Consider the following 144,179-nt stretch of genomic DNA (forward strand, 5'->3'; position numbering starts at 1 on the left):
GCCCTTCGTTTGAGCTGCCACCGCCGAGGGCGTCCGGGGCACCAGAGGTGGCACAGGAGGGGCGGTGGCGGCGGGAGCCGATGCGGGGCCCCCGGTGTCCATCCGGCCGGAAACCTCCAACGCACTGGAGGACGGGGAGGCAGAGGCGGGAGCGGCACCGGTCCCCAGAGAAGAGGTTGTCACCACAACCGCTGCTGCCTCAGCAAGAGGCGTGGCAACGGATTGGGATGCCTGAGGCACCCCAGGGGGGGGGCAGGGGAGGGACCAGATCAGACTCGCTGAACTGGGTCCCTGTGGACACCAGACGCCGCTCCGCCCCCCCGGCGAGCCGCGTCGGCGTACCTCCCCAGGGGGAAAGAGGCGAACCTCTTTCGCGCCTCTGGGAAGGTGATGTTTTCAGTGACTTTGATGTTGATGATTTTCTTTTCTAGTTGAAACTTTTCACATTTTCTAGAGCAGGCGGCATGGGGTCCCTGGCAGTTGGCGCAGGTGAGAGTTGATGATGGACAATTGTCCGATGGGTGATCATGCTGGGAGCACTTTGCGCAGGTCAGACGGCCGCGGCAAGAGTTGGTGCTGTGCCCGAACCGCTGGCACTTAAAGCAGCGGCGGGGGTTAGGAATGTATGGCCGAACCGAACATCGAATGTATCCTGCGTTAATGAATTCTGGTAATGTTGATCGATCAAATGTTAAGATGAGATGTTTAGTAGGAATTTCTTTGTCTTCTCTGCGTATCGTTATGCGCCTCACTGCTGTTACGCCCTGACTTTTCAGGCCCTCCAGCAGATCGGTTTCAGTTTCAGTCATGAGGTCAGGATCTGAGATCACGCCCTGTGAGCTGTTAAGGCTTCGGTGGGGCGTGACCATGATGTCAAGATCTGCAATGCGTGTCTGGCTCAGGAGATTTGTTGCCTGCTGCTGGTTATTGACTTCGACCAACAGTTCTCCCGTTCTCTGTTTCTTTGCTTTGTAGGATTTTCCTATTATACCTTCTATGAACTTTGTGACCAAGAAGACGGACAGAGAGGCAACAGGCTTTTCTTTTTCAATGGATTGAATGATCAGGAAGCGGGGATAGTTGGCTGGCTTTGGGGTTGAGATCGTTGGTAAGGACGGAAATGATACTTCGGTGCGGCCCCTTTTCAGGGACCGATCACGTTTGGAGGGGGGGTTTGATAATACCATACAGCATGTATAGAAGCAGGGGACGGGGGTACTTTCTTCCACAACCTTACCCTGATAGCTGAGGAGGTCCCGGAGCTCCCTGCCTGGTAAACAGACAGGGAGCCCATCCGCCGGAGCTTGACCTGGGCTCCGACGGCCACCGTTCGTGGTTTCTAACCCTCCACCTATAAACACATTGCCACGGTTGGATCCAGCGTATGTTTGGGGGCTCGGGGTCCGCGGTATCGCCAGTACCGTCACCAAGATTGCTCAAGGTGCCCCGTGCGGGGCAGGGAGACGGGGGTACTTTCTTCTTTGACCTTACCCTGGTAGCCAAAGAGGTCCCGGAGCTCCCTGCCTGGTGAACAGACAGGGAGCCCATCCGCCGGAGCTTGACCTGGGCTCTGACGGCCACCGTTCCTGGTTTCTAACCCTCCACCTATAAACACATCGCCACGGTTGGATCCAGCTTATGTTTGGGGGCTCGGGGTCCGCGGTATCGCCAGTACCGTCACCAAGATTGCTCAAGGTGCCCCGTGCGGGGGGGAATGGACTTTTCGGCAGCGTCGTGTATGTGCGCCATGATGAGTTGGGCTGCTTCCTCAACGTGTAGGTGTTTTATGGTTGTGTGGTGTAGTTTAGATGTTTCTGTGAATGTACTCCAGTTTGCTTTTGATTCATTAAACCTGTTATGGGAAGATGCACTGCATGGGCCTTTACCTATGTATGTTAGGGAAGTGGGGAAGTGGTCACTACCATATGGGTCCGTTCCCACGCCCCACTCAAGACATGGAAATAGAATTGCAGAACCAATAGCCAAGTCGAGATGTGAGTAGGTATTATGTCCTATGTTATGGTATGTAGGCTGTTTTTTGTTGAAAAGGCATGCTCCTGAAGATGTAAGAAATTTCTGTATCAGGCGACCTCGGGCATCCATTCTGGAGGAGCCCCAAAGAGAGTTGTGGGCATTGAGGTCGCCTGTTAGGGTATGGTTCGGGCAGCTGGTCGACCAGCGCCTCGAAATCAGAGCTCGAGAGTGCATGATCAGGAGGAATGTATATGGAGCAATCTATTGAATATCAATCTATTGAATATTATTGTGCGAATTGCTACAGCCTCAAGGACAGTGTTCAGAGTGACAGGGTGGCATGCTAAGGATTTCCGGGCGATTATGGCCACACCCCCAGAAGAGTGTGTGCACCCAACCGTCTTTTCTGAATAGCATGTACCTACTTAAGAAATTTGTCTGTTTGGAATTGAGGTGTGTCTCTTGGAGACACATGAGACTTGGCTGATTGGCATGCAGGATATCATACACATCGTCAAGATTTTAAAAGAGGCCTCTGCAGTTCCATTGAATGATGTTTTCTGTTCCCATTATTTACGTTTAAGAATGAATGGAGTGTGTGTGTTCATGTGTCGTCTTTCGGGGCTGTTGCTCTGGGATTAGGCTTTTTAGGCCTGTCTGTAGGCTTGGAAGTCGGTGGCCGCTCCTTGCGCTGCGTTGCAGGAAGGAACGGCCCGACATCCATCTCGTCGTCGGATGTCCGAGGGGTGCCCGACGGACCGGGACCCCCGGACTTGGCCCCCCCTCGGGAGCCCTTCGTTTGAGCCGCCACCGCCGAGGGCGTCCGGGGCACCAGAGGTGGCACGTGCGGTGCGGTGGCGGTGGGAGCCGGTGCGGGGCCCGTGGTGTCCATCACCTCGGTACCCTCCAACGCACTGGAGGACGGGGAGACAGAGGCGGGAGCGGGATCGGTCCCTATAGAAGATGTCACCACAGCCGCTGCTGCCTCAGTAAGCGGCGTGGCGACAGATTGGGCTGCCTGAGGCACCCCAGGCAGCCAGGTCAGACTCGCACCCCAGGAGGGACCAGGTCAGACTCGCTGAACTGCGTCCCTGTGGACACCAGACGCCGCTCCGCCCCCCGGCGAGCAGCGTCGGCGTACCTCCCCAGGGGGAAAGAGGCAAACCTCTTTCGCGCCTCTGGGAAAGTGATGTTCTCAGTTACCTTCACATTAATGATCGCCTTCTCCTGCTTAAACTTCTCGCACGTTCGAGAGTAGGTGGCATGGGGTCCCTGGCAGTTGGCGCAGGTGAGGGTTGACGTTGGACAATTATCAGAAGGATGATCATGCTGAGCGCACTTTGCGCAGGTCAGACGACCACGGCAGGAGTTGGTTCCGTGCCCGAACCACTGGCACTTAAAGCAGCGGCGCGGGTTTGGAATGTAAGGACGAATGGAGCATCGGATGAACCCTGCGTTGATATGGTCAGGAAGTGAGCAGCAGTTGAAGGTCAGGATATGTTTCGTGGGGATTACCTTATGATCTCTACGCATCGTGATGCGGCGCACGGCTGTGACACCCTGATCCTTTAGACCTTCAAGAATGTCGGCATCTGTCTCATTAAGAAGATCTGCCTCAGAGATCACACCCTGCGAGCTATTCAGGCTGCGGTGGGGTGTGACCCTGATGTCCAGATCGACCATTTTCGTCTGACCAAGAAGTGTGGTTGCCTGCTGCTGGTTTTTTACTTCAACAAGGATTTCACCTGTGCGTTGTTTTTTGGCATTATAGGTTTTCCCAATTATTCCATCAAGGTATTTTGTAATCAAAAATACTGATTGTGAAGCAAGAGGGCGGGCTGTGTCAAGAGATTCGATAACAAGAAAACGAGAGTATTTGTCTGGCTTTGGGAAGCTCATGCTTGGAAGTGGACGGAAAGATACTTCGGTGCGGCCCCTTTTTCGGGACCGATCACGTTTGGAGGGGGGTTTTGAATTTTCCATACGGCATAGAAAAAATCAGGGGACGGGGGTACTTTCTTCTCAAACCTTACCCTGATAGCCTGAGAGGTCCCGGAGCTCCCTGCCTGGTAAACAGACAGGGAGCCCATCTGCCGGAGCTTGACCTGGGCTCCGACGGCCACCGTTTGAGGCTTCTACCCTTCACCTTTAAACACATCACCACGGTAGGTTACAGTTTATGTTGGGGGCTCGGGGTCCGCGGTGTCGCCAACACCGTCACCATGAATACTCAAGGTGCCCCGTGCGGGGGCATGGGCGCTTTCCCTAGCAGCGCGGATGACGTTTTACAGTATCATTTTCGCCCACATCATAAGTTCCTTTACCGCACATTCAACTTCGTGTGCTTTGAGCGGCATTTTAGACGGCGCATAGAAGCGGGCGCTCGAGCTGCCCACACCACTGTGCGGCCAAAGCCGCCGCCATGTTGCCGCCACCGGCCGGGGTGTGCGCAGCGCGCGGGTGGTTCTGCAGCAGCGACAACGCGCCTGTGGCGTCCGCGGCGCGTTTTCGGGAGCAGAAAACGCTCCATGCGGTTCACGCTTGAGTGTATGAACAGCGGCGACGTGTTGGCCCGCTTCCACGCGAACGAACTTCGAGCCACCTGGTGGTGTACGCACGTATTTTTAAAGGTGTCTTGTTGTACACATAGTGGACAGGGCCGGACAGCTCGGCTCAGATGAATTCATACCGCTGATGGAACTGCTACAGCATGAACCCCCGTGGTTGAAGCCTATGTGTCCACTATTTCTCGGTTTACACGGTTCGCGTTGTGCGGGCGATCGGGTGCAAAAATTGTCCTAAAACTTCGCCTTCTGTAGGTTTGTAAATGGGCATAGATTTTCACAGCTCTGAGCAATATGAATTAGGAGGAACTGGCCCCCCTTAGAAAACAAGCTCAAACATACTTTTGTTCATTCACAGGGAGGTCCACAAAGTGCAGCAGCTCTGTGCTCTCAGAAGTGGATTGGAAGAATGACGTTATCGGCCTTTGGTGGAAGCTAGGTGTCAAAGTCACTGAAGCTGTGTGTGTGCTGTGCAATACCACAATTTCCTTTGCTATGCATGGAGCTGCAGCTGTCAAACGCCACGCAAGCATAAAAAAGCATATCGAAGCAACAGCGAAGCACAGAGATGGCAGTGGTGTTTTGCAGGCACCCAAGATAGTGCAAGCCACAATAGACTTTTCACAAGGAAGACCCCCTGCATCACTGCAAGATCGTGTTGTTAAAGCTAAGGCAGTATTTGCTATGTCCGTGATCTCCAAAAGCATACCGTATTCTTGGGCGGACACTGCCACTGAGATCTACAAGGTGATGTTCCCCGACAGTTGCCAAGAACTTTAGTTGTGGCAGACACAAGTTGTCATATGTCATCTCAGATGGACCTGGACCGTACTTTAAGGCGAAGGTCATTAATGAGCTGTGTCGGCGTAGTGTTTTCTATTCTGTGCTTATAGATGAGACACCGAAGCCTGAACAGCGAGTGCAACTAAATGTTCAAGCACGATACTTCTCGGAAAGTAAACAGCAGGTTACGGTAGAGCATCTCATGTCATTTAACCTCGGTCGGGCCACAGGAGACATTATAGTCGAGCGTGTAGAAGAGGCATTGGCCGAGGTGCCAAGAAATGGCTTGCTCCGTTTTTACAGCAACAGACCCAATGTGATGAAAAATGTCAAAGCGAAGCTGAAGCGAAGAGTGAATGAGAATCTATTGGATGTTGGGGAGTGTAGCCTGCACAAAGTTAACAACGCATTTTCCTATAGACTTGATGTGTTTTGCTATGATGTGGATGAACTAGTGCGAGATGGGTACTATTATTTTAAGCATGCTGTGCAGGCTGAAGCGCTGAAAGAACAAGTTCTGGGAATAGCACCCCATGTGTTCCTTCGCCGCATATCAAACCGGTGGGTAACACTGCAGGACTCGCATTCAAGAACAGTTTCCGGCACTTCGTAGTTTCTTCTTGAAGAACGCTGCTGCTAATCGTCAATCTGATGCCCAGACGTAGCATACGCATCTCGCTTCAGCTTTCAAAAGCAAATTACTGTGCGCAAAAGTTCTTTTCTTGAGAACTGCTGCTGAACTGTTCTCAGGTTTCCAGAGAGAGAGAGAGAAAAATAACATTTATTTGGTATCCGGCATGTGGGAAGTCTCCAGCCACGCAGGGCGCGGTTGATCCCTGTCTTTGAACTATGGCTAATACGCCCTATAGTTCCGGGCTTAGACCCCGAGGATTGTGGCTCCGGCTAGGCGTCAGGTACTCGGGCTCCTCTACTCCCGTTTACCGGGGCAGAGGTTCCCTTTCTCGTCTGCTTCGCTAGAGCCTCCTCGAGCCGCTGGATGGCCCTGCGTTGTGTTGTTGGATCTTCGGAACGTAACCACGCTCCCACTTCTTCGGGGTATGTCGCATCCAGGCACTGCGCATCCCCTGCGTTCACAGCACTGTCACACTCCCCCCACATGATGTGCTTGAGGGTGGCGGGTTCGCGTCAGCACACACTACACACGGTGTCCGCGAACATTTCCGGGCATATGTGTCGGGCCAGGGTGGGCGTCAACACACATTCTGTTTGTAGTTGTCGTAGTCTCACCGCCTCCGCGCGTGTGAGTTCACGGTGCGGTGGCGGAAAGGCTCTCCTGGCTTCCCTGTAGGCTGCTAGGATCCCGCTGTATTCTGTGAGGGGCTCGCAGTCTTGTTCTTGGTCTTCTCCGCTGGTGTCGAAAGACGCGGTGCCTCGGTCCGGCACGTGACGAGAACACGGGCCATGGCGTCCGCTTCTTCGTTGCGGTTCTTGATGTTGGTAGCTAGTTCGTTGCCCATATGGGCCGGGAACCATTTGATGGTGATGTTGGGAGATCTCGCTGCGGTGCCCCGAGATGCCTGCTCGACCCCTCGGGGTCTCGCTAGCCTCTCCGCACCACGCCAGAACGTTCCTCGAGCGAAGTTTCGGATTGCTGACTTCGAGTCGCTCAGTATTGTACGTGTGTTTGGTAGTCCCATGGCCAGCGCTATTGCCGCCTCTTCCGCTTGGCCGACTGTTTTCCTGCATACGGAGCATGCTGACAGGAGTTCGCCGGTGGATGCCTTGATTGCCACCGTTGCGAAGACGTTACGGGTCCTTGGGTATCTTGCGACATCCACGAACACCGCACCCTCGTCTAGTTGGTGATGCTTGGCTAGTGCGGCCGCTCTTTCAGCTCGCCTTCCCCCATCTCTCTCTGGATTGGTGTTTCTTGGCAGGGGGTAAACGATGATCTTCCTTGCCAATTCGTCTGGCAGGAGGGCTTGTTCCTCCAGCTCTCCTTCTAGCTCGGAGCTTGATCTTCTGCCCGTCGCGGTACTACCCAGACGGTGTAGTTGCGACGTTCTCTGGGCCTCGCTGATCTCTGAGAGCGTGTTATGTGCACCCAGAGACAGCAAGGCCGTAGTTCTTGTGCCCGGTAGGAGACCCATGGCTCCAACGTAGGCTTTTCGGATGGCCGCGTCGATTTTGGACCGTTCTGCTGCGGTCCATCGGTGGAAGGCCCCTGCGTATGCCGCATGGCTTACGACGAAAGCCTGTAGCAGCCGCAGAAGTCCCCTTTCGTTCATGCCTCGGTAGCGTGTCGAGACCCTCTTGACCAGGCGTGCTGCGATGCCTATCTTGGTCGTAATATTCTTTACTGCCCTGGCGTTTGTTTGGGTGCCGTCGATGTACATGCCCAGGACCCGGAGGCCTGGGACGTGCGGGATCGGCGCGCCACTGTCGGTGCGTATCGTTATGTTCTTTTCTGCTTCTTGGCTTGCCCTCTTCCTGTGCCTCCATGGTGGCGGCAGGATGAGTAGCCGTGACTTTTGCGGTGAGCACCGAAGACCTGTGTCCGTGAGGGCGGTCTCTACAGCGCTCACCCTGCTTGAAGATCTTCGATTTTTCCGTCGCTTCCGCCGGTAACCCATATGGTCACGTCGTCTGCGTATAGGCAGTGTCGGACCCTCAGGTTTCCAGAGGCTGTTCCAGAGGCAGGAACCCCTTCACCTTCTTCATGAAGAGCTTCTGGCGTTGGTGCAGCGGGTCCTTAGTCGAGTTCTGCGTAGCGATGTGTTTTGTGAAAGAAGTGCACAGGACCTAGTGAAGCTGGACTTACATGATTCATTACTCTCGAAGGCACGGCCACGGCTCGGCGCAGACACCGAAAGAAAGCTATGGAGGCTTGGGACCCAGCAGAAAAAAAAACATTCCGCCTTGGGGCTTGATCCTTCTACCTGGCATGTGGAAATGCACTGCTCAAGACTCTCCCCTTAGCCAACAAGGTAATCAAGCACACAAGCTTTCTCGCAGTCAACTATAATTGCATTGAAAGAGAAGTACGGTCTCTGCACTACCTTGCTGGGCAGGTCCCTGAAGTTGTAGCTGATGTTGTGATGTCGTCACTCATTGATGAGTGGCACCTGTTCAGGTGTGGTGATTGTGAAGGGCCTCTAAGCGTGGAAGAGAGGGTTGATGTCCATTGGGCAAAGGTGTTCTCGCTGAAAACTTCTATGGGCGGGCAGAGGTACCCTCTCATGTCTAAGCTCATCAAGGCACTCCTTTGTCTGCCTCACGGAAATGCCAACTTGGAGCGGGGTTTCATTGAAAACACCTCATCGAAGGACGAAGTTCTTTGAACATTTCCAGTATTAATGCCATGCGTCAAGTGAAATCGCACCTTCAGCGCTACGGTGGCGATGCCACACAGGTACCTTTGGGTCCTGACCTTATCAGAGCTGTAAAGCAGCCTCGGATCAAGCATCAGATAAGGGTGAGTGCTGAGGCTGCCTCTAACACACGCAAGACAACGGAGGAAGACGGTACTTTACAGCAACCAGGGCTGTCGAAACAGAGGAAAATTCTGGAGGATCAAGTTACCTCAAGCAAGGCACTTCTGGAAAGTGCAGGGGAACCTATTTCTTTTGGTGTGAAGCAGAAAGACCTAGACAGAATCCAAAGTGGTCATGTTCTCTTGAAAAAGGGGAATGCTACCTTACAGGAAGCATTGGGGGAGCTGGAAAAGCTAAATCAGCAGATGTACAAACAAGCAAAACAGTAATTTGCTTCATTACATTGGTCATCTTAGGCAGATGCGTACTAATATGTGACCACAACTTTTGTGCGATAGAATCTATTTTTTGATGATGGTTTGATGTTTATGGCGCAAGGCCAACTGGGGCAAAGAGCGCCAAAACAATAGTCGTATATGAGAGGTGATACCTTAAACACTAAGTAAAATCAGCAAACACAAAAGTAAAATCACAAAACGACAATGAGCATGGCTGGTGTATAGGGCCAGATTTCATGATGCGCGATAGGAAATGAGGTTTAAAAACTTGACTTCTGACAAATACTCAAACACACGTTTCACAGAAACAATGGCTTCGTCACCTAGGAAAAACGATGGATGGAGGGGAATATGTTGTCTGTAGAGTTCTCTGAAGTGTTTGTGTCGTGTTGTGTGAAGTGCCTTGCATGTGATTAGTATGTGCACTACGGATAGGGCCTCTCCGCACCTGCTGCACTGGGGTCTAGAAGATCCAGTGAGCAGGTGCGAGTGCGTTGCATGTGTGTGCCCTATCTGTAATCTGGCCAAGGCGACTTCAGAGTATCTATTGCGTGTGTCGGTGGTGTACGGTCCCAAGTGAGGTTTTATTACGTGTAACTTGTTGTCTGTTTGTTCACTCCAGTGTGTTTGCCATGTTGTGCGAAGTTGTTGTCTGATGTGTGGTTTCACGTCAGTGTAGGGTAATGTGGTTATGTCTACTGTATTCAAGAGTGTAGCAGCAGCAGCCATTCGGTCCGCTGCTTCGTTCCCGGCTATACCACAGTGGCCAGGGACCCAGCAAAGGACTTGAAGTGTGTTTTTTTTTCAGTGTGTGTGCTTTTTGAAGTGTGTTTTTTTTTCAAATGTTTGCGAGTTCAACCTAGTTTGCAACACCTTTTACACAGGTACAAGTTTTGTGCAACGAAAGTATTTCTATGTTTAAGAAGTGTGATATCTTTTTTTTCAAATGGTTGTAAGCTGAACCTAGTTTGCAGCACCATTTATGCAGGTATAATTTTTGTGCAACGAAAGTACTTCTATGTTTTAGGAAGTGTGATATCTTTTTCTTTTTTCTAAATGGTTGCGAGTTGAACCTAGTCTGCAGCGCTGTTTACACAGGAACAATTTTTGTGCTATGAAAGTATTTCTATGTTTAAAGGGACACTGAAGTGAATTTGTCAAGCTCCCGTTTTTGCTTGCACTGCGTAGACTGGCTCAAATTAGCACACTTTTCATCGTTTATCCGGTTGACAAATCGGTAATTATTTTACAAAGCGCGAAAGAAGAAAAACTACCATGCGCGGTTTGCGGCGGCCGCACCAACTAAGGCTGTGACGTTGAGAGGAAAGGCGTCGTGATTGGACGATGCCCAAGGTTAGCAATCACACAAGTTTCGGTTTCGGTCCTGTAAAACATAACCAATGGCTTTGTTGGATGGGCATTCTCAATATCTCAGTAATCATCGTACCGCGCTTCTGCCATGTTGTCGGCTGTAAAATGCACAAGATAAGCCCCCCAGGACGGCTTGTAGTCGTAGCATTCACTAGCCGAGACCTACGCAGTGCATGAACGCCCTCCGCGTACCCGCAGACGCCGAAATGTCATGCGCTTTTCCCCCATATTTGGAGCTTGCCTCCCTCATGCCTGTATCGTAAAAAGCGTGTTCGCACCAGGCCAAGGGTCTATTCATTCTGGCCTGTGCCCACTGCCTGCAAGCAGTCGGTGCTTATGGCAACAGCACGCCAATGAGAACTCGCTAGCGCGCCAGTGCCAGCCTGCGCGCGTTTTGTGAACTAGTTCGTGTAGCCATGAACGTTGCGGCCCCAAAAAAGGTGAACTCAATATAGAAAACATCGGCGGAAAACAAAAAAGTTAACTTACAAAAAAAAAAGAACGTATCCGCGGGGATTCGAACTCGTGACTCGCAAAACATTTGCGGTGAATTCCGAGCGCCCCAGACCGCTAGGCCACGGAGCGGGACGCGAATGCCTTGCTAATATAGGGTATATATTGTACAACCGGTTTACACTTATATTTAGTTTTGGCATTTCAAGCCGCTTAGGTGACTATTTGTTGTACTGCGATCGTGCAGTAAGCGTCACCCGAGTTTCCACAGTAGCTCACGTCTAGCAATTGCATTTCGTAGACGGAAAAGCGTTCGCAGATGCGTAGTCGTGCTGCTGACCGCTGTGCTTGTTCGCCCAGCGCAAAAAAGTGCTTCCCGCGCCCTAGTTTTACGCTGTACGGTAAAAATATCAGTTGATTTTATTTGCTTAGTACCTATATTGACTTCGCTGACTCTTCTCCCGCCTTCAAGAGGCCTTATATTTTCCTACTGGCGTACCAGTCAGCGAAGCGTCGCATGTGCATCGCTTGTGTGAAGCGACCTTGACTTGGAGCTAGATACAGTGTACAAACAAACCAAGTAAAGAAAGACACATTCTTCCATTCACAAACGTGTCCTGGCTTCGTTTCAACTAAGCGAACGAATTGCGACCAAGCAATTTTTTTTAACCTCCTTGATTGCGACGACCCGCCGGCGGCCGGCGGACGAAACGCTGGGCCGACTGACTCTGTCGGCCAGGGAGCCGTGCAGTAGCGCAGCCGTGGCGCAGCCAATTGCCAGCTCATCCCCTCCTGACGTCACACGAAAACGCCACAGAAAATGGGCGAGCGTAAAGAGAGGAGGACAGCGTTTTCGAATTAGTTTTTCTACTAAATAAAATCGCGTAAACGCGCCTAGAGTGGTCGAAACATGGCCTGGGGACTCCGGACTACAATTTGCGCTAATAATCCCGCAATGTTTACATATCACTTCAGTGTCCCTTTAAGAAGTGTGATATCTTTTTTTCAAACGGTTGCGAGCTGAACCTAGTTTGCAGCACCATTTATGCAGGCACAATTTTTGTGCGATGAAAGTATTTCTGTTTAGGAAAGCGCGATATCTCTTTTTTTTTCAAAATGGTTGTGAGCTGAACCTAGTTTGCAGCACCGTTTTTGCAGGCACAATTTTTGTGCTACGAAAGTATTTCTATATTCAAGGGTGGTATTTTTGTTTTTGAAATAAGTGTTTATAAACAGAACCTAGTTTGAAGTCTGTTTCACAACATGTTACCACTCAGGTTACATGTTTTGTAAAAAGGTGGTGCAATGCATAACTTGTAGCATTCAGTTAATAAAATCTATGCAAAGACAGTTTCAGCATTGTGTGCATTCCATGATTAACAGGTCCACATTGCCCCCAAAGTTGTTACAAATTAATTTTTTAAGCTTATAATACCCGTGCTGCTAATACCCTTCTAGTACACGAAAATTACATTACATGTTATTCGGCCTTAAAAAGCCGAATAACATTATTTGGGTGGTCCGTGCTACACGCCAAAATGCGAAGGCATTCAATGTGTTAGGTATGATGATGATAATGACCAAAAAGAGAAATGCGGTCATATTTCAGAACTTTTTATGCAAAGAAAAACGTCTTATAAGGGTTAAAAATGTTTTTCTGTGAAAGAAAACGCTCTGCGATATAGCTGTTTTAACGAATGGTGTTAGCTGCTTCTAGTAACGACTTGAGCGGCTGCCGTCGCCTGCCATCCGTAGCCAAATCCAACGCGGTTGTTTTCCACATGGTTTTTCACATGGAGTTTACCGTTCTTCGTCTTTCTCTGATCATTGTCGTGGTGGGATCTTCGCGCTAGGCGACAAACAGAAAAAGTGAAGAAAAAGCGCAGAAATGGCGCCCGTGTGTAGTCGGCCGCTGGCATCAAGAAGATCGTCTGCTGACGTTCCCGGCGCGCAGCTTGTAGCTGCACTTCTATGCTTGCGCGTGCGTCATCAGGCCGAGGAGTGACGCTTTCAACAACGTGAAGCCGCCAAACGGCGTGTGCGAAGCATCGAACAACTCTCTTGCTCGCCAATTCTTTCGTGGTGACCGGTGTGGCCGTGCACTCACTGGGGACGGTGGAGAGGTCGCGCTGGCGCTTCACGCAGAACGAGAGGTGGTTTGAGGAGACACTGCCTCACTTGGGTGAAGCCCATGTTAAGCGTTGCTTTAGGGTGGCGCCGGCCACTTTCTGCTACATTGTGGATGCATGCCGCGCCGACATCACCCGCCAAGACATCGAAATGACGGAAGCGGTGTCCGTCGAGAAGAGAGTGGCCGTTGGCCTTTACAGACTCTGCTCCACCGCAGAAGAACGAACCGTTGTGGAGCTGTTCGCTTTGGGACGGTCGACGGTGAACATGATTTATAAAGAATTCTGCATCCCCATTCTGGACAACTTGGAAGATGAGTGGGTGAAGGCTGTCTTGCCCTCCAACATTTCCCAGCACATGGGGGAGTTCGCCGCGGTGACTGGGTTTCCACAAGGCATTGGAGCTCTGGACGGGTGCCACTTCGCGGTGTCACCACCCCAAGAAGACACCACGGATTATTATAACTATAAAGGCTGGTAGGTAAAGCTTCCCTCCTAATTACGGCAATAAATGTGTACTTCTAGTGCTCAAACTGGCTGCTTGGTGAAAGTGTTTATGTTCGTCCAAGTAATAGAAATGCTTGCAGCTGTTCGTTCACCTTTAGAAGAAAAAAACATTACACACACTTTCATGCGCATGGATGATTTACATTTCTTCCTTTGCATGCGGGTACAGCATTATCCTTCTGCCATTGGTGGACCACAGGTACCAGTTTCGGTACACGAACATTGGATCGCCCGGGCGCTGCCATGATGCATACATGTACGGGAGGTCAAAACTGCGCAAATTCGTGGAGAGCGAGGCATATTGAGGGCCAACGGCTGAGATTGAGGGAATGGTAGTGCCACCGATCATCCTGTGCGATCAGGCTTTTCCCCTCTCCGAGAACATGCAGAAGCCATATGCAAGTGCTTCCCCAAGAACGTCTGAAGCAGCTTTCAATTATAACCTGTCAAAAACGAGGATAGTTGGGAACGCGTTTGGGCGCCTCAAGGCGAGGTTTCGCTTCATCATGAAGCGAATGGAGTGTGACTTTGACACTTCTGTGCTAGCAATTAAAGCCTGCTGTGTCCTCAACAATATCTGTGGGGACTTCCGGGATGGCATTGACCTACGATGGGAAGAGGCAGTAGCCATGTACAAAGCTATGTACACCCAGCCAGCCCGCACCACTGATTGTGAGAGAGACAATGGCAAGGAAGTGCGTGCTGCTGCACTGGCAAACTACTTCTAAAACAAAGTGGTTAGGAACTTTGAAGTGCCTGTCAAAACACACAACACCCAGTTTGCATACTGCAGTATGTGTGTATTGAATTTTATGTGTTTTTTTTATTTCTATCTTTAAGTTTTATGTTTTATAAAAAGCCTCTTTGCTGTATATTGCATTTTACCCGTTAGTTATTTCTATCTTCAGGTGTTGCACGTTTTTCAAAAAGACTATTTTTTTACTATATTTCATTGTGTTACATTTTATAAGAAGCCTATTTGTAGTATATTGCATTTTACACGTTTGTTATTTCCATCTTCAGGTGTTGCATGTTTTTCGAAAAGCCTATTTGTAGTATATTTCATTGTGTTGTAGTTTCTGCCCCACCTTTGTTTTTCTCGGTTTCATGGTCTTTGTGGCACTTGTGAACCTCCTTTCTCGATTGAGTATGGGTTTTAATGCGGCAACGCTACACAGGCGATAAGGTGTGCTGTAGTGTAGGGCTCTGGATAAATTTCCACCACCTAAGGATCTTTAACGTGCGCCAAAATCTCGAACACATGGGGGTGTTTTTGCCTCCATCAGAAAAACAGCCACCGCGGCCAAGAATGGAACAAATCATCTTGGTGTGATGATGGGTTCCATTCCACCCAAGCCCCAGAACAAGAAGGAACTCCAGAGCTACCTCGGCCTCGTGAACTTTTACAGGAGCTTCCTGCCGAACCTGTCGTCGCATCTGCAGCCGCTCCATCTTCTGCTTCGAGATGGACAGCAGTGGGCCTGGAAGGAGCAGGACTTGGCCTTCCAGCGCAGCAAGGAGCTCATCACCAAGGGTACGGTGCTGGTGCACTTCGATCCGGCCAAGCCTGTCGTCCTAACTGTAGATGCGTCACCATACGGCGTGGGAGCCGTCCTGCCCACCGGGAGAAGGATGGCCAGGAACGCCCTGTATCGTTTGCGTCCAGTCGGCTCCATGCGGCAGAGCAGCGGTACAGCCAGCTGGACAAGGAAGGCCTGGCCCTCATGTTCGGGGTCGAGCGCTTCCACCAGTACCTGTGGGGCAGGAAGTTTGAGGTGGTCACGGACCACAAGCTGCTGCTGGGACTGCTGGGGCCTGACAAGGCGGTTCCAGTGCAGGCATCGCCTCGAGTGGTGCGCTGGGCTTTGAGGCTCACGGCCTACAGCTACCGATGATGATGATGATGGTTGGGTTTTTATGGCGCAAGGCCGACTAAGGGCTAAGAGCGCCAGAGAAAAGGTTATTTATTGAAGGGAAGTGGTTACCACAAAAAGGGTAGGTAAAACGTGTAAACCAAACATAGTAAAATCAATAAAAGATAATGGTGATGGATGGTGTATAGGGCGATTTCATTATGCGTGTTAGGAAATGATGTTTAAAAACTTTCTGACAAATACACAAACACACGTTTCATGGAAACAATGGCATCGTCACCTAGAAAAAACGATGGATGTAGGGGAATATGTTGTCTGTAGAGTTCTCTGAAGTGTGTGCCGTGTTGTGTGAAGTGCCTTGCATGTGATTAGTATGTGCACTACGGATAGGGCCTCTCCGCACCTGCTGCACTGGGGTCTACAAGAGATACGAGTGCGTCGCATGGGTGTGCCCTATCCGCAGCCTACCCAGGCGACTTCCGTGTGTCTGTTGTGCGAGTCAGGTGTGTACTGTCCCAGGTGTGGCTTTATTACATGTAGTTGTCTGTCTGTTCATCCCAGTGTGTTTGCCATGTTCTGCGCAGGTGTTGTCTTATGTGCAGCTTGAGGTCTGCGTAGGGTATCGTTGTGTCTACAGTGTTCCTGAGTGCAGCAGCAGTGGCCCTCTCGTCTGCCAACTCGTTCCCAGCGATCCCTGCGTGTCCTGGGACCCAGCAGAGGACCAGCTCATGCTTTTGTGCATACACGGACATGATAGTGTTGAATACAAGATTAACTATGTGGTTTTTGGGAGCCTTGTGCGATGACAGTGCGCGAACACTCAAAGAATCTGTATAGATGATGGAATTGGGAATTTGATTTTCAAGAATGTGTCGTACAATCAGTGAAATTCCATACGTATGCGCGCGTATTGCTGGTATCTGCTTTTGCGCACACGCTCAGTCTCATCAATTCTAATTCTCCGTGGTGTCATCATACGTATATGCCTGCCCATCCGCGCTCGCCAGGTACTGCTCAGAACTGACGGTGCGCACTGGCATGCATGCATTGCTATCCCAGGTGAAAATGCATATTTTTTTCTAGCTGGATTATTGAACCAGAAATTTCTTATAGCTACAAATATTCTACCTAGAAATAGGCAGAATTTCTAGATAGAAATTCAGTTTCTAGTTCATTTCTAGCTGGATTGAGATTTACTTCTAGCTAGCATTTGTCAGTCCAGCTAGAAGGAAAAAAAACCGCAAGCTGGAAATAATCGTTTCCAATTGGACTAAGAATTTATCTAGTAAGAAGCTGTCGATTCCAGCTAGAATCTAATAATCTAGTCAGAAATGAAGCCTGAAATTATGATTTCTTGCTAGAAATGCTCTTTCCATTTTCACGGGGGATGCGAAGCTTGGCCATCATCCAATAGTACCAGAAGAGATAGATAACACCTATGTAATGAGAGTTATCTACTCACCTGGATGAGAATCCTCTCTGCCATCTCGAGTCCGAGGAACTTCGTAAAAAAAGGTTCTTGGATATCCACCAAAGTAGAATCCGCCGAGATGAACAAGGGCCTAATAAACTGCTCAAAGTACGCTACGCAGTTAAACGTTCCCATACCTAAAAATACAATTGCGGTGATTAAGCAATGAAAAAAAAAATTGCCTACTACACAGAAAAAACAAGACGCCGAAAAATCGTGGCGGGACAAAGAAAACTTGGGAAGAACTCCTAGAGCACACACGCCCGGACCAGCAAGAACTCCCGCAGCTCTTATACAGCTTGGGAGAGTTTCAGTGTTCTCCTCTGAGATCCTCACTACCGTAAATGCCCTGTTTACGATTTCGAATGGCGTAAACACTATTATAAAAACACTAAGTTTTTATAGGGTATTTTGGTGTCATTTTGGGGATATATGCTTCTCCTCGTGCGGTTACGAACCTGGTGACAGAGAAACTAATGACGGGAAGTGATGCATTCTTCGCATTCTTTCTGTTCTATCCTCCATGGATGTCTTTCGCGCCTTTTTTCTTTTGTGCAGCTACTTTTCTGTCTTTCATTAACGCTTTGCAAGTGTGGCGTTTGCGTCCTACGCCCTTTGAAGTCGGAAGCATGTGCTACGCGTCGTACGGCGCCTCAACCCCACCGTGATGCCTGTTTTACACTGCCCAAGGTGCGTCTTTATCGCGTCACCATCAAACGAGTGGTGCACCACATGGCAATACACCGCTGGGAGCCAGACTTCCATGTGATTTGTGGTGTAGACCGCTGCACGATGTCGTATCGCTGTTACTTTGCGTACAAGCAGCATGTGTACCGTTCGCATAGGAAGGCTGCAGGTGTAGTGACCGCAGCATCAGGTGATGACGCTGCAAGGAACGGTGAGAATGACGTCGTCGAAATGCATTCGTCCTGAAGCGATCTAAACCGCAGCGACGATGTAAATGAGACGTTGCTGAGTGGTGGGTACTGCACAAGAGAAATGCAGAAGCATCTCATTCTGTTTTACCTTACAATAACGGAAAAACTGCGGTTGCCATTCTCAACAGCCGATGAGATCTTCAGTGTGATGAGGTCTCTCATCGAGCAAGTTTTGGAGGGGCACACGCATCGAACACTCAATTTCCTCGAACAAATAGGTGTAGCTTTGTTTGCGAGAGACAAGCTGTCGTCCCACCTGAATGAAGACATTGTGCAAGACATGTTTGCTGAACTGGAAAGCACACACCTGAGAAAGAAATTTGTTGCAGAAACTTTTTTGCATACAGAGTTACTCGGGTGCAACTGCAGACCAGAAACTTTGTGGACACCACGAGTTACGTGCCAGTCCACAAAGTTCTGACCAACTTCTTGCATTCTCAAGATATGCTGGAGTGTTTAATGCAGCCTGCACCAACGTCAGCAGATGTAGTTACAGACTTTGGTGATGGGGAGATCCTTTCACAGCGCCGTGACGTCGTGCAAGATGGAGCTTGCAACACTATATTCCTGCTTTTGTATACAGACGAGCTAGACCTGACAAGCCCTCTTGGCAATGCTGCTGGACAACACAAAATTCTGGCGGTGTACTCAATTTTGAACAGCCACCCAAAACACCGATCAAAGCTCAGCACCATTTACCTCTTGCTCCTGCTTGTTTACTCTGCGGTGCAACGACATGGCATTAAAAAAGTGCTGGACCCTTCGGTGCAGGATCTGAACCGGGTACATGAAGGTGGCCTTGACTTCAAAAGTTTGCACTTCAGTGTGGTGACAGTAGCCTTTACTGGAGACAACCTTTCCATGCATCGTCTAGCAGGCCTACAGTGCGGCTTCAGTGGGGGCCGGGTCTGCCGTTTCTGCTTGGCCCGGCACAAAGATTTGAAGCTGCTGCATTCAGTTGATGACTGTGTAGAGAGGACGACTCGGGCACACAGAAGCCACCTTGAGGCACTTGCCATTGACCCTGCAAGAAATGGACCCCTCTATGGTATAACCGGTGTTTCACCTTTAAATGGCGTGAGCAACTTCGAAGTCATGGAGCAGCTACTACCTGATGCCATGCATGACATCCTCGAAGGTGGTGTTGCTGTCGTACTTCGGCGTGTTTTGTGCGGCTTAACTGAGGACAAGGTACTGATAGAGGACCTTGAAAGAGTAACAAGTTTCAGGTATGGCCACCATGACAAGAAAGCAACCCCAGTTACAGTAAAGGACACTTTCGTGACTGGTAAAGGTTGTTTGAGAGGAACAGCCAGCGAGAAGTGGTGCCTCTCCAGGCTACTCCCGCAGATTTTTGGTGATGTCGTTCCTGAAGGAAATAGGTACTGGGAAATATACTTGGCGTACCGTCATGTTGTGGACATAATCCTGGCTGTGAAAATTCCAAAGGACTGCATTCCTTATCTGCAAGTGAAGGTTGAGGAGTTCTTGGAGTTGTACACCACGCAATATCCCAATGCAGTCGTGACACCCAGGCTCCACTACGTAATTCATTATCCGAAATACCTGCTAAAGTATGGACCGGCTCGTCGCTTCTGGGGAATGAGTTTTGAAGTGAAACATTCGTATTTCAAGAACATCGCACTGAAGGTGAAAAATTTCCGCAACATTTGCTTCACGCTGGCTACACGTCATCAACTGCTGCAAGCATACGAATTGTCAGGAAATGTGTTTCATTGTCCCCTTGAAGTGACCGGAGAAAAGACGGTGCACAAAACAGAACTTCCCGAAGACGAGCAGGCAGCCATTGCCAAAGCAACACAAGAGGCAACGTTTTCCTCAGTAAAAACAGCAAGTCTCGACAGTTGCCACTATCGTGTTGGTGACGTGTTTGTGCATGGTGTGCAACATGATGTCCCACAGTTCTTGAAGGTCATAAGAATCTTTGTGGTCTGCAGATCACTAATGCTGCTCAGCCAGCAGCATTCCACACTGCGTTGTGATGAGCACAGATGTTCGTGCATAGTACAGGCTTGTGATGAGAAAGTTGTAATGCTGGACAGTGTGGTTGACTTTTATCCCCTTGACCTTTACCGTTATGGGGATGAGTATGAAGTGGTTCCCCATTATGCAATTTTTTAACTATGCCTAAAAATTTTTAATGATGCAGTTATCGTACATTTTGTAGTCATTTTGTCAGCGACTCTCAATGTTTCACTTCCTATTCTGCACGCTTATCTTTTTTGCCGTTTTACGTAATGATATCTATGGCATGTTTTTTTCTTTCTTCGTGTGTGCGTTATTGTGTACAGCCTGCAGCCCACTAATAATGTTCTAAGTGCAGCTTTCCAGAGTGCCTGTAGCAACCACTCAGTGAAGGCATGTTATGAGAGTATCCGCTTACTTTATACCTTTTTGCCCACTACTAAGACTCTGGGTTTTTTTTGTGTAATAGAAGCACGTGAGCTGTGATGTGAACTTTATCGGAGGGTTTTTAGCAGCTTTCACATACAACCATAGAGTGAGTCTCCAAATGTTGTAGTTGTGTTTTAATTTTTGTTTTGTGATTGCTTTTTAGACTAACGTTGTGCCACTTCTTGCTTATGTTCTGCTCATGTCGTATTTTTAAGATGACTTCACTTTATTGTTTGTGTGTGAATGTGGGTGGGTTGGTGTGAGTGTTACTGTAAATATGTGTTCTATGCTACATTGTGAGTCAAGTCATAGCCCCTTCTGCAGACCTGTCTGCTAGAGTGGCAGAAATAAAAATTGTTTGTTCCAGCAAACAAAGCTTTGCTAAATGTTGTCTGTAGTCCACTCTGATACTTATTTCAACTTTTAGTGCATTGCAGCTTTAAATTTCAAGCATGTAAATTGAAACAGCCACTCTTCACCATTTTGGAGTTTGTTAGATGCTATGAAATTGTTGAAACGTGCAAAAAGTAGGACAACCCACTTTATTTAGTGCAACTGGCACACCTAGTTTGCACTCTTACATTGAGTCAGGTGTGCATTAAATGAGAAGACGGATTGAGCAACACTAACGATGTGCAAGCAGTGAGCAAGGTTTTAAATAGATGTGAATGAAGGAGGTCCAACAAGAAAAATTGTTTAGAGACTACTGATGATTAACTGATCTGTGAAATGCTTGCTGGTCGCCTATCATTTGAGTTGCACATTTTGTTTGGCTGGTGTGACACAGCTGTTAAAACGAGTGCACAGATTTTCTATAAGGACCTCTCTGAAGTCACCTGGCCAGACATTGCTAGAAATATTAGAGTGAAGCAATGTTAAAAAACTGGTTCATAAAGAGAGCTTCCGAACCCATACATTTGTGAGCTCAAGAAAGAATTTTACAATGGTGACAATGCAAGGTGCCGCAGACAACTGCGTGCTGTTTGTTTCCATGCACTGCTACGATAGCTATTTTTTCTGTGATGAATGATATATGTTGGAGTATCATTCTTGGAAGTGACCACAGAGAGGCAGAGATGCTGATTTATAATTTGGCTTTGTTAGGGTAACATGATTTAGCAGTGTTATATTTATGACAATTGTCCATCAGTGACTTTCAAAATGCCAGAGCCTCAAGAATCAAACAGGGCCATTGGGTCCCAGTCGAAAAGCTGGCAGTCTACCTTGAAATAAGCTGTATCACCTACTTAACTATGAATAACAGTGTGCATATTGTGCTTTTCACAATTTGGTAGCTAATGGGCTTTTAGAGACAGGTTTTGCTATGAACTCACTATAAGCAGTCAGCTGTTTCAACACTTTTTCTTTTAAAGCAAAGCTTTCTACCTCTACCAGCCAACGGTCCTTTCGTGGCGTGTGGGACAAGAAACTCCCAATGCGGCTGTGCAGGGAAGGGCGTTTTTCACTCAGCACACTGTAGATGGCGCGGTGAATTTACCCAGCGTTTCCCGTGCACTCACGCCAGCGGACGCATCGGTGTGACCCGGCTTTGTCGTGTTTTCGGCCTGTTTAGGCACAGCTTCGCGTCTATTACACGCTTCCTTTGCACGGAGTGATTAAATTGTGCGACAGCACGTCATGGGTAACCCGGACATGACGGACTTAAGTGGTCGTATGGCAAAGATACGTTAAAGATTGGTATGCAGAGGGAAAACAAATTGTAGAGACCACATACAGACATCTGGCCGCTAAACAAACACTGCCTTTTGCGCACTGCTTGCCACGAATGGGACTCCGTTTTCTAAATTGGTGAATACCAATTCCGTTGTGTTTTAACAGGCATTATTACAAAAGGGAAAAGGAACAAGTGGTTCTAATAAACAGCAATTGTACGAGTTCCCTCAGCCTTCTCGCATTTCTCGAACTTACTAAACTTGCTAGTTTAAATTGGTATCAATGGGAATCACTAAGCTCACATGCCCAATTGTTTCGGTGTCCACGCTTGTGTCGCACGGTGATGTAGCCCCGAGCTTGCACACCAGGATGGCTAGGTTCCGCTGTCTCACCCTTTGAATGACGCCCCTCACCGTTTTCTTTCGGCCAACACACGTCCGGGTTACAGCGGCAGCACCTGCCGCTCTAGCCTAGCCGTGGCCGATGCTTTTGTGTTCAGGACAAGGCACCTGCAAATTCTAGGTAACAGCTGGCAGAATCTCTGGTTTCACTCCTTGTGGAGCCACGTGTGTGGAGCCAAAGTGGGCATGTTGACTCCAAAGAAACATCCTTTATTGATTGATTATTGGGTTTAATGCGCCGAAGCTACACATGGGCTATGGGGCTATGAGGCAAGCTGCAGTGGAGGGATCAGTATTTCACCACCTGGGGATCTGTAACATGCGGCAAAATCTTGAACACACGGGTGCTTCCGCTTTTCAACCTTATCAGAAAAGTGACCACTCAGTAGCTCAAGAGATAAAGTTTTCTAGAAGCACTCAAAAACTGCCATTTTTCCACGGTCACAAAAGAGTTGAGTCATTTGTCGTGCACTTTCATTTCTGTAAAATTTGTGTGGCTTCCTGTAAGAAATGAATGAAATGGCCAGGTTATTTTTGCCTCAGTCAGGAAAGTACTCTCTGCCCAATACATGTAGCAAACTCATCTTGCACAAGCCACAATGTTATATTTTGAAAAAAGTAACTTTGCGTACCTGCCAAGCTTACCAACCCATCCGCTGCTCTTCTCCACAGCTCACTGGCAGTTGCTAACTGTCACACTGTCCTACATTTAAAATTGCAGGATATCACAGGAACCAACCAAAAGGGGAAACAAGGCACATAACTGATAATGCATTGTCACTATATTTATAAACCTGTAGATTTTAAACAGTAATAGGTACAGGTAAGGAAGAGGGGTTGTCCCTTTATTGGGAACTTTAGTATTTAAAACGTTGAGTAAAGATCATTGATGTTTACTCATACCACACGTAGCAGCAAACCGTGCTACAGTGTTTAAAAGGTATTCACATAGCAGAGCAAAATACCGTCTGGCTCGTAGGAGTGCACACCACGTGACCCCTACATCACAGTTTCTCTCTTGTACACCATTCCAATCGGAGCCCGGAGCTTCTCCTCGCGAGCTACAAACAATCCTACCCTTGGCGGCGGAGGCAGCGGGATTTCTTAGGCTGGTCTGGCAACAAGCCGTAACTGAAGTTTTTCGCATTTTCTTTTACAGCTTTTGATTAGTATTTTTATGGTTGTTTTATTTTAATGTTGTATTTGTAATTAAGCTGTGTTTCTTAAAACATCGTTTACCATTTATGATGAGCACGGCATAACCACAACCATCATCGCGACTATCACATCCTCGCTCCTTGGTGTGCTACCTGCAGCGTTTCTGTCGGCCCGCGATGTCGAAATATGGAGGAGGGTACGCGATTTCTTTTATTATTGGTGGAGGAATTTCCTGTTCTTTGGGATCCCGGCAACCCAGATTACAACAAGACTGGAATTAAAAAATTTTAAAAAAAGACAGCCAACAAAATGGCCGTCCGCCACCTGGAGTTTGTGCCTTACACAGCGGGTGAGCAGCATGTTTTTCTCATTTCAAGCGTTTTTGGCAGTTCTACGTTAAACTGTTTGTCAAGTGGTGAACACCGCACCTTTGCTACTTTGTGGCTTTGGTTCGTTGCCAGTTGTCATCCTGATGCCCCTCCTTCGAGCGCGTCCGCCGCATGGGCAAAGAAGCTGGCCAAGCGGAGGTCCACCGACGGTGATGTCTCCACCTCCCTCGGATTTGTCCGCAGAAAAGCTCCCTCGTGTGAATACAGCTTCAAGAGGTGCACAGAAGGAAGGCATTGAATCCCTTTGGAAGTGGCATGTGGCTGTACGAGCTGTGCAGTGTGCTTACACATCCAGAACTTTTGCAGAGCTTGAAAGGTCACATGGCATATTACAGGTGGCAGAACTGTACAAAGTTACTTTGCATTCGGAACAGATGACTTTCCCAGAAACAAAAGCACGGTTTAAGTTGCAGCCAAATTTCAAGAAGAGCATCACACAGAAACATCTCGCTTTTGTCAGCTCGGAATCGGAATGGTTACCCTGTTTCCAATCGCTTATATGCACCTTGTGCTGCTTGGTGTTGTAAGGAAGTTCACGAAATACTGGGCTCAAGGACCATATTCAGTGCGACACCCAGCCAAACTTTTGGGAGCCACAAATGTCCCAACTGCTCTGGTGTGGCCTTACACCCCCTGTGACTTCAGCAGAAAGTTGCGAGACCTGAACAATCGAGAAAGGTGGAAGGCAACAGAGTCAAGGCAGTTCCTTCTCTACGCCTACCTTGTAGTGCTGAAAGAAATTTTAAGAACCTTCCCAGCACTTCATGACGCTACATGTTGCCATCAGTCTCCTGTGCACAAAAGAATGTCCACCACACCACCATAGATGAATTCCTGCAATACTTTGTTGCACATGCTGGTGCAGATACACTTATTGGGAAAACTGTGTGTGTACAACATGCACGCACTAATTCACTTGGTGGACATACGAACCTTTGGGCTGCTTGATTCATTTTCGAGGTTTCAATTTCAAAACTATTTGGGAGAAATGTCTAGTCAGGGAACAAGCCTTCTGCCATAATCTATAAAAGACTGAAAGAAAACAATGGACAACAAGAAATGTGAAGCAGGAGGCACTGATTGGGTTGTCATCTGGGAGCATACGAATGGCCCCGTTCCACAAACTTTTGTCAATGGCACCGTCTCAGGAGGTTGTCTGCCTTGTGGAAATCATGAGTAACGTAAGAAAACTGCCTTCTTTTAAAGACCAACAAAGTTAGCATCATAATGAATATCTTGAGCAGCGATTCACGAGTAAGCATTGTTGCAGGACAATTCCACCCTGTGGAGGACCTCTACATTTACCCAAGCAGATCCACCTTTCTTGATGTAATGATGGTGAGCTATCTCTTTTCCCATAATTTTGTTTTCGGCTTGGGGATTTCAACGACAAAAGTTTCTCCTCTACCCAAGTAATGGCACATATGCTTGTTTTCCCATTCTTCGCTCAAGAAACCAGTGAACAACACAAACCACACTGCCAGATTACAGTACTTTCTGTAGTGTGAAAGTGCCCATCTGCATTAGGTTTGCCTTGCCACAAACTTGGTACTGTCAATGAGATGTGAGACAACTGTTAGACCAAGGTAGTCGGCCAACACAAGTCAAGTTTTACAGTGCAGGTGTAAAAAAAATTTTTTTTGTATGGTTTACTTCTTAAGACCTCTGTGCGTGATGTCCTATGTCTACGCAGCCCTACAGAGCAGAAGATCTTGCCTCTACGCTCGCCGAAATTATGGACCTGCAGAAGGTTGAGTGTCTCGGCCCCTTCCAACTTAACCACCTCTGGGTGGCGACATTCATTTTGGCAGAAAACATCAATGAGTTAACGGTGCACTTGGAGATTACAGTTAAAGGGAGGCAGTGCCTAATGATCGACCCCAACCACTGATAAATCCTGGTGAAGGTTCACTGGATGCTAGCAAATGTCCCTGATGAGCTCCTGAATTGCCAGTTGGAATGTTTCAGTTGGGTCCAGAGGATTGTTCACAAAGGCTGGCAGAAACCTGGACTCACGCCACTACGAGGCTTTTTCATGTGATCCCATCGACTCCAACATCCCTCAAGCCAATTCCTCGCCAAGCCACTATAAATGTGCGATATCACTGTTACACGTTGGTTTTCCTACCAGTAATTTTACATGGCAGTACTTTAATCAAGGCAATATTTTGATCAACAGGTGCAACTGTTTTTTTTTTTCAATGACAGGTAATGGTGCGCTGCCTCCACCCATGACCATCTAAGCTGTGGGCTGAAAGGATGAAATGAAGGTATGGCCCCCACTTCAAGAGCATCAGATCGCATACTACTTGTTGAAGTCAAAGGCAGGTGACCTTGAAGACGTTCCAGCCTTGAAGAGTCTGGACTCTTACAATCAAGCTTGGACAGTTGCTTGTGCATCAAGCTGATAACGACTGTTTTCAGCAAAGGAGCAGTTAGGTCATCGCAGGCAGACGAAAATTGCCCATATGAAGCAAGGTATGTATCACGGAAAGCTGTCACCTGCTTTCCCAGTACTGTTGAACCACAGTTGGACCGACCAGGGTGTGCAGCCATGTACGTAGGGGTGGACTGATAACTAAGAAATTTTTTTCTGTGAACCCAGGAACAAGTGGACCCCATTACACATCTTGGTATGCACATAACGTATTTCTTATTGGTATGATTTACTGCACTGGGACTGTTCTCTCTAGTGCTTTACTGATACAGACATTCCATGGCTTTCCCTAGCATCCAACCATCATTGTCGCTAGCCCAAGGGATGCATTTTCTATCTAATTTTGCACGTCCATGTACCCTTCTCCAAATATACCACTGCTTCAATCGTTCCGGAATGGCACAATCGGATAAACATCGGCTTCATGACCCGAGAGACCCAGGTTCGATTCCCACTACGGGAAGCACTGTATTTTTCTTTTATTCATCCATGGTCATGACCATCATCAGAGAGAGCCGGCTTTTCTGCAGTGAGTTTTGGGTGGACTGCAGATGACATCAGTGACAGGCTGAATGAAAGCTTCACTTTATAGACATGAACAACGCACCATCTTGGCACTTTGCTTATTCCCGGCTTAAACTACTATTCCAGTTATGAGGCCTTCGGGAGCTAGACAAATGGCTTTTCATTGGCATTTTTTTTGGCTACACATCTACACCACTGCAAGGAACACCTGGGACATAGGGCACACAAGCTGAAACCCTGATCCCTGATGCAAGTCCGCCCCAAAAGCGACGCAAAACAACAAGTTTTGAGAAGACACTCGACACAATGTATTAAGCGAATGTCCAGCACCAGAAGGGGCAGGAGGACAAGATCCGTTTTGAAATGGAGAAAGAGCTTCTCCAAAAACAGCACTACAAATGAAAAAGCTCTTTACAAATCTAACGAGCTCCTTCCTGGAAGGAATAAAGCCCTTTAGGGCAGTTCTTTGCCCACCAGGCTAACCTCCTCTGCAGCCTAGAAAGCATGCAGGCACCTCCTGCACAAATGCCAGCCTTCATTAGCTGCCAGGACAAAGCAGCCACACCCCAAGGCAATAAATAGGCCAATGTTTTGTTTGAGGATTGTGGAAGCAGCACTGATTTGCTTTAGGTAACAGAATGGTCACACGAAGCGCCATAGCCTTCTGAATGTGTTTTGCACAGGCTGCGAATAGCATATGTTACCGCAACAACAGTTGGCATAAACTTGGGATAAATAGGCAGACTATCAAGAGAGGAGGAGACCTTTAATGTCTACCTGAGCAGTGCACGCAATGTTGTAGAACAAGCATTTGGTAGACTCGAAGGATGCTGGCACATTATGCTCAAGCGTGCTGACATACATTTCAATATCGATGGCAGAAGTGGGTTGGCTGGCTTTCTCACCAGCACAAAAGGGATGGCTTTCCCTCAAGCAACCTGAACCTGTGTGGCAGCAAGGCGTCCCTGCGCTTGAAGAGCACTGACACCTTCAAGCCCGTGGAATCAGGAGCACTGCTTGGTGTCCGGCATGACACGTTCATAAACCTGCACAGCTGAAATTATAGTGTGAGAGACAAAACAAACAGGGGGAGCACCTGTAGCTACTGCTGCAAGTCAAAAGAACCTGAAAAATACACCAGCAAAGCGCAGATCCAATACAGATCAATAAAGTAAGGGTCAAAAAATATGTCCAACAGAAGGAAGTGGGTTCTAACTTGTAACACCCCACTTTCCCCATCAAACAGGCCAGTAAATTTACCAAGCAATGTTAGTGTAGCCTTGGAAGGTCTACGTGACAGACGCTTCCTGCTTAACCTTAGAAAAGGGAACTTTTTGTTTCGGCCCATTTTCAACGACAGAGGTAAACAGGATCTCGGAGACGTGATTAACAAACCAGTGTTCCCGATGCACCTAATGTTATTTGCTTTGGAGTACATTTGTCCAAGCAATCCGCACCTCCCAGCAGTTTCATAGGCAGCTGATGCTCAACTAGAACTGAAGGAAACATTGATGATGACCTGTGGAGTGTGCCTTTGCATGAAATAACACGTAACTGCCTGGCCTCACCAAAGCCACTTCCAGATAACCAAAGAGTCGAATTTTCTGAACCCACCATGGGCCAAGCAAACAACAGCAGCGGTATGTTGAAAGGAAAGGACACTTGACAGCTTCCTCCCAGAGAATATGCTGCTGCATGAAGCCCGGTGCTCCTCTAAAAATGCTCCCCCACCCAGTGACAAAGCGGTGTTACAGGCAACGGCGTATGTGAACACGAGAAAGATGCAATGGCAGCAAATAATTCGCTCATGAAAAGCAAGGATGGGGATGTTCAGATGTTTTTGACCTGGACTGCATGAGCGCAAAGACTACCCATATTTAGCTGCATTGCCTGTTAAGCTAGTAGGGATCGCCGGCGGGGAAGGTCTGCTTGAAGTGAAGTGCCTGCCAGCCACGGAAGGAAGGGCTGCGGGAGACGCTTGTAAAGACGGCAAATTTTGCTGCACAATGAAAGACAGCATACCAGTGGCACCACCGTAAAGCGCTTGTTAACACGATTCAGTTGACACCAACCGCAACTTCGTAAGCCAAAATTTGACATTCAAATTAAGTGTAAATTTCTACAGAACCAAGGGGCATGGCTTCCATGCTGTCACCACCGCCCCTTGGATCTTTGCGCCTCAACCAACACCAGCAAGCCAGGGCTGCCCTGTTCAAATGTAACTGTCTGCACCACCACCCCCCTCTATCAAGTGGACTATCCTACCGCTGTGGTATGACACTATGGTGTCGACATGATCGGACACCGATTTTAAGGCAAACTTGGCCGTGTTCCAAACATTCACGTGCATTGTAAGTTTGTTTTTCGCTGGCCTGGCAAGACAAATATACGATGTTGGATTCTGCTTCACAGGCGCATCGCTTTTTTCATTGCTTTATCTCGCTTTGTCGGCAAAAGAACGGACTGGGGCACACCTTTTCTGTCAGCTTCCCGCCAGTGAACGCCACCTTCAGAGAGTTCTTCAACATTGTAGTAGATGTGTTGGAGCCCCAAATTGTGCACATGCCGTCAAGAAACGACGTGAAAGACCACGTGAATCAGTTTGAGGCCAGAGCTGTATTTCCTCAGGGCTTTGGTCTGCTTGACAACTGTCATGTAAAGGTTTCGCAGCCAAAAGAGCATGCACTTAACTTTCACAACTAAAAATGGTGGTGTAGTGTCATCCTGCTTGCGCTCATTGACCACAATTAGAAGTTCATATTCACGAATAAGGAACTTCCAGGGAGAAACTGTTTACAAAGGCTCAGTGTCGGCTCGGGCTGTGGATACTTAGAACCAGCCAAGCTGATTGAAGGGCAGCAGGTGGGTGCCATAATTTTGTGCGACCAGGCCATCCTGCTAACGTCTCCCTTAATAAAGCCATACCCCAACAAGAACACATGTGATGAAACTGTGCCACCGTTTAACTACACCATCTTCCAGTGAGACGTGTCATTGAAAATGCCTTCGGAAGGCTGAAGGCCAGATTTTGAGTTTTCAAACCACTTGAGGGTGAAATATGCAATACTAATCGCATTATCCGTACATGCTGTGTGCTGCACAACATTTGTGAGAACATGCGTGACCAGTGCACCAAGCAGTGGTGCGAAGAAGCTGCTGCAGCGATGGCTCGAGCGACATTTTGCTGGCAGCAGATGTTTCACTGGTGCAATAAACATAATCCACACCTGACTATATAGCTTGGAAAAGCACACTTTATGGGGAACCATTTGCAAATGCTAGTAACAAAGTAACACAAGTATGCTAGTAACAAAGCAACACGAGTATGAGGCATGCATCCTTTACAGATGCAGTGAACTGAAAACGTAACGTCATATGTGTAATGCAAGAGCAGAATAAATAGTGACTCACTGTGCAGAGTTTAAATCAGGATAGGGGTGCAACTTAAAGTGACTCGTGCTCACTTGTCTCGTAGCACTGCTTCTAAGGGCCCTTATTTTCCGAGGTGTGGCATTACCAGGCATTTTATGACAAAGCACTGGAGCCATGGCTTGTGGTGATGGAAGATGGAGCACTGCTGGCTGCTCATTGTATCTGCAAGGTAGGCATGGGGAGGCATTCTCCCACAATAGGCAGTGCTTTTCTACAAAAAAAAATTTGTAGTAAGGCGACGGGATGGCAAAATCTGCACAGATGAAGAAAATGGCCGGCTACCAAACATACGTGCTGCACCTGGAAGGCAAGCGGTCTCCAGACGTGAACTCTGCTTCAGCATGAACTCTGCTCCAGACGTGAACTCTGCTTCAGCATTAAATATGTCACAGTGAGATGTATTAACATTGGGTGGAATGGGCAAAGCACCCCGTCAAACGCTGAGGCTCAGCCCCAGTCCGCTTTACCGCGACTACAAAAAGGGACTGGCCGAAGTCTCGCTACGGGTCTGGACGGTGGTGGAAAAGAGGTGGCACAAGGCAGACTAGGCAAAAACCGGCTCTGGCTTTTTAAAGCAGTAGAAAGGCAAACATCGAGAAGGTGCTTTTCTATGGAAACTCCATGGGAAGTGGGCTGCTGTTACAAGCATGTAAAGGAATCCATTTTTCTTTTGGTCCTTTTCTTTGTCTGCCGTCTCATAGTGACACTGTACATCATATTTATAGCACCTGTACCTGAGAGCAAGCCACGAGCCAAACTGCAGGATGCTTACCGTCGACTCGTACCGCGTGTGTTGTGTTTGTGGAGTGCAAGCACTAGCATTTGCCTTGAGCCAGAAAATGTGTCATTGGTTTGGAGCAGTGCACTATGGTAGAGTTGTGGTGCCCATTTAGCAATTCAGTTGGTTTCTGTAACTCCTGTTTTTCCAAGGACCACAAGGACAGGTCGTGCGAAACATCCAAAGATCTAGAGTGCCTGTTGCGTAAGTTGACACAGCTGAATGTTTTGTTTCTTTATCTACAAGTAAAGCGATAGTGGGTCTTCGTATTGTGAGGACATCCATCCATAAGGGATGGTGGAGTAGGTTGCGCCCTCTGGGCGCGGTGCGGTGTGTGCGCGCGGGGGAACTCAAGACTCGGCGGGAGTCGTGGAGTGGTCGAGGAAGTGAGCAGTTGTATAGTGTGTGAATAAACCCTGACAAGTGGGGGGCACCAGCGTCTCGGCGCGGGCACGTTCAAGCTGGTCCATCCAAGCACAGGCAGAGCCTGTGGCACTGCTCACGTGGACCAGCTACTCAACTACCACCACCCGTGGTCAGCGGCTGCTTCACAGTTCAAGGGGGGGACACGCTGTGAGGACATCCATCCATGAGGGATGGTGGAGTAAGTGGCGCCCTCTGGGCGCGGTGCGGTGTGTGCACACGGGGGAACTCGGGACTCGGCGGGAGTCGTGGAGAGGTCGAGGAAGTGAGTGGTTGTATAGCGTGACTGAATGAACCCTGACAGTATTGCTGTGAATGCCGTCTTGGAAATAGAAAGCTTATTTGGCAGTACATGGCTGCGACCGGCTGCATTGTGTTTTAAAATAAGAGCCTGCTTGTTCCTTCTGTCAGCACGTCATTTCAGCAATCTTGTTTGATAGATGAAATGCTGTAACTTGTTTACAACTAACCACAAGCTGTTCCGGAACCCGTTTTTGTATGGTCCTTTTCCTTGTCTGCCGTATCTTAGTGAAACCGTACATTATATTTCCAGCACCTGTACCTGACAGCAAGCCACAAGCCGGACCGCAAGATACTTGCCGTCGACTCGTACCACGTGTGTCGTGTTTGTGGAGTGCACTACTTGCATTTGCCTTGAGCCAGAAAATGCGTCACTGGTTTGGAGCAGTGCACTATGGCAGAGCTGTGGTGCCCATTGAGCAATTCAGAGTTGCTTTCTGTCACTCCTGCTTTTCCAAGGGCCACAAGGACGGGTCGTGTGAAAGATCTAGAGTGCCTGTTGCGTAAGTTGACACTGTTGAATGTTTTGTTTCTTCATCTGCATGTAAGGCAAAATTGTGTGGGTCTTAGTATTGCTGTGAACGCGGTCTTGGAAATAGAAAGCTTATTTGGCAGTGCGTGGTTGCGACCGGTTCCATTATGTGTTTTAAAATAAGAGCCTGCTTGTTCCTTCTGTCAGCACGTCATTTCAGCAATCTTGCTTTATAGGGGAAATGCTGTAACTTGTTTACAACTAACACAAGCTGTTCCGGAACCTGTTTTTGTTCGGTCCTTTTCCTTGTCTGCCATATCTTAGTGAAACAGTACATTATATTTCCAGCACCTGTACCTGACAGCAAGCCACGAGCCGGACCGCAGGATGCTTGCCGTCGACTCGTACCACGTGTGTCGTGCTTGTGGAGTGCACTACTTGCATTTGCCTTGAGCCAGAAATTGTGTCACTGGTTTGGAGCAGTGCACTATCAGTGATGCTACCGGCTTAGGCCACTTTGGAGGAGCTTTTGGAGCAGGCAAAAATGCGTTACGGAGCAGCAAAAGCAGCTTTCGGAGCAGGCGTTGATAGAAGCAATTTTAAGACACGTATTGCATTCTTGATAGATAATCGCTAAAAGCACGCCATTCAACGATAATAAAAATAAAAGAACCCAGAACATGGATATTTTGTCCCCATTTCCCTATTTTTCTGCACTGATCTTTGTGCAGCGGCCTGCACAACAAAAATTAAAAAAAAAACAAGCTCTCATTTTTACATTATAGCAGATTTACTATGAACAAACTAAAAATTGCTTGTCACAACAAACATGCTATGTAAAATCGAGCACTATTGGAAGGCTACCGTGGGATCACTGACCAATAACATCAGTAGCGCCACTTTAGCACCATCAGTAGCAGCGTCAGCGCTGCCACCGTAAAGCGCTGGACACATGAACAACTAGTGCATGCGATTCGCATGCGACTGATCGTTACGATTGATCATTAGGACCCGTTTTGGCGTCGATCGCTGGTTGGAGGAGGCTCACAACGTGGACTGGCAAGCCAGATGCAGTCGTGCCATGGCTGCGATCATCGTGGGGCCCCAGCCAATGAGAGCCCGAAGGTGTCGTCATAAGCTGTCGTCATAACGACATCACTTTGCACGGGAGCGAAGCTGCGCACGTCCCTGAGCGGCTCCCGGCATCTTCCCTCTTTGTTGATTAACGACCGAAGATGGACGCGCAATCGGCACAAGCTCAAGAAAATGAGACTTTGATTGCCCTGATATACAGGGAGCCCGCAATCTGGGACCTGAGGTGCGCTGAATACAAGATGCTAGACTTACGAACGTCAAGTTGGAAACGTGTCGCCAGGGGCATGGGATTGGAAGGCACGAAAGGTACGTCTACCATTTCTGTGCATATCGCTGTACCAACGACTAGTGTGAAGCTTTCCTCACTATTACGTTGTTTCGTGGTATTTCGTAGTTCAGGCGCAGATGTTATTAGCGGATGACATTACAGCCAAGATGGACGTAGCTCGCGTTTACAAAATCCGCTACTTCTAGTGAGATCATAGTAAATGGATGTAAACACAAGGACTTTTCAATTTGCCGGGCCGGTTTAAATAAGCGACTAAACTATCACCAAACTTGGTGCCTCAAATAAGCGTGCAATTATCATGCCCAGCCCAGTGGCATGCGCACGAATGCACTGGGCCCGAGCTACCCGCGAACGCGACGTCACGTGTAGCGGTGGACTCGCACCGTTTTATTTCACTCTGTCAGCCACCGATAGCAGCACTATTGTTTAAAAAGGCAGCGGGCAGCCATTTCTGACAACCAACATTCAGCACCAGGCTGAACCTTGCCCCGTTAAGACACGTTTGCCGCAAGCAACCAAAACGCCTCCGTTAATGACAAGGTAGCCCATTGGAAATAGGCTACGCCGTCTTGGAAATAGAAAGCTTATTTGGCAGTACATGGCTGCGACCGGCTGCATTATGTGTTTTAAAATAAGAGTCTGCTTGTTCCTTCTGTCAGTATGTCATTACCAGCAATCTTGTTTGATCGGGGAAATGCTGTAACTTGTTTACAACTAACACAAGCTGTTCCGGAATCTGTTTCTGTTTGGTCCTTTTCCTTGTCTGCCGTATCTTAGTGAAACTGTAAATTATATTTCCAGCACCTGTACCTGACAGCAAGCCACGAGCCAGACCGCAGGATGCTTGCCGTCGACTCCTACCACGTATGTCGCGTTTGTGGTCAATCAAACCAGCCCAAGCTGTTCTGGTTTGATTGACTGTGTTGTTGATCTGACAGGGTGTTTTAGGAAAGGATTGCATTGCAAGATAAATGCCTAGAGATGTGACAGAGCATCATATGAATTGCCAATGCTCAACTGTGCACACAACTTTGCTGCTTTTTCAGTGTTGTGCTGTTCTATTTACTGCAGTGCACAAGTTTGCTATGGTAAAGATTAATTACTACAACAACCCTGTGTCATTACGCGATGCTATCACAAGTTTGTAGCCTGAACCCTGGAGCTGCCTAAGCAAATTTTTCAAAATGTGTTTCAGGGCATGAGTCTGTTGTGCGGGTGAATTTTATTTTTTTTTAACAGACCAAGTGGAAGCGATTTCCGATTCAACATGCCACTGTTTATATTGTGAATGTACGTCATGAGTGGCATGCAGAGAGGCTGTTGCTTGTCGTTAGGAACTGAAAGGGCTTTGGGCAAATTTATCCAGAATGCTTTTGGTGGCTGAGAGGTTGAATTTGATGTAGCTTCTATCGTTTTGAGTACACCAAGTGGGAGTGGTTTGTAAAGTGCCATCATATACACCTGTTCCTGTGTTTTTATAAAACAATTCACCAAAAGCAAGATATCCTTTTATGCAGGCTTTGTGTATTGTTTAAAGCATTATATAATGCCCTAAATAATTCAAGGGATTTTCTTATTGTAATGTTCATCAACACTTTTACTCACTAGGCACTGTAATGGTAAATAGAAGTGCCTTGATGTTCTTTGCTATGTAAACAGAAGGGAATAAACAGCCCCTACATGTTAGATGAAAGTGTACTATAGATGAATCAAACACAATGCTATAATGGTCTTTGTACTTCGTGTATATAGTTCTCTGCAATGTTTTGCAAGGGCAATTTTTTCAGTAGTACCTCCCTCTAATGCCAAAAAGGGAGACTCCAAAATGTTGTAACAGAGCAACTAAAGACAGATATTTCCCTATGCAAAAACACATTTATGAACAATGATATATCAAAAATCCCCATGTTAAACATTTCCATAAACACACCCATTCACGCATGCTTGAATCCTTTACGAGTTACACTGCTATTAAGTGTGAGACATGGTAAAGGAAGACAGCAAAACTGGACACAAATTTCGCTTTTAAAACGGCAGTCCCACTCCCTGGGATTGCACTGCTAGTTTTGGACGATGTTTGTGTAGCCTCGAGAGTAGAGGACAGCACAATGAACGGGACGAAGCGAAGATGAGACAAAGACAAGCACTTCTTCGCTTCGTCCGTTCATTGCGCTGCCCTCTACTCTCAAAGTTATGTACCAACTGGCTCTCAAGCTTAAACTCTTGCGAGGTTGGTGTAGCCATTGTTGCGTTTCAGTTTGCACCACATACATGGCTAATGTATCATCAAAAAGCAGAAGTCTTCTGGTTTCTGAAGTAATTAACAAGTATATTTCAGTTGATTTGGCTTTAGAAGAAGTCAAACTTCAAGCACAAGAAATTGTACTTTTTATTTGCTTGCATTGGCATTTGCAATAAGTAAAAAAAAAACTATTTCACATAACTACATGCCTTTTAGCACGCACTTACAATGTATGGACATAGAACGCACTTCGAATGCGGGAGCAGATGGCAACCAGGGTAGCACAACCCAAGCCTAGGCTGACAGTTTGGAATATGCACAGAATGCCTGCTGCAAATGGTACAATCCACAGGAAGGAGAGCTTACATGCTGGTTGCAGACTGTGGCGTATCCCATGCATTTGGAACAAGGCCATGGGAAATCCCATCCTAGAGTGGTCATATGGGGCCCCGTTCCCAAGTTCATAGATAACACCACAGAGCAGAACTGCCCAAGATGCCTGGCCGTTGCTCAGATATGGTAACAGCTTTTTTTTTTTTTCACTGGCTCAGTATTGTATCCTCAATCATTTTTCTGCTCGCGAAACTTGGTGGCAAACGCTTTTTCAGGAACGGTTCATCTAGTGCTGTTGAGCTAATACCTTTTTAAAGGGTCCCTTGATGTTCACCTCAGGACTACGTTGCGCAATACGACATGTCATAACGCTTCCTCCATTGCGCAATAATTTTTAATGTTACTGTATTTTTGTGTGTGTGCAGGTGTGTGTGCACACTAGTGTGTGCAAATTGAAGCAGTGCACACTAACATTCCTCCAAAATTCGGTGTCACAGTTTGCACTGTGCTGAACTAGACCTAAGAGCCCGGTTGTACAGAACTGATCCATGCACTCTATTTATTTTAGCGAGTGACTTGTATTCCTAAAAGCAGCCTGCTAACATAGCAAGAAGAAAAACTCAGAGACTTCAGTATGACTGCTGCAATCGGTGAACAAGGGACCATCGTTGACGGCAACTTTGAATGTGCAGCCAGGAAGGTTCTTTGTAACCATTTGATGGGTGTGCTGCAAATGTCTCTCCTTCAAGAAAAGGAGTTTTTAGAGGCCCCAAAACAGCTGTCATGTACTGACCTCCCACAAAAATGAAGGACACCCCAAGAACACTCGTCCTGGACCGACAAAAAACTAAAACCCGATTTGGAGGCTCACGGAGCAAGGGCGACCCAAATATGCAACTAGTTGTAATGTGAAACTTGAGGAAACAGAAGTTTTAGTACGTCAATCAAAGGAGTGGATATGAGGAGCATCAGGAAGGGAGGCCTTAGTGTGCCCCAGATGACCAGCTCAAGACTATCCTCACAACCAGCATCAGCAACAAGCAGCCCAACCTGAACTTGGGAGGAAGCTGCTGTCATTCAGCCTGAACTGCCAGTCTGCCAGGGGCCTAGTCAACCCATGGGCAGCCACACAAAAAGGCTAGGTGCGGTTCAGCACCTGAATCATCGCCGTTAGCATACCAACAGGCCCTTTTAGATCATTCGTTCCCTTTCTGCCCATCCGGAATCGCTCAACAACCTTTCTTGGCTGAACACACTCTGCCAGAACTCAGATATTTCCAAAATGCTCAAGCATGGCGCCTACCAGCCAGTGCGGAAACATTGTTTAACAGGAAATAGTGATAGTAAAAATAGTCCAATTGGATCAAAAAGGTTGCCTTATGTGGCTGGACTGACAGTGTGTTTTCAGATGGGCTACACTGGGGACTACACTGGGCTACACCAGGGAGAAGGGCGGAGGCCCTCCTGCAGGGACTTTTCTCTTACAAATACCTTTGCGAAGCAAAGCCGAAGAAGCTGTACTGGGACTTGGAGAAGCAGAAACTTTTACTCCTCGTGTACCGCTCACCACCTCTAGGTCACCTGAAAAGTGGTGTCCAATGGCGCGTGCAGAAACCTCCATTCCAACTAGATCCAAGAATTTCTTCTGCTTGCATGCAGGGGCTCTACCTACAAAGGCAAGACAGGAGGGGCACGGTTTTTTCCTTCCTGATGGGGCTGTCTGCAGTGTGGAAGGCGGGAGACGCCAGATCATGTTTTTGTGGAGTGCAACATGGTGTTATATTTCTGGGACGAACCTTTTATGGGGCCTACCAAATGGGAAAACCGGGAATTCTCAGGGATTCTCGGGAAATTTGTGCTTCTATTAGAGAAAATTAGTAGGAGTGCACAAATGTTTGAAACTTTCAAATGTTGATCCTAATGAAGCGAAATCAGATTCAGCTTCAAATTGAATGACAGTGTTGGAAAAATTAGTAAATTTTCGATGCATTTCGAGTTTCCAAATCATGCACCAGCATTCCCCACACGAGGGAACGAGCTTTCCCGCTCCGCTGCAGTGATGTGCAGCCAAACGGCAAAAGGGAGGCACTCAAGACCACCTATCTCCTTGACATTAGGCCAACTCCACCTGTGTGCTTCCCTCATAGCAAAGAAAATTTGTATGCCCAATAGTAAAAAAAAAAAAAGGAACATCACCTATCCCCACTTCATCACTACTTCCATGATCACGCCTTGCATTGGCAAGCGGTAGATGGAAATATCTCACATTTGAAAATATTTTTCTGTATGCACTCCTTTATTGTTCATATTTCAAAATGTATGACTCGATTTGAGATGGTTCTTACGATTTTTTGAAGCTATTTTATTTGCGCTTCATTTTACTAACGTCTCCCTTCTGTTTCCTTTTTGAATGAACATTACTCCTTAACACTCAGACTGCATTCGGTCACCTTATTATTTAACATTTCTTTAAAGAGTGGCAGCATCCGGCTACATGGTGTCACCATGTCTTGACTGAAAACAAAGTTCTGTCTCACTCAGGGTATTTCGCCGAAGCACTCCGGGAAAACCTGGAATTTGAAAACATCTACATGATAGACACAGTTTTAGCCTACTTCCTTCCCGCCTGGATTTGGTCTTTCATTGCACACCTATTGTTTCCTCTCAGTCATGGAGCTCAAGGGCCTCAAGAGGGCACTTCAAGACTTGGACCACAGGGGTGTTCCCATTGAAGCGGTTGTCACTGACCGCCACTCGCAAGGGCGAAAGTTCTTCAGAACGAAGAGAGCAGAGGTCAACCACTTCACTTATGCGTGGCACGTTGCAAAAGGTTAGTGTTGTTGCAAATGGCGCCATATGTAAACTGGAACTGGACGAAGACTTGTTCCGCTATGTGACTGAATTGTGGAACGATGGTTTTGCACTCACAACAGACATGCTGCGCGTGAAGGCACTAGCCTTGGCACATGCGAAGAACATATTGGCCAGGACTTTCAAGGCTAGTGCTGGCTGGGTGCGAAGATTTCTCAAAAGGGGCTCTCCTTTCGGCAAAGGACCACGTTGTGCCAGCGGCTGCCAGAAGACTACACCGACAGGGTGCTTAGTTTTCATAAGTATGTCATCGGCCTTCGCCATCAACATAATTATCTACTGTCGCAAATTCGCAACTTTCAGCGGATATAGGTGGCGCCACCAGATATTCAATATGGCTGTTCGAAGGATTATACCCCGTAGGCCACACTCAGGCGAGTGTGCTGTTCCTGCACTTGAGGCTCTTTGAGTAACGATGTCCGCGTCTTCTGCACGGTCACTAACGCTGGGATGCATCATAGCACATGTTGGACTGAGAGGCCAGATGGAAGACGAACGAAAGCGCTGCCTTGTTGAAGGCGAGAAAGTGTTTGATGCGGGCCACGTTATATGTTGCGGTTTGAAAGCCTCCACATCTGCATCGGCAGTTGCCCAAGGTCTCTGCCTGCAAACGTCTAACCCGCAGAAGCAGCCGCACGAATTGTGCTTGGAGCTAAAAGACGACGACACAACTACGGTAAGTGTAGATTTTCTTCGCTTTTCAATTTGAAGTGTCCGGCGTACACGGTACTGCCGCCCGCGAAGTGCCCAAGTTCAGCATACTTCCGCGGAAGTTAATTACCGCGAACCGTTCTTAACTTGTGACTGCTCATATTTACCTTTAAAGCGCTACGTGGGTCTTCTTTTATGTTCCAAGGGTGCAACATTGACTATGAAATTTTGTGTCCTGCTGGCCAAGCAGCTCCATTTTTAATGCCTAGCGACAAAAGCGAGCGAAAGCGGCGAGGATTCCGTCGCTTTGTCGTGCGACGATCGTTTTTTGGGAATGTTCAAAAGAAATTCTTGACGCCACGCGACAAAAAAGTGACAGAATTCCTGTCGCTTTCGTCGCAGTGTGAATGGGCCTTTAGTGTTTTGTAAATTGCCATGGTGCGAGCTTTTCCATCTCGCGCAACTGGCTCGTTTGTCGCTGCACCAGTAACACGGCTTTGTACTAAATACCCGGTTTTCTGTGTAAAAACTTGCGTGTTTATTTTACTGTAGATAGCTGAACCGAAAGAAAAAAAAAAAAACGTTGTCCGATGTTTGTTCCTTGGCGTGGCGCACAGCATGTACGGCTGAAAAGGAATGCAGTGCTAATAAAACGAAGAACATATTTTGATGTCAAGTAACACTGAAGATTTGGTCAATACATGAATAACCATTTTTGGAGTTGGAAAGGCCACATGAATGCACTAGGGGAAGGGGAGGAACTTGTTTAATAATCCTTGTTAGCAAGTGCAGGTGTAGCTCAAAGTATTGCCAATTCGTCTTTCTAGGGCCACTGCACGTGCAAAGCAGGCAACTCTAACCGCTGGAAGGACCTGGTTGCAATGATGATCTTTGTCAACAGGTAAGTTGTAATCATAGTCCATAATTTCCTGAAATTCTGCAGGCAGCGTGCTTTAACAGGCATTGCCCAAGGCGTCGCTATTTGACGACTATGTTATCCTTCAATTGAACAGTAGTACCTACTGCTGTTGCGGAGTGCAAAACTTTTACAATTACTTGTTCTCACGAGTACTGCAACTAAACTGCATAGCTGCACAACCTGCCGCACAACTATATTGGCCCATTTTGTGTTTGCTTTTGTTACGCTGTACTAAACAAGCGTGGCGGTTTTAAGCATGCAGTGAAAAATTTGGTACCTACATTTGTGCATGACTTACAAGCTCCTCCTTTTTTTGCCCAGGACTGGCATAAGCAACCTCGAGACGTTAACGTCAACAGATATGGCGCAAGCGTGGGGAAAACTGAAGAAAACTCCCATGTACAAGCCGAAAAGAGTGCGAGACCTGTGCCACGTGCAAGCTCCTCCACGACTGCAACTGAGCAAGGAGGACCAAGCAAGAATTCGGGCTAAACTTATCGCCATAGCTCCGAATAGCACACTTGCAAAGCATGAGATGGGGCAGTACCATGAGCCAGAAGAGCTGGAGCCACTGCAGTTTTCCTGCCAGAATTCAGGCATGGAGCCAATGCTCTTGATTGAGCACATGCACTACGGGAACGACGCACAAAAGTATGAGGAACTTTTGTTTCATTTTGCATCCTTTGCGGATGCCGCACACATGGGGGTGTATAGATTTCAAATGCAGAATTTAAGGAGTAAAATGAGGAGCTTTCATTTTACTCTGAGCATGTTGCAGTCAGAGACTGAAGCCGCAGAAATATGCGAGTGCACAGCGGGCCAGAACAGCTCAAAGTGGCAAAGGGAACGGCTGCTGCGCATAACAGGCAGCAAATGTCGCACGTTGTTTAGGTTCACGCCTAGCGAGAAGTGCACCTTGGAGCAGAAAATGACCAAGCTTTTGGGTCAAAACTTGATGGAACACAATACGGTAAGGCGAGCGAGGAGCCAGCACTTGCCGAGTATGCCCTGAACACTGTGAGCACTGTATCTACAGTGGGCTTGGTCCTCAGAGACCCATCTCGCAGATCCTCCCTGGCTGGTGAGCTCGGTGGCCAGCGTGCATAGGGGGCTGCAACACCTACCCGCACTCTGGAAGTTCCTACCGCACCGGCAGACGCTCCGGCACCCACAACTGGCCAGCCGGCTTCCTCCCCCAGCCGCTCTGCAGATGCCACCACAACAGGCCTGGGAGCTCCCCCAAAACGACAACCAACCAGGCTGGGGTCCCGGGGCAAGGTGAGCGCTTACAACTCGAAAGTGCGGGCATAACTGCCAAACAAGAGCCTGCCGCTAATGAAGCCCCACCTGAGCACACGAGCCCCGGCCCAACTGGAACAGTAAGGCCTGGCAGCATCTCCAATCACGGGCATTTGTAAGCTTGTCTGACGATGACGGGGAGGAGGAAGAGAAGGTGGATGGGCCGGTGCGCCACCACACGGGGGAGGGAAGTGCCCCACAGGAGTCTGCACGGGATGGGCCCCCCTCGTCTCCTGAGGACCCCCTTGCGGCAGGACAAGGTCCAGGAGGGGGCTCACCGCTGCTGGGATCACCTGCGGCCGGCGCGACCATCCCCCTCACCAGCCCCGTAACCTGCTGCGCCTACTTCAGCGTTGTCCCTAGGCGCTCAAAAACAAGCCCTGTGATGTCACGTTTTGATCACGTGATCCAAGGATTTCTTTCCTCCTTTTAGCCGCTCCGGGGTGGTAGCAGACACTTGCCATTCAGAAACGCATTCTTCCCTCCATGCGAAAATCCTCCCTGTGCTGTGGCGGGACGCCGAATGCACCAGGCATTATGCCATCTCCCCTGCTACCGCGCAGGGGAAAAAGGTAAGCAGTGCTTGTTAGCCAAGCTAGCTATTAAGTACGTGTGCATTCCCCTTCGTGATTTTTCTCTACCACCCTTGTAGCCGTCGCAGTCGGTGTCAGTTCTACCTAAAAATAATCAGCGATCGCACTTTCAAGGGCATTGCTAAGGGGTTTAGCCAAGGGGGGGCGTGGGGGAACCAGCCTCCTCGGTTGGCGGGTGCCATTTGTGGGTGCTGGTTTGTGGGTGGGTGCTGGTTCCCCCACGCCCCCCCTCGGCTGGCGGGTGCCATTTGTGCCTCTCCAATGTGTAACATGGGCGCCGAAAGCTGATAGATGACTGTTGCAGCTCTCGCCCCACCAGCCTATTCAAATTTTCTTCCTATTATAATGGAAGACGACGAGGAGACATCTGCATCCAACAATGTCCGGAGTCCATTGCCAATCGGGCCATTGCCAATCGGGCCACCGGGACGAAGAAAAAGAGATCCCGGGAGAGGGGCGCTGTCGGTATGACAGCGACGCGCGAAAGGGTGCAGCAAGCAAGCTTGTTCTTCAAGGGCAGGGAGACTGGGACCAACGAGACTGGATGGTCATTGCGTGCTTGGTGGCTTTTTTTTGCACACAAAAGAGACTGTGTCAGCTCAGGCGAGCACTACCGTCGTCGCTGACCTCCCTACATTTGAGAGCGTCCGCTCCACCGTCTACAGAGAGGAAAGAAAGCAACAGCACCTGTTGCCCACTCACGTAACGGGTATCAACCTTGGGGGAGTGCAGAGGGAGACCCTTGACGGGCGGGACTTCTTGCTGTTTGACAAGACAGCCCATGTTGGCGGAATTTCGTGCTTTTGCATGCAAGAGGCACTGCAAACATTCTGTGAAGCGGAAGAAGCATTTGCTGATGGAACTTTTCTTGCACGACCTGCTTTGGTTATCCGCTACTTACAATAAGCATTCGGAGAGAAGGCGCCAGTTGTAATGTTGCGTATATTCTTTCACCCGGAAAGTCGTGAGAAGTGTACATCATAGCCCTCACCCATTTCAAGCAGAAACTGGACGCTCTTGGCCAGCCCCTGTCTTTGAGTACAGTGAGCACAGACTTTAAACTGGCACTTATTCAAGCTTTTGCTTTCTTTAGTATGAGGCACCGCGGTTGCCACTTTCATTTTGGGCAAGCCATATGGCAAAGAGTTCAGGAAGTAGGGCTTGCAAAGGCCTACAAAGATGACCCCTTTACGACTAGCCTCGCGAGAGAAATGATCAGCAGCCCGCGCTCGTGCAGGTCGCGTGGCGGCGCCTGAAGGCAACGGCTCCTTCATCCACAGGCATGCCACAGCTGATCCTATATTTTGAGGACCTTTGGATGCAGGGCGATTTCAACGTCCAAAAATGGAATCACTATCAGAATGAGGGAGCAAGGACCAACAATCTCAAGGAGGCGTGGCACCGGTAAGTACACTTTGCTAAGCGAGGTAGGTTCGGTACTCAACAAGCAAATATTGTTATCAGCGAGGCAGTATGTTTTTATAAATCAACGACGCTTTGGGGAAGGATCACCGCAACATCTCTGCCTTTGTGGAAGTCCTGAAGCGGGACGACGCAACGACGAGGGCAAGGCTTATGCAGCTAGCCAATGATGGGTAGGCACGGAAGCGACAGAAGAAGTGGGAGAAGATGGACAAGGCCATCAGGGAGTTGGAGGCATGCTGCAACTACGGTGGCCACAGAGTCAATGCGTTATTATTTTCTGCCGCAGATGGGACGGTGATATAAGTGGTTTTCCGAGATGCAGTAAGCGCCCCAGACGCTTCACCCGTCATGTCCAATGTTACACCTGCGGGTGAACTGCCTCAAGGTCACGGCGCTGCACAGGTGGATAGGCACCCCAGATCCTCCGAGGCCGATCTGTAGAACGGCGGAGGTCCCGGTTCCTCATTGAAAAATACAAGGAATTCAACCCTTTGGTCGGGACTAAGGGCGGATTTCAGCAAGTCTTATTTACCTTGTCAGTGAATTGCTAAATTGTTACGAAATAAATTTGATCCTTGTTTGCTGAGGTGTTTGTTAGCATACATGGCTTTTAATGTGCTGGAATTGTCCATGTTGTAATCCATGACGCCTCCCTACAGGACAAAAAAGGCCAAAGGCCATGTGGCAGCAAACGGCTGAGCTCCTCTCGGCCGAGTTCGCCACAGAAATGACCGCTCTGCAGATGCAGAATAACTGGAAGAGTTTAGAGAGGGCGTACAAGAAGGCGAAAGCGAACGAAACAAATGGTGCTGCACGGGTTGTTTGCGAACATGAAGACTAAGTGCTGTTGCTGACCATTGCATGCACTGACAGGTGCTCTTGAACTAATTCTTTTTTCTTATTAGTGAACTCAGCGACGTGCTCGAGAAAGAGCACCACATAAGCCCCACAATCGTCTTGAGGCCTGGTGCAACGATTGAAAAAACCAGCAGGTGTGACTGCCTCCCCTAGATTTCAGTTCCTCCTAATACCGCGTTTTTCTTTTTAGCCAGCCTCAAGACTCTGACGACAACAGCAGCTGCTGTGAGGAGCCACCGGCCAGCCCTGCCTCAGCTGCAGCACCTGGACAAGGCAGGAGTGCCCCAGGAAAGAAAAGAAAACGGAGCAACGGCTCCGCTGTCGAAGCAATGCTTCTAGAATTCAGAGAAGCAAAGAAGAAGCGGGCAGACCGCTTTGAAAAAAGAATGCCACTATTGGCCCGCCTGGTCACCGCCGTAGAAAAAGTGGCTGCTGGCTGCAGCCAATAAGAATGCTGAAAAAACAAACTTGGGTATGTGTGTTATGACCACACCAAGGCGACTAATTGAGTAACCAGGGTTCCAATACGCGTCCCGACATATTAATCCTTTTATCTCCCAATCAAATGGCATCATGCAATCTTCACTGTAACATTTGAAATGCAATGGGAAGCAAGTAATGTTCTTAATGGCCCAAATGAAATTACAAAACGTACATACGAATGTACTGCGCTTTAGCAGTGCGCTTCAGCAATTTTTTTTTCGCAGGCACTACCTGTAGCCCGCCACACTGCGGTCAACTACACCACTTTCTTGCACCCATGATTATCAAGCAGCACTGCCTGATGCTGGCTGCATATGCCAAGTACAGTCTCCGGAAGCGCTGCTTCAAAAGTACAAATGCAACCTCAATGGCAACTCAATACTGGGAGTGGCATTTTTTGTACTTCTCCCAGGTGGGGAAGCTTGTAGCAGTGTCTTTATAAGGGGCCATGAGCCACAGAAGCAGCAGATAGGCACAGTCCCCTAGTATGTAGCCGTTGCTGCACTTTCGTGTTGCTTCCTCGAAAAAGGGTCCCTCACCCTAGCATTATGTGTCGAACCCGGGAATCCGACAAGCACATCCGTGAATCTGTTTGTGTTGTCGCAAATCCCTGTATAATCAGTGACGGAAACTTCTTCCAGGTGAAGTACGACTGCGGAGCTTCCTTTGGGCTGTTGATCTCCACATGGCTTCCGTCCACGCAGCCAATAGTGTTGCGTGGCCCCTTTCCAGCACTCTTTAGCAAGAAGCCAGCCTTGATGCGTTCTTGTTCTCGCTCGTCCGGCCAAGAGGTCACTTCAGCACTGAGGCTGTGCAAGAGCTTGAGCACCCCCTCAATACACGCGTGCACAGATGATTCTGATATGTCAAACCTGTCGGCGATCGAGTGCATGTTGCACAGGTTCCCGAGGTAGGTCAGGACGACAAGACACGTTTTGCAAGCACTGATTCGTGGGCGCCCAGGGCTCCATGAAACTCCGGGAAGAAAAAAGACGCTTGGTAGCGGTCGGCAAGGTCTCACATGAATTCAATCTCAAAATATCTGCCAACGACCTCCTCACAGTAGAGTGGAATACGATTCCTGTCCTTTCTCACCAGCTTTACAGCTAGCGCTGTGACCAAGTCGTCGAACTCCTCGTCTTCACTGTCAGAGTCCACGAGTTCCTTTGCTACTTGGACAACAGTTGCTAATGTGGCACAGTCCGTCGTTCTTCGGCGCAGCAGCGATGTACACACATGCAAAAATATCCTTCGCACTTACACGTAAAGAAAATAAAGCTGCAAAGTGCACTTAACAAGTTCTCTGGCGCGCAAACCACGTGCACGACAAAAAGAAATGCGGCGCGCACGACAACACGAAGCAGACGGCCTGCACAACATCTGCACTTTGGCATTCGTTTCTCCGTGGCGCTAGTGTCGCGCTGCAGCTGCACCCCTTCAACTGGCACCGCAAAAAAACAGAACCCATCCGTGCGCCATTGTGAAGTGGTGCAAGCGGTGTAGCCGAAACGAATAGACCCCTAATACATAAGTTAACCGCAAAGCTGTTCATATTTTTTACCTGAACATTCCTACTGGCCCGTTGCCAAACTAATTGAATTCTTCTCCACCAATGGCCGCCAGACCCTATACAACCAAGCGGTTGATGTGCCGTTTTCCAAGGCACACCATCAGGAGTGCTATTGTGGGGGACTTTCTTGAGTGCCATGTGCACGGTCATTTATACCTGAGTGAGAGATGCGCTCCCGGATTCATCTCATACGGCGGCATGGAGTTCGAGGACGTCACCGCCACCCTGGAATACCTACCCCCAACCGTGGAGACACTGGTGCTCCGCGTCGGAACTGCTGATATAGCAGAAAGTGGATCATCGTCATCCCTGGAGAAGTTAAGAGGAATGCTTGCCAGGGTTCTCCTCCACCGTCCGACCTTGAGAAGGATATGCTTGAGCCTGCCCCTTCCCCGCACCCTGAATGGGCGCCGACAAGGGGGAGACTGGCAGTTTGTCAGATCCTTCAACTGCGAGGCCTCCCATTTTGTGCGCGAGGTCCACCGCCTGTGCCAGCGGAAGGAGTTGGGGGCAGACGTGCGCTACATTGATCATGCCTTCCACGAACTACCGGCACGGAGGGTCTTTGCTGCTGACAGGCTCCACGCGAGTTTTGAGGGCGTTGCACTGCTGGCGTAGCACTTCCGCAACGCTATCACAATCAGGGCGCTCGGCTGCAGCAGAGACCCTTCCAACCACAAGCACAGGGCAGTCCAACACCTGGTGCCGTGCACCATGCAGTTACCGGATTTGTTACTTTTTCTGGCGTATTGCCTCCCTGACAAGGGAGAAGAAAGAAGTGCCTCCCACGCAAAGCGTGCATAGGGGGTTTTGCATGCATTGTAGGATTGTACCTGAAGAAGGAAGTTCCACTTCCGAAACTGTTGGACCAATTTATAATAAACAAGTTAAGCGCAAAGTTATTCCTATCTTTTACCTATATGTATATACCTCTTGGCTTTTGACCCCGTCACTACGAAGACCATAAGTTGGCAATTTCCACGTACTTTAACCTCATCAGTATTGATCGGAGACACTCAAGTACGACAAACTCACAACCATTTTGACACATCTCGTCATAGAACCCTCGCGCTCGTCTCGCAACAAGGAGCAACCGTTCATGGTGTGATGGTTTTCGTGCCATGCAGCGCAACCACATTATGCTTCGCGTTGTCATGAATGACATTGCCAAGGCGCCGGATAAAGTCGCCTTTTAACGGTACGAGAAACTGCTCGCTTCCATCAGACGTGACCATCCTCAAATTCGCGTGGTCTATGCAACTCACCCTCCCTCACCGCTGACAACACAACTGGCGAGCCGAGCACCGCTTGAGCATAGCAGATTGCAGGTTTATAGACCTGCTACACCAGCATTGTCTCCGCACAACGGGCCTGTTCTACCTGCGCCATGGCTTGGAGTGGCTGCCCTTGGGCCAGGTATTTGCTGTGGATGGCATTCATCCCAAACTTGACAGAATCGCTATCATGGCCGGCCACCTTGACTGGACCTTGCCGAGAAACTTTGCGCAGAGACAGTAGACATGGCTGCAACATGCTGCCAGTGATCCATCCGAACTGGTGCAAAGGCAGCCCCTACCTCCACCTCTACCAACAGACGCTGCTCTGGCTGCCGCGGACCCCTCAACCAGGCTCCTATTTGTGGATGTCAACCAAGAATCTTGGCAAGAGTGACTTTCTGAAGAACCCCCAGGTTAATCCGGAACCTGCTCATAGTCGAGACAATTTTTAAAGCTAAGAAAAGTTGTACAAAAAAGAATCTGATATGAACATCATGTTTTTACTTTAATCGTGTACAGTAAGTCTGGTATTTGCCCTCAAAGGCTTGAGAATTCACCTCAAACCAGCCCCTTGTAACCTTTCATCTACTCTTGAGACACACTGGTGCAACATACTGAATAAGGCATCCATGGATCTTTTGGGAATTGTAATAGAACATGATAAGTGTTGCCTTGATGCTCCAAAAAAGGAACTGGCATTACTCATTCACACAACTCATTTGACTACAGAAGAAAGTGTGCTAGAAATGTTTAAACAGAACAAAACACGGCATTTTTCAGCCCTTAAGGTAAAAAAGATGCTGCACAACGGTGTTGATTTACCTTTATTGTCAACAGAATCCGAACCGAGCACATCTTCCCATAATGACGCACTCGAGCCAGCAACTCCTGATAACATAGTAAACCTGTTCACAGTAACACTTTTACACAATGAATTGAGTGCATTGTTTTAAGGGTGTATCCTTTTGTCCCTCCAGTGGAAAATCAAATGAGCTGCAACTCTACAAGAATCTTGAAAATTTCAAATACTGCACGCTCACTTCGAATACATGACCGCCACAGATGATATAGGCCAGAGACTCCTACCTGTTAGACATTGGACACCCCCTCCACAATGTGACAGGTGTACAGATATGTGCATCAAAGTGGTTCAAGAAGACATCATAGCAGGATACAGGAAACGCAACTCCTACCAGCCTTGCTGTTTGCTCTGTGGCTGCGCGCGACCGACATTCCGAACGTGAATCAAACATCCTGCGCTTGGCGCGCTTCGCAGCATTTTAGCTGCAGAAGTGTGTCCGGGATGCCGTTTTGCTGCGTACTCGGCTGTTTCAACTCCCAGGATGATGGAAAACGCTTCATGCGCTTCCCTCTGGGAAAAAAGGACGGCCAGCAGCTACGCGTGTGGCTGCAACTCGTCAGCCGCGATGAATTCATGCCCACTCCGTACTCCGGGATTTGTGAGGTGAGATTGTTTGAAGTGAATTCGCGATAGTTCAAAAATAAATAAATACTGCCACTTGTTTAAGTTATTTCTTCCCCACCCCGGACGTTTGCATGTCGTGGGATGTCCCATCCCATTGGACGACTGCCATTACAGGAATCCAGCGTTCACGGAGGGGTCACGGGAATTAGTGCGTAACTCCCAAGAAGCTTTTGAAAGTTTTGGTTTGATGTACACCACCAACTGTAACGAGTGAAAGCGCTTAAACTTCACAAATCGCGTGTTGTTTCGCCGCATTTTTTCGTCCTCATTCGTTTTTTAATGTTTAAAGGAGCCATGAAGAGAAAACACAAGTTTGGTTCATTCAAAAGATTGTCTCGTTAGAATCATACTGACACCACTTTTAACGTAAACTTCGCTCAAATAAGCTACATAATTAGGAAAAACGGGAATGGTCATGCGACCCACCAGCTCATTTCCCGCAACAGAACCTATGATGTCACATGAGCTAAGCTCTGCGATTGGCGGAGGCTGGCAGAAGCAGACGCAAATTAGGTAGAGCTTACAAACTAGACGAACGAGCGATTTGCGCTTAAATTTAGGCCACATTCTTTACAAAGCACTAAGAATGATGGGACAAACAGTGGAAGTTACGAAAGCACATGTAAACATAGAAGTACTGATGCGTTCTGCTGTTCGTACTGCGCACAGCATGCTTGGTTTAGCTGCACAGCACTACGGGGCTTGGGGTTGTCTCAGACGACACTGGCCGATTGACGCAAGCAACGGTGTCTTACGTGACCCCATTTGTCGAGCGAGCACTGTTTCAGGGAACGAATATTTTCTCCCAGAACAAAAACAAGCAAGGTTTAAATGCGGGCAAAAACAAACCAAACGCTTGCCACGGTATGGTGGCGCCATCTAGGTTACGGAACGTAAAGAAACGCGGGAACAAACCAACACCGCTGTACAGGGTGGAGACAACTTTTGAACGGTCCCGTGCCGCCGCAATTGGGCCAACGGGCTCAACGCGTTATTCTTGTCGTTTCCCACGAGACCTAGCAACACGAAACAGACAATATGATTCAAACTTCTTCAGTAAACCGCGTTGCGGCGATAATTTTAGCGCGGCTTTGACACAATGACTTGCTTCGGCGGCGAGCGAGCAACCGAAAATGGCGGCGCCAGCGTATACGTATCTCTACCAGGCGATGCTCTACCCTGTACGGCGGATGCGTGAATGAAGGTATTCTAGGCTGCAGAGCGGTCGGTTCCTGTGATGTCATTTGGGACCACGAAAACACACGATTGAGCGGGAAAATCAAAATTTTAACCTAAATTGTTTAATTTCTCAGTGAATAAAGCACCGTTTGTATCCGGACAAGCGCTGGGGGCACTATAAAACACGAAATCTTTCGAATAAAACCAACTTGCATTTTCTCTTCATGGCTCCTTTAAGTGCTCTCCCCCTCATTAGGCCCCACAGATGTGTTATTAATGTCACAAATGCCTTCACCCCATTCTGTGGCCGATTCTGGTACAAAGCTTGGCCTGTTCACTTTAGATAAGTTCTATGAGGTTGTGCATTCTGTAGTATAACACGAAACTCGCAGAACAAATAAGAACAAAACAAAAGCATTCTGTGTGCACTAAGTAACGCGTACACTAAGGTTTTCAAAATATTTTCCCAGCCTACATTTATAATGCCACCGAGTGTTTGCGTGCTAGCATGTTCTAAAATGCCTTGATCACTTATTGCGAGTATACTGCTTGCGATCTGCTCTGTGGTTTGTAAACTCGAAATTTACGACATGATGCTGCCAAATAAGGCTGTTAGATGTATTGTGGGACGTAATTCAATCATTTTTAGCAGTTACAATTGTATGTGAAGTTGACCAAGAGACGTTCAAGCGAAAAAGCATTCACACAAGGTTCTGCATTTGATAAAACTTTCCTTGTTTGCTTATTGTATTGAATTTTTTGTTAGGACCACTTTGAAGACAGCCAATTTGAAATGGGCTGGGCTGATGGCCGAAAGCTCCTCAAGTGGAATGCTGTGCCAACGATCGCAGCCTCCAACAACCAGCAGAAACGGGCTAAGGGGAAGGTTCTGAGGAGGCCAGGCAGTGAACAAGCCCACAGTATTTCACTTAGCTGATGAACTGCTAAGCATGCATTATCTCGATGACATGCATTATCTCAATGACATGTATGGTTTTTATTCTTTGGCACCTCAGACACACTGTGTAGGGGACATGGCATTGTGTCGCAGGCTGTACTCTGTTCATATGTGCATTTTCTGTCCAGCGAACAGGAAGTATGAATTGTCCACTAATTTTTTTCTGGAGGGTTGCATGCACTGGCTACTTGACCGCACGGCGGCACTACCTGCACAATGGCGCCAACTCCATTTGTATGGTTGGGCAGGTGCGTACAGCGCCATGGATAACGCGGTTTGCTTCGTGCTATCTAAGCATAATCCTTGTGCGGTGATTTTCTTATGCCTTGCGTTGTTTCAAACAACCGCGGCTTGAGTTAGGAAAACTTCTCCACCCAAGGCTGCGACGATATTTTATGTGGCTCTGGCGTGCGAGATGAGGCGCTGGTTTTACATGCCACCTAGGCCTGCTGCGCGCTTCTTGAGGAGTATGAGAGTTAGTGAGGTGCTCTGGCGACAGTGTTCTCAGGCATTGAATGCATGACCATCCTTCACCTGAGCTCCCAATTAAAGGGGCACTGACACAAAATTTTGAAGGCGAGATAACGTCGGAGATAGATTGGTGGGAACACATATACATCATCTGCAAAATATCAGCGGCGAATACAGCCTAGAACATATTTAAAATCAAGTTTGAAGTGTGCGAAACGCAACCGAGCAGCCAGCAGGGGACCACGCGCAATTGTAAATAAACAACACCCAAACACGTCACGAGTTTGTGTTTGCCGCTTCCGCACTACCGGCGTTTTACGCGGGCTCGCCCGGCTCGCCGCTCCAATCGGAGGGCCGGAGGGCGGAGCTTCTGCTCTCGAGAACGAACGACCCGATCGTTGGCGGCGGAGGCGCCGAGATTTCGTCAGCTAATCGGGCAGCTGGCCGCGACCAAAGTTCTACAGCGATTCCAGGCACTCTGTTTCTATTACTGTTTATTACCATTGGATGCGAAAACGCGCCGGAGGCACGAAAAGCCCACTGAGCTAGCCGCACGGTCGCTGTGCAGGCGGCGGCCACGGCCGCGAAGTGGCCCAGGCCGGCGCAGGTGATGGCTCGAGTGATGGCTTCTTACCGCTGCACGAAATTGTCCCCAAGTCCCGACCATAGTGGCTTACATGAGAAAGGAGTTAATGGTGCGATGGCGGGTTGCATTAAAAATTGTAATCTGCACCGCTTACGAGAGCGGCTCTCGAATATCCGCCACAGTGCTGAGCCGAACACATCTGTAGGCGGACCTGTAGGCAGATCGGCCGGCTGCTCCCAGCGCGCGTCTTGCCACCCACCGTCTCGAGCGTCGCGCGTCGTTCTTTAGCCGCGGTAGCATTTGCACTCGCAGCGCCTGCGTCACATCCACGGTCGCTTTTTAATTAAGCGCCTCACGAGATCAGTACATGGGGGCATTCGCAGAAACTGCCGTCGATGCGGATTCGACAGTGCTACAGCGGCTCTGCTCTGTGATATCCCTCCGACGGTCACGTGGTCAGCTTTGTTCACACAAAATCCACAAAATCCATCGTTTCGCGGCACTCGCTGAAACCGAAACTGCGACTGGCCGCATTGAAAATGCCTCTAATTAAACAACCGTCGCACGCTGAAGCAAATGAGGTTTCTACAGGTTATAAGTAGGTCACTAGCTACTTATCGCAACGAAAAAAACAAGATGCTAAATTTTTGTGTCAGTGCCCCTTTAAGCTAAGCGATTTTGCAAGCAGTATGGGTGGAAGCGGTCACAAGGTATGTAAAGGATGAAATTAGGCGTGGCAACGCCAAAGATTCAACCGAAGATTTTAAGTGTTTCATTTTTTTTATGTAGACGAAGCAGAAATTGTAAGCAGAACAAGGGCACAGTACACACTTTGACTGCTTCAAAAACAGCGCAGACAAATCAGAGCACTCTAGTTTGTCACTCCATACCCCTTCGTCTCTGCCCTGTTTTTGAAATAGTCAAATTGTGGTACCCAACTATCCGAATGTCAAGCTTTAGCATGCTATCACGGTACACGTTTGGTCATTAGGCATCAATTGAAGGTGTACCTCGCAAGTGGCATTCTATGTACGTGTGTTCACCTCAAAACACCCGAAGTAGTTGAGGTTGAGGCTGGGCACCTAGCCGGGCACGTCACCCCTTCTCATGGACGCCTTGGAGGGCATTTCTTTCTTGTCCGACCAAGTCGCTCAACTAGGGGAGGGCAATGAGCGGCTCCGCCGGAAGAGTGCAACAAAGGCCGAGGCCCACGCCGTTGCAGTGAAATCGCTGCGCCAAGAGGTGCATTCTCTGCGCGGTGATTTGGCTCAACTGAGGGGGCCGCCATGGCTCGCTCATTTCCCGCCGTTCCCAACCAGGACAGCCGCGGCAACGAAACCCGCTGCCCTGCAGACGCCCGGCTCTGCCCAGAATGCTGCGTTTCCCCTCCTTTCCTCTCCATTGCCCACTCTTCAAGCTAACAATGAGGACGGAGAGCGTGTCTCGTCTGAAGCCGAGGGGCGCACGTCACCGGCGGGGCTGCAGGAGCCAGGCGTTGCTTCCGGCATGGCAGGAAAGACCCGGCGGCCTGCGCGTTTTGGTGTTTGTGTGACCAGTGAACTGTCGGTGGTGGCATTTCGGCCTCGGCGGAAGGCAATGTTTGTCTCGAAGCTGTCTCCGAATACCACACCAGCCCAGCTCCAAGAACACTTTTCCAGCATTGGAGTACAGCCTCTGGCCAGTCGTCGAATGAAGACGCGCTCTGCCTCATATTTGTCTTTCCACGTTGCTTTGGAAGACGAGGCATTCCAGCGCCTTCAGGATCCTAACCTGTGGCCCAAAAATTGTCTGTTCAAACCGTCCGAGGGGACCCCACACGACCTTCAACCGCACCCATCTGAAACCAGGCAAGCTGTAAAGGACACCTAGCGACTTCTAAGTACTAATCTCAGGCAGAAAAAAAAAATGTCGTCATTTCAAAATGTTAATGCCTTTCTCAAGCCTTTCCAGCCATTGTGTTCCAGCTCATGCACTGTTCTACATGTCAATAATCGGCGAATTCGAAAACATTGGGATGAGTTTGCCCTAATCTCGAACCTTCTCTCAAATACGGTTGACGTTTTTGCACTCACTGAGATTATTGTCACTGACGACCTGTCCAGCACCTTCCGTCTTCCTGGCTACAGCAAAAACTTCCTCACCCGCAAAAATAGCAGGGGTGGTGGTATCGCCGTGTTCATTAAGCACAGTTTGTTAGTTTCAAATATTAACATTGTATTTTAATCGGCAGAAGCTCTGCCTTTTGAGCTTAGCAAAAATGATCTTATAACTCTTTTACTAGTTTATCGTCCTCCCTCCGAAAGTGCGCTTTGTTTTACAGAAGAATTGCGGGAGGTGTGCAGGAAAACTTTCAGCTCGGGCAACTTGTGCATAATCGGGGACTTCAACATCGACTGGCTGCAAAGCGAACGGTCAGCTGTTGAACAATACTTGAACGCCCTTTCCGAATTCGGTATTGAGCCTCTTATCTGGGAACCCACAAGGGACGAGTCCCTAAAAGATAATCTCACCCGTGCAAGTATTGATCATGTCAACGTGCGAGCATCCGACCTTTCTTGTACGGCTGGGGCTGTAATTATGCAGAAATTAGCAGATCACTTCTTCATTGTCGGTCAGTTAATCAAATCCAACTCTTAACAATCGGATCATGCTCATACTGTCACCATCTGGGCCCAGCTGTCACCACATGGGGCCCAGCAACAAGGCGTTGTGGAACAGATGCGGGATTTCTGCAACTCGTTCGACCAGGCCTGTGGTGTCATGCAAGCATCCATGTGCGGCCAATACTGGTCGGCAGCTGCACTTCCTAGCTGACACACCCCACGTGCTTAAGAACATCAGGAATCGCATTGTCAAGGGCCACTCCTTCATTCTGCCTGATGCCATTAAGGAGAAGTGTAACCTTCCGACTAATAAGGTGGGTGCAGGCATGAATTTTATACATTTTGTACAGATACAACCAAGGCACCTTGTAATAAAGGAAAGATGCAGGCACCTTGTAATAAAGGAAATCTAGGGTTATCCTATAACCTTTTTATTTCGAGTTTGCACTGCCGGGTAATGCATGTTTTTCCCCTGCAAAGTTTGTAATAAAGGTAAACGGTGAGGACTTTTAAGTTGAATGTCATTTTGGGTAAGTGAGCCCTGCTTAAGGAAGCACAATGGTCCTAGAAACTTTTTTTTTGCTTTCCAACCAATTTTGACGAAACTTCATGGGCTTGTTCAGTTTTTTTAGGTTATTTCAAATATCTCATTAGTTTTGACGTGAGGGAAGTTGCTTCTGAGTCAATTAAAAATTTTCCTTCATGGTTTTTGCGAACAATAGTAAAAAAAACCATTCAACAAAAGATTACCAGCAAGACATGAATTGATACCAGACATTGTGGAGAATAAAATGTAGGAAGCAGTTTTTTGTTTTGCAACAATGTACCCGTTTACATCCATTCTAACTTCTAGGTTTGAACTACTCTTGCTAACCAATTATAAATAACACTAATTAAACAACTATTGAAACACAAAGTGCTAAATCTGCTTCCCATACCGCATGGTTTAAACATTCAGCTTCACAGTGCAAAAGAAATGCAAAAGATCTTAGCTGCACTACATGCTGGTATGTGCCTCTCGAGAATTTCGTATCACTGCGATACCACTCGTGGTGAAAAAGTGGGGAAATATGGGAAAATAATTATTTCGTTGTCCTAATTGGGCCTCTATGGCTTTTATAAGTACCCGGTACTGTTTCGAGTACGGAATTTTTGGAGGAAAGACTTTGCAAATCAAGAGAAAAGCGATACCTAAAAAAAATGCTTTCTTGGGCAATTTCTTGGGCAATTTCTTGGTCCCGAAGACCCATGTGCCCCCTTAAATAATTGCTGGTGTCATGAACTAGGCTGTGTTACGGTAAAAACATCTGTGTAATTCTTGTGGATGATAGAGATGATTGAATGCTCTACTAACTTCGTATGTCATTTCAGACCCAGCTTAATTGAGATCACATTTAACTGTGCAGTGTGACAGGGATAGTGTGTTAGTGTTTGAGCTGGGGGATTTTAGTGCAGTTAAAGCTAAACCATTTTCAAATATGTTCTGTGCATCTCACAGGTGTCAGTCAAGCAATCAAAAAGCTTGCGGATATTGATGCAGAACGCGACCTCAAGCTGGCTCCCCACCTCAGGCCGGCCTACCTGGACCAGGACCATTTTGCCAAAATGAACATGGCATCTGCGGCTGCAGTCTTCAACCACAGTGTTGGCGCTGCTATACGTGTGCTAGTAAGACTTGGGCGGATGGTGAAGGAGGCCCTAATCACAGCGTGGTTTGTTGAGCGGGTGTACCGGTGGTTCACCCTGATGAGGTCGCGGTACATTGGCACCGCTATGAGCACGTTTAAGCAGGACGCTCATGATGAGGCAGTGGCATTCCTCAGGGAGTTTATGGATATTTTCGCTCATGTCTCCATAAAGAAGAGCAACCAAAGGGACCAGTTCAAGCCTGTCCAAGCGGGTGTGCTCATTAGTACAACAAGTGCTCTCCACATTCAGCACCAACTTCTGAGTGTGTACAAGTTCAAGTTCGTGCTGCTGTGCAGGCTGACGGAGGATGCGTTGGAGAATGTTCTACATTTGGTCGAGGCACCCGGTGCCGAGGGCACTCGAGTTCAAGCTGATGCTCCGGCTCATAATGTTGAGCCAGTTTTTTAAACAGAGTCGCAAGGGCAGCTATGACATTGATGACTCTGTGGACCTCCTTGAGTTTGTCGAGATGAAGAAGGCCGCTCACAAGAACAGTGTGGAGGCAGCAGAAGTTGAGCTCCTAACTGACAGCCTTCTTGACGATGATGCTCCCCCACTTGATGACGTACAAATGGAGTCTCTTGTCTATGTGGCGGGGTACATAATGCATAGTGTCAGCAACAAGTTCAAGCTTTGTGACACATGCAGAGAGTGTCTCCAGGCAGAGCCTGTGGAGCAGAATGACCAGCTTTTTTGAAGCTGAAGTCTTACCGCTCACAGTCACAACCCAACCCTCTCACTCGTCCATCATGTCACGTCGTGAGCTTGCTGCAGCATGCGGATAGTGTTTTTCGTGAGCACGAACACGAGGCTCTAACAGTTTCTCTCGCCTCGCTCACAAACGCTGCCTTGGACAAACGCCAACTCGCGAACAGCTTTCCGCAGTGCCACAACTTGCAGAAGCGCCTAACACAGGCTTTCCTCATGCTTCGGTTGCGAATCACCCCACAAAAGCTCAGCAGCAAGGCAAAGACTGCAAAGGCAAAATGTGGATCGAAAAGTGTTGGAGTGATGGCAGCTGTCTCTCAGATTCGTTAGCGTGTAAACTGGCAACAGTTTGGAGAACAAAGGGAAACTTAAGGCACTGATGTACCGTTTAGGATGATTGATTGAGTGTGGGGCTTAAAGGAGTACTGCCACTCCAAGACACCGTAGCACGCCGCATCCTCGTCTGGAACGAACCCAACTGCGAGTCAACTGCATTCGACACGGTCAAGAGGATTTTTGGTGGTGACGTGGCCTCTGTCGCAGTCAAGTACTCTCCCGACCAGACCATCACGCGCACGGCTGTGATTGTGCTGTCAAACAAGGAGGTATTTCCACTCGATGAGGCCTTCAACCACCGCATGTTGCGCTACAGATGGAACGCCTGCCCTCAGCTCAAGAGGTTCGACAAGAAGATTCATCCCATGGCCATTGTTTGGCTATTTGACAAATATGTGGTTGACCCTGTATACCTAGGGACTCGCTTGACCTAATAAACATTTTACATCCTGAGTACTTGGTCAATTTTTCACCGCTTGAAGAACTTCCAGACGCGGCGGCACTGGCAAATGGATACCACTTCAAGTTCGACCCGCTGGCAAGCAGCAGCGATTCAGACGACAGCAACGGAAGCGACAGCCCTGAAGACCACAGGGCCGCACGCATAGGAAACGTGGAGTGGTAAGCTGTCTTGAAAAAACACCAGCGCTTTGTAGGTGCTGCGATGGCAATAGCATACGAATTCGTAATTATTTGTCCAATCGTAACGGCATCATTGCAGTTGCGAGCGCTACCCGGCGCAATGTTTTTATAACGCTGTACTGCGCGAGGTGAACTCCATGTACACCTAATGTCATGACTTCATTTTGCTCGCTTAACCTGTTATGTAGATCGATGATGGAAAATGGCGATTCAGAGCGTAACTAAACGGAACCGTGACCTGGGCTGGCAGTGTTTTGCATGTAGGCCTGGGGCAGTGGTACATTTCCCGCAGGTGCCAGTGCAGCCACTGCAGACCTATGACTGACGGGCTGCAGTCCATGTGCTGTAGGGAAGTGCCGGAGGGAAAGCCCTGCATTACTGCACACCCCACGCACCTCCACTGCATCGGAAATGTACGCAACAAATGACATAAACCCTAGGCGTACGAACCTCTCGCTTACGACGCTTGGGCGTCGCTGCTGCTCTCTCAGTCACAGGTGCATCAGGAAAAATGGTTGGCAGTGACCCGGGAAAGATCCAGGCGCGATTTTTTGAAAGCTTAAACGTAGCCAGGTATTCCGGGTTCTCACTGTAGCACTCGGTTGAAAAGTGGAGCGAAGAGAGCAAACAAAGCTCTCGCACAGCACACGGGAAGAATGTTCGATTGTGCGTGAAAAAAAAAAAAACGAGGAGCAGCCACAGGGCCACACAAAATACCAGCATCATGCACAAATCCGCTATGCCTCAAAACACTTTGCTACTACATCAGGCAGTGTATTGTTCCTCACATATTGTCAGCATGTCGACTGCGCCAAGCAGGGTTAGCTCATACCGCTTGCCCGCCTCTATGCACAGCAGCATGCATCCGAGCACTTGCCTTTGGTAGCGGCTCTCCACGTAGTGTGTGTTTGGTAGCAGAAAAAGCAGCTCGATATGGTAGCTCGAAAAGCAGCGCACCATCAGGAGCGCTATTGTGGGGGACTTTCTTGTCCGCCATGTGCACGGTCATTTACACCCGAGTGAGAGAGGCGCTCCCGAATTCATCTCGTACGGTCGCATGAAGTTTGAGGACGTCACCGCCGCCCCGGACTACCTACCCCCAACCGTGGAAACACTGGTGCTCCATGTCAGAACTGCGGATATAGCAGCAAGTGGATCATCGTCATCCCTACAGAAGTTGAGAGGGATGCTGGCCAGGGTCCGCCTCCATCGTCCCGTGTTGAGAAGAATATTTCTGAGCCTGCCTCCTCCCTGAACCCTGAACCAACGACAATGGGGGGAGCCTGGCGATTTGTTGGATTCTTCAACTGTAAGGCGCGAGGTCTGCCTTTTGTGTCAGCAAAAGGAGTTGGGGGAGACGACGTGCGCTACATTGAACACATTCAAGGACGTACCGACACAGAGGGTTTTTGCTGCTGATGGGTTGCACGCAAGCTTTGAGGGTGTTGTGCTGCTGCCGGAGCACTTCTGCAATGCTATCTCCTTCAGAACGCTCAACTGGCAGCAGAGACCGTTCAAACCACAAGCACCGGACAGTCCAACACCCCGTGCCATGTAGTTCTGCCGTTTAGTTACCATATCTGTTACTTTCTCTGGCTTATTTCCCTCCTTGACGAGGAAGAAGAAAGAAGTCCCTCCCACGCAAAGTGTGCATAGGGGGGTTCTGTGTGCATTGTAGGATTGTCCCTGAAGAAAGATGCTCCACTTCTGAAACTGTTGGACCAATTTATAAGAAACAAGTTTACCGCAAAGCGGCAGCATTGCAGGCTTCATCCCAGGCTCCATCGGAGCCTCGCTACAACTTGCGAAGGACCTTCTCGGCCATCGTGAATCAAAACCGAAGGAACTGACTAGAATCAGGTGACTCTTGTGGTCAGAACAGACCAACCGTGTCAAAAAATTTTTTGAAGGCTAGGAAAATTGTCGATAAGCGAGTGCGATATCAGTGACACCTTAGTACCCTCATTCTATATCGCAGATGTGACGTTCCGAAAGGGCTGCGCATTTACGTTAAAGCCGCCACCCCCAACATGTCTCAAGAGCTTAAGGCTAGGTGGGCGCTATGCATACATGAAGCATCAAAGGAACTCTTGAATATTGTTATTGACCACGATAACTCACAACTAGAGCACATCCTCAGTGAGGAATGAAAACTCACTAACCAGGTAGACTTGACACCCATGAAATTAACCTTTTAAAATTGTTTGCAGAAAACAAAGAGCGCCAAGTAATTCTAACAAAACAGAAAAACTTCCCCTCTTGAAAAAGTAGACACATCTTTTTTGCCTTCCCATGCAAGCCCCGAAAATATTCCTCACCTGAACACCTCACAGCTCAAAGAGTGCCACATAGTAAATCTTTCCGACACCCCCCTCACTGATGACGAAGAACGCGTGCTATCAAGAGGCTTGAGTTTTTGCCTTGCAACCGGCAGACCAGACGAATTCCAGCTCTATAAGGATCTAGAGAACTTCTCCTGAATGCTTAGGCTCAGCGAGTATTACTATGGCAAATCACAAGACCCGAATATGGACACTAGGCTGCCATCACTACACCACTGGACTCCTCCCCCACAAACAGACAAATGCTTAGACATCTACATCGAGGCGGTACGTGACAATCTAGCTCAGTGTAAAAATCGATCACCGCATCACAAAAACCTGTCACAGAAAGAGGAAGAGGCATTAAAAGGTTTAAGCGGGCGCTCGACATCACGATCAAACCCGCCGACAAAGGTGGCACAATTATTATTAATAAGCAGGACTACATCACTGAGGCAGAAAGACAGCTCAGCGATACTTCTTTCTATAAACCAACTGACACCGATCAGACTTCCCAATTTAAGAACAAGGCAAGCCAGACACTGATGGCGCTAGTCAAGGACAAAAAAAATTCCGGAAAAAACTGCAGCCTCACTACAAGTTTTAAGTCCAGTTCCAGGACGATTTTATATGTTGCCTAAAATACATAAAGCAGGAAATCCACGCAGACCAATCATCTCCGGCATAGGGACGGTAACAGAAATGATCTCTAGTTTTATCGATAGCTTAATCAAAGACATTCCTCCCACACTACCTTCATATGTAAAGGATACAAACCATTTTCTGGCTGATATTATGGATCCAGTTATACCGGAACATAGCCTGCTAGTCACTCTCGACGTCGCCTCGCTATATACAAATATTCCACACTCGGACAGCATCCGATCTGTCATCCATGCGTATGATGATGCTTCCCAAGAGAATTCAATCGATGGTGAAACTCTCAGCGTGCTTTTAAAGCTTGTCTTGGAGCTGAACAACTTGGAGTTCGACCATAAGCACTACGTGCAAATCGACAGGACCTCGATGGGAACAAAAATAGGACCCAACTATGCTAATATTTTCATGGGCACATTGGAGTCTGAATTTCTAAGCAACGCACAGCTTCAGCCTCTTTTCTATTGAAGGTTCATTGACGATATTTTTCTTATTTGGTGCCATGGGGAACGCACAGCTTCAGCCGCTTTTCTATCGAAGGTTCATTGACGATATTTTTCTTATTTGGTGCCATGGGGAAGAGGAACTTCTAAAATTTATAACCGCTTTCAACAACGGCCACGAGAACATTTCATTCTCCCACTCATATTCCGCATCTGCCATTAATTTTCTCGACGTTTCAGTGAGAATATCAGACAACAAGCTCGTGACCTCAGTGTACAGGAAGCCAACAGACCGACATCAATACTTGCGTTTCAAAAGCAACCAGGTTAAACACTGTAAACTCGGCATACCATACAGTCAGTCTCTGCATTTTAGAAGGATATGCTCTGACCCAGCTGATTTTGCCTCTGTCAACAACTAACTAATGACCTAACACGACAACAATACCCACCGTCTGTCATCAATGATGCCATTGGAAGTCTGAAAAACAGGACCGCCGCCACCTGATAACCAACTCAAAAGCCAAATCTTGGAATACGACCCCCAACCTTATTCTAACATATGCCGCTTCGTCCTCCAACGTAAGCTGCATACTCAGAAAGCACCACAACATTTTACTTCAAAGCGAAAGGTTGCGAAGTGTTTTCCCTGAGCCTCCGCGAGTCGTGCGAGGAACATCAGAGATATTGCAACGTCATCTAAGGTCAACACCCCCCGTTTCACAGACAGCGGACCCTGCAATAAGCCTAGGTGCAAACTGTGCCCCATGATGACTAAAGCCTCTGTCGCCACCAGCACGTCTTCATTCTCTTTCCAGATAAGAGGAAACTTTGACTGTGACAGTGCAAACATTGTCTACCTTCTTGAATGCACCATATGCTACGCCCAGTACGTTGGTAAAACTGAGAATCCGTTTAGAATGAGAATCAACAACCACCGAGCACACATCCCTATCATACCTGCCCCTATCTAAACATGTAAATAATCTAGGCCACCCCTTCCACGCGTTCACAGCCACGGTGCTTCAGTCCAATTTCAAAACGCATTATGACCGTGAAGCCCGTGAATCGTACCTTATTTACAAGTTTAACACTGTCTTGAGCGGCATAAATGAAAACACAGGCCGATTGTCTTGCTTGCCCAATCAGGCACCGGAGAAGGCTGATGCAACGAATAACCGAGAGACTTTGTTCTTAAAGAGAAGCGTTTTTCCTTCTTTTCTCTCTTTTTTCAAATCTTTGTATAGTGTACTGTGTACGACAATGACACCAATTTTGTCGCAAGCTTCAAACAATTATTTGATATTGAGGGAAAATAGACAAAGCAGTTGTGCCTCCCCAACCACATTCTGGTGAGTTCTCCATGACATCACAAAACCTTGTGCGACTGGTGCCGCCGACCAAAACAGCCTCCTACAAACACGACTGGGCGATTGTAGTGATCCTCTATCTCCATTTCATTGTATTGCATAAATGCTAACACACTTAGCACAGTGATAAACAGCGTGCAGTTATTCCACTCTATTAGGCCACCGCTTGACATCGTGCAGTGGGAAATTTGAAGGTTTTGCTATAGGTGTTTTCTTCCCCCCTCAAGAACTGTCATGGCTTGAACAGGGATCAGTGGGGTACCAAAGTCTAGTCCATTCAAACTGAACAAGGCTGTATTTTGTATTCATGGCTCTTGACTGCTAATAATTATTTCAGCGATGCAAGAAAGAAATTCATAGTATTGTAATTTTAAACCCAGCGTAACTGTTTTACTTGGGTTCTCTAAAAAATTGATTTTACGCCTTGCAAAACTTTTTTTTTCCTTTTCAAGCACAGAAGTTGCTACAGCTAGCACCTCGAATGACTGTCGAGCTGTGCTTGTTGCCACCCCGATAATGCAGCATGGCCAGTCTTGAGTCAACACGCAACATCATTTTCGTTGACTGAACCTCATCAGGCGACATCGACAAAAGAATAACAGAGCTGCGCTTTGATGCTGGTCATTTTCAAGAACCAGTAATGTGACAAGCTGTGGAACACAAACATTGCCACGTATGAAAGACAAACTGAGTGTGATTACATGCAACACTTTTCCTCAAAAAATGTCCATGTTGGTCAATACTTTCTGTTGCTGGTTTACGTCTCAGAGACTACAAGCACTCCAAAAAAGTGCTGGAATGCTGCACACGCTTTTTGCCCACCACAAGATGGCCACCACTGGCTTCACACCAGCCCATCGGCAAGTACAGGGGACATCTGCTACAACAGGTTTTTATATCCTCCCCCGTGATGCACAGGGGCGAACATATGCAGAGAAAAAGTACCCCCTATAATAAACTATTGACAGCTGTCACTGTAAAAGATATTGTCTTTATTGACTACAGTTCCTAGAATGTAAATGCTAGTACGTAGAATGGCAGCAATTAAAAGAAGAGCATGAGATGGGCAGTGCCGATGTTACTATAGAATTCCACCAAATTATCAAACTCCTCCCCAGTTCCCAAGACCTTTCAGCTGCTGTCACAATTACTGCCTGTAAACACGGTTTGTGTGCTTCAAAGTACTGCCCGTACCACAAACCACACGTTTAAGTGAGATTGAGATGTGCGTGGGCGACATTTTCACTGCTGATCATCGTGATGCAGCTGTAGTTGACCTAACATGACACATTCCATAGCTACTGGTTGTAACAGTAGCCATTTTTCAGCGCAATTATCAAATGAAAGGAAGCATTTCTTCAAGTTCCTCAGTGACACATCCCCACTTCGATGGCCATGCGCTTCGCAGACGTGTATTTTGGGAATTCACGGAGGACACTGAGCAATGCAAGATTCCTGAGCTTCGCTGTGCAGACCATGTATATATTCCCACGCAAAGTGCCGGGCTTCTTCAATGCTGTGGCGATGCAACTTTACACAACAGACGCCAACTGCTGCCTTGAGAATGAAGGCACAATCACTGGGGGGGAAAAAAAAAAAAAAAAAAAAAAACACTCATCTGCTGTAAAGGACCCTGTAAACAAGATGGGCATTTATGCCCGCCTGGCACTATTTAACTTCCACACAAGTGTCTCTAATGGTTTCTGTGTTTCCGTTGCATGCAGGCGAATTCGAGTACCAGTTTATAGGATTCCCTATCTTGCTTATAGAGCCTCCTCCGGTGCAGCCAGCGCGAAAGCAAAACGGCTCTCTGCTGGCACGAGCACGCGCGCCCGGAAGCACCACCTGCGTCACTGTCCTGTGTCGTCCCACCTCACTGAATAAGAGCTCCTTCAGCGAGAGCCGCTTTGACATCGGCGAGGAGCTGAAGCACATTAAAGGCCTGCAGGCCATCCATGTCAGTCCGCGGCGCAATGTCGCCGCACTTGGCACAGAAGCAGCCAAGACCAGCTCTTCCCTCAGGGCTTGAGCTTCGCTCACTCTGTGGTGTGACCGCGCAACCGCAAGTTGCACGCGACGAGGGGCACGCGCACGCCGCCCTTCGTAACGTTGACACTGACAGCGAGGCATGGGACATAATCGCACGAATAACAACGCCCTTGCCGATTATCGATAGCACCAAAAACGGCACATTGCTCTTCGTAACCTTTCAGGGCCTATCTAACATATGTTCACGTGCCTGTGAAAGCAATCACTCCTCATTCTGCAAAACACCGCAATTGCTGCCACTTCAGACACATGCGCAGTGCGTGCACCTTCGATGTGTGCTGCCCCAAATGCGCGGGCAACCACCTCGGGCAAGATTGTGGGGCTTGGAAGCTTACGTGATGCTTACGTGATGTTGCGGTGCACACTGGGCCACGGCACAAACTTGCCCCACGTGCACCACAGATGTCAAGGCCGCTCACTAGGTCGCACAGATATTACCACAGCATTTGACAGATGTTTTTTTCAAATGACTGAATGGCTTCTTCCATGTGCAAAAAGGTCTGCTCGTCATGGACAGCATGCCGACGCAATATACCCTACGCAATGCTGAAGAAAGTAAAGCACCCTATGTCAACTGCACACCTGCAATGATCCCAGGCAGCATGACGAAGATTCTACAGCCTTTAGATAGTGCCGTCAACAGCAGCTTCAAAGCTCTACTGCGGTGTTTATGGGTGATGTAGTTGACGGACGTTGAACACAGTTTTTACAGTGAGAGGGCACATGAGGCTTGCTACATTTGTTGAAGTGGCCAGGTGGGTCGATGAAGCTCGGCCTGCAGTTTCCGAATCGCAACTGCAGGGTTCGGAAAAGCTGGACTTATTCCTTCGGCGCCTGCTAGCGGTTATGACAGCAGCAACTCGGGTTCCTGCGACCCTGCCTACTGAAGTGGCCGAGCTGTTTGACAGTGCATTGAAGGATGATGCAGGTTTGAATAAAGTGCAGTGAATAAATCTTTTTTTCCTCAGCTGACGAGTATTCGTTAAATTTTTTAGTGCCATAACCTGTGGCGCTGAAACTGAAGCATCAGAGGGTTTTAATTGATCTGAAATGATTAAGTACATCACATCTTAAGGTAAGTGCAGGCCTAATTATGATTCAATTATGCTGATCGTGCAAAAAAAGCCGCGTATCATACTAACGTGGAAAACTATATGAACTTTTTCATTAAAATTTGGTTAAATCGGGGGGTGCATCTTATATACCAAGGTGCAACTTATAATCTGGGAAATACGTTAACACTGCACACATACAACATTGCCAGGCTGAAGCAAATAACTGGCACTTTACAAATTGGTGAGTTTTCCAAATGCCATGCTTTCGAGTGAAGCACTGTAGTGGCTGCAGTGTAACTTTGTGGACAAAAAAACGATTGATTGATTGATTGATTATGGGGTTTATTTAACATGCTGAAACTACACAGATTATGAGGTGCACCACAGTGGAGGGCTCTGGATTAAATTTTCACCACCTGGGGATCTAACGTGCATCGAAATCCCGTACACACGGGCATGTTTGCTTTCCGCCTCCACCAGAAAAGCGGCCACCGCAGCCGGGAGACGAACCTGCGTCCTCGGGCTCAGCAGCACAATGCCTTAGCCACTGAGGATAAGAACGAAGCAAGTGCGTACCTGAATAAGAGATGAAGCAGAAGAGCTGCTCAAGCAAAGTGGAGGGCCCAGTTGTCTGCGATGAATTTGTTCTGAAGCTTGCTTGCTTCGTGGAGGGGACCGGACTGCTTAGCAGAACAACGTCACGTCACTGATGCTGAGTCTGAAGAGAGCTGCGAACAATTAAAGCAGTGGTGAAAGTTTGTCCAAAACAAAATTCGTGCGTCAAGGAGAAAACGAGTACTGTGCAATGACATAAAAAAAAAAATTGTTTCTTAAGCTGTGAAGAGTGAGATGCAAAAGCAGACAAAGTGCCACGACCTGCCAAAGTTAGTAAAACATGGTAGGAAAAATTCTCAACATACTTCATAGAGTGTGAGCAGGCCATTAAAAACCCCACGGTGAATTTCCCAAGTCAGCTACCCACAGTTCACACCACAAGCTACGTGCAGCACTGTGGAGGCTACATTGTTGCCAACAGTCCACCCTCTCAGGGCGCCTAAGTTCAGTGATGCCAACCTGAGGCAACGCTTTATCCCTAGAATGACCCCTCAAAAATCCCTAGATAGCAGACAAAATCCCCAGATTGCATTTTTTTTATTTCCGCAAGCTGGCATTCACCTTTATTAGTCTAAACGCAGCTTGCTCTTCGCTTCGTTTGCTCTGAATCTTATTAGAGTTAAGATACAGCTTACTAGCAGCAACTGCAGCTCGTTTTTTCTACATTTTTTGTGGAGTGATGTGAATTCGCTGCTTCGAGCAGACGACTCTGGTTTCACAGCAACGCCTCTTGAAATGCTCTCGCAACAGTCTCTTCTCTGTATGCGCAAATTACCCAGGCAGCCGGCCGAGGCTTGCAGGACGACGAAAATGCTGGACATCGTGACACGTAACCCTTTGAAGTCTTAATCACCACACATTTCTTTCTTCATCCGCTTCAAATGCGATGGAGTGATCTGGAAGGTGTAGCAGCTTTTTGCGTGCAGCAAGCCGCACAACGAGTCTGTTGACAACCTGTTTCTTTGCTTTGTTTTCAGCAGATTTACTTGCGAAAACACACGTTCGACCGCAGCGCTGGAGTGTGGTAGGCACAAAATGTAGGCACAAAAAGCCAAGTAGTCACTCGTGAAGACAAGTTCAGAAAAGTTCCTTCGAGTGTACAGCACGCCTCAGAGTTTCCACAGTTGCACTTCACTTGCGAAGACAAGTTGTCACTCGCGACGACAAGTTCGGACAAGTTCCTTCGACAGCACACCTCAGAGGTTGTTACTGCGAGAACCTCGCGTTACAGAACCACAGTCACACTCTCTCGGCTTGCACAACACCAATGCTGTTTTAAATGAAAAAAATAGAAATAGCGAAGGAAAGTTAGAAATGAAAAATAGAAATTAGCCAAAAATTACATTCTTCGCAGTCACTTATTGTTGAAAAAGCATGGTTACTCAGCAACACCAGTCACTAAGTTGCATAGCGTTTCATTTCAACTGACTCTAAAAAATCCCTAGATTTCACAAAAAGACGCCAAATCTTTAAAAGAGACAAAAAACCCCTAGATCTAGGGATAAATCCCTAGGGTTGGCATCACTGCGCCTAACTCACCGCAAAGGAACCGACAAAAGGCGCCGGGGCCTTGCGGTTCCACCTGCCCAGAGGGGAGAGGGAAATGTCCTTTCAGGGTCCCCTTCATGGTGAGTTAGGTGCGCTCAGTGGGAGGACTGCTGACAACAACGTAGCCTCCACAGTGCTGCACATATAGTTGACAGCTCCCATCAAACAAATGCTAGACTGGCTTACTTGATCTCAACCACGGGTTTAAAAGCTCAACATGCTCACATCTTGACCTAATGAGAATGCACTTGAATTTGGCCTAAGTTATGGTGATCAAATATGTAACAGCCTTTTACTATTTTGCCAAATTCCAAAACTAAATAAGTTAAACACCCGATGTATTACAGCTCTGCAGGAAACGCCACTAGCACGAAATCTCCCCCCACATCCATAGTCACTTATTAAAACCAAGAAAAGGGTCCAGAAAGCCAAGAGCCTCATTAATTCCAGTGCTTCTCGAAACAGCCACTCAGCTACTGAAAGAACAAGAAGCCCAAGTACTCTCGCCTATTTTTTTTGCTGGCTATCTTGCCCAAAATACAACTTCAGGAAATTTGTAGCGGCCAGGGTTCGTACGGGCTTGAAAAGCCAAAATTCAAGGATTTTCAAGGACTTTCAAGGACCAGAAAACACATTTTCAAGGTCCCCATCTTATGTTTTATCTGGGATTATTTATAACTTTTTCAACACAATGCAAAATTGTGTTATTGCCCAATACCTAAGAACATTACTGCACATTCGGGTAGGCGCTATGGGTTCATGAACACTGTCCCAGCTTTATTTTTTATTTCATAGTTTGTATTTAGAGGTTTTTCTTTTTTCTTGGCGTTTTGCTTAGGCTGTTTGATTTCAAAACTTAGTTAATGTTGCCTGCATCTCCTGCTTTGTGAGCAAGAGTACCAGCTGAAATTAACTCAGCAAGTGTTGCTGCAAGGCAGGATGAACTATGCACACGTCCTCCATTTGCACGTAAAAGTAAATGCAGATGGAGCGTATGAGGCACAGCAAACATGCAATGAAAGGCCGTCCACAGACTAGATGGAACATGCAAGATAGAGAACAGAAGCCGGCTTTCACGGGATTGTATCATGACATGAATTCTATTGAGGAGTGCTGCTCCCAATGTTGCCTCGTAATAATGAGAATCCACAACTCGTAATTTCACGCAATACACTGAAACTTGATTGTTACAATGTTTCTTTACATTTTTAACACGTAAAATTTACGACAAACACTTTAAATTCTTGTGGAAAAGATGGGGCCATTGGTTCTCTCCAGAAAAATCAAGGGTTTTCAAGGACCCTTTAAAAATTCCAGGACTTTCCAGGCCTTGAAATTTACACGTCTAAATTCAAGGGTTTTCAAGGTTTTCAAGGACCTGTGCCTTATTGCCTAGTTGTGCACCCTGAAATAAAATAAAACGTTTGTTTGATGAGATTTTGGAAAACGTTGGATGCCCACATAGTCCAAATTTATTCATTGCCATCCACTATGGTGCACTTCATAGCCCACGTGCAACTTTGGCGCATAAAAACGTAAAAAATTTTTCATACTTGTGCCCCTTACCCTTAATCAACACGAAATAAGACAAGCATGGATGCCGAGTACCCCAAGAGTTGTTGAGAGGCGCCAAATCAACCGGTGAGTATAGCTAGAGCACAATGCATAACACCGACAATTTTAGAACCGAATAAACGAACCTAGTTTCATTGCAGTTGCAGTCAATCTCCCCACAATGCACTGTGTGACAGTTTTATCGCAGCAATCACAAGTAAAGGAATGCAGCAAGCTTCATTTTCCCGCAGGCAGATTGCCATTTCAAATGCACATAAGGTAATACTTGACCAAAAACTGGCCGCGAAGCAGACGCCTATATAAGAGGGGGCTAAAGTGGCCGGGTCAATACTGTGAATTAGTTACAGAGCAGCTGTGACCGGTTCAATTAATTATATTAACCCTTTCCACAGAGCAAGAATATATTTAGGGGGTGAAACAGTGACCAGATAATTTCACGACGACTACTAACACAAACTCCAAAGCTTCGTAACAGCAAAGGTTAAGGAAATGATGGCGGCACCTGATAGTTGAGATGACATCAGCCACATTCACTCCGTGGCCGCACCACTTTTCAGCTGCATGGCGAAATGCTAACTGCAGCATCCGTGTGGTTTCTTAACTAGCGACAGATACTGCTAGCTTAACCTGTGACGTGTAGCCATACGCGGTAGCTGGTTTTTTTACTCCATGATCACACTGGTGTAGAACGCGCAGGGCCATGTTCCAAGTTTTTAAAGGAGTACTGAGATGAAAATTTTACGTTCCACTTTTATTGCTTTTATCGATGCTTAATGGCCTGGCAAACCCGAAACATATCTAAATACTTCAGCGCACGATAATTAATTACATTGAACGGCCTGAAAATCGTTTGTTTCAAATTCCCACGCTTTCATCACGAAAGGCGCATATGACAGAATCCCGGCATGACCTCACCACTTGGTGCGGACATCAAAACCCTGCGGAGGCCGGTGGGGCGTTGTTTCGACCGCGCCGCTGCCGGAGCTGAACTCGCTCCTCGCTAGCGGGGCCGCGCACGTGAAGTGATGTCATGAGTTTTTGACGAGCGCTGTCGCGTCACTTCTTTTGGCTTTCACGGGATGATGTCACACTGATGTCCATTTGCAGAGCGCCACTCCACACACTGCTCCGTCGGCGCGATAAATGAGGTCCAATTGAAGTATGTTCTCCGCGTCGCAGGCCGCTCATATTTCACCGAGGGTATTCTGTTGAGTAAAGGAAGCGCACTGTGCAATAATATTAACGCCAAAAATTGGTGCCAGTGCTCCTTTAAGTAAGATTTACACAGATTTTGAAAGAGAATAACACGTTCATAGGTGCAATTTTTCTCGTGCCACTGTCCCCACTAATATTATGATGACTACGACGACACACTGAAAAGTGCAGGGCTACACATTGCAGACTGCTAGCATGCTTAACCACAACAGACTGGGCGTGAACCAAAAGCCAGGCGATATGCAACGCAAAATAAGAGAATGAAATTTCTGAAGGCGGATGTATAGCATGAAAACGCCTTGCAAGCGAGTGCGAAAACGCTGTATTGCTGCAGCAGCCACGAACAGCGCCTGTTTGTTTTTTCTGCGGCCCATTGCAGGTGTAATGACATTATTATAGTTATACCAAAGAGTCAAGTAAAATGATCGATTACATGTGCTAAGTTGCATCTGCAGCCACAAATAGTAACCTCCAAAATTCGCTTCCTTAGGATAGATGACGGGAGAACTGGCGGCTCGACGATTGCCCGCTTCGGTTGTTGCAAAAGTGTAAAAAAAAAAGAAGCTATATGCAGCACACGCTCATATAACGCCATACTAAAATGTGCACCGCTCCACACCGGATTTGGCAGTGAGGAGCATCACCGCCGACAGCTTCGAAAGTTTGGTATATTTGGAGCATAAATCTAACGCCCCTGCGCACAACGCCCGCGATTTCGATTCAAAATATCAATCCAACGTTACTGCGAACGCCTGAAATTTCAGCACGATCATATTAAACGCATCGTGCAATGCCCCAGTTCAATGCAACGGCAGTCACAACTAAATCTCGGCTATACCCGGCCGCTACGCACGGATAGAGACGGCCAGAAAATATGACTCCTTCCATCTGTGGGTTTCCTGTTTTGTTTTTCTCCGTTACTTTTAAGCAAGCGCGTCTTGGGCGCTACAGTTCGTCGAACAAAAAAAACCTCGACGCGCTACGCCTTCCCGCCACAACACTGAAAGCCGCTCACCACCCCTCCTTGAAAGCCCGCCAGGGTCAAGCAACGGGCATAAACCGCAGCAGCTTACCTGCCATCACTACAACGGCCATCGGCTTCCGCGTTTTTTTTTTTTCAGGCGATGTGACGACTGGCTTGACACCATGGAGGAAGAACGCTTGACACCCGAGCCCGTACGGTCTATCCGGCGCCACGCTGAACTCCCTGCTGCGTTAGTGGTTGGGCACGACGGCCCGAGAGACAGGGCGATTTGACGGTCGCAACTGCTGTACAATACAGGCAGCATGTTCAAATCTTTCACGTTCGTGGCACGAAGAAACATTGTGCAAACCTCAGCTCTACATGAGCGACACAAAGAAACTCACGCCGCGCGTAATGTGGACAGCGCCATTGTGTTCAGAGCTGTAGAGGAATATCATAAAGAGACGTTCACCAATCCTCGAAAAGCTATGCTCGGTAGCGCTACCTATTGCTGGGATGATGTTTTGGGAGATTTCTTATTTTGAGTCCAATTCTCTGAAGTATATCACCCAGAATTAATGTTAGAAAAACGAATACTACCAAGTGTTTTAGAGCCTATTTGCACAAAATTAGAACTTATTTCAATGACTTATTTTAACGAATTCAACGACTTCCAGAATTTTCAGTCAGCATGTGTTTTTATGTAGGCTACCCATGTCCTACGCACGGAAATGTATGACAAAACGGATTGTAGTTTTATGCGTCATTTACAAAAAGCGGCACGAATATATTGCGCAAGAAAGATATTAAAGCAACAGGAATTGTGAGCGGGTCCCTACATCGGCCTCCCACCATCTTCCCAACCAGCCGCAGTCACTGCGTTACTTTTTACTTGCACTGGCTGTACTGGTGCAAGACGTGCAGCATATGTTCAATATTAGATGCGACGCATCTCTTGCTCTCGGGTATGTCCCTCCATTGTTGTCGTTGTCGCGGCGTTGTCCGCACGCTCACTGCACATGTGCAACTCTCCTCCGTTCTTCTAACCGACAGCTGTGCGCCACACTCTCACTCCGTCTCATTATCATAACAGCTGCGCGTGCGCGCTTCGCTGCTCTCGGTGGGCGCATGTGTGCCCATGCGCGCGACTCTTCCCGCGACTCCTCTAAAGCGGGAATATAAGCGGGGGAGCGCACGGCGTCGGATCAGTCAAGCGCTCGCTCTCGCGCTTGACGTGCCTTTGCTTGACGATACCTCCGTGCTTGACACCTCCATGCTTGACTTGAATAAGAAGACGTCCGATGAAGACGTGATGGACCAATTGAACCCCCCCCCCCCCCCGATGCGTCACATCACATCAGCTGGTTCCCTCGCGGGAAGATGGGCGTGATTTTTTACTGATAGCTCCAGTAGCACTCAGCACTGGTTTGCACGATATTGCACTAATCTGCTCCAGTTCAAGTTAAAGAAATGCCTCTAGTAATTAAGAAGCTCCATGCCACTGTAACTGCACGCACTCCCCGACCAGTTGGCAGCGTCACGCGTTGTGTCTTTGCAATGGCATGCAATGTCTTATTAACTTTATACTGGAGAATACAGCAGTAACTCTATTAACACGGACCATCGTGGTACTCGGCAAAGAATGCTACGCCTTAAAACGAAAAGTCCCACGCGCTCTTCACGCCAAGAAATATATGCAGGCAAACCATGGATGTAACGAACCCAGGGGTTTATGCAGAATTTCGATTTTGGGGGGGGGGGGGGGGGGGGATGTCAGTGGGATGTTTGGGGGGGTGTTGTATAAATCCCGAGGCAGGGTGCTTGTGGTTGTGGAATCTTTTTTTGGGGGGGTGTCGAAGTCCTTCTGGGGGGGTGTTAGGGGGGTGTGTATAAATCCCTGAATGAACCACTATGTAACGAATTCCTTAATTTAACGAATTTTTTTATTCCCCATTTCCAACCCCGTTGCTACCGACTTTTTTGCGACCTCTGTGTAACAAAGGCGTTGCGACCACAGGTGAAAATAATATTTTTTCTAGCTGATCATATTTAACCAGAAATGTCTTCTCTAGAAATAGGCAGAATTTCTAGCTAGAAATTCAGCTTCTAGCTCGTTTCTAGTTAGATTGAGATTGCGTTCCAGCTGGCAGCTATTACTTCCAGCTAGCATTTGTCAGTCCAGCTTGGAGAAAAAGAGCCAAAAAGAAACCTGCAAGCTGCAAGACCTGCAAGAATTTTGCTAGTTAGAAGCTACCGATTTCAGCTAGAATCTATAAATCTAGTCAGAAAAGAAGCTGGAAATTATGATTTTTTGCTAGAAATGCTCTTTCAATTTTCACGGGGGACGGTAAACCTTTATGTAACGAATTCGCTACGCTCATGGGCTATTGTTTTATAGGGGCGAAGCGGTACCTTAAAGGGACACTGAAGTGAATTTGTCAAGCTCCCGTTTTTGCTTGCACTGCGTAGACTGGCTCAAATTAGCACACTTTTCATCGTTTATCCGGTTGACAAATCGGTAATTATTTTACAAAGCGCGAAAGAAGAAAAACTACCATGTGGGGTTTGCGGCGGCCGCACCAACTAAAGCTGTTGGGAGGAGCGGGCACCGTGATTGGACGATGCCCAAGGTTAGCAATCAAACAAGTTTCGGTTTCGGTTTCGGTTCTGTAAAACACAACTGGTGGCGTTGTTGGATGGGCATTCTCAATAACTCAGTAATCATCGTACCGCGCTTCTGCCATGTTGTCAGCTGTAAAAATGCATAAAGATAAGCCTCCCAGTACGGCTTGGAATCGTAGCATTCACTAGCCGAGGCCTACGCAGTGCATGGACGCCCTCCGCGTACCCGCAGACGCCCAAATGTCATGCGCTTTTCCCCCATATTTGAAGCTTGCCTCACTCATGCCTGTACCGTAAAAAGCGTGTTCGCACCAGGCCAAGGGTCTGTTCATTCTGGCCTGTGCCCACTGCCCGCAAGCAGTCGGTGCTTATGGCAACAGCACGCCAACGAGAACTCGCTAGCGCGCCAGTGCCAGCCTGCGCGCGTTCTGTGAACTAGTTCGTGGAGCCATGAACGTTGCGGCCCAAAAAAAGGTGAACTCAATGTAGAAAACATCGGCAGAAAACGAAAAAGTTAACTTACAAAAAAAAGCACGTACGTACCCGCGGGGACTCGAACGCACAAAAAAAAAAGCACGTACCCGCGGTGACTCGAACTCGTGACTTGCAAAACACTTGCGGCAACATACCTAGCGCCCCAGACCACTCGGCTACGGGACGGGTTTTTTTTTTTCTTTACTGCATGGAAAACTGCCCTTAATACAGCCTACAAAAGTTAGGAGTCATCCAAGAAGATGCACATCACTGCAGCTAAAATAAGCCGTCCGTTAAAACTCTGGCAAGCAGACGCACGCGTCCAACAGATGCAGCCATTCTGGTGGGTCACTTTGCGCCGCATAAATGCTCCGCACCAACGCAGTTTGCTCCCGAAAAATGGACTTCGTTGGGCGAGGGGGTTCCGCGTGCCTGTCCGTCATGCGGCACTTCCACAAGCTATACAATCCGATCACAACAAACATATCATAGGCACTCCAGTAACATCTCTAAAAGGCAAGAACCGAATTGTATAAGGGGTAATGTCCATGTCCTTTTTAAGAGTTCGTTGCAACACATCCCAGAAAAACACCGCATCCCGGCACAAAACAAAACAATGATCAATGGTTTCAGGTTGATTGCATAAACGGCAATTGTCAGACCAAGGAATAGACATTCCTTTCTCGCGCAACCATGTTTTCACTGGGAGTGTTGATGTATGCAGCTTAAAGAAAAACGTTTTTGCATTTGGAGGAAGACACATACGTGTGACCCACTTGAAAACACTGTCCTTATGGTGGCCAATGTAAGGCTGGCGATAAACCGGCACTGGGAACAGACTCTCTAATAAAGTGTTCGTCAAAGCCTTCCTGGAAAGGGTAAACAGATATTGCAGGGAAAACCTTGCAGTAAGGAAATTGAAGGTGTCGACCACCTCCTTTAAAAACCCCCATGGCGGCTTCGTACTGACTACTTATGCGCTGTTGAATAACGTTGAGCAGAAGTGGATGATGCGTCACCTTATAGAAGAAAAACCGAGAGACAAGCTGGTATACAAACAAATGTATCAGCCCAACATCCCCAGACACTAATGGAAGAAACAAATTGTCCCTACGCATAGGTTCCAATTGGGACCCCCACACAAATGTTGCAAAAACTCTATGTAGAGCTTGTACTTTAGAACGCGCACAGTGGAGTACTTGCAGCACATAAACAAGCTCTGCGACAAGGAAGACATTACAAACGTGCGCACGCGCAAACACAGAAAGTTCTCGCTCCATCCATGCCTGAGAGGCTCGCTTGACTTTTTGGTGTGCCAATGACCAATGAGGCCCGGTGTTTCGTATTTGGTGCAAAGGTACACCTAGGTATTGAAGAGCATCCTTATCCCAAGTAATGCCACCAAATAAGGACGGTTTCGCCCCCCATTCACAAAACCAAATTCCCTTTGTTTTTTCCATATTCACAGCTGCTCCAGACGCGCCACAAAACTGCCTGGTGAGATTAAGGGCTTCTTGAACGCTTTTTTTATCAGCACAAAAATAGGCAATGTCATCCGCGTAAGCAAGGACTTTAACCTCACAGGATAGCGATGAAAAGCCCCGTACTCTTTCACTCTGCTGAATACTAAGGCACAGAGGTTCGAGGTATAAGGCAAACAAGAAGGGTGAAAGGGGGCAGCCCTGTCTAACAGACGACTTAATCGAAACTGGCTTAGACAGAACGCGGTTGACGACCAGTTGTGTGGTGCACTGTTTGTAACAAAGCTGAATGCCTTTTAACAACACATCCCTAAATTTACCGCTGCCAATAGTGCGAAGAGAAAATCATGAGAAACGCGATCAAATGCCTTTGAAAGGTCAATTTGGATAAGGGCCACCTGCTGTGCAGAATCAGACACACACTCCAATATTGAACGGGCAACATGTTTGTTTGTTTGAATGCTCCTACCTCTAATACCGCAAGTTTGGTGAGGTCCTACTAAACTAGTGATGACAAGTTGAAGGCGCCTAGATAAAATTTTCGCGAAAATTTTATAATCTACATTGCAGAGAGATATTGGCCGATAGTCGTCAACCGACTTCAGCTTTTGTTCATCTTGCGTTTTCCGAATTAAAACTGTGTGTCCTAAATAAAAGGTTGGCGGCAAAACATCATGGTCGTATGCTGCTGTGAATATGTCTAACAGAACGGGAGCAAGGATAGCAGAGAACTTTTAATAAAACTCTCCGCTTACTTAAACAATAACTTCATTTACACATAAATATACACGTCATGCCGAGTGTTACACATGGTTCCGGAGCAGCTCTGACAGTGGATGTGTCGGTTACATGTTTGGGGGGTAAGATGACAACGAACGTGAAACCAGAAGAAGAAAAAAAGGGCAAAGAGACCCGAAAACAAAAATACAAGGACAATGAGAACAGCAACACTAGCTCTACAAAAACAAAGGCTGAAGGAATTGTGTGCGTCCTATTGGCCGGCGCTATCTCTCCTGTTTCTCAAAAGAGGACTTGGTCAACGAAGACAACGCCGGCCCGTTAAACGCTCCAGCCCCCCCCCCCCCCCCCCCCCCCCCTTCTTTTTTTTAAGGCTTAGGCGTTTCCCTGCCTGCGCCTTTCCTCATTTGTTTTGTAGCGCTTCAGCGCATGGCTGCCTCGGGCGAGCTTCCTTCGCAGTTCCAGGTCGCAGTCAGATGTGCCCAATGCGCTGCCCAATTGGACTTCCCGCAGAAAGTGTCGCCATGCGGGTTTTGGGTGGAGGGCGCACTCCACTGCTTCTACCCTCGCTTTCAAGAGGGCGTTAAGTCCGATGGCTAGGACACAATCACGGAAAGCGGGGTGTTCTGTGTCCACGCACAGGAACTTGAGGCCCGGCCAAGTGACGTTCCACGGCGTTCTGAAGCACGATTGTATTTCGTGCCAGAAATACATCGCCGTGTTGCAGTCAAGGAATGCATGTTCTGCGGTTTCCGGTTTGCCACACAGGAGGCATCCGGCGCCCCAGGGGAGGAAGAAGCCCCGCTCCTGCTGACGCGCCATGACTGGCAACATTGCCGCGTGGAAACGGAAGAAAAAATCTTTTGTGCCGACTGGGATGGGGGATTGCCTGACCCGCTTGAGCACATCGCCTCCACCCTGAGGGACCGGTGGCTGGCGGTACAGGGGTGGTGGCAGTGTCTGAGCAACTAGGTCCCAGTATAACTTTCGCGGCTTCACAGCGAGCAGGTATTCCCAAGAAAAACACGTCTGAAGTGAAGCCACCGCGCTGGCTATCTCCCTGTAGAACCCGGTGATGCGAGAGCCATGATCGACAGGCGCTGATGTGGCAAGCCACGGCCGCAAGTGAAAGGAGCCTAGGCATTGGATGGCCGCCTGAAGAAACGGGTCGACCTGGTCGCGGAAGAAAAGGAAGCGCTGGACTACGAGCTTGAGTTCTGCGTTTATCAGTCCAATTCCACCCCCCTCCACGCTCCAGAAGAGATTGGTGCGGCGCATGGGCTCGTATTGCGACCGCCAAACGAACACTGCCCATGACCGGTGTAGCCTCTGTATCGAGCTGGCATCGATGGTGGTAATGCGCGCTGCGTACAGAATTGCTGGGTAGGCTACCATGTTGCACAAGAGGGACCTCGCGTAAATGAATATGTTACGGTTCCTCCAGGGGTGAAGCTTCCATTCGGCCGCATCAACTTTTGATTTCCATCGAGGCGCCACCGCCTGGCCCACTCCGATCTTTACCCCTAGATATGCCTCAACGCGGTACGACCACCGCATGTTGAAGCACTCGCGCGGCTTTCTTTCCCAGCACCCCAACCAGGCTCCCTCGGATTTTTCAAGGTTGAGCTCTGCACCGGAGAAACCGCAGAACTGATGTGCCAGTCGGAGTACTTCTCCGGCTTGGGCAGCTGTTGTGCAGATAAGGGCAACGTCGTCGGCATATGCCAACACTCGGAGTTCCCGTCCGCCCATAACGAGTCCTTCGATTTTGGTGGACGCAGCAACCATGCGACACAGCGGCTCCAGGTAAAGAGCAAAAAGTAGTGGAGATATTGGACAGCCTTGGCGGACAGAGTTTTGTACCATGATGGGGATTCCTACTTGCCCATTAACGATTATGCTCGTCGTGATTTGAGTGTAGCATATCTGGATCCACTCCCTCATTGTGTCTCCTACTCCGCAGTGCCTGAGGAGTGTGAACAGGAAAGGCCGTTGTACCCTGTCGAATGCCTTCCTAAGGTCAAGCTGTAGCACAGCCAGTGGTGCTAACCCTAGCTCTCCCGCCTCACAAGCGGTCCTCATCCAGTGAAGGTTGGAATTTATTGTTCGCCCTTTGAAGCCGCAAGTCTGGTGTGGGCCCACCACCGTACTAAGGGCCGTTTCGAGTCGATGAGCCAGTATCCGAGCCAGGATTTTGTAGTCTGACGACGAAAGGGAAATCGGGCGGAAATCGGATGTGCTGGGAATTGGACCGGATTGTGGTGTTTTCGGCAGGAGGACCAGGTGGCTATTTCGCATGGAAGGAGGAAGTAGCTTTTTGTGCATTGTGTCCTCGAAAACTGAGGCGAGTACCGGACTTAATACTTTTTCAAAAGTCATGTAAAATTCTGAGACAATCCCGTCTGGACCTGGGGACTTGTTTCTGGGTAGCGTTTTAATTACGGATTCTACCTCCGCTGCAGTTATTGGAGAGTTAATTAATTCTCTCAAATCCTCCGATACCTTTGGGAGCTCGCTAAGGACTTCCTCGGGGACAGGGTCCAATCCGGTCTGCAAATTAAACAGGCTGGAGTAAAAGTCCTCAAAGGCGCTTGCCACTTCACGCGGTCCCCGCGCGAGCTGCCCTTGGTGTTGAACCTCGGTGATGTTTTTCCGGGTAGCGTTCTCTCTCTCGAGCGTGCGGAAGATTTTCGAGGGCTGTGCCTCCTGCTCAACTCTCTGCTCCCTGCTGCGGACCAAGGCACCCCAGTAGCGATGTTCCAGTTCATTGAAAAGCTCTTTTTTAGTTACGCGGATGTCCTCGCGAAATTCCACAGGCCTCTCTTCATCCGCCTCGATGAGGTCTCGGAGCGTTGACACGAGGCGGTTTTGGGTAGCTCTACCACGCGCGGCCTCTCGCCTGCCTATGGTGGTTGCAACTTCTTTGATTTTAGTTTTGAAAGATTCCCACTCGCTACCCCCTATCGTGCGGGATCCCAAGCATTTTATTTCTTCCCGCACGCGTTCTACGAATTCTGGGTTTTGCATGATCGATGCGTTCATTATCCAACGGGGATTTAGTTTGCCATGCTTTTGGTTTACATCGTACCTAATTTCACATGTCACTAAGCCGTGGTCAGACAGTGGGACGGGTGTCACGGCGTAGTCTTGTATTCGTGAAAGTAAGTCCCCTGAGACATAAACCGGTCCAGCCGGGCCTGAGACGCACCACTCCATCTGGTGTATCGTGGGGTGGCCCACTTCCGTCCCGAGGCCGCGTCGGTCAGGTCACAGTCACGAACTGCTGACTTTAAAATTCGCGACGAGGCATCGGTGCTGCTGCACCCACCCGCTCTGTCACTTTTTTCCGTCACGCAATTAAAGTCACCACCGAATATCACGGTGCATGGGACATTCAAAAGAGGGCGGGTGGCGGTGAAGAGCTCACTTCGTGATGGTGGGTCATTGGTAGCGTAAATGCACAGGAAACGGGTGAGTTCCCCTCCCACAAATGCGTCCACTAGGCTGAAACGGCCATCTTTGCCCAATTCGCAGTCGACGATTTTGACCGAATCATTTTTCCTAACGAGAATGGCTGCGCCGCCTGCTCGGGTCTCGGTCAGGGTGTGAAAGCACCACAACTGATTGCCGAACAGGCGTACAAATTTTTTTGCATCGTCTGGGTTTCCGATTTTTGTTTCCTGAAGAAAGGCTACATCAATTTGTTTCCTGATTCAGAAGTTCTAATAGCTAAAGTCTCCGTTTTGCGGAGACAAGGCTGACTACGTTAAGCGTGGCTAGTTTTAAAAAGGTTTGGGGGAGGCTCATTGTGGGAAAGGCGCTCACCTCGACTGCTTTTATCTCGGTCCCTCGGGGTTCCTTGACCCGCTTTCTCCCTGGCCGGTCTTGTTTCCAGCCCTCCCGCGTGCCTTTCGGCGCGTCACAATTGTGCTTTCAGGTTCTTTGCTGTCTTCCTGGGAGTCCACGGCGCCGGGGCCCTCCGGTGGAGGGGGCGTTGGTTGGATTGTGTCCACGCCTTGGTCCACGCACGCCAAAGGGTCCTCCGGCTGTGGCTGCTCCTCCTTTCCATCTCGCTCCTCTCCCGTAGCCTCCTTGACCTCCTCGGGGTTGCTGCATTCCTCTGCTGCGGGGACTTCGGAGGCCGGCGGGGGAGATGTAGAGGGGGGCGGGCTGGGCCTGTCGGTTGGCGTTGCATTGGATTCTGCTGCTTCTTGATCTGCGCTGCCCATCATGGCCGCCATGTCGTCCGCGTCCATGTATTCCTCCAACTGAGGCTCGTTGCTTGACTCTGGCGGCGTACGAGACCGTGCACCTTGCGTGGTCGTGGCCGAAGGAGCGACACGAACGGCACCACGGCATCCTGCAGCTCCTACGATAGTGTCCGGTGTGGTAGCATCGAAGGCACAGTGCTGGCCTACCCGCTACCTCTATCAGTATGGGGCACCCCTGCACGGTCGCCTGGTGCGGTACGTCCTCCAGCGACGTGGGGCTGGACGGGATGATGTGATACACCCTGCTCGTGCCGGTCATGTGCGCGAGCCCGGGTTTTCTCCAGCCATCACGCTGAACTCGCTGCACACGGCCGAAGCGCTCCAGCTGCCGCACGATCAGTTCGTCAGGCACCCTTGGTGGGAGCCAATGCACCTTAACGGCAACTTCACGTTGGTTCGGGTTGATGACCAGGCATCGCCTTCCCTTCACCACAATCTCGGTCCGTGCTGCCAAGGCTTCCATCTCGTTCTCTGCTCTGAAGGTGACCATCCATACGTGGTTGAACTGAAAGGGGCCGAAACACTCGATCGCCCTCAAGTCTGTGATGTTCTCGAGGGCAAATGCGAAGTCTTCGACCCCGTAGAGCCGCGCCGACGGATCTCCGTGTAGGAACAACGCGTTCTCGCTGAGCTTTCCGGTGGGGAGCGTGGGCAGAAGGGTGCGGTAGGCGGACGAGCCGGCGGACGGTGACGGCGGGTCACTGGAAAACCGGTCCGGTGCGGCTGCGCCAGTCGCCTGTGGGGAGCTCTCGCTGGACATGACCTTCCCCGACGAGGGCTGGGGAGAGACTGTGCTCGGCCACGGGACGGGCTCCGCCGACTTTGGTAATATAAGGTATATATTGTACAACAAGTTTACGCTTTTATTTAGTTTTGGTATTTCAAGCAGCTTAGGTGACTATTTGTTGTATTGCGCTCGTGCAGTAAGCGTCCCCCGAGTTTCCACAATAGCTCACGTCTAGCAATTGCATTTCGTAGACGAAAAAGCGTTCGCAGATGCGTAGTCGTGCTGCTGACCGCTGTGCTTGTTCGCCCAACGCAAAAAAGTGCTTCCCGCACCCTATTTTTACGCTGCACGGTAAAAATATCAGTTGATTTTATGTCCTTAGTACTTATATTGACTTCGCTGACTCTTCTCCCGCCTTCAAGAGGCCTTATATTTTCCTACTGGCGTACCAGTCAGCGAAGCGTCGCATGTGCGTTTGTGCAGCGCTTGTGTGAAGCGACCTTGACTTGGAGCTAGATACAGTGTACAAACTAACCAAGTAAAGAAAGGCCCATTCTTCCATTCACAAACGTGTCCTGGCTTCGTTTCAACTGAGCGAACGAATTGCGACGACCCGTCGGCGGCCGGCGGACGAAACGCTGGGCCGACTGACTCTGTCTGAAGGCCGGGGAGCCGTGCAGTAGCGCAGCCAATTGCGAGCTCGGCTCCTCGCGACGTCACACGAAAACGCCGCAGAAAATGGGTGAGCGTAAAGAGAGGAGGACCGCATTTTCGAATTAATTTTTCTACTAAATAAAATCGCGTAAACGCGCCCAAAGTGGTCATAACATGGCCTGGTGACTCCGGACTACAATTTGCGCAAGTACTCCTGCAATGTTTACATATCACTTCAGTGTCCCTTTAAGGTGGTGGGAGATTCGCCCCAGCTTCATGTGTTTTCATATTTAACTGGAATATTTCTTAAAAGTTTGTGATTAAAAGGAAAAAGAAAGATTTTTATAAACCAAATTTGTATTTTGTCTTCATGACCCATTTAAAAAATATGGTGCAAACGCCACAGCAAGAGTCGACAAATGTAGTACGAAGGAACCAAGCGGAGCTTATTTAAAATCTGAACAAAAGGTTCACAAAAGGTCATGACAACATGCATGCATGACAATGCATGACACGCATGACAACAAGCACATTTTGAAGGTACGACAGCGCAATTAGTAGTCGCGGAATGAATGAACGCCACTTGGAAGTAGTAAACCAAGTTGTTGGAGCCCAAAATCACTACGTGTGGATGTCCGGTGCGTCCACGAGGCTTGGCTGGTTCTGCCGGAATGCATAATACGCAATTTCCAGCGCGTGGATGTTGAGGCAGCCGTGGAGGTACGTGGGGTGTGCTGTAATGCAGGAATCGCCCTCCGGCACCAGGGCGTCTACTTCCGGCACCTCCCTGCAGGCACCTCCGGCACCTTCCGGCACACGGACTGTAGCCCGTCAGTCATAGGCCGGCAGTGGCCGCACTGGCACCTGCGGGAAATGTGCCACTGCACCAGGCCTACATGCAAAACACTGCCAGTTCTGGCTTCCGTGGCCAGGTCGCGGTTCCATTTAGTTACGCTCTGAATCGCCGTTTTCCATCTTCGATCTACATAACAGGTTCAGCGAGCAAACTGAAGTCATGACGTTAGGCGTACATGGAGTTCACCTCGCGCAGTACAGCGTTATAAAAACGTTGCCCCGGGTAGCGCTGCGACTGCAATGATGCCGTTACGATTGGACAAATAATTACCAATTCGTATGCTACCGCCATCGGAGCACCTACAAAATGCTGACATAAAGCTCTTACAATGTTTTTCAAGACAGCTTACCACTACACGTTTTCGACGCGTGCGGCCCTGTTGTCTTCAGGGCTGTCGCTTGCGTCGGTGTCGCTTTCGTTGCTGCCGTCTGAATCGCTGCTGCTTGCCAGCGGGTCAAACTTGAAGTGGTACCCATTTGCGAGTGCCGCCGCGTCTGGCAGCTCTTCAAGCGGTAAAAAATCTTCCGCATCGCTCGGCGACTCGTCGCTCGACCCGCTTCGCGACATTTTGCGTGCAAACCACGTGCGCGACTGTAGCAGACGAACAAGCGCTGGTAGAGCGTCACATGTTTTCGCCTACCCACGTGATAGCGCCGGCCCTGTTGTGACGTATATTCGTGAGTTTTGGCCGCCCGTGCCCTCCGGGCAGGAAGCGCTGGCTGCCGGGGACGGCAGTTTTCACAGCCTTATATTTCGGTATATATCGTGCGCTCGTGTGCTGTAACCGCTGTTTCGTGGTTGTTAGGCCAGTAGGTCTCGATCAACCAATAAAAACATGAAGTAAACATTTCGTGTCAGTGCTCCTTTAAGATCGGAGGGTCTCCCAGGATGGAGCCCTGTGCCTCGGAGGTGTTGGGTTCGGCGAGGAAGAGCGGCGGGGCTGTGGGGAGTGAGACTGTCGGCTCTGGGGAGAAGGCGAGTGGCCAAATCGCAGAGTGGACGCGGCGGGGTTGTCGGCAGTGCGCTGCTGGTAGGAAGGTGCAAAACAACGCGGCGCATGGTCAATCGTATTGTGGTTCCAGGAGATTTGAGCGGAAGGGAACCAGCGACTGCGGCAATACCGTGCAACGTGTCCGACACGCCTGCAATGGAAACATATAGGCCTGTCATCAAACGTCCTCCACTCCACCGGGTTTCTGTAAGACGAGGGCCGACGCTGGGTGCGGAAATTCGGAGGGCATTGGACGTGACCATTGTGACTGCATGAAGCCGACTTCGAAGGAGCTTCATGATGGGCTGAGTAGCTCACGTGGCAGACTGGGTGCAGGCCATTGCTCGCAATTTCGTCGCGCACAACCGCTTGTATCATCGAGATCGCCGGATGATTCCATCAGCTATGGAGTGGTGACCGGTGACCAATGTCATCGCCTCTATCTCGCGGCTGACAATGCGTGTCACTGTTTCCACAGTTCTCACCGAGGGTGGTTGACGGGAAGGAGCAGACGTACGGTGCCTCACACGAAGAAGTGGCGGCAGTATTAGGAAGGCGATTGGACTGATGTGTAATTCGACGGCATTTGGCCTCCTCGAAACGCTTGCGCTCACTCAAAATTTCGGTTTGCGGTAGAGCAGTCCTTGCACACGAAGAGTAAAAGCATCAGCCATGCCTTTCAAAATATGGTCGACTTTATCTTGCTCGGGCATCTGATCATCAACTTTGTGGTAAAGGGCCAGTAAGTCCAGGATGTAGCTAACTTACGGCTCGGTTTACGTCTGCGCTCGCGACTCAAGCTCCTTTGTAGTCGCGAGCTGGCGACCAGCCGGCTTGCCCCAAAAGGTAATCATCTCCACCTTGCGGCTATCCCAGCTAGTAAGCCTGGCTGCGTTCGTGTCATACCACGTCTGCGCCGAACCTCACAGGTGGAACGCGAGGTTCGCAAGCATAACAGTGGGATCTCAGCGATTGTGGGCACTCAGACGCTCGTAGAGGCTGATCCAGTCCTCCACGTCGACATCGCCGGTACCGTAGAAGAAACCAGGATCTCAAGGCTGGCTCACGATGACCAGCGGCGTAGCGGAGCTAGTTGGTTCAGAAGGCGCTGCCATTGTGGGGCCTCGGAGATTACGCCCGCTTCGGAGACCCGTGATCACCACCTCCGAGTCAGCCGTGTCCACGGCTCACTTGGGCCAACGAAGGGGTGAGGCAGAGCAGGACGGGGCTGATGCCGCACCTCTACCAAATGGTACAAGGTAAAGCGCTATTTACAATGGTGTATTTACAATACAGGATGCAGCGGTGGCATACAGGTAGAGCATCCGCCTCGCGTGTAGAAGGACCATGGCTCGGATCCGGTGCCGGACAATCTCCACCGGAAAAAAATCCGCGTGTAGATGGAATTGCAGAATGAGGCCTGGGGTGCGGCCTGACCCCGGCGACCATCGCCGGCAATGCACTCCCTCACCAGAGCAGGATTGGCCACCCTGGTGTAGTAACGGCCGCAACCTCCCATGAATACGCCAATTAACCCACGGCCCTCAGTCTCCAGTGGCTGCGAAACAACTGATTACGGCGGCTGTTAGACCTGTGACGCAGCAGAGGGTGCTAAAACTCCCTAGATCCGGACAGGTCGCCAATGGAATCTGAACCTGGCAACGCTTAACGCGCGTACGTTTAAGGCCCGCAACGTTTAACGCGCGAACTTTATGTAGCGAAGCGAGTCTAGAGGTGTTGTTCGAGGAATTAGAGGGCATCAAATGGGATGTCATAGGGCTTAGTGAGGTTAGCAGCACAGGTGAAGCATTTACGGTGCTGAAAAATGGACACGTCCTATGTTACCGTGGTCTAGTGGACAGAACAGAACTGGGAGTGGGACCTCTAGTCAATAAGAGCATAGCTGGCAACGTAAAAGAACACTATAGCAATAACGAAATAGCAGCAGTTCTCGTAATAAGGCTCAGTAAGAGGCACAAACTCAAGGTGGCACAGGGCTACGCTCCCACATCCAGCCACGATGACCAGGTAGTTGAAAGTTTCTATGAAGATGTGGAATCGGCAAGGGCTAAAGTAAAAACACAGTATACAGTAGTTATGGGAGACCTCAATGCTAAAGTAGGCAAGAATCAGGCTGGAGACGAGGCAGTTGGGAACTATGGTCTGAGAGAGAAGAGAGTAAATGTTTATTTAAAAGGAGAAGTGGTCGGCCTGAGAGTTGATCTTGGGCCTACTACTTCCCTCTGGGGGGAGGGCACTGGGGACAGAAAGACAAAGGAATGAATATGGAAGGTATGGGAAATGACAATGAAAGCGACAAATAAACTATGTACAAGCAGTAAAACCAATACACGTCTAACGTACAACGGGGCGCTGAATCAGATGACTACAGATCACTTTTCAGCACATGACTATCATCCATAAAAAAAAAAAACTGCTCAGACATTATTTCGCAGTCTGTTCAGTTTAAACTATGTACAAGCAGTAAAACCAATGCACGTCTAACGTACAGCGGGGCGCTGAATCAGATGACTACAGATCACTTTTCAGCACATGACTATCATCCATAAAAAAAAAAACTGCTCAGACATTATTTCGCAGTCTGTTCAGTTTTGTCGCAACCTAGAGGCGAGAATCCAAAGAGGAGTCACCGAGAAATGTAAGCAGGGCTTTAACGGCTAGGCTTTGCTTCCTGTTGTCAGTCCACGGGCCCAAAATCTTATCTTCGGACAGAGGGCGGGTGTCCAAGCGTAGTAAAGCTGTCTCAAGGTTCATTCGCTCACTAGAGTACTTTGGACAAGCACTAAGCAAATGTTCGATAGTCTCAGGACAACCGCACAGAAGGCAGTCTGGGCTGTCCTGTCGTCCGATTGTGTGAAGATGTTTCCGAGTCAATGCTGCTCCAAGACGCAGCCTGTGTAGCAATGTCTCTTGATTGCGGCGAAGACGAGGGGCATGACTGACCCAGTACTTGCGCTCTGGATCGAGCTTGTAAAGGCATTCATGTCGATTCTAGGGGTCCGACGAATGCAAGGCTGCAGCTTGTTTACGTGCTCCGTAGAGTATCGCGTTAGCATCCTGCCTTGTGATCGGTATAGACAGGAGAGTTCCCTTGTGGTGTGCCTGCTGTGCTTCTACATCCGCCAACTCATTTCCAGCGATGCCACAGTGATTTGGTATCCACTGAAACACCACCATGTGGCCCTTTTCACTCAACTCTTGGCTGTAGAAATAGCAGGGGGGACCTACTAGTCGAGTTCGCAGAACAGAATAACCTACGCATCATGAATACCTTCCTCTGCAAACGAGAGGGCCGGAAGTGGACGTGGAGGAGCCCGAATGGGGAGCACAAAAATGCACGATCCCTAATGCACGATCCATCAATGCTGATTGGCTGAGTTGCATTGGTCCAGCACGCGAGTGGAAGCTCTTTTATTATAAAATTGGAGGAAGGCTCAAACCCGGTCTTAGACGATCTCTCTTTTCCTCCGTCTCTGCCGCAGCCGGTGGAGGGGACGAGATCCGTCGCATAAATGAAGCAGGACTGAAATGCCATGGGTTGGTGTGAGCTTCATTTATTTTTACTAACTCCTAGCTCATGTGGAAGGCGTGCACACAGCCGCTACACTTGCCTTGGGCGGAGCGCCAAGCGGCTCATTCATGTGACGTTACCAGGCGGCATTCAGCGAGGGGGCATGGGGTAACCTTCGCAGGACGGAATAATCTCCGCATCATGAGCACCTTCTGAAAACGGGAGAGCCGGAAGTGGACGTAGAGTAGCCGAGAGCATAAAAATAAAATAGGCTTCATATTATGCGATAACCCTGGCGTTGTGCAGGATCTAGAAGTGCTCGGAAAGGTAAGGTGTAGTGACCACCGTATGGTAAGATCTCGAATTAGGCTAGATCTGAGGAGGGACCGTAACAAGATAGTACAAAAGAAGCCGATTAATGAACTAACAGTAAGGCGTAAAGTAGAAGAATTCAGGATCGCGTTCCAAAACCGATATTCAGCTCTTACCGAGGAAGCAGAGTTTACGACACAGGAAGCCAGCGACAATCTTACACGCATTACCACGGAGTGTGCAGTAGAAGTCGGGGGCACGATGGCTAGACACGATACTGGTAAACGTTCCCAGGAGACGAAAGATCTAATTAGGAAACGGCAAAGTATGAGAATTTCCACCCCAGCTGACAGAATAGAACTAGCGGAGCTTTCGAAGTTAATCAATAAGCGTAAGACAGCTAACATACGGAAGTATAATATGGAAAGGATCGAATACGCTGTGAAGACCAGAGGTAACCTGAAAGATGTCTTGGCTTGGGGAAAAATCAGATGTATGCACTTGAAGACAAGCAAGACAATGTCTTCACAAATAGGGATAAAATATTCCCAGCAGCCGAGGAGTTCTATAGGGATCTGTACAGTAGCCGGGACATCCAGGATAATGCCGAACGAGACAGTAGTTCAGAGGAGATAGAATCCCACAAGTAACGACCGAACAAGTAAGGAAGGCTTTGAAAGAAATGAAAGGGGGCAAAGCACCTGGTGAGGATCAGATAACCGCAGACCTCTTGAAATATGGTGGAGAAATTGTGCTTAAACTGGCAAACCTGTATACGCAATGCCTAATGACCGCGAGTGAACCGGAATCTAGGAAGAACGCGAACATCATCCAAATTCATAAGAAAGGTGACATGAAGGACTTGAAAAATTACAGGCCGATCAGCTTGCTGTAAGTCGACTACAAAGTACTTACCAAGGTAATCGTTAACAGAATTTCTGCAACCTTATATTTCAGTCAACCTAAAGAACAACCAGGGTTCCGTAAAGGATATTCAACAATGGACCATATTCATACGATCAGTCAGGTGATAGAGAAGTGCGCTGAGTATACTGAATCCCTATATATAGCTTTCATAGATTACAAGAAAGCATTTGACTCGGTCGAAACCTCAGCAGTCATTCAGGCACTACGGAACCAGGGTGTAGATAAGCATTATAAAGAATACTAGAGAATATGTACAATGGGTCCACAGCTACCATAATCCTCCATAAGGAGAGCAGAAAAATACCTATAAGGAAGTGCGTCAGACAAGCAGACACAATCTGTCCAATGTTTACAATAAGTACAAGAAGTTTTACAATGTTTACAAGAAGAAGAAGAAGCATGTTTACAAGAAGTATTCAGAACATTATATTGGGAACAGGTTGGAGTAAGGGCTAATGAAGAATACTTCAGTAATCTCAGATTTTCTGATGACGTTGCCTTGCTAAGTAACTCGGGGGACGAATTGCAATGCATGCTTTCCGACCTTGACAAACAAAGTAATACCATGGGCCTCAAAATTAATATGCAGAAAACTAAAGTGATAATCAATAACCTCGGGACAGCACAGCGGTTTGAGATAGGTGGCGAGGCAGTGGAAGTGATAAGCGAATATATCTACTTAGGCCAAGTTGTGACCCCGGATCCCAATCATGAGGCAGAGATAATTACAAGGATAAGAATGGGGTGGAGTGCATACGGCAGGCATTCTCAGATAATGAATGGCAGCCTACCACTGTCCCTGAGGAAGAGAGTGTATGACAGCTGCATCTTACCTGTACTCACCTACGGGGGAGAAACTTGGAGGCTCACTCAGAGGGTTCAACTTAAATTGAGGACGACTCAGCGAGCAATGGAACTGAAGATGACAGGTGTAACATTAAGGGACAAGAAGAGAGCCGAATGGGTAAGGGAACGAACGCGGGTTAAGGACATATTAGTAGAAATTAGGAAGAAGAAATGGACATGAGCAGGACATGTAATGCAAAGGCAAGATAACCGTAGGTCATTAATGGTAACAGAGTGGATCCCTAGAGAAGGCAAGCGTTGCAGGGGGACGCAGAAAGTTAGATGGGCCGATGAGATCAAGAAGTTTGCGGGGATAAATTGGTCGCAATTAGCGCAGGACCTCGATAATTGGAGAATAATGAGAGAGGCCTTTGCCCGGCAGTGGGCGTAGATAGGCTGCTGCTGCTGATGATGATGATTTACAATACTTATTCACAGGCTAGTCATCACAAAACACGGTTGAAGAGAGCACCGTGCAAGCGCGCTTCCCCGAACGCGCTTCACCGTCAGCGTCCTCTTCATCTCCCTTGATGATGATCCCGGCTAGCACAGTACATGTAGCGTCCTGTTTGCGGGGAATTTAATTAGCGGCTTGTAACAATATAAAGCATTTGACTAAAAATAGACGTGAAAAGGCAAAAGACAATGGAGATTTGAAGAATGAACAAGATGAAGAATGAAGAACAATGAAGAAAAGACAATGAAGCGGACGATACAAATATTGTCTTCTCGGGACCAGACCTTGAACTGCTAGAATCGGAAGTTAATTCTTGGGTGAATTAATTGAATATATAGCTGAATATTTATAACATTGGGCTCAATGTGAAAATGATCTTTGATTCGAAAAATAAACCCATCCTTCATAATGTCAAACTATAGATTGACCATTCACAACTTATCTGTACAAGTACTTGTCGGATCCTTGGCGTTTGTTTCAAATCTGACATAAACTGGTTGGACCATGTAAAGTATGTCTGTGCGAAAATATCTAGGTCAACAAGTTTGATGAACTGACTCAGACAAATCCTACCAATGTGGTTGAATAAAAAATTGTATTTTTCCATTATTTATTCCCACCTTGTGTATTGCCGGTTAGTTTAGGGATTAGGCAATAAAAGTGACTCAGATCGGCTCCAGTACTTCAAAGGAAAGCTTTAGGACTCGTATGCCCGATATATCAAACAGAAAGGCCTATTTTTTAGATTCGCAAAATTTTACCCTTTCGTGAACTTTATAGTTTCTTCTCGGAAAGTTTTCTTTATCACCAAATTAGGAATAGCTTTGTACTCCTCTATGACAAATTTTTGAAAGAAGAGGTTTTATATAACTTACGCACGAACTACATAATTGGACCCAGATCCCGGACAAACTATTGTACCCAACCGATACAGTGTCTTTCTGTAGCAGCCATCCTTCGTAATGGATGAAGCTCATAACTCTGTCCCTATCTGGCAATGTAAAAGGAAAATAAAACTACTTCGGCTAGATACAACCGGTCGTAACTGACTTTCCTTGCGTGTTGAGCATTTTATGTAATAACCAATTTATTGTGGTATGTATCACCCATGTTAACTGTTTATCTTGTAAAAACATACAATTGTAACAATCCATTATTTGCGCATGTAATCAACATCTTATTTGTATACTGTGCCAAGTGTGGTGGCTTGTTCTGCCTTTATCATATATTCGAAGTTTTCGTCTTTTTGATCTAGTGCCGAGGTTTTGCACAGTTCCGTTTTCCTTGATTGCGTCCACTGCTTTCCGATGTTCCCTCCCCACTCCCCCCCCAGGGTGGTGGCCTCGACAGGAAATCAGGAAACGTACGAGTCTCCTTTTGGCGCGCTTCGTGGACTTAAAAACATCCAAGTATTTATGTCCGAAATAATTGAAAATGAAATTGAAAAGATGACTGGTGCAAAGAGCCAGGTTATCGAAATGCATAATAAGTAATTACGTGTGAAAACTTGACATTGCTAAGAAGCTTAAGAGCACATTTGTTAGTAATTATGGGTTCCCCCCAACAAAAGTATGACGGGTGTAGTGGAAAGTGTTGTCTGTATAGTTGCTGAAAGTGTTTGCGTCGTGTTGTGTGTAATGCCATGCATTGGATGGGGATGTAGATCACGGATAAGCCGTCTCCACACCTGCTACACAGAGGTCTTGGAGATCCAGTGAACAGGTGGGAGTGAGTAACATGTGTACGACCTATTCGTAATCAATCCAAGGCGACTTCTGTGTATCTGTGGCATGTGTCAGTGGTGTGGGGTCCAAAGTGTGGTTTATTCGGGTAATTTGTTGTGTGTCTGTTCACGTCACTCCGTTTGCCGTGTTTTATGATGGTGTTGTCTTTTGTGTCACTTGAGGTCAGTCTAGGGTACTTTTGTTAAGTGTACTGCATTCAGGAGTGTCGCAGCAGCTGGCATTTGATCAGCGGTCTCATTTACGGCAATCCAAGAGTGGCTTGGGACCCAGCAGAAAGTTATTTCTATGTTTGATGCATATGCAGACCTGATATCCTTTAAGACAAGGTTGATGGTAAGCTTTTCAGAACGCTTTCCAGATGCAAGCGTGCGTGAAACGCTCAGGGAGTCCGTGTGCACGATGGACTTTAAAATTTTGAAGTTGGACAATGTGATTTAAGGCAAATAAAATACCGGGTGATTCTGCTGTGAATACACCGTTATAAATGTAAATTGTTTTACTGACATGAAAGTGTTGCCCGTGCGCAGCACAAGACACAGCAGTTGCAGTCTCGGACGCGTCGTTGTAAAATTCAGCGCACCGGTACTTATCCTGTAGTAAAAATTAATTTTGCGGAATCCCAATTCTTGATGTCCTGTTTTTGTCAAGTTCGGGGCAAAACAGGTCACGCAACACAGGGCGGAGATGCCATGGTGGAATAAAATCAATGATTGGTGCCTTGCAGATGTCTGAAAACGGGACTACTAGCTCAGAAGTTTCTGTCTCACTCTTACAGGAAACGGCATAAAGATAGATGGACGATTAAAAAAGAGTGGCGGTGAGGATATATCATGAATTGGTCGAATTAAAAGGATTATTTGCCATAGACATGATATTTGAGGTATAAAAGACGTCCATGTACACCCTCTGGTGATGGAGGGATCATTTATTGCACTCAACATACAGACTTTGGAAATGGCTAGTGCGCCCGGCGCTAGACGCAAGGCGAAGGTTCACTGGGCCGACCCAGTCTTCCATTGGGAAGGCTGGGTCGAGTATATTTAGTGCTGCATTTGTTGCCGACCCATACTCGACACTGCCGTAGTCCAAGCGGTATCCCACCAGGGAGGTATAAAACGCAGGAGTTGCTTGTCTGCACCATAGGATTGGTGGTAGAGGACTAAGAATGCTGACCGGTTTAAGGCATTTTTGCTTGAGCTGTTGCAACTGTGGAAGAACTGTTGGAATTTTGTCGAATATTAAGCCTGAAAACTTGCGCTCCTTTTTAATAGGAATCGAAATGCCATTTAAAGGAATGTATGGGACCGCGTGGGTCCCACGCTTCCTGGAGAACACAACACAACTACTTTTTCCTGGATTGAGTTTAAAACCATTCTTGCCTGCTCAGCTGGCAAGTTTTTTAAATGCAGAGCATTTCAGTAACTCACGATGTCACCCGCGTTGACATCCGTAGTCGTAGTCCGCACCCCTCCCCCTACACTATATAAAAAAAATACTATCCGGCGCCTGGTTTCGATCCCACGACCCTGCGGGCGGAACGCAATGTACATGGTGCTCTACCCACTGCGCCACAAAGCCGACACAGAATGGGAGGCTACGAACGCGCCTTATATCCTTGACTCATTCAAACTACGTCAAGAAGCTGCTGATACAACGCATTCACTACCACCAACTTCCCAAACACTAAACGTTAACGCAATCCACCCACCCCCTATGCGACGCATTTACTCGAGTCCCCCTCGCGGGGAGATGGGCCCAATTTTTGACACCAAGCCGGACTTGACGTTCACAAATTGACATACTGCATGATTTAAAAGACATCTGGACGTCGTCTACATTCATAAAATATGAAATTGTAGGTGGCGATGCCCTCCCAAGACAGTTTATCTGCACTGTGAACAGAGGGCATTTTAAAGGCCAACTGCACTCAAATGTTTCTTTGTCCAAATAAGTAGTTTATGCTTTTAAAATCACCATGGCGAAATCCTTAGCTTCGTAAGCACAGAGAGCGCTAGGTACCGGCCGTTCAAAGTACCTCCGGGCAGACGACGTTTGCACCTGGCGGAGAGTCGCCGAAACAAGTTCCGAGCGTCCTGTGACGGAGGTTGGGAAACCTGTCCCGTGAAGCTCGCGCTTCTCCGGCGACTTGCAGGGCGTTTCGCCGGGCGCAAGGATGCGTTCGCCCGGGGTTTCTCTGCTACACCAGCGCGCTGTACCACCGTCGCCATCACATGTTTAAACTTATCGCATAGGCAGTAACATCCGCCATTTTTTCAATGCATAAAAAAAAAAGATTAGAAGCCTAGAAACTATTCACGCGCTTGCGAACGTCTTGAAGTTAGAAAAAATATTTTTACTTGAAAATAATATTTTTACTCAGAGAAAATAAAAATAGCGCGAAAAACGAGCAGTTGCCGTACATTTGTCGTTCCTATTGCATTTACCACAGTAAAAAAAGATATTTTATAAATTCTTGACCACTTGCACTTCCGCGTCCAATATTGGCCATATTTGGGGTGGCCCAACACCACCTCCAACCTTTGAACCTTTCCAAAAGTTTGACGACCTAAAAAGAGTTGTTGTACACGCGGCTACAAACATTTGTGCGACTTTTGCCTCACTCGCTAAGTGAACCAAAATCACCCTTTCTCGTAGTAACAAATACATCCGCACAAATATCGACCGTCTTCTTCGCGAAGAGCGAAAACTAACGAAACTGCTCCTCTCCTAAATAATAGACTTGAGTTTTGTTCAATTCCCAAGTGAAGAATTTACTTTGAGCGTTATATTTACTTTATTTGAAAGTAAAATGTTTTCAACAGCACCTGTCTCTGGCTAAAGTAGAAAACAGCGGTAGATAGGAAATGTTTTCGTGCTTTAGTGCATCATTTAGCTGTGGAAGCTGGCCTATAGTTTCAGGCCACTTTTGTAACTCGATTCTCGATGTGCAGCAATGCGAAAAATACTGGGCCGATATTCACGAAGCTGTTTGTACGTAATGTATAGTAGAAATAGTGATTGATCGCCGCCCGCGTGTGGTTTGTTCCCTTCAAAGCTAGCGACGTGATAAGGCGTCGGCTATAAAGATAGCTGCTTTTCAAAATCGTACGGGCAAGTAGCTTTATAAATCAGGGTCCGCTTGTTTACTTGTAATGCCAAAAAATTGCTACTCCGGCAGTTATTATGACGGAAAAAAATTACTGTGGGGCGGTCTACTTCATCTCGACTGATAGCGACGGTATGCCGGAATTATTGGGATGCCGGATGCCAGAACTCCATTATCATGGGCAAAAGTTAGTGAAAGTTCTTCTGTGATCGATGATGTTTGGAGTTTAATGGCGCAAGGCCGACAAAGGGCAAAGAGCGCCAAACAATAGTGATTACATGAAAGTGGCATGGAAGTAAAAGTAGAACATTTCAGTAAAAATAAACCAAGTAAAAGACAACGTAATGAAGATGATGACTGGTGTAAAGGGCCAGGTTGTCAACATGCATGATAAGAAATGAGATGTGAAAATTTTACGTCGGTAAGAAACTCGAAAACGCGTTTGATTGAAAACATGGCTTCATCTCCTAAGAAGTATGACGGGTGTGGTGGAATATGTCGCGTGTGTAGTTGTGGGAAGTATTTGTGTCGTGTTGTGTCAAGTGCCTTACATTGTATAAGGATGTGGATCACGGATAGGGCCTCTCCGCACCTGCTGCACAGAGGTCTTGGAGACCCCGTGAGAAGGTGCGAGTGCGTTGCATGAGTGTGCCCTATCCGTAATCTAGCCAAGGCGACTTCAGTGTATCTATTACGTGTGTCGGTGGTGTATGGTCCCAAGTGTGGTTTTATTACGTGTAACTTGTTGTCTGTTTGTTCACTCCAGTGTGTTTGCCATGTTTTGCGAAGTTGTTGTCTGATGTGTGGTTCACTGGTTTCACGTCGGTGTAGGGTAATGTGGTTATGTCTACTGTATTCGTGAGTGTAGCAGCAGCAGCCATTCGGTCCGCAGCTTCATTCCCGGCTATACCACAGTGGCCAGGGACCCAGCAAAGAACCAGTTCAAATTTGCGTACATGCACAGACATAACACCCTTGACGATCAGATTGACAACGTGGTTTATCGAAGGCATTGTTGACGACAGTGCCCGCACAACACTGAGGGAATCTGTATAGATAATGGATTGTGGGATGTGGCTTTGAAGTATATGATTGACAACAAGAAGTACACCGTAAGCCTCTGCCGTAAATATACTAGTATGACTATTTAGAGTTTTGGTGACACTAAGGCCGGGCCCATGCGCCGCGCAGGACACAGAGGTGGAAGTCTTAGAGGCATCCGTATAAAATTCAGAGCACTCATACTTCTGCTGCAAATACAAGAAATGCTGCAGAATGGCACATGTGGGAGCTCGGTTTTTATCTACATGTGTGAATGATGTGTCGCATGAGACAGGGCGGAGATGCCATGGTGCTATGAGATCTGTTACAGAACTTTGGATGGTATCTAAAAAGGAGACAGCAAGCTCTGACGCTTCCTCTTCTTCTGTTCTTCTGTGGAAAGTTCTTTTGTGGAAATAACAGGTAAAAACGCGGCGCTACCACGCGCATTTGAAGGCGGCTCTGAGCGGCCGCCGGTTGTGGCGCGGCCGCTTTCGTTCCATCACGTACGTCACGTCCGCCCGCCGCTATGGCGGCCTTTTCTATTCAGTTTCGGTTCCGAAAACGCCAATGTCGCGAGCCGTTTGTGTCGTGCGCGTTGATGTTTGAAGCGCAGTATTTTGCATTTCGCACCCTTTTTACATGTACTATTAGGTGACATTATCTTCACGTTGTCGAAAATTTGAGTGCAGTTGGCCTTTAAAGAGACCCAGAAAAGCCTTCTGTAAAAGTGACAAAAGGCCTGTATTGTCGCGGAGCACCAATATAGCGATGCAATGCCATTGAAATTATTGATCTACATTCAGTATTAGCTGCGCCAGAAGCAATTAAATGCACCTCTCCCCACTTGCCGATCGACTCCTCCTCCCTCTCTGCTTCCTTCAAAGCAGCTGGAAACGCTGGGAATAGCCATGTGACATCGCGACGCTCGACGTCTGTTCTGCGCTAGCTATATTCCTGCGCCTTGGCACGCGTCAATCGCTGTGGACCCGCCTTTGTCGCCTTTGCCTCGGGATCGCGCAGGAAGGAGGAAGAGCAGCCGGAAGCCAATGGCAGTGGCGTCACCGGCGGCCGACCTCGCCGGCGATTGGGCGAATCAGGGGGCGCCTTCGCCGTTGCGTCAGCCGCGGTCGGCTCGCTACGGCGTCGCGCTCATCGGCAGAGAAAGGCGATCTACGAAAATTGTTTAAAAATTATCCGTACAACGTATGGGGCTCACACTTGGCTCAAAAATCCCTCGTTATGTGTTCTACCACCTGAATGCATTTGATTTCAACATTCACAAAGCTTTTCTGGGTCCCTTTAAAACTCCACCTTGGAGCACTTCGATTTCTTGCACGTGAACCCTTGACAGTGCACTACCAACTCTTACGTGAAATGTTCTTTCAGACATATAACTACGAAGGGTGTTTAATATATTGCCCGAAACGCCGATCAACTTCAGGTCACTGAGGATCTGGTAACGGCATGTGGTGTCGCAGGCTTTCTCAAGGTAAAAAAAAACACCATTGCGCAGAACTGTTTATGTATTAAAGCGACCTTGATCTACGCCTCAAGGGTGACAAGTTGGTCATTCGTGAATCGCCCCGCCCTGAAGCCAGCCTGGCAGCTCTCGAGGAGACCATTGTACTCAAGAAAGTACATAACTCTTCTGTCTACCATCTTCTCGAAGAGCTTGCACAAGCAGCTTGTAGGAGCAATAGGATGATAACTTGCTGGTAATATTGGATCCCTTCCTTCTTTAAGAAAGGCCTCTACTATCGCCTTTCTTCAAGACTTCAGAAGGCGCTCTTTCCGCCGTATTTTGTTGTATAAGTGTAGGAGTGGCGCAAGTGTCCCTGCATGTAGGTGTTGTATCATCATGTATATGATGTCTGCAGCCGGAACAGATGCATTACTACATGAGCTCAGTGCATCTCTCAAAACATGAAGTGAAATTCAGAGTTGTAAGGGGAATTTGACCTGTTATTTTCATGTAAGGGCTTGTTTTCTGCAGAACTTTTGTGTTGCATAAAAGTCTTCGTGTAGTGTGCAGAATTCGACACATGTTGGAAGTGTTGTGCGAGTGTGTTAGCCTGGTCTTCAAGTGTGTCCCCTGTCGTGCTGACCAAGGCAGGCTGTGTGTCTGATGTCCTTTGAGTTTTAGCATTCGTGTCCAGACTTTGTGTGTGTCTGTGTATGAGTTGATCGATGTGAAAAAGGTGTACCATCTCTCCCTTTTTGCTTCATGGTGCACACTTTTCCCAATTGCTTTCGCGCGTTCAAAATATACGAGGTTCGGTGAAGTGGGGTACCGGCTAGTGATACCCAACGCCTTGCTCTGGCACTTTTGTGCTCGCGTACAGTCCTAATTCCACCAGGGCCTTCTTGGGTTGCGCAGAGCCACAGATACCTTCAGAATGGACTTTTCGGCGGCTTCGAGGATATGCGCTGTACGTTGGGTGGCCTCCTCTACATGTAAGTGTTATGGACGTGTAGTGTAGTTCTGGTGTCTCTGTGAATGCAATCCAGCTCGCACTTGCTTCATTGAACGTTTTTGGGCAAGGTGAAGTACTAGGAGCTGACCTGTGTATGTTAATGTGGTAGGGAAGTGGTGACTACCGTATGTGTTTGTGCCCACATCCCGCTCAAGAGATGGGAAGAGAACGGTATAGCCTATCGCTGTATTGCAGTGTGAGTCGGTGTTGTGTGCTATATTATGGTATGTAGGCTGTTTTGTATTAAATACACAGGCTCGCAATGATGTTCAAAACTTCTTAATGAGGCGACCCCGTGCATCAGCTTGGGTAGCTGATGTATCAGAGGTTCAAACTTGGAGCTTCTTAGCTGATGGTTCGGTGGTATGTACGGAGAGCATATCGTTATAAATCTATTAAAACTTATTGTTCTTAGAGCAACAGCCTCAAGAATGGTCTGTAATCGGGTGGTATGAAACGTCAGGGATTTTCGTGCGACGATAGCCACATCATCAAAGAACATACGCAACCATCCCTGTCTGTTCTAAATGCCAAGTAACTGTTAGCGAAATTTGCATCTTTGTTATTGAGGTGGGTTTCTTGTAAGTACACGACACTCTGTTGACCAAACAGCAGTATCTCATACACATCGTCAACGTTTTTAATAAAGCTCCTACACTTCCACTGAATTGTTTTTTCTTTTCCCATATTTCGTGTCATGAGCGACTGGAATGTGTATGTGTATGCTTATGTAAGCGTTAGGGTTAACAGTTAATGTTTTAATTCACATCGGTCAGTCTGGGGTCGGCCCAGTGACTTTTGGAAGGAGATTCTTTTGGTGCACACTGTTTTGGGCCGCTCTATCGCTGCTTTCACAGCACGCAGAGAGGGTGCGGCGTCCATGTCCTCATCAGAAACTTTAGTAGTGGACGAAGTGGGGTCCCAGTGACGCCAACCCCGAGCCCTACCTGAAGTCGTCACGTGCTCCACACAGGAGCATGCGGTGCGGTGAAGGTGTGTGTGGTTCCAAGGTGTGGTCCACGTGTACATGTTCTCTCTATCCTCAGACATGCTGGAGAGCAGCATAGGTGGACTGGAAGGCGCGGGACCACTCCCGACAGAGACCGTCGTCACCACGTTCACCGGAGTCTTCCCAATAGGTGGAGAGTAACGGTTCTCGAGTGCCACAGGCAGTCGGGGTGGTACTACCCCAGCTTCAACAGCTGTCACAGAAGCAGGAGGTGGCCGCTCAACTGGAAGTCGAGACAGTGACACGTCAACATCGAGGCAGCAGTGCGTCGCAGTGGTGACCAAACGCCGCCCCAGCCACCGAGGGGCAGCGTTTGCATAAAGTGTGGCCGAAAGCAGCCTGTGTTTTTGGCGCGCCTCAGCAAAGGTATGTTTTTCGTTACGTTAATCTGTAGAATACCTTTTTCGGCTTTGAATTTTGGGCAGGTTCGCGGAGAAGCAGCGTGTGGGCCACTGAAGTTCGGATATTTCGCTCTGCTGTTGCGACAGTAATCCTACGAATGATCTCTCACCGCACATTTGGAGCAGGTCAGCTTTCCTCGACACGATTGAGATCCATAACCATATCGTTGGCAGTTAAAAATTGTCTGGGATTAGTGTCATACGGTCGTAGATTACAGCTTAGGAAGCACATTTTGACCTTTTCCGGCGTGGTAGGGAAATCTAACGTTAGGACAAGATGGTTTGGTGGAATTTCCTCAATTGCTCTCCGGATTACAATTTGTTCGACTGGACATGAGTTACTCCTTGATGTTGAAGCGCCTGAAAAAGTTTAACCCCGTTTCAGACTCTAGATTAAGTTTTCCGAGATGACACCTTGAGAGGAGTTGAGCGTCCTATGTGAAGTCACGGTGACCGACAAGTCAGCCAGCGTGGTCTGTTTCAGTAGGTTTTCACTTTAAATTTTTCCACTTCGACAAGTAGGTCCCCCATGCAAGCTTCTTAGCATCCTAGTCTGAACCAACAGACTCGATGCACTTGGCCAAAAGAATGACTGACTTCTTTTCCACCGGGGTGTCCTCTGAGGAATGAACTAGAAGATACTAATGGAAATGTTCTGTCATCTCTTTAGAAAGTACTTCGGTGTGGCCTCTTTTGGGAGCCGATAATTGGTGGGGAGAGATTTTGAAAATACCATGCGATATTGAAAAAGCAGGGGACGGGAGTTCGTTCTCCTGTAACCTTACCCTGAAAGTCAGAGAGGTCCCGGGGCTATCTGTCTGGTAAACAGATAGGGAGCCCATCTGCTGGAGCTTGACCAAGGCTCCGATGGCCACCGTTCATGGTTTCTCACCCTCCACCTATAAACACCTCACCACGGTTCGTTACAGCTTAAGTTTGGCGAATGGGAGTGCGCGGTGTCGCCAATACCATCACCATGAATGCTCAAGGTGCTCCTTGTGGGGCGTAAGTTAGCATTGAAGTTGTAGATCAAATAAAACTATAGGTCTCACTGCAATTGCCCAGCCTTGTTTCATTGCGCTGGCTAAGTTAGGCGGCTGCCCATCACACCAACAAGACTTCGCCATCATAAAAATTTCCCGGGAAGTGCCCAGGTTGTTGCCAATGCTTCCTACATTTTGTCAAATATTTGTTCCAACTATGCAATGAAATTACCTGCCTTGTTATTGGGCAGGGCAGTGTTTTTACAAGGCACTCATGTATGTTCTTTTCGTTAACCCCTTTAACTCTCCGGTTACGCGGCATCAATGGCCTCAAGAGTGAGCTGGCGGCTCCTTTTAACTAAAACGTGGCGTCCTGAATATTCGGCTGCGCAACCGCAGTCCAGACAATAAAAACTGAGATGTCCGCTTATGGCCTTCTGCACGTCATTCTTGTGCTCTCTGATGGGCTTATTCAAACAGCGGCCAGTTGGTTCACGATGGAACATGTGTTGCCATTATTCACAATCAGCTTATGTGCCAAGTATTTGGTTGTAGTCAGCAGCGTTGTGTTTATGTCTTTCGCCAACCTTGTCATTTGCACAGTTTTATATACTCCGCCGTGCTTCACTAACTCCCCCAATCTTCTATTACCCAAAACTTCCACGTTAGCGACTGGCACATAACAAATCACGGGATCGGCCGATAATCAATGGTTAGGAAAGCAACTCAAAAATAAAGCCAAAGGTAATTTTAAGCAGTTAGAAAGCGCATTCAATGTAGAATTAAAAACAGGGAGGAAAAAAACGAACTTGAAGTAATACTGAGAAGAAGGGAGTTCCATAAGTAACAAAAGTAAACGAAACCAATTAAAACTGATATCGATTGGAATTTTTATCGAAGGATTTCAGACTGGCAGAGCAAATATTCTGGAGATGTAACGCTGTCTCCGAACCCCCAATGAAAGAGTCGGTCGGATAAGGAAATCCCGAGGCTGCAAAGCGGCACCTGGAGTAGCTGATGGAGGGAGTTCGTCTTAACTCTCTCCTGTTGGCTGTTCTGGCGGGGCTTTTAGCGAGCCCACAATATCCATTCAACTTAAACTTTTGCGACAAAAAGGGCATATTACAAGCTTTCGTGCGGCTTTTGATAAGTATACAAGCATTTTCTGTGATTTTGTGCCAAGTAGTTGCGTTCACGGTATCCTTTTCTGACAGATATTCTGTAGAAAATTCGTCAGACAGTTCGCGACAAAGATTTGTATGTCTGTCGAAAAAGCAACGTAATACAACTTCTTTCTTCCTATTCAAGGAAACAAAATCTATTAAAAGGCAAATCAAAACGTGTTTCTTTAATTGATGCAAGTAAGCCCTGACGAGCATTCTTAAGGAGCTTGCTATTACGGCGGAACTGCGGCAATGCGAGATTATGTTGGAGCAACATACTGTTTTATTGTACTGCGCCTAGAAATATCATGAGGTACGCTTACAACTTTCAAACATGTGAAGACAAAACCCCAGTTTGACCTTCTGTTCATCTTCTGCTTAACTTTCTGTTGATCTTTGCATCGACGCCCGTTCTCCCTTGATCAGTCCTATAGGGCAGCACCTGGTCTTATGGCAGCGTGTATAGTTTGTGTGCACTCCGAATAGAAAAGGTGTGGCAAAACCTAGGAGGCTAAAAGGGGGGCGTTCATAAAAATTTTCATACGAAGAAAATGGCTCAGGCAGGGGCTGTCGAGAAAGGGGAAAAGCTCTGAATCTAAGGGCCCTCAAACGTCGGACCTATCTCGCAACGCACAAGTAACACTAACTTCTAGTACACCAACTTTAGTCTCTTGTTTATTTTTACTTCAGCAAACTTCTAATGAGCGATACATACAAAGCAGCTATTGTGGGATAAGACACCATTTATTTGACAGTTTTTCCTCACATATTTCAACGCTTCAAAATTGTGCTTTTGGAGACTCCCGTTCCAGGCCTCTTGCAGCAAAATTATGCATCCTAAGCAGGGTTTACGCAAAACATTGGCAACATCAGCTTTCGATGCAGAAATGATTTATTGCGACGAAAAATATTATCACGAAAAAGGACATTCTAAAGGATCCTCGCGGACAAATAAACAGTACATCCAAAATTACTTTTTTCACGCGTGTACTGAGAACTACTCGCCACCTGTGCTTTTATTACGCAAAGCTGTATTTCATTGCTTGCTTTCAGTGTTTCAATAAGGAACGTAGCCAGTTGTTACGAGCTCTGGCAATATTGTTCCAAACATTCAACAGCCTTGGAAATGGCCTGTGCGACAAAAATAGAGCTAACGAATGTGCAGGGAGTGCGACACATGTTTCACTTTCTCCACAGCATCAAATAGAAAAATAGGCACTTTGACAATAGGCAATTTGAAAATAGGCAATAGGCGAAATAGGCGAAATACGCAATTAGGTTGCGCCAAAATAGGCAAATCGACGCGCACAGCATAGTTCACTTGCAACGTGAAGTTGTGTATAGGAGCAACGAGCCTAATATTAGTGAGTTTATTGTGTGTATCCTTCAGTAACACTTCCTACCTGTTTTCAATGAGTATATTTTAATCAGTTGGAACGGTCGAGCTGATGAGCAAACCATTCGCGTAGAACAGCGAAAATTACCTTACAGAGTAAATCACGTCCCACGTACGCACTGGTGTGGTCTAGAGGTAGAAAGCGACTTTCAAAAATAATTTAAAAGATTTGCCGGCATGAGAACTAATATTTCACAGAACTTCGACCTTTTTCTACACCTAGGTCATGATTGCTTGGTAGCCGAGATATATTGAGAGGCATTTCTAGTGCACTCACATGGTTGTTGCCTGCATGCGTTCCTCGCCACTGAATACAACCTATAACAATTGCTTGCATCACGCAAATTTTATTGTCGCTGGTCGTCCGGGCTTCTCACTTGTACGAAAAAGGCTCGCACAAGGGTTACAACCCGCGTGGTAGGCCTCGTAAGCTTGTTAGACGTTGTACATAAATGAAGGACTGCTCAAGTGACCAAGATTCATGGACTTGTAAGGCGAGAGAAATAACAAACTGGTCGGCCTTGTCGCTCTTTCCAGCGATACTGCCACCCAAGGAGATACAAAAACATATAGCTTTGACACGGGATACCTTTTCTGGTATCATGAGCAACAGCGTAATAACCGACCCCACTAATTACAAAACAGCCACAGTTTTATCTCGGTCTTCATCAGGAACTTTGCAGGTTTTTTTTTCTAATTTTCAATATCGGAAGTCACGCTTTCCTTTCTCAATAAAATATGGCATTGCCACATAGCTTTTAGTATTACCAGCATAAGGATGTAAAATTTTTCTTGTTGAGTATTTTATCCTAAAGGAACGTAACAGCTGAAGCTGTTACCGTCGCGTAGCCAGCATCCCCACGAACAACAGAAGTCGCGATGTAGAAATCTGTGAAGGTTTTATTCGGTCGCTGCTCTCTTGAGACCCAGTGTACAACTACCTGTTTGGAAATCTTGGCGAAGTTTTGCTTTATGCGTAAAGACCGGCCATAAAACAAACATTTTTAATAATGAACAGTGTTTCGACTATATTTTATTCATTTTCTTAACACTAAATCATTCAGTTGTGTTTCAGAATTGGAGCAAATAACCGTAAGTACAAGAAGCTCCATTGCTTTTTAGTGTGGGAACTCATTGGCTGGAAATATGCAATTGGATAACTCAACACACGCTTTGTGCAACCCGGCAGATTCGCGATGTTGTAACTTTGGAAACACAGATATTGGGCAGTACCCATGCAGACAAAGTGAATATTTCAGTTTCACTTGCGTGATTTGCACCTATTGGGCCGAACCGCGACACAGACTTTTGGTTAAAGGAGTACTGACACGAAATTTCTCGCTTTCAGTTTTTATGCTGTAAACAATACCTATTGGCCCAGTAAATACGAAAATCGAACCGAAAGCCGTCAGTCGCCAACACAGAATTAATTATAGCACGTTTATTGCAACCAATTTCAAATTTGGTCGCCGCGCGGGAAAATGGCCGTTCGAAGGCCAGCCTGCAAGCGGGCCAGCCTTACGTCACGGTCTCACCCGTGACGTCAGGGACGTTTTTCTTTCCTCCATGCGTTCGCCGCATAGTCTGCTACGATTGCACATGGTCCGCGACTCGCCGCGCAGTCGACATGTCGTCTGAATCGTCACAATCGGATGAGTCACTGCCACCCGACAGACAGAAAAACTTTATTTGGCAAGGCGATTAGGCCGGCGATGTCTTCGCCGTCGTCCGTTTTTTAATATCACGGCGGCTCGAACGGGCGCAGACCGTGATAGCAACAGCTTGTCGCCACTCTCCTAATCAATCCGATCACGAAAAAGAAGCGCCACATGCGAGAAAGTAGATGATAGTGTGTTGAAAATTGTGCTAGGAGTTGTTATCAGCGCTGAACTTAAAGGTGGCGTTCAGATATTTGCTGCGATGGTAAGCCTACGCTGACCGGCAGCGGAGGTTCGGCGCTCCGACCCAGCACTGCCGGCACCACGGTGCGGCAAATTGCCGAAAGATGGCGCTACCTGCGCGCTAGAATCAAAACAGGCCGCGGCAGATGTCTTGGTCACCGATCGCTGAAACGGAAATTATTGCCAAAATAAAGCTTCATATGCGAAAAATGGGATGATAGTGTGGTGAAAAGTTGTGTAAGGGATGGTAATTCGCAGCTGTACAGATACCAGCGATCAAATAGTCGCCACGATACTAAGTTCCCAACACCCAAGGTGACCCATGCAACCCCGAGCCCACTGGCTTGTTCGACAGTTCTTGTGGCCGCCGGCAAGCACGAACTCAGTCCACGTTTAGCGCTGCATGTCGTCGCGCGGAAAATAATGCATCTTGGCGTCGTCGTCGATTTGCTCGGACAGGCTTCCACGAGCAGTACTTCGCATACCGCGAGCTTGCCATAGCACAACTTCGGCGAGCTCGGCGACGCGCACCGCCGCGGTGCCCGTCGACATCGCGCACCGCGCAGTTTTCGGCACCAGTGCCGAACACCATGCGCCAGCAACGAAATGAAGAGCAAAGACGTCGAACACGCAACGTTTACAAGCATTGCTCACACAGCTACGCCCACGTCTCCTGCCCAAACGAATACCACCGACAACAGCAGCGCAGGATATCGTTTCCGGTTCTGAAAACGACTTATGACGTCACCCTGAACCGGCCAGACACGCAGGCCAATGTGTCGTCACGCCGAAAGCGATTGCGCTAGTGCTGCCGATTTGTAGAAGCTCGCGTCCTGGACAATCAAAATCGATTTTAGATGGGATTCCGGCCTCGGATCGCTGCAAAACGTTCTGTGAGGCATCTGTACAAACTACTGAAGCCAATTATATCATTTTTTATGTATCAAAATTTGGTGTCAGTACTCCTTTAAGCAGCCGTTATATTAGCCCAATTTCTCAACGTCGAACGCAGTAAGTTTTCCAACAATTCCAAGAAAAATATCACTAGAGATATTAAGCAACAACTCATGTAGAATAGGCACCAGAGCCGAAATTGTGCGGACATATCTTGGTCTAGTTGCTCTTCGAAAGGAACTGTTCGGTTGGTGTGGCGTTCTGCTAATCCTGCTTCGGCGATAGCTAGGAGAACACGGCGGTGCTGGTACCTAGAAAGCAGAGAAAACCGCGACGTCTTTAATTCTCTTCGTATTTCTCCAAAAAATTTTTTTGAGCAGGACTGTGGCTATTCACGTAAGACCTATTTACAAACGTTAGCATAATTACTTAACTACACATGGGTCCCCAGGCTTGCGTGTAGATTTACCTCCACTCACTTGAACTGCCTTGTAAAGCATATTTATTTCAGAGAATAACGCGATTCACTATGATGGTGCTGTGTCCTCACGCTTTATGGTGCAAAACAAGCTCCTATGCCATTTGCAACTAAGATTTTGCAGCACTGACGTTAACAGATTAGCATAGTATCAGAAAGCGTACAATATTCAAAGCATTTTTGGTGAATTGACATTTTTTGAAATATTTTAGCCGGCAATGACAAGACGGTTGGGTCAGATGTCCGCCATTATATTATCATTTCTATACAAGGTGGAAATTATCCTACTTCTGCAGGATACCTAAATCACAGAAAACTCTAGCCGACTAACATCGGGGAATACCCCGTATTACTTTGGTTGAATTAGCTACACTTCGGGAGTCACTCTACCGCTTTTCTTTACACTTTAGCAATGGAAGACTATTCTGTCAAAATTGCGAAACACAGAGCTACAGAGAGGTAAGTTTTTTTACAATGTGCCATGGGAGCTTCTAAATGCGCCTGAGCGTTTTTTTTACAACGGAGCTTTCTATTGCTAGGATCCAGCAGATTATCTCCAGCAGCGGTGCCATGTAGAAAACAATCGCCCATGCGCGTAGCGTCACCTTGCGGCGCCAATTCAAATTCCCATAATTGTAAAACCGAGCTCCAGATCTTCAGCGCTTGGAAAAAAAATCAGGAAAATAAAAACCGGTCCTCAGGCTTTCATATTTCGATATGACGGCTTATATTGTTCCTGATAAATGTCTTACAAGCAGTGCTTTTGTCTTTAGACGGGAAACCATCTCTAAGGAAATTCGGCATCTGTTTGAGCTGGCTTTTTTCCAATTGATTGTGTGTTGAACAGTGAAGCATGGCAATCCAGTAAGGGAGCGTGGTTAGAGAAAATGCCTTTAACTCTTGTGTTATCGAAAATCTCCCGAAACAAATTTATCAGAATTGGCCGCTAAGATGACTACAATTACGGCGAGTTTTATTCACGTGCCATAAATGCTGAGTTCACACTGAAGTTGGAAACGTTACAAAATTACTGTCTGCTGTGAATGCATGACCATCTCCGGAAAAAGTATGGTTAGAGAAAATGGCGGTGACAGTTGTTGTACCGGAACAATCCGGAAACAATGTATGTGACAATTTGACGCTAAGAAGAATCTGACACCACAGCCTCGCTGGTCATCTCTCTCCACAAAGTGAAAGGGCTCCGAACTTTTATCGTAGTGTTACCGAAAGCAGATTTTGTACTTCCGAATTTTCATACCTTTTATGCTCAATTTATGTCGGATAGAGTACCTTTGTTACAAAACCTCAATTCGTGCCAGTACGTCTAGCGGCGTGTGTTGCATCAGAACCACAATGACTGGATCACAGCCATGCAATAAATTCCCAACGAACGCCGCATGATTAAAATGAGCGTTTTGCACATTTACACAGGGGATGCTATCGCAATCTAATGAAGACGTCAAATTATCAGGCCTCCGTCCCAAAACAGACTCTTGCTAGATCTGTCGGCCCATGGGGTAAACAATTCTCAAGAGCAAAACAAATGCATTCTGTTTAAACAAAGGAAATTCCGGAGCTGATGCGTGGGTGTGAAAATGGCCCTTTGATGCTTCTACTTCATCAGAACACTTGTCTACATACGGTAGAATATTTCACGCATCGTTTCTACATGTGCCGGTTCTCGGCACAGAGAGCCTCAGCTCGCTAGTGATTACAAAGCCGCTCGGCGAGATCGTGGCAGGGTTACGGACCTCCGCAAGGGGAGCGTGGGCGGGCTGGCGGCCGTGCTCTCCTTCTTTCGCAGGCGCAGCGAGGGCTAAAATTACATTATTATTATGCGTTATTCTCTGTTCAACACTGCATGCGTTTTATTTCTCGTCTGTACGCTCTCGATTATGCTTAAGGCTCCACAATTACCGCCCTTGCGAGGCTTCACGGCAGATAATACCGAGAAGAGGTAGACGCAGTTAAAATTAGCTGTATTTAAGCTATTTACAAAAGAAGAGAATCGAAGACACAGCAGATGACCTTTTTAGCTCCTGCCAGGTGTTGTTGTTGTTGTTGTTGTTCCTTCACAAAATGGCGCATACCCAATCAGGGGATCGGCCAAACATCAGTTGCTAATTCGAATGAGATTGCTGCCTAGGTGGATGATTCAAGGAAAGTTAGAAAATTTTGGAAGCTTTTTTCTTCTTGTTTTTGAGGAATCGAGATTGGAAATTAGTCAAAATTGAAACAAAATAAATAGAGAAAGAAAGAAAGAAAGACGAAGAAGAAGAAGACGAAGAAGAAGAAGAAGAAGAAGAAGGAGGAGGAGGAGGAGGAGGAGGAGGAGGGGAAGAATAATAATTATTAAAAAAAAAGAAAAACGGCAATGGAAACGTTTGGAGGGCTCTGGTGAGGTTCCAGAATAAGATACGAATTAGGTTGTGAATCTTTTGGAATTTTCTATGAAGCGCAGAAGAGCAGAGCAAACATCCCGGCGGCCATATCCAGTTTCTGAAGCCCCAAATGATAAAAGAACCGGCACTGATAATGCCAACCCCAGGCGATGAAGCGGCACCTCAAGGAGCTGACGTCTGAGGCTTGAAAATCGTCGACAGGACAAAAGGAAGTGGTCCACAGACTCTTCTTCATTACAGTAACTGCACATGGCAGACTGCGCCAGACGAGACCTGTGGAGGTATCTATTCAACTGGGGCACACGACATCGAAGGCTCGTTACTATCACCTCCAGGTCGCGTAAGGGGCACCAATTCGGTTTCCAGGAGAATTTGAGATGACAGAAATCTCGCAACGACAATAGGACTGATTCGTGCTGCCTTTGCAGTTTCAACAATCTACGGAACCTTGCGGCGGCTAATAGAGGCGTAGTCTCAATGACATCGACAACAGGCCCGGAGAGTGCTACCCTTGCCAGTGAATCTGCGGTTTCATTAAAGGTGATTCCCGCATGCCCAGGGACCCAAAGAAGGTCGACTTCAGTAATATGAGGTGGCAGAAGTGACCGAAACGTCCGTAGAAGAGGTGAGTCTCGGAGAAGACAGGGCTAAGCCTACGGATAGGGAATCTGTAATTATGAGTGGAGACGATACCGGTATGTGAAGCTTTCGTAGTGCCAACACTATTGCCAAGAATTCCGCATAGAATATTGGGGTAAAATCCACCAGACGAACCGAAAAGTACCAATTTAGGGAAGGGGAAACTATACCTATTCCGGATTTTTCATCTCGTTGAGAAGCATCTGTATAAATGATAGTATCTTGCTGAATTGAGGCCAAATGATCTTCTAGGATACCATTGAGCAGTCTGGCAGGTAACATTTTAGCATTTTGGGGAAAGGTGTTCCGGAAGTTGACCGTTATCGTATGACCCCTATCAAGAGATGGAAGTATGTTATTGCGCGCAACCCCTAATGGAGACACCAATTAAGCTTTGTGCTAGAGTAACTTGCGGTCGATAGGACCTGGGCCACTGGGCCGCCAGAAACACAGCTGGCTCAGCTACAAAGATAAATTGTGCCCTGCTAACCCCCCGCCATAGGCTCTCAAGAAAGTCTCCACCGTAAGTATTCGAAATCGGTGATTCAGAGGGGGAACTCCGGCTTCCAAATAAAGTAACACATTAGCTGCATGTTTAGGTAGCCCTAAACAGCAGCGCAGAGCCTGGCGTTCCAGACCTGCCAGGTGCCACACCGTTCGTCGTCTTTCTCGTCCTCCACGATTGGCATCATGCCATGAAGGGGGATTTTTCGTCATAGTAGTGGCTTCACCCCTTCGCCAAGGAAGGCTGCACCGTAACATAACCCCAGCGGCAGAAGCGCCGTTTCGGTGGGTTCTGATAAGGAGCAGACAAAATAGAGGAGTGCGGCTGGAGCCAAGCGACATGGACAATGTCTGTCGGAGCGACGGAAGAGCATGGCTGAATCGGGGTAATCTCGTACGTCACGTTGGTAACCTTGTATGGGCAGGTGTAGCGTGAGACTAGCTTCGATGATAGACCCACGTGGCGGCGGGGAAACCACAGAAGGACTACGGAGCATGGGGCATACCCTGCCTGACGGTGGCGCTTGCCGTAAGCAGCCTTTTGGTTGGCTTGGGACTGGTTGAGGCGGGTACGGGCAATCTGTCGTGCGTAGTTAGCGCGGGCGATGGCATCGGTCGCGTATTCGGTCACAGAAACCTTGGACGAAGGAAGTAAGTTATCCAGCGGCAAGGAAGGCTCCCGTCCGTACAAAAAGAAAAATGGGGAATATGTGGTGGTGTCATGCCATGACAAGTTGTCAGCAAACGTCACAAACGGTCATGTTACATACCAGTCGCGATGGTCGGGTGAAACATACATGGCTATCATGTTGGTGATGGTACGATTAAGGCGTTCAGTGAGCCCATTGGCTTGCTGATTATACGCAGTAGAGAACTTGTGCTTAGTGCCGCACGAACGCAGGATATTTCTTCGATAACTGGGGCTAAAATGGACCGCTCTCTATCGGTGAGGAGTTGGTGAGGGGCTTCATGGTGTAGGATAACGTCATGTAAAAAGAAGTCAGCAACTTTGGTAGCACAAGAGGTTGGAAGGGCCCTGGGGATGGCGAAACGAGTTGCATAGTCAATAGCAACGCCAACCTACTTGTTTCCCAGAGTGGAAATAGGAAAAGGTCCGAGCAAATCTAGGCTGACGCGGTAAAAGGGTTCTATGGGGACGTCGATGGGCCACAGGAGGCCGGCGTGGGCCACGGCAGGGGTCTTCCGTCGTTGGCAGGGGTCAGATGAGGTTACATAGCGCTTCACCGATCGGTACATGTCCGGCCAGAAGAACCGGCTGCGAACGTGTTCGTAGGTCTGCGCAATGCCTAAATGGCCTGCAGTTGGTTTGTCATGAAGTTTCCGAAGGACGGACAATCGCAAGTGTTCAGGAACGACGAGCAAAAGCTCGGGGCCATCTGTACGAAGATTTCGACGGTGTAAAGTCCCGTCCTTGAGGAGATAGAGATGAAGTGAAGCATCCTGCTGGGGAGAGTGTAGGCTTTTGATAATATGCCGCACGCATTCATCGCGTCGTTGTTTGACCCCGATGTTGAGCAGGCATGAGATAGAATTTTGGCCTTCAATATCATTTCCATCTGGGCTGTCGACGGGATAGCGCGACAAGGAGTCGGCGCCTTGGTGCAACTGTCCGGACTTATGGACAACAGTAAATGAGTATTCTTGAAGCCGGAGAGCCCAGCGGGAGCCTTCCGGTGGGGTCCTTCGATGATGAGAGCCAGCAAAGGCCATGGTGGTCTTTGACCGTCCAGGGCCGTCCATAAAGATACGGTCGAAACTTGGTGACGGCCCATATCAGTGCCAAGCACTCACGTTCAGTAATTGAGTAGTTGCGTTCGGATGGAGACAAGAGACGGCTTGCATAAGCGATCACGGGATCGTGGCCATGTTGGCGTTGCGCCAGAAGCGCTCCGATTTCATGGCCGCTCGCATCAGTGCAAACTTCTACAGGGGTGGAAGCATCGAAATGGCTGAGGATGGGAGGCATTGTCAATCAAGATTTTAAGGTCGAAAAGGCACGTTGTCAATCAGGCCCCCAGGAAAAAGGCACATTCGTCCTAAGAAGCTGTGTTGAAGGGCGTGCGATGTCGGCAAAACCTTGAATAAAGCGTCGAAAGTACGAGCATAACCCAAGAAGGCTGCGCACGTCTTTGGAAGGGAGACATTGACGCTTTGAACTGCCTTGTGCTTTTCTGGGTCAGGTTGTGCGCCCCGCGCATCGACACGATGGCCGAGGATGGCAATTTTCTTGAGTGTAAAGCGGCACTTAGAGGAGTTCAGCTGGAGACCGGCTTTGCGGAAAACGGTAACAATGGCCGATAGACGAAAACGATGATTCGCAAAAGTAGAGGGGAAAACGATCACATTGCCAAGGAAACAAAGCCACGTGGACCACTTGAAGCTGTGAAGGAGTGAGTCCGTCATGCGCGCAAATATCGCTGGCGCATTGCAATTGCATGACCGTAAACTGGTAAAGTCCGTCCGGTGTAGTGAAAGCAGTTTTTTCTCAGTCCATGACGTCGACGGCGATTTGCCAGTAGCCTGGGCGAAGGTCGATAGAGGAGAAGTACTTGGCGCCGTGGAGACAGTAGAGAGACTCGTCTATTCGGGGTAATGGGTAAACGTCTTAGAAATGTTGAGATGACGATAGTCAACACAGAATCTCCAGGTGTTGTCTTTCTTCTTGACCAGGACCACCGGCGATGCTCAAGGGATGGACGAAGGCTCGAGGACGTCTCTTTGAAGTATCTTATCGACCTCCTTTTGAATGACCTGGCGTTCAGCGGCAGAAACACGATATGGCCGCCGATGAGGGGCTGGCGTCGCCAGTGTTCATTGGGTGTTTCACCAAGGTGGTTTCGCCTAAAGGGCGGTCGTCGAAGCCAAAAATATCTTGAAATGAGCTCAAAAGGGTCGAAAGGTAGTCAATTTGTGCTGATGTTTGATCAGTGCCAATAATGATAACATATACATCAATTTAGCCTCGCGGTGTGGCGTATCATTCCAAATATCGGACCCATCAGTCGTTAAGGACAGAATGTGGCAGTGGTGAAGAGAAAACAAGTTCGCGAAGGACATTCCTTCGACGACGACTTGTGGGAAAGAACCAAAATTCAAAAGCGGAATGGTGGCACGATTGTGGGTGACTATAATGATGGAACGAGGAAGAGTCATCTGACGTAACAGCTGAACTCCAGTGATCGGGGCAAGGACGTACGAACCATCAGGTACAGCAAGAGTAGAAAAAAGTAACGTATGTGACAGTTTTTGGTGTCAAACGGGTGAACTCCTCCGACCGAAGGTGACATTCTACTTCATCAGTGATATCGGGAGAAATTGGCAGTCCAAGTCGAACTTCACCGGCGGAGCAGTCGATGAGCGCAAAAGTTGCTGTAAGGTAGTCGAGTCCAAGGATGATGTCGGGAGGGCAGTGCGGTAGGACATAAAATAATACAGGGATTTGGTAATTTGCGATGGTGACACGAGCAGTGCACGTGCCAGGAATGGGTGGCGGGCCCCAATCGATCACTCGCGCGACAAAGGAAGAGCAAGCAGTGCGACTTTTTTGAGTTGTTGGCAAAGGTCAGAACTAATTACAGAAATTTGCGCACCTGTGTCTACTAACGCCTGAACGCATACACCATCGATGGTCATTTCTAGAAGATTAGGACGGGGCGAAACAGACAAAAGAGGATTTGCGGTGAGGGTCGTCAATGAAACGTCACCTCTAAGAGCTGCATCGTCTAGTTTTACGGAATGAGGCGTCCAGGATAGGGGGGAGAAGAGAAATGGCGGGTCTGGGGCGATGGCGATAGGCGATGGCGAGGGGATGGTGAGCGACTGTGGCGGTCAATAGATTGTTCACAGGCGGTGGGGCGGGAGTCCGTGGCGTCCTGGGTTCGGCGAGGAATAAAAGGTCGGGTCGTCATAGGGCGTTGGTAGTTATAAAAGCCGCAACGGGGTCGTGGTAGCCAGCGGCTTGGACAGTAGCGAGAAACATGACCGACACTGTGGCAGGTGAAGCAAATTGGTGCGTCGTCAGGTGTACGCCAGTCATCCGGGTTTCGATATCGAGGAGGCATGCACAGGGCACGGACAGCACTGGTGGTCGGAAGATCGTGGGTGCAAGGGCGATTTAAGGAGCACAACGAAAAGAGGCTGCGATTATCAAGCTCCTGGCGTACTACGGTCTGGATTAGGGATATCGTGGGCGTTACGTGGTCTGCTGGGGGAGTGAAGGTTGGCGGAGGTATTGCTTCCAGCTACCGGTGTACAATGCGTACCACATTTTCAGGCGAAGCGGTGTCGCGCGGAGGAGGTGGTGAGCTCTCGCAGGGCGATGTGTCCGGTGTGTTAGAGAGCCTGGTGAAGTTTTGCACAATGCGGTGCCATTTCGCTTCCTCGATGCATCGGCACTCACCATGGTCGAGCAGTTCTTGATAACAAGCAAGTTGAAGGCGTCGTAGGTAATGCCTTTTAAGATGTGGCCGATCTTGTCGGACTCGCACATTTTGGGGTTGACCTTGGCGCAAAGGGAAATGACATCTTGGATGTATGCTAAATACGGCTCCTTGACCGTCTGAGCACGCGTGGAAAACTTTTGCTTGGCAGCTAGGTGACGTCCGAGGGGCTTCCCAAACACCCCCTTCAGCCTCTCTTTGCAGATATCCCAGCTAGTGAGCTCATGTTCATAGGTATCATACCACGTGAGGGTGGTCCCCTTGATATTTAATACGATGTTTGCCAGCATGATCGTGGGACCCCTGTTGTTACGGCGACTTACATGCTCATACATGGTGAGCTAGTCGTCCACGTTGATGTCACCGGTGCCGTAGAAAAATCCAGGATCCCGGGGGTGGGTCAACACAATCGACGGTGGCATGGCCGGTTGATGGTGCTGCCCAGAATCGCTAGGCGCGGTGTCCTGAGAGAGCTGGCGTCCGCTCCGAAGCTTCGTCACCTCACGGGATCGTTGTAACACCTCCACCAAGATGAGACGGGGTAGACGCGGTTAGGATTAGCTGTATTCAAGGTATTTAAGAAAGGGGTAAATCGAAGACACAGCAGATGACCGTTTTAGTGCCTGCCGGGAGCCAGACCGATCATCGCCTTTCTAGTCCTCCACGATGGGCGTCATGTCATGAAGGGGACTTCTGGTCATAGCAGTGGCTTATCCACTTCGCCAAGGAAGGCTGCACCGCAACAATACTGTAAGGACCTGCCACTTGCCACGTGTCACTGCGTTAAATTCTCCGTATTGCCGCCAATACATAGTTACATAGCGTATTGTTAGCACAGGCCAATAGGTTTCGGTGAGAGAGGAGCCCTGGTGTTATTGCGTCTGTCCCTGGAACGCGTGGTTACGGCGCAGGTATCAGCTAGCGCCGCCCGTTATCCTTTTTTGCGTTATTAATTTCGAACCCAACTCGCAAAACTTGCTCCGAATTCTATGACTATTGCAGGCTGTTTGTCTAAAACTGTACAACTATTCTGTTTAATCACATTTATGGCAATGAATGTGTGCGTCATTCTATCACGACGGCTAAAAAGGTCGCTTGATTTCGGTAACGTTACACGATTAGGAATTCAAACATTGTTGCCTATGGGATTACAAAGAGCTCTTCTCACCTGATGGGGTTGAACGTGTGCATCAGCGACACCCTGGGCACCATAGCAAACTTGTCGACAACAGCCAGGTTCCAGCGCGATGCATCGACGAGCTCGTCATCCGTACATATGGCCAAGGCCACATGAGTACCCTCACTGGCTCTTTTGAAGCAGTCATCACTTTGGTATAAAACGTTGAGCTTAACCATATTGATCAGAACTGCAATATCATCTGAATAAGGAGAGCGGTAATTATCGTATCCACCTTGCCATCCTCGCCTGGCACACAAGTGAAGAGACCGAATTGCCAATAGTTGACTTATTTCCGTCATGCTCTGGACATTACTCACAAGCAACGAAGCTGTTTGAACGGAGGTAGTTGTGTTCTGTATGTAGTTCCCCAAAAAGAACACACCAAACATCCAAGCAACAAAGAACAAACCAGGGTTACCCTCTCCACTGAGCATCGATCGTGGAGGGCTCCTTCCTAAAAGGGTGCTTATCAAAAAAAGAATGACGTCATGCATGCGATTCTCGCAGGGTGGCGGAAAGATATCTCTCAATGCGATCGTTAATGCAACTATCAACGCGGCGAGGCATGATAAACAAAATAGAAAAGTAATGAATGACATCCACGAGTCGATAACGTGTACCGAAACCACAGGGCGACGACGACTTAAGAAACAAACTGATGACGGTTGGTAGTGGGCTCCGGTAAAAAATGCCCACAAGAAGTTTGCATGCACTGTGCCTGGTAAAAGAAAAAAATCAGAGTTTTTGAGAAGGAGGCTAAACAAAGGCATATCTCCCACATAGGTTAGGGAGTTGTTGAGGGATGTGTACGCATCAATCAGGGCGGTAACGTCAGCTCTGCCGAGGACATTTCCGGTTGTGGGCCAATAGCTTGCCGCGTTGGCTACGTATGAATGCCCTTTGGGATATTTTGATTCTCGGGGTTTTTCTTCAAACAAATATTGCGGCATCACGTGCTTACGAATGTGGCATTCCTTGTAACGGTCTGTAGGTGCGTTGAAGCCGAGAGGGGTCGCCACGGCTATGTTACACATCAATTTTCTTGACATCCCTCGATGAGCGTCATCTGGCTTTCCGGAAACAACTAAATAAACCCGCAAACGGTCCTCAGCGTGCATATGCAGTATATCCCTAAATTTTGACGGCAGATTTTCATACCAAGGTATAAACACTAGCCTTCCTGTTAGCTCAAATACCTTCACGTTTTTTTCAGCTACGCCACACTTTTCCGGGGTCCTGTCAAAGGCAGTTAAAAACTCACACGCAAAGGCCTCCTGAACAACTGGTAGAAATTTGACAGGAGCTGAGAGGTTTTGTACGATTGACCAAAGTCGTTCCTTATCTTTCAAAGAGTATACTAACACTTGCCGGGATGTGGATGCAGCGGATTCTTCTATTGCTTGAAAAACCAAAGAGTGCAGGTCACAGGACGATACAGCGATTGTTAGAGTAAGGAATGTCAGACGGTGAAGTAGCATTATGAACGTGGAGGGGAACAGTAGAATTTACATATTTTCACTACTTCCAAAACCAGGTTGAACTGCTAAATTTAACAGTTGTACACATAAGTAGGCATCGTCACTTTCAACTGCCTGAAAATACGGGGATTGGCGAAGGCGCCAACCTACTTCCGTCGAGGATATTATCCTTTTGAAAAAATATACGGATGTTTCAGTAACCCTTCAAAGTGAGCGAATGCTGTGCCCCCTTAGAATATCGTGGAAACAATCTTCTTTTTGAGGCTTTCTTGTCACAAAAATATTAAAAATAAAATAATAAATAATAATTACGAAGTACTCAGTATAAATAATTCATGTGCTGTTCCGGTTGGTGGATGCGGGAGATTTCTCTATTGCTTTAAAAACCAACGAGTGGAGGTCAGAGGACGATACAGCGATTGCTAGAGCGAAGAATTTCGGACGGAAAAGTACCATTATGAAAATGTAGGGCGCAGTGAAATTTACATATTTTCACTCCTACCAAAGCTAAGGGTGAATTTTAAGTACAACAGTTTTGCACAGAATTTGTCGTCATCATTTCCAACCGCCGGCAATTTTATGGAAAAGGCTTGGATATTTAAGTTCTCCCAGTCGAGGAAAAAAAAAACGACTGTTTCAAGATCCAATGCAAAAGTGAGCGTACACTGTACCCCCCGGAAATGTCGCGGAAACCATCCTCTTCGCGTGCTTTGTTGGCGCAAAAGTAAAACAAATAATATAACAAATATTTTAAATTACTGTATATTGATTATAAAGGCTTCCTTGTGGCATAGGCTCGTCTTGCAACTACGAAGATTGAAGTTCGCAGAAACACACTGCAGCGGGCAGCCCACAACTCCATCATTGTCCTTGCTTTTTTCACACATCAGTGATTGATAGAAAACAGAATGAATAATGACGAACCAGAGGGACACCAGAAGGACACCAAAAACGTCATGGCTGAAATGAGCTTTTTCAGAGGGGGGAAGAACACCATTGAAGTTTTATGCCCCCGCGTGAACGTCGAAGTCGGAAGAAATGCTGATGTACCTGCATAAACAACAACGTCGACACACATGGCAAAGGCTAACGGGAAGGTAGCACTACGTCGCCGGGAGAGGACACGCAAGGCTCGGTGAAAAAGTCGTTGGTCAGCGTTGGTGGGCGATCAAATTACCCATTACTTATTCGAAATCATCTTACCATGAACATTCATTCGGCAGGTTATTTCTTGCTTAGCTTCAGTGCCAGGTTACCTCCATCCGATGCTGTTTTCAGTGAAATGAAAAAATATAAGCTCTGATTTTTGTTTAAGGCTTTGTACTAAGATTCTGGCCTCCTTTACGCCAATGTAACGAGGCGTAAACAAGACATTTTGTATTGAGGCGCATTCGGCTATCGCTATGAATGACATATCATTTGAGAAGACGCACTCAACTTGCAAATATACTTTTGTGGGAACATGAAGATGATAATGATTCTTTTTACTGCGCAAGGATGACTATAGGCAAAGTGCGTCATATAGACAGTTATTTTATACCAAAGGCGTGAAAGTAAATACTGCAACCTCTCGTAAAATTAAAAGTGAAATGACATAAAAGGTAATGAAGACGGCTTGTATAAGGGGCAGGTTGTGGTAATGCCAGGTAAGAAATGACGTGTAAAAAGTGAATTTATGTAAAATTATTGAAAACATGGTTGACAGAAAGGATTTTAATGTCTCAAAAAAGTACAAATGCTTTAGTATAATATGTTGTCTGTAAAGTTCTCGGAAGTGTTTGCTTCGTCTTGCGTTGAGTGCGTGGCGTTGAATAAGGATGTGTATTACTGATGGGCACTTTTCGCACCTGCAACATAGCGGTCCTGGTGATTCAGTGAGCAGGTGTGAGTGTGTTACATGAATGTGGCCTATCGGTAATTTTGTCAAGGAAACGTATTTGCGTCTATTTTGTGAGTCAGCTGTGTATCGTACCAAGTATGATTTGATTACGTGTAGCTTGTTGTCTGGATGCTCTCTTCAGTCTGCTTGCCATGTTTTACGAATTTCTTGCTAGATGTGTGGCTTGAAGTCAGTGTAGATAGGGTATTTTTGGTGTGTCCAATGTATTCCTCAGCGCAGCAGCGGCCATTTTACCGCGACCATCATTCCCGATGATGCCAGAGTGGCCTGAAACCTCCCATATAATTATTTCCAGATTTGAGATGTGTGTGGACATAGCAGCCGTTAAAGCAAGAAAGATTAATTTCATAGTCTTTGGAATGTTTTCTGGATGACAGTGCGCGTAAAACTCTAAGATAGTCTGTGTACACCAGAGTCTTTGAAGTTTGATGTTGAGCATTGTGATTTTGTAACAATTAGGATGCCGCACACCTCTGCCGTGAAAATACGGTTAGGGAAGTTCATCGTTTTACAGCCATACGAAGGTCGGTCCGTGCGAATACAATAAACAGCGGTAGCAGTCTGACGCGTCGCTTTAACATTTGATACACTGGGAATGCTCCTGCAGAAACAAGAAATGCTGCAGAACGGCAATCCTCCATTGCCTATATTTTAAAAGTTGAGTAAAAGAGAGGTCGCACAGGACAGAGCGGAGATGCCTTGGTAAAAAAAATCAATGATGGGTGGCTTGTGCGTGACAAAAAAGGGCCTTCAGCTCAGAAGCTCCTTAGATCGCTGTGAGAAGGAGAGGCGCGGAAATTGACGGTTAGTAATAAGCATGATTTCTCAGGCATACAACCCATCGACGCATATTCTCAGGGGAGGTAGGGACCATTAATTGCATTCGACAAGTAGGCTAGAGAGTGGGCTAGTCTAGTGCGGGAAACTCCACACGCAGGGCGAAGGCCCAGGTTCAAGAATGGTATTTTTATTGCGAAGCAGTATATCTCTACCCGCCCCCCCACGTTTCTTCCGGGGAAGCCGCTTTATTCGGCCCGCTCCGGGGCTCACCCTCGCCGTCGCCGACCCCTCTTTCACAACTGGTATTCCCCTCGGCGCCACTGATGCCTCTCAGAAGTTTCGCAATCGGCTGACAACGGCGTCAGCGCCGTTACGAGATCATTGCGGAGGATCAACACAAGCGCGAATGGGCGTAAAAACAACCGACAGCCGCCGCCGCCGTGCAACATGTAGCCGCTGCCGTTTCCGCCTCAAATTCCACCTTACCGAGTAGCTGTTAATCCCCCCCTTCTCCCTGTTGAAGAGGAACTTGTCCGGTTGGAAATGGCGGGGTGAGCCCACAGTTCTTCACCTTGAAAGGCTTTCCGAAAAATATTTTCGCCGGTGTGTTTCATCGCTAAGTATGCATGTCGTTCGTATGGAGGGAGAGGAGCGGGAATTTATGGAGCTTTGGCCAGAACGGAAGTGCGAATGGGTGCGAAAACAACGGAAAGCCACTACCGACGCCGTTGCGGACTCAAGTTTCAGCTCGTCGAGTAACTGCGAATCCTCTGTCTTATGAACAGCAGCTTGCCTGCGTGGAGAGCCGACGTGAGCCAATAGTACTTGTTGAGCTTAAGGGGCCTTCCGACGGTGTCATTCACTTCTAAGCACGCGCACATCACCAGTTGCCAGTTCATGCGTGCATGGGTAGAGAGAGAGAGGCGGGAGAGGGGAGGGTGATTTGCATGCGCAGCTATAGGTTTTATGCCCTCACTAATAACATGTCCCTTGTCCAGGCAAAAGGTTTAAACGCGGGCGTCAAGCTGAACAGCCCAGTGTGATTTGTCCGGTGTCCTCAAAGGTTGACCGGATCGGGTTGGTGTGTTAGAGAAACAGTAATATGCTTACGACGTGGTAAGGACACAGACAGCTCCATGTTTGTCCGTAAGAAGACAGCTCGGCTCCTTCCACGTTTCACTCAGCAAATTGGCTAGGAAGTATGCTCAATCCCAAATTACAAACAAGAGTGTTTTGCTTCGCTTACTTCTTGGACTGCGTCCAGCTTCGCAGGTCATCGGTCTTAACAGAATGGAAAGGCACTGATTTTTTTGCGATAAACGCACACATAAAAAACCTTTTGGCCGTGTGTACTTTGATATTCTTTTGAGCAGGGTGTCGAACCGGAACCGAACCGAACCGAAAACCGGAACTGAACCGGTATTTTTGCCGGAACTGAACCCGAACCCGAACCGTTATTTTTTGAGCACGCTGAACCCGAACCGGAACTGAACCGAAAAAAGAAATAACGGTTACCGGTTCATGCCGAAACGGTTCGACCCTCCGCTCTTGATATTGCACAGTCAATGCAATTCAGGTCTTTTTTCTTTCACGTACCATCAACTTCGTAAACGCTCGCGCACATTCCACGCCAGACAGTTGAACACTATCACGCTCTATGAAATAATGTAGCAATGGTCTGTTGCTGCTAAAACCGCGCCCATAGTGCAAGCTGACCAAACGAAATTTAATTTTCGGCAGCTTGCAGGGGATATAAAACGACTTTGCCCTTCCCTAGCTGCGACTTTATCGGACCAAGCAGGCTGCAGGAGTGCTCCACTGCGCAACAGCGAAAGCACACACCCGATGTGTGCGAACCTTTTGCATTTCATAATTTGTTCAAAAGGTCCGACACCTGCAAATTGTTATTACTTGACAAGTGTGACCGCAGGAGCTGCTCAGTGGCTAAGCCGTTTGCTGCTGACCACAAGTGGCGCCGATCTCCCTTCCCCACGACCGTTTTTCTGAAGTAAATGGAAATCGTGAACGTCGGTGTATCGAGATTTTGATCCACGTTTAATATCACCAGCTGGTTAAAATAAGTCTGCTGGCCTGCAACATAAGCTGCGCCTCGAAGCAAAGATATAGCACGGGGCATCAAATGCGCCAGTTTTTTTAATGTGTTTACACGGAAAACAACAAAAAGGAAAAGGCGAATCAAGTTGTTTTAAAATATTAAGCAAAAAGTAAGTAAAACCGAATATGTAAAAAAAAACTCCAAAACGTGGATATTGCTCTATACTTTTCTTTGCCCTGCCTTTCACAACCAAACGTGTCATCAATGCGAAGGAAGTGAGTTCCGTGGTCAGTTTTTGGGGACAGTACAGTGGAAAAGTTCTGTTTTTTACAGATACAAATAACAATAGATATGTCAGGGAAAACTGTTAAGGTGCGCACTTAATCCCTTGGCAAGAAACTGCAGCCCTCGACCTTGTCTTGGAAGCAGGAACAGTAACAAAGCAGATGACACGTGCAGAAAGGCAGGCCGGTACCTCACACTGTCCCATTCGCCCAGCGATCATCTTTTCTGCTTGTTCTGCAGTTTTGTGTCTTTCAGATCTGCTTTTTTCGAAGGTGCACTTGTACTGACTGCCCAACTCGCTACATTACTTCTACTGCTACTCGTTCCGGAGGGGAGTACTGCTGTGCGCGAATTAAAGAGCGCCTAACCAAAAAAGTTCCATCACATACTCCGCGCGTCAAATTTCCCTTTCATTTTGTAACAGCATAATCTGTTATAAGATTCCGCAATGTAGCACACGAAACGATTGCCGGGGTCAGGCGGTACGATGACATACAGATTGGAATGCGCGCATCCGGTATAGCTATCGCAAAAAGAATTGCAGTGGTCAGAGCAATAATGCAGCGACTGAGCGTTAACTAAAGCTTACTTTTAACAAAAGTGTGGCTAACACATATGATAAGGTGACAGCTAACAAATTATTCAGGGTGACCAAATAATCTAATTCATTAGTAGTATTTATGTGGCTGTTGTAGGATTTTTCTGTTTTGTTAGAAATATAAAAAATGTGCGTCATTGCTATTAGGCACGCACTGGCATTCGAACGAACCAGTACGGAGGTCTAAATTTAAGGCTTCAAAGTTAGCGTGATGGGCGGTTTCATAGTGACGATTGAGATTTCAACAAAAAAGGAAAGGGCAGAAAATATATCCCACCGTCATATCTCTTGGCGGTGGCCCTATGGATAGTCGCTAGGACAACATAAAGTCTGAGCGAGAAAGTAGGGGGTGAATCGTCGCCGCTTCATCTTTTAAAGACAATAGTCTTTCTTGGGCTATCTAAACCCACAAATTTTGGTCTGTCTGTAAGTCTGTCTGTCTGTGACTCGATTCAGCCACCCAGCCAAAGTAAAACAACGCCTGCGCAATAGTCTTATATAGTCACAGCTAAATCTATAGTCTAAGTCCGGTGTAATGTTCATACCTGTCAACATTGTTGAAGAAGAACAAGACATTACGCAAATATAAGACAACAAATTATTACAGAAGTGATGTCTGCAGTGTTCCTTTATAAAAAATCATACATGCTTGACTTTGGCGAAATTAAATACTTCATCAACTCCAGAAAAAAAATTCACTTCGCTGTCGCCTGCTGTCGCCCGCGCCACTGTAGCTTCTTGCGGCATTTTAAGGAATCAACTGGCCACAGTTACGAAAGGTTCCACTAGATAGGTTCCACGTTCTGCTTGCAACGCACGTGGAGTAGGGAAACGCGGTTCTATAAACGTTGAAGCAACGTTACTAGTAACGTTGCGTTGAAGTAGGGCGCCTCGATTCACGCGCGTCTTCGCCGTACGGCAGCGTTGGCATCGAGACACCCGGTTTGGAGCAGTGGAACGCGCTAAATTTAGAATGATTTAAGCAAACCTTTGGCGTCTTTACCTTCGGAGGAGCGCGACGCAAGAGGAACAACATGAGAGGTGAGCGGGAAAGCGAAGGGAGGCATTTACCTGGCAAAAGTCGATAAAGACTATCGTCTTTTGACGACATTTGCAACGAAAGAAGCAGATACGCGGCCAATTTTTTTTCTAATATATCGTGATTGTTTAAAGTTTGCTTTGCAATTGCGGCCCTGCTTTAGAGAACAGCAGCATTTTGAATTTTTGTTTGTGTTTTGATTTGACTCGTTTTAAACTACTAAGTGATTTTTTCTAATTTCAGTGATAATTCAACTCATCGAACGGGTTCGCGAACCGGTTCAAGCTCCCGAACCGGTTCGCGAACCGGTTCGGTACGTAATTTTGTCGAACCGGAACTGAACCGGAACGAAATTATTTCACCCGAACCCGAACCGTAACCGAACCGGTATTTTTTTCGGTTCGACACCCTGCTTTTGAGGGTAAGTTGCGCTTGTTAAGAACACTGAGACGGACACGGGAAAAAAACGTAGACTTTCACGAAAAGACGGCGCTTTCACGAAAAGAGCGCCGTCTTTTCGTGAAAGTCTACGTTTTTTTCCCGTGTCCGTCTCAGTGTTCTTAACAAGCGCAACTTACCCTCAAAAGAAGGCTACACCAACTAGCCCGACATCAAGCTTTACTGTACTTTGATATTTCTGTTTGTACCAAACATTTTTCGCGGCACAAATGGCTGAACCAATACTATGGTTCGAAGGGGCTACAACTTGTTTGTGAAAGGGCGTTGCCCCTTTGGACCAATTTATTTGGGCTCTCTAGGCCTGAGGTTTCGTGTAATAACATTCTTGTCCCCCGTTGTTCTCTTCATAGCCTAACAAGGCCTGCTCTGCATCTTCAAGACATTAACTTGAACCCCGAAGTGCTCACAAACGGGTTTAAGTATTTTCACCGACCCGCCACAACGAGACATTGATGCAAAAACGACATTTTAGCTAGAAAGCAGGGAAAAGTCTATTGAGCGCAAAAATTAGCTACGGTTGTGTCGAAACGATGACCATGGGGAAACGCGAAGCCTTCCAAAATCATGTCCAAAATTAAACGAAGCAACCCAGAAGCGAGCGTACCCTGTATATTTATGATGACTAGGATGTTGGTAACGTGATTTCTACCTTTGTGCATGGTGAGGTGGCGTCAATCGAGATGATGATGTAATACTGTGCCCTCTTAATGCGAACACCTATTTTTTATCTGGGTTGTTTACTGAACTGCTATTGCGCTCTCAAGTTATTTGATGGTACGGGAATTCAATGACTTTCCGTAGAGTTCAACCATCGCCGTTGTTAGAGGGGTGCATTTTCTGTCTAATTTCGCACGTCCATGCACCCCTCTCCAAATATAATCTGCTTGTAACGTGTCGGAATGGTGGAAAAGATTGCATCATGCCCTTGTTGACAGCATATTGCCTGCTCCATTGTACAGATCACTGTGCCGTGCAGGGCCAGGACAAAACCTTCGAAAAGTAGTAAAAGAATGGCGGTACCGCCATGGGTGAAGACGTTTTCTTTAAACTTCACGCGGGCGTCTTACCAGTGAAAACTTTGCAAATAGAGAAGGGTCTGTACCCCCCGTGGGGTGTTGACTGCTACCCGTGTGAGAAACCAGACACTACTAAACATGTGTTCCTGGAGTCTTGGGACGGGCTTGTTTTCTCGGACGGGCTTCAGCGGACCTTGAAAAAAGATTTCCCTCTGCGTGCACATAGTTCCGGTTTATGCCCATCGACATTAATGACGAGAACCAACTAGGCATCATGATGACTGGGGCCTTGCACTGCATCTGGAAGTCATGTATGGACGTACGCCATCATGAGGTAGATGCAAAGTGCTTTAAGGAATCGTTCTTTGACTGCATGAGAATGATGAATGATGTGTGGAATGCTCAGCCTGACCCTCCAGAGTGGCGGTCCGTGGTGGAGACGGTAACGTATCTCGAGCAATTTTGCCGCTTTCTGCTAGCAAGGTTTTGGTTGGCAGTTTTATCGGTACTGTGTTTTGTTGGATGGTGCAATTTGTGTCAAAGTATGCCAATAAAGAAAAATGGGGGAAGCTCACACTAACACGTAAGACTTCAAGGCAACCTTCACGACAATCACGACAGTTTAAGTTCACGATGGCAGCCGATTTGCTTCTTCTTCGCTGCCGTAAAGACCTTTACTCCATCTTTGTTGCTGTAAGGGCGAGGAACAAGAAAATCTAAGAAGCAGAAGGAACTCACGGAACGCGCACACTTAAACTAGGCGCCCGCATGTTCAACGCGTACCCTATCGCGTGTTATGTGTCGGGAAAGTGGCATGATTCCTCTTCCCGCAGTACACCTTGATTTCCTTAAACTAGTAAAATACATACCCCTCTTATTTGTGGCGTATTGATTGTAGAGCACACTGACTCCTCTACTCTTAACGTACCCACCACGGCTGCCTTTTTGCACGGTATAAGTAATGACTTCATTCTGGCCGACGCGTAGATCATCCAGTTTTTCGACGAGTCCCGTCATCACTCGAACGCGTTGTGAAAGTGAAAATGGTAGGGACAGACTATCGACACTGGCGGAGAATGAAACTTGCGACCGGCAGCCAATGCCGCTGCTAAAGGGATTAGAAGGGACCACTACTAGAGACTGATCCCGAGCACGGTTGGCTTGGTAGGCAAAGGAAACAAGCTGTTCTGCGGGCATCTGGAGCCGGAGCAAAGCGTGTTCATGATTCCGAGTATCGTAGAGAGGAAATGGGAGCTCACGCATATATTGTTCATATTATTTCACGTTTAACTTCTACGCTGAGCATTCACGGTAACAAGCTGCCTCCATATAGAGATACATCGGCAATGAGGTCACACAGTATTCTAAAATAAAGGAAATAACCAGATAGGCCTTATTATACTCGGCTACAACTCAAGAACGGCACCACCTAATGTAGGGTATCACTGCGCCAAAGCGCCGAACCCGTGATGCCAGTGCGTGCGCGGTTTGAAAGGGGTTTGCTATGAATGCGTGATATCGTCTGCCTTGTCTCACGCAGTTTGTTTGTGGTCACTGGAGTCGTTTATAAGCATATTGAGTGCAAAAAATCACGAGAACGGCTCACGCCATTTTCAAAATATTCCCAGTAACGCCCTACTTGCGCCGCGCGGAGAAACATCCGGCTACGGTGATAAGGCACAGCGGCAACTTCCGGTGCCGTTCTTAAGTTGTCACCGAGTATAGCTGCATACATGCGATGACAGGGGAACCCAGCCGAAAATTCAGATGATTTTGTTTTATGCCAGTGGTACATGCCTTTGAACAGAAATATGCCTACCTTTGTTTCTCGCTCAGCAGGCGAGAAGCTGCATAACTAGATGACCTTTTGAAGTGTTACAAAAGATTAGGAGAGCCCAAAAACATCATCAACGTACTGTATAGGTGGTATCCACTGGCGAAACACGTATGCAGGCAACCATGCGTGTGCGCCGTCACTGCTTACGCCGGGCTCCGCGGGATGGCGGTACTTGACCGTATTGAGTAGGGTGCGTATTGAGCACATTTTATTTCATTTTATATTATTTTCCTCAAACGTCCCTGGAAGGGACATTACATGAGGGGCGGGGACACAAATGTTTGATGTGCAAAAGGACGACGTGCAAAAAACAGTAAAAACAGCAAACGAACGACTGCGTGAACGAAGGCACAAAAAGTGTGAATACACTCGAAATGTTACGTAATACAGGCAGAATCCTTCACACGGTTGGGGGAGAAACAGTAGCAGTGGCAACACTCATTAGCGTCTACGAATGAACAGCAGATACAAAAGGCCAATCACGGAAATAACTACTGCATTTCAACATGCAGTATATGATACTGTTAGAAGCGAAATAGAGAGAGAGAGAGAGAGAGAGAGAGAGAGAGAGAGAGAGAGAGAGAGAGAGAGAGAGAGAGAGAGAGAGAGAAAGAGAGAGAGAGAGAGAGAGAGAGAGAGAGAGAGAGAGAGAGAGAGAGAGAGCACAAAAAATAAACACATGTGTTCAGTCGGGCTCGGAAAGAGTTGTTAGTAACTTTTTAAAGTATCTGTAACGACCAAGAAAAAGCATTCTGCGAGCTGCAAAAACGCCTGCAAAGCCAGCCCGTGCTCGCTCATTTCAACGAAGACACCGAAGCGGAAATGTACACGGACGCCAGTGATATAGGCTTGGGTGCCGCCCTTGTCCAAAAACAAAGCGATTGCAAAAAAGTAATCGCCTTTGCCAGCCGTGGTCTGTCGAAGGAGGAGAAAACCTACTCAGCGTCTGAAATAGAGCGCCTCACTATTATATGGGCGATTTCAAAATTTCGCCCATACGTATAGGGTGTATTCACAGGGCCTTGGACCGCGCGGCGGCGCTACCTGCGCGGCGGCGGCGACGCCATATTTGAGGTTGCACTCCGCCGCGCGGGCAGCGCGTTTCCCGACGCGAAACGTTGTTTGCGGCGTGGTGCTGGCAAGAACGTTCGTGTGGATGGTGTTTTTCTCTGCGTGACTCGTGTGTTTGAGAATGCCTGGTCGTCACGAGTAGCCAGCATTGTTTTCGCTGCGAAATTCCGGATGTGATTTTCACGTCTACAACCGCAGACCCGAAGCAGGCCGAACGACGAAAGCAAGCGCGCCGTTTTTTTTCTCGAAGCGCGCTGTTGTTTCGAAGCGAAGGCCAGGGCAGTGCTTGAAGACAATGATTTTGCGCGACGAATGCAACTGTCCGATGGTTTAACAGGCGCGGCCAGCGGCGTGCATAACCCGGTCCGTTTTGGCAATTTCGCGCTATCTCGGTGTCATCCCCGTGCGCCGATTTCCTTCTTTCCTCCGTGGCTTGAAGCGACCGTGGCGCGAGTAGAGCAAATTTCTTCACCCAAGGCTGCGAGAATATTTGATGTGATGGCGGCGTGTGAGAGAGGAGCTGGTTTTACCGTGCACCACCCAGGCATGTTGCGCGCTTCTTGAGGAGTGTGAGACGGTGAGGTGCTTTGGGGACAGTGTTATGTGCGTGGAACGCACGAAGGTCGTCCATTTGAGCTCCTAATTAAGCGGAACAATTACGCACAGGGTATTGGTCGAAACCATCGCGAGGTAAGTACGTAATAAATTAGGTATGGTGACGACGACAAAGATCCCACCGATGATTTTCAAGTCTTTTCCTGTCGGTAAAGACGAAGCGGAAATTATAAGCTGAACAAGATTATGGAACACGTACGCTTTGGCTACTTCGAAAGCAGTGCAGAGACAATTGACAAAGGCTGCTCTAGTTGGTCTCTGCGCTGTTTTTGAAGTAGTCAAACTGCGTACCCAGCGTCAAACGTTAGTGTTGGAACACGTAACACGCTTGTTCATTAGAGAACAGTCGAATGCGACGAAGAAGAATTAGATCAATTTGGATGTCCGCAATCACCTGGGAAGCGATATTTCATGTACGCGTGCGTTCACCTCAACACTCGAAGTAGCCCATGTTGAGGCTGGGAGCCCAGTATGGTTCGTCTCATCCATAAAGTACGCCGACTACCTTAATTTGCGAACATTTTAGGCATGGGAATGTTTCAAACATGTGACGAGGTGTGAGGTGAAAGCTCCGACGCCCATCGTCCCGGGGCCCATTTGGATGAAACGGGTTCCAACAGCTTCGATACTGATTAGCCATATTATCGATAACTTCTTTGGGAATTTGTCGAATGAAGACAGACAGCCTTCAAGCACTACCCTAGCCGCCGCTTCGAAACAGCGAAAGGAAAAAAAGAATACACGGCGCGCTTTTTTTATTTTGTCGTGCGGCCTGCTTCGGGTCTGCGGTTGTAGACATGAACAGAGCATCCGGAATTTCGAAGCGAGAACAATGCTAGCTACTCGGTAGGACGAGGCATTCGCTAACCCACGGATCACGCAGAAAAAACACCGTCCACACGAACGTTCTTGCCAGCAGCATGCTGCAAACCACGTTTCGCGTCGAGAAACGCGCTGCCCGCGCGGCGGAGTGCAACCTCAAATATGGCGTCGTCGCCGCCACGCAGGTAGCGCCGCCGCGCGGCCCAAAGCCCTGTGAATACACCCTATAAGGTAGACCATTCAAGGTTGTGACAGACCACCATGCGCTGTGTTGGCTTGCCAATTTGAACGAACCCTCTGGCCGTCTTGGGCGATGGTGCTTGCGCCTGCAAGAGTTCGACGTTACAATCGCCTATAAATCCTGCAGGAAACACTCCGACACCGACTGCCTGTCTCGCGCTCCCGTCGACCCGCCAGCATAAGACTCTGATGAAGACAGCGCGTTCTTCGGGGTCGTGACGGAGAGTGACCTAGCCGCCCAGCAGCGTGCCGACCCCGACTTACGTGTCTTAATCGACTACCTCGAAGGATGCAACGTCGTTGTGCCTAGGACCTTCAAACACAACCTACCAGCATTAAGCCTGAAAAACTCCGTTCTCGTAAAGAAGAATTTCAGCCCCTGAACCAGAACGAATTATCTTCTTGTCATCCCCGCAGACCTTCGCGACGAAATTTTGGAAGCGTGCCACGACGACCCGGCTTCCGGACATCTCGGAACAGCCCGCGCAATTGTAAAAATCAAGGCGAACTACTACTGGCCCCGCCTTACATTCGAAGTCACCCTGTATACGTCCGGAGCTGCCGTGACTGCCAGCGACGAAAGACGCCACCGACGAGACCTACCGGACTTTTGCAGCCGATCGCCGTCCAATCGAGGCCCTTCCAACACATTGGAATTGACCATCTGGGCCCGTTCCCTAATCCCGATCCGTGATCAAGTGGGTTGTCGTCGCGACAGGCTACACGGCGCGCTACGCAGATACCGCCGCTCTTCCGAGGGGGACTGCACAAGAAGTCGCAAAGATCTTCATAAGCCAAGTTGTGCTGCGACGTGGAGAAGTCCTAATCACGGACCTCGCAACGGTTTTTACGGCGTAGCTGATGCTAGGAATATTACGTACGCTACAGCAACACGGATCACCGAAGAACGACGGCGTACCACCCCCAAACGAACGGACTAACAGACGTCTGAACAATACAATCGCAGATATGCTGTCAATGTACGTCGGCATTGAACATAAGACTTGTGATGAAGTGCTCCCGTATGTCACGTTTGCGTACAACACGGCTATCCAGGAAACTACGCAGATGACACCGTTCGAGCTTGTCTACGGAAGACGGCCGACTACGATGCTTTACGCCATGCTTCCGCACGTAGAAGACGACGACCTCAACGCAGACGTCCAATGATACCTTCAGCGTGCGGAGGCGGCCCGCCAGCTCGCTCGAGTTCGTACAACGGACCAGCAGCTGGTGGATGCCGGGCGCTACAACCAACGACGCCGAGACGCCGAGTGCCACACAGGGGATCGTGTTTGGGTTTGGACTCCTATCCGACGACGCAGACTCAGTGAGAAGCTTCTGCGGCGGTATTTCGGACCCTATCAAAATCTAAGACGTGTCGGCCAACTTACCTATGAGGTGATCCCCTATGGTGACTCCGGAACATCACGACCACGCACGCGGCCCGAAGTCGTCCACCTGGTTCGCTTAAATTTACTATGCAAGATGACGGACCTATTTTTCTTGTTTGTTGGCATTGCCTTTTGTTATAGCACCAGGTTGATGCACTCTTAGAGGGGGGTAATGCCGCGAACCACGTATTGGTTTGTTTATTGATGGTTTGTTGTTACTGCCCGGCCTCGCCCGGCTCTGTTATTTGTGTCCCCAGCGAAGCGCGTCTTCCATTCTTTATGTTTATTCCACACGGGCTATCTCATTCAGATAAGCAGACTAGACTGTATCGTCTTAACGTCACTAGCCCAGAATAATCTTCTCTGATCTACAATGTCCTGCATGTAAATCGATGGTTTCTGAAACACTCGCGCCGAAATATAAAAACCTGCAGAGCAGCGCCGCGGCATTCCAAGCGTGGATGCTCGCCTTCGCACGTCACTTTGTTAACTGCTGCTTCGCCGCCTGCATTCTTTTAGTTGTTAGGCGAGCACAAGGTCCCTCCAATAATCCAATAAACTTGTTTTCCTTGTACATAACTGCGTCGTCTTTGGCCAGCTGACAGTATTAACAATGTTAACCTGTAGAACGTTCCAGTCTTTAGCAGTTTGAATAAAGAATGATTTCGCAAATGTGCTGGTTTTAATGCGAGGGTATATAAACTGCTTGTTTGGAGTTGCTACTACGATCAGGAGGAGGAGGACGAACAAACATTTTTTGAATAACAAGACTTTTGGCTCCCTGATGAGTGGGGTCTCAGTCCAGAACTCCACTGAGTCTGGCCTTTTCCTGGGCCAGGTTAACCAGATGGAGCTGGTCTTCCAGGCTCGAGCTGGCCAGGGCTGCCTGCCATAGCTCAGTTATTTCTCAGGTGTTGTGTCGGCACGCCAATTGCTGTTGCACTCCCAGGTGTTGTGGTAAAGTGGGGGAGTGCTGCCGCAGGTTGGACATTCTTGTCGGTATTTTCCTGGCTATATGAGGCTTAACCTGTGGAGGTTTGGACAAGTATTTGTTGAATCTGTGCCCAGGAGGTGGCTTCCATTGCGTTTAGCTTTTTGTGAGGGGGCGGGTAGAGTGCCCTGGGCTCAACTAGGTAATTCTGATCGGGTTAACCAGAATTACCTAGTAGAAAACATTGAAGCTATTAAGAACCACACTGCCCGATTCGCGTTCTCAGAGTATTCATCGTTCACCAGTCTGACGGAATTTAAAAAAACGTGGCGCCCAAACTCCCCTCAGTTACCATTGCAAAATGTGAAGAGTACTCCGTTCAACAAATTCTACTACGCATCCCCACCGAGAATCTACATCGCACCACGCCCTTATTCAGGCCGAGCCATAATCGGAAGAGTATCACGCCAGCTGGCAAAATCAACATCGCAAGTAAAGTCGACCTTGACAAATACATATGAAGAAAATTATTTATATCAGCAATACCAAGACACATGAAAAAGACAGCCCACCAAGGAAGAAGAAAAACAAGATTAGCATATCAAGAAAAAAACTTCACGGAGACCTTAACACAGTCTACACCGACGCAGCAATGTACAAAAACAACAGAGATGCAGTGGCGACTGCCATAGATTCTGACCACAACCTAAGAGACTGCTCGACTTTTAAGAACATGAATGCCGAGGAAGCTGAGGCCGGAGCAATAGCTCTGCCTTTCACCCACGGAGAGAAAGAGCAGAAGAGCCTGCACATAAGTACGTACTCCAAGCAAGGATGCTACAAATTTACGACTTCAATAAAAGAATAATACCATGAGTGGCAGCAAACATACTTAACAAGATCAAGGGTAGACCCCATGGAACGCACAGATTGACCTGGACCTCCGACAACGAGGGATTGGGGGAGGGGGGAAAAGAAGCGCCTAACAGCACTGCTCGAGAATTGACGAACCAGGCGGGTCACAGCACGCTGCTTTTCACACCACTTCTCAACGTCTACGGGGCAAGACTGGAAGCACTGAGGGCAGCCAGGTCACTCTACCCGCCACCTCACAAAAAGCTGAACGCAATGGAAGCCACCTCCTGGACACAGATTCAACAAATGCTTATTCAAACCTCCACAGGTATGGCCTCATTTACCAAGCAGCACACCCACACTATACCACATCACCTGGGAGTGCTACAGCAATTGGCGTGCCGACACAACACCTGAGAAATAGTTGAGCTATGGCAGGCAGCCCTGGCCAGCTCCAGCCTGGAAGTCCCGCACGGGGCACCTTGAGCAATCTTGGTGACGGTACTGGCGATACCGCGGACCCCGAGCCCCCAAACATAAGCTGGATCCAACCGTGGCGATGTGTTTATAGGTGGAGGGTTAGAAACCACGAACGGTGGCCGTCGGAGCCCAGGTCAAACTCCGGCGGATGGGCTCCCTGTCTGTCTACCAGGCAGGGAGCTCCGGGACCTCTTTGACTACCAGGGTAAGGTCAAAGAAAAAAGTACCCCCGTCTCCCTGCTTTCCAATGTATCATATGGTATTTTCCAAACCCCCCTCAAACGTGATCGGCCCCCGAAAAGGGGCCGCACCAAAGTTTCGTTCCCACCTCTTTCAACAACTGTCTTGTCAACAACTGTGAATAACTATGCTCGTTTTCTTGTGATTGAGTCAGCTGACTCAGCAAGACCTGTCGCTTCCATGTCCGTATTCTTGATCTCTAAATTTCTGCAAAGCACCATAGGTGGCAAATATTCAGCTAAAAAGCTCAGGACCGGAGAAATCCTTGTAGAACTCAATGCCGAACTACAAGCCCGCACTCTTCTTGCACAAACCCGCATCCATGATCTCGACATCAGGGTCACGCCACACAGGAGCCTAAACAGCTCTCAGGGGGTGATTTCTGAGACAGATCTCCTGACGGAAACAGATGCCGACCTTCTCGAAGGTTTAAAGGATCAGGGCGTCACAGCTGTGCGGCGCATCACGATGCGCAGGGACGACAAGATAATCCCCACCAAACACATTATCCTGACCTTTGACCGCTCGGCACTTCCACAATATATAAATGCAGGCTTCATCCGATGCTCCATTCGACCTTACATTCCGAACCCGCGCCGCTGCTTCAAGTGCCAGCGGTTCGGGCACAGTACAAACTCTTGCCGTGGCCGAACGACTTGTGCAAAATGCGCCGCGTACGATCACCCCAGTGACAACTGCCCATCCGACACCCTCACGTGTGTGAACTGCGGGGGGGCGCATGCAGCGTACTCCCGCAAATGTGAAAAATTTCACACAGAGAAAAAGATCATCAACATCAAGATAACTGAGAACATCACTTTCCCAGAGGCGAGAAAGAGGTTCGCCTCTTTCCCTCTGGGGAGGTAGCCGACGCAGCTCGCCGGGGGGCGGAGCGGCGTCTGGTTTCCACAGGGACCCAGTTCAGCGAGTCTGACCTGGTCCCTCCTCCGCCCCCCCTGGGGTGCCTCAGGCAGCCCAATCTGTCGCCACGCCGCTTGCTGAGGCAGCAGCGGTTGTGGTGACAACCTCTTCTGTAGGGACCGGTGCCGCTCCCGCCTCCGCCTCCCCGTCCTCCAGTGCGTTGGAGGGTACCGAGGTGATGGACACCACGGGCCCCGCATCGGCTCCCACCGCCACCGCACCGCCTGTGCCACTTTTGGCGTCCCCGACGCCCGCGGCGGTGGCGGCTCAAACGAAGGGCTCCCGAATGGGGACCAAGTCCGGGGGGCCCGGTCCGTCGGGCACCCCTCGGACATCCGACGATGAGATGGATGTCGGGCCGTTCCTGCCTGCAACGCAGCGCAAGGAGCGGCCTCCGACGCCCAAGCCAGCAGCAGAAAGGCCCAAAAAGCCAAATCCTAGAGTAACAGCGCCGAAAGACACATGAACACACATACACACAGACTTCAGTAGCTTCTAAATCTCCATAATGGGAAGAGAAAATATTACTCAATGGAACTGTAGAGGCCTCATTAAAAATCTTGATGATGTCCATGATATATTGCATTCGAACCAGCCAAGTGTGATGTGTCTTCAGGAGACGCATTTGAATCCCAATCACACAAATTTCTTAAATAGGTACATGGTATTCAGAAAGGATAGGGTTGGCTGCACACACTATTCGGGCGGTGTAGCCATAATAGCCCGGAAATCCCTAGCATGCCACCCTATCACTCTCAACACCGTCCTTGAGGCTCTAGCAATACGCACAATAATTTTTAATAGGTTGGTAACGGTATGCTCAATATACATTCGTCCTGATTATGCACTTTCCGCTCTGACTTCGAGGCGCTGGTCGACCAGCTGCCCGAACCGTACATCCTAACAGGCGACCTTAATGCGCACAACTCTCTTTGGGGCTCCTCCAGAACGGATGCCCGAGGTCGCCTGATAGAGAAATTTCTCACATCTTCAGGAGCATGCCTTTTCAACAAAAAGCAGCCTACATACCATAACTTAGGACATAATACATACTCACATCTCGACTTGGCTATTGGTTCTGCAATTCTCTTTCCATGTCTTGAGTGGGGCGTGGGCACTGACCCATATTGTAGTGACCATTTCTCCACTTCCCTAACATATATAGGTAAAGGCCCATGCAGTCCATCTTCCCATAACAGGTTTAATGAATCAAAAGCAAACTGGAGTATATTCACAGAAACATCTAAACTACACCACACAACCATAGAACACCTACACGTAGAGGAAGCATCCCAACTAATCACGGCACACATCCGCGACGCTGCCGAAAAGTCCATTCCCCACGCCTCCAGCGCTCCGCGCAACCAAAGGAGGCCGTGGTGGAATGAGGACTGTAGGCAGGCGCGAGAGGGTCAGAACAAGGCGTGGGGTGTCCTTCGCCGGTACCCCACATCAGATAATCTCATTTTGTTTAAACGGGCCAAGGCTTTTGGGAAGCGAGTGCGCCGTGAGGCGAAAAGGGAGAGTTGGCGCACCTTCCTCACTTCCATCAATTCGTACACTGACACGAGAAAAGTATGGACACGAATACATAAACTAAAAGGACAACAGACACACAGCCTGCCCCTGGTTAGTACAACAGGGGACACACTGGAAGACCAGGCTAACACACTGGCACAACACTTCCAACATGTGTCCAGTTCAGCGCACTACACCAACACTTTCATAAAACACAAAACATCCTGTGAGAAGAAGTCCTTGAGAGACAGTAATAAGTCGACCTCATCTTATAATACCCCCTTCTCACTGCATGAGCTGAAGATCGCACTTAGTACTTGTAAACCTTCAGCTCCAGGCGCAGACAACATTACATACACTGTGATTCAACACTTGCACACAGACACACTTGAAACCCTCCTTCACCTCTATAACAAAATATTTCTTTCGGGGCACCTCCCAGGGTCATGGAGGGAGGCCATCGTAGTGGCCTTTCTGAAAGAAGGGAAGGACCCTTCCTCTCCCGCAAGTTATCGTCCCATCGCCCTCACAAGCTGCCTGTGTAAGCTGTTCGAGATGATGATCAATAGGAGACTCATGTACTTCTTAGAGTACAATGGTCTTCTCGACAGCTGCCAGGCTGGCTTCAGGGCTGGGAGATCCACCAATGATCAACTGGTTGCATTGGAAACATATCTAAAAGATGCCTTCATTCATAAGCAGTATTGTATAACAGTCTTCTTCGATATGGAGAAGGCCTATGACACGGCCTGGCGGTACGGCATCTTGTGTGACCTCAAGTCATTTGGTGTTTCCGGCAACATGCTGAACACGCTCAGTAGCTACATGTCGGAAAGGACCTTTCGAGTGAGGGTTGGCAGTTCCTTTTCGAATGTATACGTGCAGGAAAATGGCGTCCCTCAAGGCGGTGTCTTGAGCTGCACACTGTTTATTGTTAAGATGAACTCACTTCGGAAGGCATTGCCACCAACCATTTCCTGTTCTATATATGTAGATGACGTTCAAATAGCTTTTAAGTCCTGTAACTTTTCAGTTTGTGAGCGCCAAGTCCAGCTTGGGGTGAACCAACTTGCTGGCTGGGCAGACACAAACGGTTTTAAACTGAACTCTGGAAAGAGTACTTGTGTTGTGTTCTCCCGCAAGCGCGGGATTAAGGCAGACTCGGAGATCACCCTTCATCGCGCTTCTATCCCTGTAAAAAAGGAGCACAAGTTTTTAGGTGTCATATTTGATGAAAAACTTACGTTCATACCACACATCAAACAATTTAAACATAAATGCCTGAAAACACTAAACATTCTCAAAGTCCTCTCCCACCAGTCGTATGGTGCAGACAAAGAACTTCTTCTTCGCGTCTTTACCGCCTTAGTCGGGTCTCGGCTAGACTACGGTAGTGTTGTGTATGGGTCGGCATCAAAAACAGCACTAAAAATGCTTGACCCAGTTCTCCATTTGGGCCTGCGCCTTGCGTGTGGTGCGTTCCGCACTAGCCCGGCCCAGAGTCTGTACGCTGAAAGTAACAAATGGTGCCTGGAACATCAACGAATGTACATAGATTTATTATATGCTTTTAAGGTCTCATCATTCAATAACCATCCTTTTAAACCTGTCCTCAATGATACATCTACAACCCAGCTATTCTCAAATCGTCCATCTGTTCCTTTGCCCTACTCTCTGAGGGTGAGAGAGGAAGCTTCAGGTATTTCCGTTGGGTTTTTAGATGTCTGTACATCATCATCATTTTCTGACGTTATACCACCATGGCAACTGCAGCCTGTTTGTTGTGATGTTTCTTTTATGAAAATAGATAAAAACAGGGTTCCGAGAGCTGCGATTCTGCAGCATTTCTTGTCGCTTCAGGATAAATATAAATGTGTCGAATTCTATAGCGATGCCCCGAAAACTTCAACAACAGTGTCGTGCGCCGCTCATGGTCCCAACTTTATTGCTTGCAGAACCATGAGTGTACACACCACTATTTTCTCTGCAGAAGCATATGGCATCTTACTCATCGTTCAGCACATTTTTAAAAAACAAATTCCTAAGTCCGTCATCTTAACAGACTCTTTGAGCGTTGTGCGTGCATTGTCTTCACACAGACCCAGGAAAAACCACATTGTCAATCTTGTCTTTAATTTCATAATGTCTATATATGCAAATAATTTTCAACTAATCCTGTGCTGGGTTCCAGGCCATGCTGGAATCGCAGGGAATGAGACCGCAGATGAAATGGCCGCCACTGCTGCACTTGCAAACACAGTGGACATAACAACAATACCCTACACTGACCTCAAGCCACACATCCGACAACACCTTCGCAAAACATGGCAAGCCAACTGGAATACACAGACAGACAACAAGTTACACATAATAAAGCCACACTTAGGACAATACACTAGTGCCTCACACAACAGATTCATTGAAGTTGCCCTAGCTAGATTACGGATAGGCCACACACACGCGACACACTCCCATCTGCTCACTGGATCTCCAAGACCCCTGTGTAGCAGGTGTGGGGAGGGCCTATCCGTACTTCACATCCTCATTACATGCAAAGCACTCCAGACAACAAGACGCAAGCACTTCCCTCAACTCTACAGACAGCACATTCCGCTACACCCAGCACTCTTTCTAGCGGATGATCCCGTGATTCCTTTGCAACACACTTTTAACTTTCTCAGTGACATCAAGTTTTTACATCTCATTTCCTATCATGCGTAGTTTTTTAAAGCTTTATTTCATGCCACGCACCATCACAACCTGGCCTTTTACACCAGCCATTCTCACTGTCTTTTATTGATTTTACTATTGTTCTTGCTTACTGATTTCAGTGTCTACGTTCTCACCTCTCATATTTAACCACTGTTTTGGCGCTATTTGCCCCAGTTGGCCTTGCGCCATTAACATCCAACCATGATCATCATCATCGAGCCTGGAAGACCAGCTCTATCTGGTCAACCTGGCCCAGGAAAAGGCCAGACTCAGTGGAGGTCTGGACTGGGACCCCATCAATCAGTGACACCAAAAATCTTGTTATTCAAAAAACGTTTGTTCGTCCTCCTCCTCCTAATCGTAGTAGAAACTCGAAGCAAGCAGTTTATATACCCTCGCCTTGAAACCAACACATTAGCGCAATCGTTCTTTATTCAACTGCTAAAGACTGGAACGTTCTACAGGATAACATTGTTAATACTGTCACATGCCCAAAGACGACGCAGTTGTCTTCAAGGAAAACAAGTTTATTGGAGCTAACTCGTGCTCCCCTAACAACTAAAAGAATACAGGCGGTGAAGCAGCAGTCAACAAAGTGACGTGCGAAGGTGAGCATCGACGATTCGAATGCCGCGGCGTCTGCTCTGCAGGCTTTTATCTTTCGGCGCGAGTGTTTCAGGAACCGTCGATTTACATCGAGAAGATCAGAGAAGATTATTCTGGGCCAGTGACGTTAAGACGACACAGTCTAGTCTGCTTATCTGAATGAGATAGCCCGTGTGGAATAAACATTAAGAATGGAAGACGCACTTCGCTTGGGACACAGATAACAGAGCCGGGCGTGCCCGGGCAGTAAAAACAAACCACAAATAAACAAACCCATACATGGTTCGCGGCAATATAAGTCAGCGTTTTATCTCCTCGTGACTGTTGATATAGACGGAAAGCTTTGCTTTAAAAACATTTTGGTCACATTCAAAATTTTCACGGCGCCGCCTGGAGCTTGCTCATTTTGGGATGCGCCCTTTAGTCTGGGCTTCTTTGTCTTTTACTTTGTTGTAGCCACCTAACCAAATTTTTATAGAAGCGCTATCGGGATAAGACCAAATACCTACTCACTGTCGTAGCAGGTAACGTTTTACGCCTCTTTTGTCAATTTACGTAGGTTTTTGTGTTAGTATCTTTGCCAAAACTAATGCAAGTATTTTTGTTTTATGCACAATACACAGCTCTGATTTAAGAGCTCCATCACCAAGGCAGGAAATACAGCATATTTGGAATGGCTTTTGTATGAAAGTGTATTGGAACGAAGCTATCGCGCACTAGACGCCTGCACTTGAGATACTATTCATACTTGCAGGTTGTATAAAATATCGGCCCGAACTGCGGAATGCTTGCGCTGTTGACATAAATTCGTACGTGCTTGACTTTGGGAAGCGCTGGGCTATCACTCTGAGCAGCGAGCTTTTAGAACAATCCACCATATGCTAACGCACAGGACACTGAAACCACTACATGCAACAAATAAGGCAACTCAGGACAGTGACGTTCGGGCCTATAGTTGCAAGAATGCCCCTACTAGAAAGCAATTTATCAGTTAAGGTGATATGGAGCGTTTAATGTGTACCAATATAAACGAAAAATGTTCTGAATATATCTACAAAAACATAAATTGTATGATACCGAGTGGTGACCGTTGCTAAAGTTTCAGTGTTGATGAAAGTGATTAGAGAAAAATTTCAATTTTTTTTTCATCCCTGGTTGTCTAAGACGATTACCACCATCTCGCCAAATTCCTCTTTATAGTATAAGAAAGACAAGCGCCTTAAAAGTTGCATTCTGATCAGAATAAATTAAAGTAGGCCTTGAGTTTCCTTCTCTACAGCCCCACGAAAGATGATCATTTTCGCAAAAATAAATGAAGAATAAAACGCAGTGTCCAGCATAAAAGAATTTCTCTCTTTCCAGCAGTGCAATTTTAAGAAACACAGTATGTGTGTTTGTTGTTCGAGCTCCCTCTTTGCACAATAACTTCTTAGCCTTTCCGCCCAATTATGAAGTCATTGGCTACTCTCCAGTAAGTAAGTCGACCGACCGGGGACGGGCGCAACAACGTTGAGGGGACAATATGAGTGTCAGCAGGGTAGAATAGGAAGTTTCTATATTTTCTCTGAAACAATAAAAAAAGACGTGCAGTAACTACGAGTTACTGCCTAGCCCCTGATGTCGTTTTTATTGGTCATATTGATAATGGTTCTCAACATGATGATGATTGTGAATGTCTGACAGACCTGAGGCACTTGATCTACATCACGCAGGTAGTTGGTGAAAGCCTGCCATACGGGTAGTGGAGAAGTTACAGCGTCGGTCAAGGTCGGCTGCAGTGCTACAGCGTTTTTACGGTAAGCCGGATCTGTTTGAGGAAAACAACGCTGCTGAGCGGAGGAAGAATGCAACTGTGAGCTGCAACGAAGACGACGGCGTCAACTGCATCACAGGGCAGCGCTATTACCTGTTCGATTTGTCCTCAGACCCCTGGGACCTGCGCAACCTGGCTGACGAACTCCCTCTGGTGAGCCTGTAGAATATTAAATGAAATAAAACTGTCGGAAATAAATAAATAAATAAATAAATAAATAAATATACGTAGGTACATCTAAACCATAAAGACGCTTTCCATTTCGTGTTAACAAAATCAAAGCCCATCGACGTCTTTAAAGTTTTACCGCGCAGCAAACGCACTTAAGTCGAGGTGATGGCACTGTTAAATTCTTCCGCTAGAGCAGTGTGCTTCTTACTTTTAGCTGTAGCATGAAGTTTTGGTGTGCTTTAATTTACCTTCCTCGAACAAGCAAACTGTGGAACTAAAAAAAATTAGCGGTTCAAATTTTGAGCAAGTTGAGTCAGTGAATTTATAAACCCGCCACGTAACCTGCACCATCCACATTTATACTACATTTGTCAGGTACCCATTTTATCAGAAAAAGGAAGAATCAAAACATTCGGAAATTTTAATTGACAATAGAACGTAATTCCCGGCAGCGAATTGTACAGGAGGTGAACAAAAATAAAGATTTCGGTATTGATGTGCAGGAGGCATTTTTTTCCAGGGGCTTGAAACGTCGCAGGTGTGGTTACCGATACGAAGACGTTTTTAGGGAAAACCGGTCTATAATTACCAAGATTACGTCATTCTAAAAGCAGTCGCAAATTCCACCAAAGTACGCTTTTAAATAACGCCAAGTAATGGTGTAAGAGCTCAGAAATATGACGTGAGAAGAGAAAGCAAAGCTCGCATATCGTGAACAAAAGTGGTGTGAGGTACAGATGTTGTCAGGGGGTGGCAAACTACTGAAGAATGTCAAATTAACGTTTGTTTCTTCCGGTGTAGCTTGAAACAAGCGCTTTTACGTATAAAATGCTGGGAACCGCCATTGAAAACTTACTCGGTTTTTTAAAGTTCAGTTTTACTTGCAGCTCCTCCACATGCTTCTGGACAAGCTTATCGCCTACAATCAGACCGCTGTTCCACGACTGGTCACGGAGCATGATCCGAGGAGCTATCCGGAGAATCACAATGGAGTGTGGGCACCATGGATTGTAGATTGAGAACGTGTATGGAAGAAGCAGGCTCATTTAAAATTAACACGAAAATTTTGCAGAAAAGATTACTCAGTAAAGTGAGATTC

General features: G+C 47.9%; 1 protein-coding gene and 1 pseudogene across 8 annotated transcripts; one reads left to right on the forward strand and one right to left on the reverse strand.

Moving 5' to 3' along the window:
• The first annotated feature begins 4,396 nt into the window (after positions 1 to 4,396).
• LOC144146540 (uncharacterized) lies at positions 4,397 to 5,982 on the forward strand (annotated as a pseudogene).
• Positions 5,983 to 6,099: 117 nt separating this feature from the next.
• LOC144147015 (uncharacterized) lies at positions 6,100 to 73,041 on the reverse strand. 8 transcript variants are annotated; one of them, XM_077679025.1, is made up of 4 exons: positions 72,686 to 73,041; positions 67,236 to 67,387; positions 27,702 to 27,850; positions 6,100 to 24,041 (listed from the first exon to the last, which is right to left on the reverse strand). In XM_077679025.1, exon 4 carries the CDS (start codon positions 7,913 to 7,915, stop codon positions 6,635 to 6,637), a length of 1,281 nt encoding a protein of 426 aa, XP_077535151.1. In that variant the 5' UTR covers positions 7,916 to 24,041; positions 27,702 to 27,850; positions 67,236 to 67,387; positions 72,686 to 73,041; the 3' UTR covers positions 6,100 to 6,634. The 8 variants fall into 8 exon arrangements, with proteins under 8 accessions (XP_077535151.1, XP_077535153.1, XP_077535152.1 ...); XM_077679027.1 differs by having other exon boundaries at positions 6,100 to 18,821; positions 23,874 to 27,850; XM_077679026.1 differs by having other exon boundaries at positions 6,100 to 22,788; positions 23,874 to 27,850.
• Positions 73,042 to 144,179: the final 71,138 nt, after the last annotated feature.

This window comes from Haemaphysalis longicornis, unplaced genomic scaffold (genome assembly GCF_048455015.1).
Source record: "Haemaphysalis longicornis isolate Haplotype H1 unplaced genomic scaffold, Haemaphysalis longicornis Haplotype H1 scaffold_7, whole genome shotgun sequence".
Taxonomy (NCBI): Eukaryota; Metazoa; Arthropoda; class Arachnida; order Ixodida; family Ixodidae; genus Haemaphysalis; species Haemaphysalis longicornis.

What these genes read in the sequence shown, in the direction of transcription:
- LOC144147015 (XM_077679028.1), bottom strand. Translation starts at nt 7,915, where the DNA reads ATGGGTTACCGGCGGAAGCGACGGAAAAATCGAAGATCTTCAAGCAGG.